The sequence below is a fragment of the Oncorhynchus nerka genome, linkage group LG7, assembly GCF_034236695.1.
Source record: "Oncorhynchus nerka isolate Pitt River linkage group LG7, Oner_Uvic_2.0, whole genome shotgun sequence".
NCBI classification, from domain to species: Eukaryota; Metazoa; Chordata; class Actinopteri; order Salmoniformes; family Salmonidae; genus Oncorhynchus; species Oncorhynchus nerka.
In genome coordinates, this window is record NC_088402.1 from 10926516 (window position 1) to 11070694 (window position 144179).

At 43.3% G+C, this 144179-nt stretch overlaps 5 protein-coding genes, 1 long non-coding RNA gene, 1 other non-coding gene and 1 pseudogene across 11 annotated transcripts; 4 read left to right on the top strand and 4 right to left on the bottom strand.

The window, feature by feature from the left end:
* Positions 1–10569: 10569 nt before the first annotated feature.
* LOC115117026 (alpha-1,3-mannosyl-glycoprotein 2-beta-N-acetylglucosaminyltransferase-like) lies at positions 10570–27601 on the bottom strand. 3 transcript variants are annotated; one of them, XM_029645474.2, is made up of 4 exons: positions 27250–27601; positions 18245–18516; positions 17200–18093; positions 10570–13546 (listed from the first exon to the last, which is right to left on the bottom strand). In XM_029645474.2, the coding sequence occupies exons 3-4, from the start codon at positions 18067–18069 to the stop codon at positions 12845–12847; spliced, it is 1572 nt and encodes a 523-aa protein (XP_029501334.1). In that variant the 5' UTR covers positions 18070–18093; positions 18245–18516; positions 27250–27601; the 3' UTR covers positions 10570–12844. The 3 variants fall into 3 exon arrangements, with proteins under 3 accessions (XP_029501334.1, XP_029501333.1, XP_064876243.1); XM_029645473.2 differs by lacking the exon at positions 27250–27601 and adding an exon at positions 26330–26430 and having other exon boundaries at positions 17200–18516; XM_065020171.1 differs by lacking the exon at positions 27250–27601 and adding an exon at positions 25015–25137 and having other exon boundaries at positions 17200–18516.
* A 23928-nt stretch (positions 27602–51529) lies between these two features.
* Positions 51530–53089, top strand: LOC115117018 (E3 ubiquitin-protein ligase PPP1R11-like; annotated as a pseudogene).
* A 3469-nt stretch (positions 53090–56558) lies between these two features.
* On the bottom strand, positions 56559–62434 carry LOC115117024 (uncharacterized protein C6orf47 homolog). 2 transcript variants are annotated; one of them, XM_029645472.2, is made up of 3 exons: positions 62116–62434; positions 60383–61928; positions 56559–58438 (listed from the first exon to the last, which is right to left on the bottom strand). In XM_029645472.2, exon 2 carries the CDS (start codon positions 61334–61336, stop codon positions 60425–60427), a length of 912 nt encoding a protein of 303 aa, XP_029501332.1. In that variant the 5' UTR covers positions 61337–61928; positions 62116–62434; the 3' UTR covers positions 56559–58438; positions 60383–60424. The 2 variants fall into 2 exon arrangements, with proteins under 2 accessions (XP_029501332.1, XP_029501331.1); XM_029645471.2 differs by having other exon boundaries at positions 56559–58455.
* Positions 62435–63113: 679 nt separating this feature from the next.
* LOC115117023 (uncharacterized) lies at positions 63114–66621 on the bottom strand. The gene is made up of 7 exons (XR_003861639.2): positions 66436–66621; positions 66137–66175; positions 64956–65045; positions 64339–64413; positions 64016–64059; positions 63606–63675; positions 63114–63428 (listed from the first exon to the last, which is right to left on the bottom strand). It is a non-coding gene; the product is annotated as an uncharacterized LOC115117023 (long non-coding RNA).
* LOC115117028 (small nucleolar RNA Z195/SNORD33/SNORD32 family) lies at positions 64490–64572 on the bottom strand. Its single transcript, XR_003861641.1, has one exon. It is a non-coding gene; the product is annotated as a small nucleolar RNA Z195/SNORD33/SNORD32 family (small nucleolar RNA).
* A 3521-nt stretch (positions 66622–70142) lies between the features above and the next one.
* Positions 70143–91657, top strand: LOC115117022 (phosphatidylinositol-3-phosphatase SAC1-A-like). The gene is made up of 20 exons (XM_029645470.2): positions 70143–70249; positions 71818–71915; positions 72702–72776; positions 73153–73280; positions 76571–76720; positions 78450–78509; positions 78777–78810; positions 79446–79547; positions 79758–79843; positions 81995–82081; positions 82245–82313; positions 83932–84011; positions 84158–84256; positions 84697–84835; positions 86055–86124; positions 87151–87223; positions 87593–87686; positions 87902–87994; positions 88177–88234; positions 88441–91657. Exons 1-20 carry the CDS (start codon positions 70221–70223, stop codon positions 88575–88577), a joined length of 1761 nt encoding a protein of 586 aa, XP_029501330.1. The 5' UTR covers positions 70143–70220; the 3' UTR covers positions 88578–91657.
* A 120-nt stretch (positions 91658–91777) lies between these two features.
* Positions 91778–102036, top strand: LOC115117019 (tRNA selenocysteine 1-associated protein 1-like). 2 transcript variants are annotated; one of them, XM_029645468.2, is made up of 9 exons: positions 91778–91918; positions 92233–92330; positions 94608–94707; positions 94990–95042; positions 95156–95287; positions 95541–95657; positions 95979–96165; positions 100815–100848; positions 101138–102036. In XM_029645468.2, the coding sequence occupies exons 1-9, from the start codon at positions 91895–91897 to the stop codon at positions 101296–101298; spliced, it is 906 nt and encodes a 301-aa protein (XP_029501328.1). In that variant the 5' UTR covers positions 91778–91894; the 3' UTR covers positions 101299–102036. The 2 variants fall into 2 exon arrangements, with proteins under 2 accessions (XP_029501328.1, XP_029501327.1); XM_029645467.2 differs by having other exon boundaries at positions 91779–91918; positions 94605–94707.
* Positions 102037–102543: 507 nt separating this feature from the next.
* Positions 102544–116270, top strand: stx12 (syntaxin 12). The gene is made up of 10 exons (XM_029645469.2): positions 102544–102650; positions 105839–106016; positions 106691–106760; positions 107758–107857; positions 108227–108364; positions 108474–108517; positions 108651–108756; positions 109612–109684; positions 112703–112785; positions 114423–116270. The coding sequence occupies exons 2-10, from the start codon at positions 105917–105919 to the stop codon at positions 114513–114515; spliced, it is 807 nt and encodes a 268-aa protein (XP_029501329.1). The 5' UTR covers positions 102544–102650; positions 105839–105916; the 3' UTR covers positions 114516–116270.
* The last annotated feature ends 27909 nt before the right edge of the window (positions 116271–144179 follow it).

Below are 144179 nucleotides of genomic sequence, written 5' to 3' on the forward strand. Positions count from 1 at the left end.
GGCCCAGTGTGGGATATTATTATATATTATAGATGGTGATCTCTGGCCCAGTGTGTGATATTATTATAGATGGTGATCTCTGGCCCAGTGTGTGATATTATTATATATTATAGATGGTGATCTCTGGCCCAGTGTGTGATATTATTATAGATGGTGATCTCTGGCCCAGTGTGTGATATTATTATAGATGGTGATCTCTGGCCCAGTGTGTGATATTATTATATATTATAGATGGTGATCTCTGGCCCAGTGTGGGATATTATTATATATTATAGATGGTGATCTCTGGCCCAGTGTGGGATATTATTATAGATGGTGATCTCTGGCCCAGTGTGTGATATTATTATATATTATAGATGGTGATCTCTGGCCCAGTGTGTGTGTGGTGATATTATTATAGATGGTGATCTCTGGCCCAGTGTGTGATATTATTATAGATGGTGATCTCTGGCCCAGTGTGTGATATTATTATATATTATAGATGGTGATCTCTGGCCCAGTGTGGGATATTATTATATATTATAGATGGTGATCTCTGGCCCAGTGTGGGATATTATTATATATTATAGATGGTGATCTCTGGCCCAGTGTGGGATATTATTATATATTATAGATGGTGATCTCTGGCCCAGTGTGGGATATTATTATAGATGGTGATCTCTGGTCCAGTGTGGGATATTATTATATATTATAGATGGTGATCTCTGGCCCAGTGTGGGATATTATTATAGATGGTGATCTCTGGCCCAGTGTGGGATATTATTATATATTATAGATGGTGATCTCTGGCCCAGTGTGGGATATTATTATAGATGGTGATCTCTGGTCCAGTGTGGGATATTATTATATATTATAGATGGTGATCTCTGGCCCAGTGTGGGATATTATTATAGATGGTGATCTCTGGCCCAGTGTGTGATATTATTATATATTATAGATGGTGATCTCTGGCCCAGTGTGTGATATTATTATATATTATAGATGGTGATCTCTGGCCCAGTGTGTGATATTATTATATATTATAGATGGTGATCTCTGGACCAGTGTGTGATATTATTATATATTATAGATGGTGATCTCTGGCCCAGTGTGTGATATTATTATAGATGGTGATCTCTGGCCTAGTGTGTGATATTATTATAGATGGTGATCTCTGGCCCAGTGTGTGATATTATTATAGATGGTGATCTCTGGCCCAGTGTGTGATATTATTATAGATGGTGATCTCTGGCCCAGTGTGTGATATTATTATAGATGGTGATCTCTGGCCCAGTGTGTGATGGTGATTATTATATATTATAGATGGTGATCTCTGGCCCAGTGTGTGATATTATTATATATTATAGATGGTGATCTCTGGCCCAGTGTGTGATATTATTATATATTATAGATAGTGATCTCTGGCCCAGTGTGTGATATTATTATATATTATAGATGGTGATCTCTGGCCCAGTGTGTGATATTATTATATATTATAGATGGTGATCTCTGGCCCAGTGTGTGATATTATTATAGATGGTGATCTCTGGCCAGTGTGTGATATTATTATAGATGGTGATCTCTGGCCCAGTGTGTGATATTATTATAGCTGGTGATCTCTGGCCCAGTGTGTGATATTATTATAGATGGTGATCTCTGGCCCAGTGTATGATATTATTATAGATGGTGATCTCTGGCCCAGTGTGTGATATTATTATATATTATAGATGGTGATCTCTGGCCCAGTGTGTGATATTATTATATATTATAGATGGTGATCTCTGGCCCAGTGTGTGATATTATTATAGATGGTGATCTCTGGCCCAGTGTGTGATATTATTATATATTATAGATGAATCTCTGGTCCAGTGTGTGATATTATTATATATTATAGATGGTGATCTCTGGCCCAGTGTGGGATATTATTACATATTATAGATGGTGATCTCTGGCCCAGTGTGTGATATTATTATATATTGTAGATGGTGATCTCTGGCCCAGTGTGTGATATTATTATAGATGGTGATCTCTGGCCCAGTGTGTGATATTATTATATATCATAGATGGTGATCTCTGGTCCAGTGTGTGATATTATTATATATTATAGATGGTGATCTCTGGCCCAGTGTGTGATATTATTATAGATGGTGATCTCTGGCCCAGTGTGTGATATTATTATATATTATAGATGGTGATCTCTGGCCCAGTGTGTGATATTATTATATATTATAGATGGTGATCTCTGGCCCAGTGTGTGATATTATTATATATTATAGATGGTGATCTCTGGCCCAGTGTGTGATATTATTATAGATGGTGATCTCTGGCCCAGTGTGTGATATTATTATATATTATAGATGGTGATCTCTGGCCCAGTGTGTGATATTATTATATATTATAGATGGTGATCTCTGGCCCAGTGTGTGATATTATTATATATTATAGATGGTGATCTCTGGCCCAGTGTGTGATATTATTATATATTATAGATGGTGATCTCTGGCCCAGTGTGTGATATTATTATAGCTGGTGATCTCTGGCCCAGTGTGTGATATTATTATAGATGGTGATCTCTGGCCCAGTGTGTGATATTATTATAGATGGTGATCTCTGGCCCAGTGTGTGATATTATTATATATTATAGATGGTGATCTCTGGCCCAGTGTATGATATTATTATCTATTATAGATGGTGATCTCTGGCCCAGTGTGTGATATTATTATAGATGGTGATCTCTGGCCCAGTGTGTGATGTTATTATATATTATAGATGGTGATCTCTGGCCCAGTGTGTGATATTATTATAGATGGTGATCTCTGGCCCAGTGTGGGATATTATTATATATTATAGATGGTGATCTCTGGCCCAGTGTGTGATATTATTATATTGTTGGCCCATATATATAGATGGTGATCTCTGGCCCAGTGTGTGATATTATTATAGATGGTGATCTCTGGCCCAGTGTAGATGATATTATTATATATTATAGATGGTGATCTCTGGCCCAGTGTGGGATATTATTATAGATGGTGATCTCTGGTCCAGTGTGTGATATTATTATATATTATAGATGGTGATCTCTGGCCCAGTGTGTGATGGTGATCCATTATATTATATATTATAGATGGTGATCTCTGGCCCAGTGTGGGATATTATTATATATTATAGATGGTGATTTCTGGCCCAGTGTGTGATATTATTATATATTATAGATGGTGATCTCTGGCCCAGTGTGTGATATTATTATATATTATAGATGGTGATCTCTGGCCCAGTGTGTGATATTATTATATATTATAGATGGTGATCTCTGGCCCAGTGTGTGATATTATTATATATTATAGATTGTGATCTCTGGCCCAGTGTGTGATATTATTATAGATGGTGATCTCTGGCCTAGTGTGTGATATTATTATAGATGGTGATCTCTGGCCCAGTGTGTGATATTATTATAGATGGTGATCTCTGGCCCAGTGTGTGATATTATTATAGATGGTGATCTCTGGCCCAGTGTGTGATATTATTATAGATGGTGATCTCTGGCCCAGTGTGTGATATTATTATAGATGGTGATCTCTGGCCCAGTGTGGGATATTATTATAGATGGTGATCTCTGGCCCAGTGTGTGATATTATTATAGATGGTGATCTCTGGCCCAGTGTGGGATATTATTATAGATGGTGATCTCTGGCCCAGTGTGTGATATTATTATAGATGGTGATCTCTGGCCCAGTGTGTGATATTATTATATATTATAGATGGTGATCTCTGGCCCAGTGTGGGATATTATTATATATTATAGATGGTGATCTCTGGCCCAGTGTGGGATATTATTATAGATGGTGATCTCTGGCCCAGTGTGTGATATTATTATATATTATAGATGGTGATCTCTGGCCCAGTGTGTGATATTATTATAGATGGTGATCTCTGGCCCAGTGTGTGATATTATTATAGATGGTGATCTCTGGCCCAGTGTGGGATATTATTATATATTATAGATGGTGATCTCTGGTCCAGTGTGGGATATTATTATATATTATAGATGGTGATCTCTGGCCCAGTGTGGGATATTATTATATATTATAGATGGTGATCTCTGGCCCAGTGTGGGATATTATTATATATTATAGATGGTGATCTCTGGCCCAGTGTGGGATATTATTATAGATGGTGATCTCTGGTCCAGTGTGGGATATTATTATATATTATAGATGGTGATCTCTGGCCCAGTGTGGGATATTATTATAGATGGTGATCTCTGGTCCAGTGTGGGATATTATTATATATTATAGATGGTGATCTCTGGCCCAGTGTGGGATATTATTATAGATGGTGATCTCTGGTCCAGTGTGGGATATTATTATATATTATAGATGGTGATCTCTGGCCCAGTGTGGGATATTATTATATATTATAGATGGTGATCTCTGGCCCAGTGTGTGATATTATTATATATTATAGATGGTGATCTCTGGCCCAGTGTGTGATATTATTATATATTATAGATGGTGATCTCTGGCCCAGTGTGGGATATTATTATATATTATAGATGGTGATCTCTGGACCAGTGTGTGATATTATTATATATTATAGATGGTGATCTCTGGCCCAGTGTGTGATATTATTATAGATGGTGATCTCTGGCCCAGTGTGTGATATTATTATAGCTGGTGATCTCTGGCCCAGTGTGTGATATTATTATAGATGGTGATCTCTGGCCCAGTGTGTGATATTATTATAGATGGTGATCTCTGGCCCAGTGTGTGATATTATTATATATTATAGATGGTGATCTCTGGCCCAGTGTGTGATATTATTATAGCTGGTGATCTCTGGCCCAGTGTGTGATATTATTATAGATGGTGATCTCTGGCCCAGTGTGTGATATTATTATAGATGGTGATCTCTGGCCCAGTGTGTGATATTATTATATATTATAGATGGTGATCTCTGGCCCAGTGTGTGATATTATTATATATTATAGATGGTGATCTCTGGCCCAGTGTGGGATATTATTATATATTATAGATGGTGATCTCTGGACCAGTGTGTGATATTATTATATATTATAGATGGTGATCTCTGGCCCAGTGTGTGATATTATTATAGATGGTGATCTCTGGCCTAGTGTGTGATATTATTATAGATGGTGATCTCTGGCCCAGTGTGTGATATTATTATAGATGGTGATCTCTGGCCCAGTGTGTGATATTATTATAGATGGTGATCTCTGGCCCAGTGTGTGATATTATTATAGATGGTGATCTCTGGCCCAGTGTGTGATATTATTATAGATGGTGATCTCTGGCCCAGTGTGTGATATTATTATAGATGGTGATCTCTGGCCCAGTGTGGGATATTATTATAGATGGTGATTTCTGGCCCAGTGTGGGATATTATTATATATTATAAATGGTGATCTCTGGCCCAGTGTGGGATATTATTATAGATGGTGATCTCTGGTCCAGTGTGGGATATTATTATATATTATAGATGGTGATCTCTGGCCCAGTGTGTGATATTATTATAGATGGTGATCTCTGGTCCAGTGTGTGATATTATTATATATTATAGATGGTGATCTCTGGCCCAGTGTGTGATATTATTATATTATTATAGATGGTGATCTCTGGCCCAGTGTGGGATATTATTATATATTATAGATGGTGATCTCTGGTCCAGTGTGTGATATTATTATATATTATAGATGGTGATCTCTGGCCCAGTGTGTGATATTATATATTATAGATGGTGATCTCTGGCCCAGTGTGTGATATTATATATTATAGATGAATCTCTGGTCCAGTGTGTGATATTATAGATGGTGATATCTGGTCCCCATCCCTTAACGACTGTTGAGGTGAACATCAGCGAGCTGCCGCCTGACGAGATCTACATCTTGTCTTAAAGGAAGTACTGCTTAGTTCCTATCATCAGTCTTGGATATCAGTGGGTCCTGGGCAGGGGTATTCAACTCTGACCCTGCTATGTCTGGAGCCTGCTGCTCTTCTGGTCTATCGGTTTAATTGCGCCTGCCTGGTGTCGCAGATCTAAAAATCAGTCCCTGATTAGAGGGGAACAATCTAAAAATGCAGAGGAACTGGCTTCGAGGTCCAGAGTTGAGTTTGAAGGTTCTAGCATGACACTAGGTTAAAAACCAAAACATGCACCCAGGTGGGGCCCCGGGACAGAGTTTGGGAAACACTGTTCTAGAGTAAAGGCTGTCGTCTTTGCTGGTCATCTGTTACTTATTAGAAAATGTATTATGTTAGGAACATCTATTTCATTACTCATCAGTGGAGGAGAGAATATTATCAAGTGAATTTATCTGCTTTATCATGTTCTGCTTTATCATGTTCACGGTTAACATGTTCTGCTCTAACATGTTCTGCTTTAACATGTTCTGCTTTAACATGTTCTGCTCTAACATGTTCTGCCTAAACATGTTCTGCTCTAACATGTTCTTCTTTAACATGGTTAAACATGTTCTGCTCTAACATGTTCTGCCTAAACATGTTCTGCCTTAACATGTTCTTCTTCAACATGGTTAAACATGTTCTGCTCTAACATGTTCTGCTTTAACATGTTCTGCTCTAAACATGTTCTGCCTTAACATGTTCTTCTTTAACATGGTTAAACATGTTCTGCTCTAACATGTTCTGCCTAAACATGTTCTGCTCTAACATGTTCTGCCTAAACATGTTCTGCTCTAACATGTTCTGCCTAAACATGTTCTGCTCTAACATGTTCTGCCTAAACATGTTCTGCCTTAACATGTTCTTCTTTAACATGGTTAAACATGTTCTGCTCTAACATGTTCTGCCTAAACATGTTCTGCTCTAACATGTTCCTCCTAAACATGTTCTGCTCTAACATGTTCTGCCTAAACATGTTCTGCCTTAACATGTTCTTCTTTAACATGGTTAAACATGTTCTGCTCTAACATGTTCTGCCTAAACATGTTCTGCTCTAACATGTTCCTCCTAAACATGTTCTGCTCTAACATGTTCTGCCTAAACATGTTCTGCCTTAACATGTTCTTCTTTAACATGGTTAAACATGTTCTGCTTTAACATGTTCTGCTCGAACATGTTCTGCTCTAACATGTTCTGCTTTAACATGTTCTGCTCAAACATGTTCTGCTCTAACATGTTCTGCTTTAACATGTTCTGCTCGAACATGTTCTGCTCTAACATGTTCTGCTTTAACATGGTTAAACATGTTCTGCTCTAACATGTTCTGCTCTAACATGTTCTGCTCTAACATGTTCTGCTTTAACCCTCAGTTGAACCAACACAGTAAAGACGACAAGTTCTATTGTCCTGCAGACATTGTATCAGAATTATGATTTATATTTTACCTTTTTAACACTGATAGCTACGGTCAAATCAACTATTATCAGATCGAACAATACAAAAACTTCTTATTCTGCTGGCGGTCATTCGCACCTATAATGAATCAATTTGGACAACTGTGAATTAGCACCCCCCGGTGGATAGAAAGGATATTTCTAAACATTGTCAGGCCTTTTCCAATGACCTTTGTTTAATGATGTTAATATTATTTTGTTGTATTTATCTAAAAACTAGGTAACGGTCACTGAATTAGTTATTTTTGTGTGTGTTTTATTCCAAGTGTCATTTGGATGGCAAATGCTGCATTTTATTGCCTGTAAAAATAGTTGACCAGTTACCAGGCGGTAGATCCTAGTGCGACGGAAATGTTACATTGAAAGACATTTAAAGATAGACACTAAACAAGCTCTGTCCTGCGCTCAATGTGGATTCATAAATGTTTGACTCGATATAGACTTGCTGCTTCTTCTTGCCTCAACATCTATAATCTTGTCATTGTCTCAGTCTGAGGTGTCGGCCCGAAAAGATCAACATGAACAGACTATCTTCCAAGGCACTGAGTCAATATCCAAACACCCGGGTTCAAAGTTCAAAGCTTGCATCTCAAATAGTACCTTATTCCCCTATGCTACCTGGACATACTGATGCGTTTATCACCTCAGGATCGTTGCCTTTAAATAGCTAGTGAGATCATGCCAGCAGCTACACGATAAAGTACAGTCGTGGCCAAAAGTTTTGAGAATGACACAAATATTAATTTCCACAAAGTTTGCTGCTTCAGTGTTTTTAGATATTTTTTGTCAGATGTTGCTATGGAAAACTGAAGTATAATTACAAGCATTTACTTCAGTGTTAAAGACTTTTATTGACAATTACATGAAGTTGATGCAAAGAGTCAAAATTTGCAGTGTTGACCCTTTTTCAAGACCTCTGCAATCCGCCCTGGCATGCTGTCAATTAACTTCTGGGCCACATCCTGACTGATGGCAGCCCATTCTTGCATAATCAATGCTTGGAGTTTGTCAGAATTTGTGGGGTTTTGTTTGTCCACCCGCCTCTTGAGGATTGATCACAATTTCTCAATGGGATTAAGGTCTGGGGAGTTTCCTGGCCATGGACCCAGAATATCGATGTTTTATTCCCCGAGCCACTTAGTTATCACTTTTGCCTTATGGCAAGGTGCTCCATCATGCTGTTCCTGTATGGTTGGGAGAAGTTTCTCTCGGGGGATGTGTTGGTACCCCAGTCCTCAGCAGTCCAATCCCTGTACCTTTTGCATATCAGTCTGTCCCTGATGTTTTTCCTGGAGAGATGTGGCTTCTTTGCTGCCCTTCTTGACACCAGGCCATCCTCCTTCAAAAGTCTTTTGCCTCAATGTGCGTGCAGATGCACTCACATCTGCCTGTTGTCGTTCTTGAGCAAGCTCTGTACTGGTGGTGCCCCGATTCCGCAGATGAATCAACTTTAGGAGACTGTCCTGGCGCTTGCTGGACTTTCTTGGGCGCCCTGAAGCCTTCTTAACAACAATTGAACCGCTCTCCTTGAAGTTCTTGATGATCCAATAAATGGTTGATAGGTGCAATCTTACTGGCAGCAATATCCTTGCCTGTGAAGCCCTTTTAGTGCAAAGCAATGATGACGGCACGTGTTTTATTGCAGGTACCCATGGTTGACAGAGGAAGAACAAGGATTCCAAGCACCGCCCTCCTTTTGAAGCTTCCAGTCTGTTATTCGAACTCAATCAGCATGACAGAGTGATCTCCAGCCTTGTCCTCGTCAACACTCACACCTGTGTTAACGAGAGAATCACTGACATGTCGTCAGTCCTTTTGTGGCAGGGCTGAAATGCAGTGTTTTTTTTGTTGTTGTTGGGATTCAGTTAAATTTGCAATTCATCTGATCACTCTTCATAACATTCTGGAGTATAATGCCAGCAGCATACCACTGCTGGTTTGCTTCTGAAGCTAAGCAGGGTTGTTCCTGGTCAGTTCCTGGATGGGAGACCAGATGCTGCTGGAAGTGGTGTTGGAGGGCCAGTAGGAGGCACTCTTTCCTCTGGTCTAAAAATATATATATATATATATATATATCTTAATTCCCCAGGCCAGTGATTGAGGACACTACCCTGTGTAGGGTGCGGTCTTTCGGATGGGACATTAAACGGGTGTCCTGACTCTCTGAGGTCATTAAAGATCCCATAGCACTTATTGTAAGAGTAGGGGTGTTAACCCTGGTGTCCTGGCTAAATTCCCAATCTGGCCCTTGAACCATCATGGTCACCTAATAATCCCCAGTTTACAATTGGCTCATTAATCCCCCTCCTCTCCCTTGTAACTATTCCCCAGGTTGTTGCTGTAAATGAGAACGTGTTCTCAGTCAACTTACCTGGTGAAATAAATATACACATTTCCATCATACAAACTGAGGCAGCAGACTTTATGAAAATTTATATTTGTGTAATTCTCAAAACTTTTGGCCACAACGGTACAGTAGCTCTTAGTCTAAAGCAGAAACCTACCCAGACCAATTATCTGTCAGAACAGTGTTTTATAGCGACCAACCGGTCATTTTCTCCCGTTTCTAAATGTACAAATCGGTTTGCAAATTATGACAGGTATTCTGTTCAGAGGTGCTAGTACTTCTTTTGGCAGAATCTTGACAATCCTACAGGGTTGTCCATGCCTCATCATAGCTAACCTATATAAGTAATGGGAAAAGCTAAATAATATAATATAAAATGTACTAAGCCTGAGGAATTGAACTAACTAGCTTCGGACACTCCGGCTTGATTTGGAGAGTCTACGTCTTTGAGTTAACAAATATTTTTAGGGAGTCACAGTTGATCAGCCAATAGTCTTAAATATTGTCATCAATGGTCTCCTAGTCTAAATCTACTCGCTGAGTCAGTTGATCTCTTCTATTCTGGATTGTAAAAATGTTCAAAAATAATAATAAATCAGACCAGTGTTTGTTAAACAGGAAGCAAGACCGGTCAGGAAGTCAGCAGGATAAGAGTGCACTCGAAAGGAAGTGGGGAGAGATTGAGTCCCGAATGGCTCCTTATATAGCCCACAGGGTTCTGTTCTAAAATAGTGCACTATACGGAATAGGGTACTATTTGTGACATGGACAAGAGGTTACGGGCACAAGTGGGAAACGATTGTTGGAAAATGACCAGGAACAATAACATTAGCGGACACTCAAAAGTTAAGACAATGGATATATGGACAAATAGCAAAATAGTCCGTTTTATTTGCAACGTATTCAAGTTATAAACACGTCAGGCAGTGGTTCTTACACATCACCATTTAGGACATATGAATCGATCTTCCTGACAATCAATCACCACAGAACTAAGGACATGAATTAAAAGCACCCGTCAGGTATCACCCAGTTACGCCCCATCACGTAAATCAAGAACACATGGAAAACAATCATGATCATTGTTGTTGTTTTCTTCAACAAACACAACTGTAGCAGACCACCGTTTGAATGTCATGGAATTATTCATTTTGAAAAAGGGGCTAAAGTATATGGACGTCCCAAATGGCACCCTTTTCCCTTTATAGTGCACTTCTTTTGACCAGAGCCCATAAGGTTCTGGACAGAGGTCGTGCACTATATAGGGAATAGGGTGCCATTTGATATGAGCACAACATAATGTCACATACAGGTGTTAAACTGGCTCGCTGCAAGGCAATGTATGAACCTCTGATCATCTCTTTAGAAAACCATTTACAAGAGATAAATAAATCATTCCCAAAATAGTATTTCCCCCTCCCCAAAAAAATCATGGTACTTTTTTTTCCCATTTTAAGAATAAATCAGATTATATATTTATGATAAAAGTTTAATACCAGTCTAACTAATATTTCGACCTCATTCATTCACTTTGAGTGAGTGGAATACTGCAAGTTCTTTTAAAGTAGACATCTGAGAATAGAATGTAGACAGAGGCTGTCCTAAATGGATCCTTCTAGTGCACTACTTTATACTACAGCCCTATGGTTCCTAGTCAAAAGGTAGTGCAGTAAACAGGGAGCCATTTGGATCTTTTAAGATCTGGTGACACAGAAAAAAAACACAAACACCAAGTCTCTGAATTCACGTAATCAAACTTTAGGTTTAAGACATCACGTTGAAGCAAACCGTAAACCACGTGTCAAATTCATTTCACGGAGGGCCGAGTGCCTGCGGGTTCTCACTCCTCCTTTGTACTTGATTGATTAATTAAGGTCACTGATTAGTAAGGAACTCCCCTCACCTAGTTATCTAGGTCTCAGTAAGGACCTCCTCTCACCTGGTTGTCTAAGTCTCAGTAAGGAACTCCCCTCACCTGGTTGTCTAGGTCTCAGTAAGGAACTCCCCTCACCTAGTTATCTAGGTCTCAGTAAGGAACTCCCCTCACCTGGTTGTCTAGGTCTCAGTAAGGAACTCCCCTCACCTGGTTGTCTATGTCTCAGTAAGGAACCCCCCTCACCTGGTTGTCTAGGTCTCAGTAAGGAACTCCCCTCACCTGGTTGTCTAGGTCTCAGTAAGGAACTCCCCTCACTTAGTTATCTAGGTCTCAGTAAGGAACTCCCCTCACCTGGTTGTCTAGGTCTCAGTAAGGAACTCCCCTCACCTGGTTGTCTAGGTCTCAGTAAGGAACCCCCCTCACCTGGTTGTCTATGTCTCAGTAAGGAACCCCCCTCACCTGGTTGTCTATGTCTCAGTAAGGAACCCCCCTCACCTAGTTGTCTAGGTCTCAGTAAGGAACTCCCCTCACCTGGTTGTCTAGGTCTCAGTAAGGAACTCCCCTCACCTAGTTATCTAGGTCTCAGTAAGGACCTCCTCTCACCTGGTTGTCTAGGTCTCAGTAAGGACCTCCTCTCACCTGGTTGTCTAGGTCTCAGTAAGGAACCCCCCTCACCTGGTTGTCTATGTCTCAGTAAGGAACCCCCCTCACCTGGTTGTCTAGGTCTCAGTAAGGAACTCCCCTCACCTGGTTGTCTATGTCTCAGTAAGGAACCCCCCTCACCTGGTTGTCTATGTCTCAGTAAGGAACCCCCCTCACCTGGTTGTCTAGGTCTCAGTAAGGAACTCCCCTCACCTGGTTGTCTAGGTCTCAGTAAGGAACTCCCCTCACCTGGTTGTCTAGGTCTCAGTAAGGACCTCCCCTCACCTGGTTGTCTAGGTCTTAATTAAAATAATAAAAAAACAGCAGACACTAAGCCCTCCATGGAATGAGTTCGACACCCCCACCCTAAAGCGTTCCAGCTCTAGCAGGAGAACAACCAAGCATTAAATGGTTTGTAATTTCTGTGAGACGTTCTGTGGTTTCACTGCCTGGGTGTTGCCCTGTGTCACACTGTGCCACACTATCACATATCCCTTCCCTCACCTGTCTGTTTAGCTTCAGCTCCTTCATGTTAGCTTGTTTTTGTTTTCTTTGGTTTGAGAAGAAGGTGTTCCTCTCTGTCGAGTCTGTCTTCGATAACATTCGCAATAAGTCCTGTTCAAACCTCTCAGCTCCAGCTGACGTCGTACTTTGTCCATCCCTCAGGTGGGGTCAAGAAGACCCGTCGTCCACGGGACAGGAAGCTGACCACGCCCCTGTAACCCGCACGGGGAACCCCCGATTTCAAGTCATCCATCACCCCTAAGTTACGGGCCAGAACCTTAAAATTGTCCCGGCTGGAATATTGCACCCGGTACGGACCAGTTCCCGTCAAACCACCCCCTTGTTGTAGCTCCTCCACCTTAATCAGAGGGGCGCTGTAAACCTGCTTCACAAAGTTCACGTCAAAGTTGTCCTTCATCAAGTAAGACAGATCCTGTTTGGTGAAAGGCACAAAGTCAGTGTTGAGTTTAATATAACGCAGATACTGGTCAAAGAACTGACCCAAGCTGACACCCTTGCGTCCGAAGGTCATAGTTCTGGAGATCTCTGGGCGGATGCAGGAGCGCTCTTTACGCTGCTCAGGGTGACGCATCCAGTCGTCCCAGAAGGCTGTGGGCCACTTGGGTTCTAGTTCTGCCCAGATGTCCTTCAGCAGCATCCAGCCCAGCCCAGGGAAGAAGTCTGTCCTGTAGAGGAGGTCCGCCTTCCCAGGGTCCACCAGTCCCTCCCGGCCATTGTCGTTCCAGGCAGACGCACACCACAGGGTGGGGTCAGAGGTCAAGATGGGGTGGAGGGCACGGAAGTACTCAAAGAAGTCTGGGGCAACCTTGGAGAGAGAGTCATCTGATTAGTAAACTGTTACAGTGACAAATTAGTAGGCTCTCCTGACAGTGATAAGAAACAATCATTCAAATCAGTATATACAGTAGACTTCATTACTAGTTATGATCACTGAAAACTGCTAGCCTGAACCCAGATCTGTTTGTGCTGCATGTCATGCCAAACATAACGAGTTGGCAAAAGAAAATAAACATACTGGCACCCAGGCTATATTACAAAAAAGACACCAGAAACAGACTGGCACCCAGGCTATATTACAAAAAAGAGACCAGAAACAGACTGACACCCAGGCTATATATTTTTTTTAAAGAGACCAGAAACAGACTGACACCCAGGCTAGAAAACGGCATCTGCTGTATGAATCTATGCAAAACAAGCAAAGGACCAAAATAAAAATGTGAGCAGGCCTGATAAAAGCACTCATATGGGCCTCAAGGAATGACCAGTCAAATGTTTGGCCTGATGAATACAATGCCAAATGGTATGTCAACACAAAATGACTTGCCAAAAACAAAAACATGTCAAACTTTGTCAGCATCTACAGGAACAGTTACATAAGTGGACACAGTTCCCAGTAACGGTTCGCTCTCGCTCCCTCTCTGGGGAGGGTGTGTGGGGGGAAAGTTTAGCCTAACAGCTTTAAACTGGTGACTCAGGACAGTTCTGTTGTTTTAGCCATTTCCTGTAACTCTCATTACACCTCTGGTGCAGAATTCTGTCTGACGTACGTACGTACACCCCCCCAGACCATTTGTTCACCCAGCTGGCTGTTTCACTTCGTCTGCTACTCAAATGGCACCCTATTCCCTATATAGTGCACTACTTTTGATCAGAGCCCTATGGACCCACAAGGTGCCATTTGGGACACACTTGGTCTGATTTGATGGGGGACAGAACGAACCGAGCAGGATTTAGGGATCCTTCCCATCACCCCTCTCTGCTAGGTGCCAACGTTGGTTAATCCACTAATCATTTAAATGTGCTAATCTGGGAAGGCCAACCAGGATTACAGCTGTCCACTGAATTAGGGACATTGATTAAGACCTGTTCTGCCCCCTGACTCCTCCCCTGCCCCTGGTTCTGCCCCTGACTCCTCCCCTCGGTTCTGCCCCTGACTCCTCCCCTCGGTTCTGCCCCCTGACTCCTCCCCTCGGTTCTGCCCCCTGACTCCTCCCCTCGGTTCTGCCCCCTGACTCCTCCCCTCGGTTCTGCCCCCTGACTCCTCCCCTCGGTTCTGCCCCCTGACTCCTCCCCTCTGGCACAGTTGGTAGAGCAAGATCATGGGTTCGATGCCCACTGGGGCGTCCATACGAAACATTAAGGCATGACTGTACGTCGTTTTGGACAGAAGCATCTGCTGAATGGCATAGCCTATATATTAATGTTTAGGGGAGTGATTTACAAATGATTGACTGAAAATTCCTTGGGTCTTCACAGAACACAGTGAAAGATCCCAAGTGGCAGTCTAACCACTGGTCACAATAGACTGGTAATTAGACTATATCGATAGGCTAGAGCCAAGCCAAAATGCTTGCTACAAAATGTTCAATGTTTCAGTGAGGAAAGCTCTGTTTTAGGTATCAAATTAAATGTTCTGTGTAAATGAACATTATAGGATCCACTTTCATCATCATGATGATTCCATATTTAAATGTGAGACAGATTTGAAATACACTGAAAAAAATACATATAAACACAACATGTAAAGTGTTGGTCCCATGTTTCATGAGATGAAATATCAGATCCCAGAAATGTTCCAAACACACAATTATTTCTCAAAAATGTTGGGCACAAATTTAATTAAATATGTTTGTGAGCATTTCTCCTTTGCCAAAATAATCCATCCACCTGACAGGTGTGGCATATCAATAAACTGATTAAACAGCATGATCATTACACAGGTGCACCTTGTGCTGGGGAGAATAAAAGGCCACTAATAATGTGCCGTTTTGTCACATGCTACAGATGTCTCAAGTTGAAGGAGGGTGCAATTGGCATGCTGACTGCAGGAATGTCCACCATAGTTATTTCCAGAGAATTGAATGTTAATTTCTCTACTACAAGCCACCACCAACGTTGTTTTAGAGAACACGGCAGTGCGTCCAACGGGCCTCACAGCCACAGACCACGTGTAACCACGCCAGCCCAGGACCTCCACATCCGGCTTCTTCACCTGCGGGATCGTCTGAGACCAGCCACCCAGACAGCTGATGAAACTGTGGATTTCCACAACCTAATCATTTCTGCACAAAATGTCAGAAACTGTCTCAGGGAAGCTCATCTGCGTGCTCGTCGTCCTCACCAGGGTCTTGACCCGACTGCAGTTCTGCATCGTAACGGACTTCAGTGGGTAAATGCCCACCTTCGAAAGTTACTGGCACACTGGAGACGTGTGCTCTTCATGGGTGAACACCCGTTTAAACTGCACAGGGCAGAGGGCGTGTACGGCGTCGTGGGGGGCTGCAGGCCACGGGGTCGTTGGTGACCTTCGAAGAAGTTATTGCGTTTGTCTGCTGATCGCTCAGATCTGTGTTTTAGGACGTCCGACTGACAACATTTTCCACGTGATTCTACATGTAAAAAAAATATCGGTGCGGACTTGGTTCGCAAATATGTTCAGAGGTGCTAAGTACTCTCGGCCAGCAAACGCTACTGGTGTCTAAGCGCTTAAGCCAACTGCAACCCATTATGCCCGGGATGGAGAGAGCAACTGCAACCCGTTATGCCCGGGATGGAGAGAGCAACTGCAACCCATTATGCCCGGGATGGAGAGAGCAACTGCAACCCATTATGCCCGGGATGGAGAGAGCAACTGCAACCCATTATGCCCGGGATGGAGAAAGCAACTGCAACCCATTATGCCCGGGATGGAGAGAGCAACTGCAACCCATTATGCCCGGGATGGAGAGAGCAACTGCAACCCGTTATGCCAGAGATGGAGAGAGCAACTACAACCCATTATGCCCGGGATGGAGAGAGCAACTGCAACCCATTATGCCCGGGATGGAGAGAGCAACTGGAACCCATTATGCCAGGGATGCAGAGAGCAACTGCAACCCATTATGCCCGGGATGGAGAGAGCAACTGCAACCCATTATGCCAGGGATGGAGAGAGCAACTGCAACCCATTATGCCCGGGATGGAGAGAGCAACTGCAACCCATTATGCCAGGGATGGAGAGAGCAACTGCAACCCATTATGCCAGGGATGGAGAGAGCAACTGCAACCCATTATGCCAGGGATGGAGAGAGCAACTGCAACCCATTATGCCAGAGATGGAGAGAGCAACTGCAACCCATTATGCCAGAGATGGAGAGAGCAACTGCAACCCATTATGCCCGGGATGGAGAGAGCAACTGAAAAGGCAGCAATGAATAAATCAGCTACTTATACAGGAGCCTCATGCAAGTCACTAAAAAGTCTTGATGCTTCACATCAATGCCTTGGTGCCAAGCAGGGATTTCAGTTCATTTCACTGACTGAGTTCATCTTCTATTGAACGTCATGCAAATCACCAGCAACTCAGTCACTTCTAATCAACGCTGTCAACACATTCAGACTGAGGTGCATTTTAAATCCATTTCTCAATTACAGTGCATGCAGACAGTGGTGTGTGGATTTCAGTTACTGTTCACTTACCTCCAAGTCATCTTCCACGATCACCACGGTGGAGTGAGAGAGTGTGTTGAACACCTGGTTGAGGGCCCAGCGGTAGTGTCTGGCAATCTTATAGTAGCCCTGGAACTTCCTGTGCTCCGGCCGTACCCGGATGTCCGAGAGGTCTGGTTGGCTAATGTGGGTCACCTGACTGCCATATGAGCCAATCACTTGGGCAGTCTCAGCATGGCCACAGTCCTGACTAACTATGATTGGGTAGAGTTCTGCAGAGGGGCGGTATTGGATCAACTTGTCAAGACTCCTTTTCACGGTCACCCTGTCACAGGCGATGACCAATATGGGAATGACAACTTGTGGGCTGATGACAGTAACATCCAATTTGGTGTCGGTCAGCTCTTTTATTTCATCGTCCAGTTGTGTGTCTACTTTAGGGTCTCGGACCGCTGTAATGATCAATTCCGGTGTATTTTCCTCTTGACTTTGGTCCTTGTTCTCTGAATCGTCCTTTGGAGGTACTGCAGACACCTGTGGCGGAGGTTTGTGTTCCTCCTCTTTATTTTCTACCTTCCCTCCATCCGTCTGTCTTTTTCCCATCCCTCTCCTCTTTTCCCACAGTGACCTGTGACTCTGAATCTGCTTCAGAAGTTCCTTCTGGGTCTCGAGTTCCGATTCTACCTCTTCGGCCAATCGGATCACCTCGCCTGCCAGATTAGTCCCACCCCCTTTTATTTTGGCCACACCCCACTCTTCCCGCCCTCCTGGTTCAGCCCCGCCCCCTTCCCCAAAGCGACCAATGGGAGTTCGTCCCCAAAGGAACAGGAGAAGCAAGCCATTGCAGGCGACGAATAGGAATGCTCCACACAAGATAAGGGAGCCTCTCTTGCGAACCATGGCCCAATGACATCAGAGGATGGACTACAGAGAGGAACAGAAAACCGTTGAGGTGGGACAGTGTTGAAGTGACAAACAGCCAATAGGGTCCAAACAAAAACACAAAGATGAGAAAGAAAAAAAACGTTGTCCAATAGGGGTGGAGAGAACTGAGGTCCAATCATAAGATCCTTACTTCTCATCCAATCATTGTGTGATCAATAACAAGACAGGAGAACGATCCAGAACCTCTATTGCTGGACGGAGATGGACATGTGCTTTGTTGTTATCGGCTTGGCTGTCCTCCATGAAATAGAGGAACAAGAGAGTGAGTTGGTTCAGGGGGAAATTGAGAAAAACAGGAAAGTATAAAAAAATGGGGAGAGGAAATAAGATAAAAAGGAAGACACAGGGTCACATTGGGGTGGAAGGGCTGAGAGTCCTTGCCGTTATCCCTCCGCCATCACCCTGAAAAAGAGAGGGAGAGAGAAAAGTACATTTCAATTGACATGTTTTTTCACATCAGTGAAACAGTCTGAAATGAAACAAACACCATATGATCACAAAACACACAGTAGTCCCCTTATAAAATACAACTAGTTTATATTATCTAGAAGTTGTCAAATGCATCCTCAGCAGATTCAGAAACACTCGCCAAACTGTTCAGTAGGGGCTGTTGCCTCATCATTGATGGCCACGGTTTTGTGTGGTACGCCTCTGAATCAAGCTGTCAAACTCTGTTCAAGGTCCATGCTTATGAATCAAGCTGTCAAGTTTCGTACTGGAACAGCTTAACTTTTCACTACCTTTATTAGGATCGGGGTACAGCTAAAATAATGACCATATTATGTACCTATCAGCCCGAGTATCGCAGAGGACCAGGACCTATCAGCCCGAGTATCCCAGAGGAACAGGACCTATCAGCCCGAGTATCGCAGAGGAACAGGACCTATCAGCCCGAGTATCGCAGAGGAACAGGACCCATCAGCCCGAGTATCGCAGAGGAACAGGACCCATCAGCCCGAGTATCGCAGAGGAACAGGACCCATCAGCCCGAGTATCGCAGAGGAACAGGACCCATCAGCCCGAGTATCGCAGAGGAACAGGACCCATCAGCCCGAGTATCGCAGAGGAACAGGACCAATCAGCCCGAGTATCGCAGAGGAACAGGACCTATCAGCCCGAGTATCCCAGAGGAACAGGACCTATCAGCCCGAGTATCGCAGAGGAACAGGACCTATCAGCCCGAGTATCGCAGAGGAACAGGACCTATCAGCCCGAGTATCGCAGAGGAACAGGACCTATCAGCCCGAGTATCCCAGAGGAACAGGACCTATCAGCCCGAGTATCCCAGAGGAACAGGACCTATCAGCCCGAGTATCCCAGAGGAACAGGACCTATCAGCCCGAGTATCCCAGAGGAACAGGACCTATCAGCCAGAGTATCCCAGAGGAACAGGACCTATCAGCCAGAGTATCCCAGAGGAACAGGACCTATCAGCCCGAGTATCCCAGAGGAACAGGACCTATCAGCCCGAGTATCCCAGAGGAACAGGACCTATCAGCCCGAGTATCACAGAGGAACAGGACCTATCAGCCCAGGTATCACAGAGGAACAGGACCTATCAGCCCGAGTATCCCAGAGGAACAGGACCTATCAGCCCGAGTATCGCAGAGGAACAGGACCTATCAGCCCGAGTATCGCAGAGGAACAGGACCTATCAGCCCGAGTATCCCAGAGGAACAGGACCTATCAGCCCGAGTATCCCAGAGGAACAGGACCTATCAGCCCGAGTATACCAGAGGAACAGGACCTATCAGTATCCCAGAGGAACAGGACCTATCGAGTATCCCAGAGGAACAGGACCTATCAGCCCAGGTATCACAGAGGAACAGGACCTATCAGCCCGAGTATCGCAGAGGAACAGGACCTATCAGCCCGAGTATCCCAGAGGAACAGGACCTATCAACCCGAGTATCCCAGAGGAACAGGACCTATCAGCCCGAGTATCCCAGAGGAACAGGACGTATCATGTGTGTGGTTTTAAACCCAACTGTAAAGTGCAGAAGCATAATGCCATGGCCATCCATATTCTATTCAATGGAGATTTTTTTTTAAAGCTTGTTAGCTGGACAGTAACCCAAGGAACCCTGTGTGCTATATCCAAATGATTTCATTCACCCAGCCAGCTCCACAGGGAGTCTCTGAGATAACACATTTAAACCAGCCAGCATCCACAGGCAGTCTTTCTGAGGAGCTCGATACCACACTCCAACCGAACACGGCCCTAAATGGAGATCACCTTGATACCTTTTTGTCTCTTTGTTGATGGAAACAAACACAGCACAACAGCACTAGCAGGTTCAGCCTTCAGGGAAACACACCGTCAGGGTTTTATCCCAAATGGCATCCTAGTCCCTATATAGTGCACTACTATTGATCAGAACCCGGTGGTCCCTTACGGAACCCGGTCCAAAGTAGTGCACTGTATAGGGAATAGGGTGCCATAGGGCTCTGGTCTAAAGTAGTGCACTATATAGGGAATAGGTTGCCATCGGGGACTCACTGTAGGACCTCTGGTGATGGTTCACCGCCAGCAAGTTTCTCCAGATAAGGAACATCAACTAGAGAGGCAACTTGGATGGGTGTGGGGGGGGCCACACAAAACTAATGAGGGGCCGCCATGGCTCACGGGTCTGTGTACCTGTAACAGTAGAACTTTAGACCGTCCCCTCGCCCATACCCGGGCGCGAACCAGGGACCCTCTGCACACATCAACAACAGTCACCCTCGAAGCATCGTTACCCATCGCTCCACAAAAGCCGCGGCCCTTGCAGAACAAGGGGAACCACTACTTCAAGGTCTCAGAGCAAGTGACGTCACCGATTGAAACGCTATTTAGCGCGAACACCGCGAACTAGCTAGCCGTTTCACATCCGTTACATAAGGGGGAAGTGTCAGCCCATTGACATAGTTACATACCCACATACGCAGTCAGAGCCGACTATAGCCTTTTAATTCTACACATTTTGCCATGGGGCTTAGAGAACATTTTACAGTTTTAAAGCAACTTTGCTACAATTCTAAAAAAATTAAATCCATGGGGCAGAAGAATATTTCCCCGTTTTAATTCTACTCATTTTGCCAAAGGGGAGAAACATTTGCAGTTTTTAATATCTGAGTGACGAACAAAATCAATGGGGGCCCCCGGGCTATAATTCAATCATGATTACTACAAGTTTAGATAGCTGGCTAGACTAATTTACCAGTCCCAAAAAACATTTAGCTGACAGGGGCAAATTGAGTGACTGTCTATAGCCAGGTTTCCATCCAACCTTTGTATGCAAGTAAAGTATGTTGAATAGTGGTGTGGGTGGGTGGGGTTATATCCTTCCTGTTTGGCCCTGTCCGGAGGTGTCCTCGGATGGGGCCACAGTGTCTCCTGACCCCTCCTGTCTCAGCCTCCAGTATTTATGCTGTAGTAGTTTATGTGTGGGGGGCTAGGGTCAGTTTGTTATATCTGGAGTACTTCTCCTGTCCTATTCGGTGTCCTGTGTGAATCTAAGTGTGCGTTCTCTAATTCTCTCCTTCTCTCTTTCTTTCTCTCTCGGAGGACCTGAGCCCTAGGACCATGCCCCAAGACTACCTGACATGACTCCTTGCTGTCCCCAGTCCACCTGGCCATGCTGCTGCTCCAGTTTCAACTGTTCTGCCTTATTATTATTATTTGACCATGCTGGTCATTTATGAACATTTGAACATCTTGGCCATGTTCTGTTATAATCTCCACCCGGCACAGCCAGAAGAGGACTGGCCACCCCACATAGCCTGGTTCCTCTCTAGGTTTCTTCCTAGGTTTTGGCCTTTCTAGGGAGTTTTTCCTAGCCACCGTACTTTTACACCTGCATTGCTTGCTGTTTTGGGGTTTTAGGCTGGGTTTCTGTACAGCACTTTGAGATATCAGCTGATGTACGAAAGGCTATATAAATACATTTGATTTGATTTGAATTTGATTTGAATAACAATGGTGTGACGGGCCTGACGGAAACAGCAACTCAGTTAACTTTCCAAATGTCGACAAAACAAAACAAGCTAGACATGGATCTTTGTGTCGGTAAAATGTATTATGCAAGAAATGGAGGTGAAAAGTTTGTAAACGCAAATATTGATAAAATAATAAATCAGATGGAAGTAAACTTGGAGTCACGTGATGACGCGTTGTTGTTGTTGTTGTTGTTCTCCCACTATGCTGTTACCTCGTCAATTAGGCCCCAGATGAAATAAGTTACGAACTTCACAGGGTGGAGAAACTACAAGGCGATGAGCTTGATGCTCCTTTCCAATAAATATTGATCGTCTTATTCTGGTGACATGATGATTGGCTGCGGGGTTGACAAATAAGAAGTCTCTCTTTTGTCCATAATAATTTCATCGTGTAGGCTATACCTGCACTGTATCTGTAGAGATGTTGGCTAGAGCGCACGTGCCAATACCACAGTGGACTAATTCACTATATACAGCAACATGGTGTTGTGACAATACCACAGTGGACTAATTCACTATATACAGCAACATGGTGTTGTGACAATACCACAGTGGACTAATTCACTATATACAGCAACATGGTGTTGTGACAATACCACAGTGGACTAATTCACTATATACAGCAACATGGTGTTGTGCAACATGGTGTTGTGACAATACCACAGTGGACTAATGGACTAATTCACTATATACAGCAACATGGTGTTGTGACAATACCACAATGGACTAATTCACTATATACAGCAACATAGTGCTGTGACAATACCACAGTGGACTAATTCACTATATACAGCAACATGGTGTTGTGACAATACCACAGTGAAGGTGAAAATAAGATGGAAACTTAACTTTAAAAAATAAATATATATGTTATTCGGTACATGGTGATTTTACCTCGTACTGCGTTGTTAAACACAGTCTTCTATTTGGCAACAAGCTAATTTGATGGTGAGAAAATGTACATATTGTTTTAATGAGAATTTTAGAACAGTCCCATGAAAATCTGTTGCCAGTTGGATGGAAACCTATCTGACATGAGAGAAGCTGCTGATGCACAACCACATGTGTATAAATGGCACCTGGAGAATTCTATTATTCTAACTAATCTACAAGAATAAGTTGAGACTGAGTTCCACGCAACAAAAAGCAGCCAGCCGGCCACCCGTTTCCCATCCCTGGTTCTATCATTGTGATTCATGGCACACATCCCATTTTCTAACACTACCCTGCTGCTACCACCAAAGCCTTGATGCATCCTAAATGCTACCCTATCTAGTGAATACATGGACCAGGTAGTGCACTGAATACGGTTCAATTTGGGACACACTTAGACACATTTCCCAAGGGGCATATTCGAGCAGGAAGCAGTTTCCTGCCCATGAATTCTCCTAACAAGGTTTTAAACCTGCATACGGACAGACAGAGTTAGGGGGGACCAGAGATAAGGGACCAGAGATAGGGGACCAGAGATAGGGGACCAGAGTGACAGAACGTATACTATATCAGTAGACGTACTTGTCTGGGTGCATCTCAAGTCTTACGTAGCTTCGTCAATCCCTTTTCCTTGTCTCTCCTGGCTGACTAGGTCCATCCATGCATACCACGCTGACTCGACTACCACGCTGACTCGACTACCACGCTGACTCGACTACCACGCTAAAAACGACTTTTGAAACTTCCAGTCAGGACGACTGAATGTTTTCCTGTCTGAACAGTGTTCATACCAGATGGTACGATTAGGCTTATACCTAGAACACGTGTCACACACCCGGTACATATTAGCTCTCACAGTTGATATGTCTAGCTTTAAAAAGTGAAGGAACTTAGTCATAACACACATCTGACTTATTACCCTAGTTCAGTCAAATCTTATGAGTTATTACTTATGCAACCCACTCTAATAAGTGGTTTGAGAGAAGAGCGTACCACACAAAGTCAATATGCTGACGAATTAAAGAGAGACTCAAGCTTTCCCCTCAGAGCTCACACAAACCTGGCACCTCTCCTTGGTTTTACAAACGTTGTAAATACTTGCGGAGTGAAGCATTTCAACATCAACCCAAAACACCATCCAGCCTTAAACAGGCAAGCAGACCAAATAATATCCCAGCTTCATAACCAGCTCAGGGATCTAGCCTTTCAATATCTGGACAGCTTTCAATGACTGAACATGTGTCGAAATGACAGTCAAATTCCATAATAATAGGCCTAGATATCACAGAAAACATGGGTGGAAATTCATGGTCAAATATCTACCAAATCTGTGCTAATAGTTGAACTATTTAGTGTGTCTAAGAGAACCCATTCAGCAGGTCCACATCCTCACCTAACTAGCCTACATCCTGAAATGCCCTTCCGAACAGACAATACGGTCTATAGAGGGAGGACAGAAAGAAATGGGGGTTACAGATACTGAGAACACAATGTAGCAGCGAGGCATGGGGCATAAGGGGTTCCAGACGCCATTTGGAAGGACGGCCTCATGAGGCTTAGATAAGGGGATTGATTGAGTCCGGGTTGGGAGAAAGAGGTCACTGTATATCCTGACGGGAGACTTTCAACAGACGAGGTGTCTAAACCAATTACAGGTGATAATAAGAACAATAATCTTGTAAGCATGTCAATCAGACTAAGTACAAACTAGCTTCTCAGAGTTAATGTCCCAGTCTGGATGAGTAATGTGCAGCTGGAGCCTACAACTTTAACATTTGTCCTCCATGCTTTGTTCACAGTAAATACTAGGCTAACTAACTGATGCTTATACACACTTCTTTTTACTTCTCAGGAAATGTAGGCTGGAGAGTAGGGCTGGATATGCCAGGGACTTTATGATACGACATTATCACAAAGAAATGTTTTGTGTCGATTCTATATGTATTACGATTCTATATGTATCAAGACAATGGAAAACATGTTGCTCACCATATGTCTGCTGCAGAGGGACAAGACAATGGAAAACATGTTGCTCACCATATGTCTGCTGCAGAGGGACAAGACAATGGAAAACATGTTGCTCACCATATGTCTGTCTGCAGCAGAGGGACAAGACAATGGACAACATGTTGCTCACCATATGTCTGTCTGCTGCAGAGGGACAAGACAATGGAAAACATGTTGCTCACCATATGTCTGTCTGCTGCAGAGGGACAAGACAATGGACAACATGTTGCTCACCATATGTCTGCTGCAGAGAGACAAGACAATGGAAAACATGTTGCTCGCCATATGTCTGTCTGCAGCAGAGGGACAAGACAATGGAAAACATGTTGCTCACCATATGTCTGCTGCAGAGGGACAAGACAATGGAAAACATGTTGCTCACCATATGTCTGCTGCAGAGGGACAAGACAATGGAAAACATGTTTATCAGTCATGGAAATAAAAGTGCTGAAAACAAATTGGCTCCCTATTTAAAAGGGGGGATACTAAAAAAGGGGGATACTTCGGGATTTTGGCAATGAGGCACTTTATCTACTTCCCCAGCGTAAAAGAGTTCCCCTGACTCTGGGGAAGGAGATAAAGGAGTTCCCCTGACTCTGGGGAAGGAGAGTTCATTGCCAAAATCCCGAAGTATCCCTTTAAAAAGAAGATTTAAAAAAACAAGCTATGAGGGACAAATACTGGAGTTTTGGTGCAGGTACAGCAAAGTAGCACCCCCCCAAAAAAAATATGGTGATACTGTCAAAACGATACATCGTCAAAAATAATATACCAATATGTAATTATTGATTGTTCCCCATCACTATTAGAGAGGAAATCGGTGAGCAACAAATTCAACAGAGCTGGAGATCTACCCAGCTCACCAGCTAATCTACCCAGCTCACCATCTGACAATGAGAACACCAAGAGCTACGACAATTCCAGCTGACACACACACACACACAGACACACAGACACACGATTAACCGTTACATCTGAAAACACAGGGCTCCAAACACCTAGACACGGTAGGATTGCAACACTAAACAGCTATAAGGTGAGAGAACGAGGTCATAAAGCAATGGAGGGAAAAACAAAAAGAAAGAGAGGAGGTACTGGGTGTTGGGGACAGAGGACAGAGGAGTAGACAGCATAGACTTATGGGTAGACAAACATCAAAGCTGGAAATAAAACAGGGAGATGACAATCATTTGACAATCTATGGTAGCAATGTAAGAGACACGTTACACAAAAGCCAAAGAAGAAAAGGTTTGAAAGGAGGTGCCAAAAGGTGAACACAAGTGTTGTTCTTCAGTACCTGAAACAGAGCAGTCTAGTTCTCCAGTGTCTCTTCAAACAAATGATCAGAAAGTTTAAAGGCAGGGGGAGGATAGGAATTAGGTGGGAGAAAAGGGGAGGGAATTGTTGCTCTCCCTCAAAAGGAACAGACCATTTGATACTCTAACCTTCTATTCAACATACTCGCCTTTCGTTCTCTCTCTCTGACACTTAAACCTGAGTGGTTAGAACACTGTAATTAGAAGTTCAACTGATTCAGTAGTCTTGCTGGAATTACTTTAATTGTTATTAAAGTAATTACGTGGAGGCGTCCTAGTCTAGAGAAGAGTATTCTACTAACCCAAACTTGGCTTCAGTATAATGATAAAGAAAAGTCAAGTCAGTCTCAATGCAATTTATGTCACTTCGCTACATTATAACTCGACTATCGCTTGCCAGTCAAAGATGTGGCCAATTACAAAGCAACAACTTGGCAATGGCCATTGCCAAACTAATGGAATATCAGAAAATACCTACAATAGTTCATGAATAATAACACAAACGTGACCAAATTACACAACTATTTCACAATAAAAATAAATGTAAAAAAACGAATGGCAAGCAGTCTGGTGCTCCCACTGAGTAACGTGTGGAACTCGTAACGTTAGCTAGTTTGCATGTGACTGATTGCATGACTGGGATAGCTAGCTATTCACTCTTATTGCAACCACAATGAATTAGAAATCTTTGGAAAATTGCAATACTTGAACATCTGCATATTGTTGATGCTAACTAGCTCACATTCTAGTAAGTCAGAAATCGAGTTTTTCAGAAAAGAAAATGCTGGTTAGTTAGTTCCATAACGAGCTGGGTACATCAAGTCAAATGTATTAAGTTAACTTCAGACAATTAACAGTTAACTACCTATCCAACTAAGCATGAGTACAATTTCCACGTCACCTTTTTGTCATTTCCCATGTGGGACGTGTTGTCTGCTTTCTGGAAAGCAGCTTTGATATGATGACTGGTCTCCACTCTCACTTTTCTTCCTCTCCCGTTTTTCACACCGGTGTCAGTACCTCACTGCATGTCCAGTTCCCATTTTCCGGTCTATCACCCCTCACTACCTCGAATCCGCCATTTAGCTAGATGTTTTTATATCAACAAAATAATTCACCGAGATGAATGTGCGATGATGATAATCATCATCCTCTTCACCACTGCTCTTCTACCGATTCCGTCCAAACCCGTGTCTGTTTCACTGGCTCTTGACGTTATTTTTCATTTAACACCAACACCGAATTGTACACTCTACTTCCGGATTGACTCATTAAGTAAGGCCAACCTCCGCAATCCTCCTCCTCCCCTTGACAATTTCCCCTAGCAACAAAGTGCCCTGCCATCTATCTGTTTTTTTTTTGCCATCTATCTGTTGTGTCTATGGTTAGTTAAATGCAATGTTCTGCTGAAACAAAACCCTGCGCGGTGTGCAAGCCTGGATCCACTGATAAGAGTTGACAAGTCATATCATTACACTTCAAACAGAGATACTTAAACTTGTCCACTAAATAATGTAGTGCTACTTACTGCCTGTTGATGGTGCTTACTCATATACAATTCATCCTGAAATGTGATATCTTTTTAATGAAAGCTTTTATATATATATATAGGATATAGCATGCCATCTTTTGATGACAGACACACAACAGTGGTATGTGAATAATGTAATATGTTACATTCATGCCTATGTGACTCGACTCCAAGCATGGGCCACCACTACATGTAAGGGAATGGTCACAACACCCGTATGGTTATTCCAGGGCCAACATTTACATTACATTTAAGTCATTTAGCAGACGCTCTTATCATGTAGAACATGCAATGGTCACATTAAACCAGTGTTATAGTTCATCTCTCAAATCTCTGTATGGTCAACTAATAAATCCGTGAGATCCATAAAGTAAAGTGTTTGTCAACTTATCCAATACCAGGCTAATGGACATAACATGTATCTATCCAGCTGAGTTCAGTTGGGCCATTGATGTGCAGTGACTAACTGTCAGACTTCTCCTCGGCCATGTCACGCTGGACTCTGAGGAACATGGTTACCCCTCACCGCTTCCTGGTCCAGAGGGAAGTCTGCTTCCCCCTGAGGGAAGTGCCAGTGTGCCTGTCAGGATGTTGAGCAGAAATAACAAAAGAGAGAACAGTTGTAAAGAGACAGAGAGGGACAAAGCAGATGAGAAAGACAAAAGATAACTATTTGACAGACTGGAATGAATCAAGCAAAAAAACTGAGCAAACTAGAATGTTATCTGTCTCTAAACAGAGAGTACACAGTGGCAGAATACCTGACCACTGTTACCGACCCAAACCTAAGAAAATCCTTGACCATGTAACGACTCATTGATCATAGCCTTGCTATTGAGAAAGGCCGCCGTAGGCAGACTTGTCTCTCTCTCTCTCTCAAGCTATGTGCTCACTGCCCACAAAATGAGGTGCAAACTGAGATGCACTTCCTAGCCTTCCTAAATGTATGGCCATACTAGAGACACATATTTCCCGCAGATCACACAGACCCACAAAAGAATTTGAAAACAAATCTAACACTGATAAACTCCCACGTCTGTTACGCAAAATATCCCAGTGCGTCAATCACAGCAGCAAGATTTGTGGCCCGTTACCATGAGAACGGGGCAACCAGTGGAGTACAACCAACATTGTAAATACCACCAACATGATCTGTTTATTTATTTTCCCTTTCACACTTCAACTATTTGTCTCATTGCTACAACACTGTACAAAGCCAATAATATAACATTTAAAACATTTGTTTATTTCCCTTATTCTCTATTTCATTTGCTTCTGCAATGTAAATGTTTTTCCCATGCCAATAAAGCCCTTGAGAAAGAGCGAGAGAGAAAGAGAGAGAAAGAGAGAGAAAGAGAGAGAGAGAGAGAGAGAGAGAGAGAACAGCAAAAACATATACATGATCAAATACAAATCTTAGAATCAACTATTAAAAACTACCAGAACCAACTTAATTCTCCAATTACATTGAATGAGTTACAGGACAAAATAAAAACCCTTCAACCCAAAAAGGCCTGTGGTGTCGATGGTATCCTCAATGAAATGATCAAATATACAGACCACAAATTCCAATTGGCTATACTAAAACTCTTTAACATCATCTTTAGCTCTGGCATCTTCCCCAATATATGGAACCAAGGACTGATCACCCCAATCCACAAAAGTGGAGACAAATTTGACCCCAATAACTACCGTGGGATATGAGTCAACAGCAACCTTGGGAAAATCCTCTGCATTATCATTAACAACAAACTCATACATTTCCCCAGTGAAAACAATATACTGAGCAAATTTCAAATTGTCTTTTTACCAAATGATCATACGACAGACCACATATTCACCATACACAGCCTAATTAACAAACAAAGGCAAAGTCTCTCCAGCTTTGTTGATTTCAAAAAATACTTTTGCCATGAGGGTCTGCTATACAAATTGATAGAAAGTGGTGTTGCGGGAAAACATGACATTATAAAATCCATGTACACAAGCAACAAGTGTGCTGTTAAACTTGGAAAAAAACACACATCTCTTTCCACAGGGGTGAGACAGTGATTCAGCTTAAGCCCCACCTTCCGTATCAACTAATTGGCGAGGGCACTAGAACAGTCTGCAGCACCTGGCCTCACCCTACTAGAATATGAAGTCAAATGTCTACTGTTTTCTGTTGACCTGGTGCTTCTGTCACCAACCAAGGAGGGTCTACAGCAGCACCTAGATCTTCTGCACAGATTCTGCCAGACATGGACCCTGACAGTAAATCTCAGTAAGACCATAATAATGGTGTTCCAAAAAAGGTCCAGTTGCCAGGACCTCAAATACAAATTCCATCTAGACACTGTTGCCCTAGAGCACACAAAAAACAAATAAATACCTCGGTCTAAACGTCAGCGCCACAGGTAACTTCCACAAAGCTGTGAACGACCTGAGAGACAAGGCAAGAAGGGCATTCTATGCCATCAAAAGGAACACAAAATTCAACATACCAATTAGGATCTGGCTGAAAATAGTTTAATCAGTCATAGAACCCATTGCCCTTTATGGTTGTGAGGTCTGGGGTCTGCTCACCAACCAATAATTCACAAAATGGGACATATACCAAATTGAGACTCTGCATGCAGAATTCGGCAAAAATATCATCTGTGTACAAAATAAAACACCAAATAATGCATGCGGAGCAGAATTAGGCCGATACCAGCTAGTTATCAAAATCCAGAAAAGAGCTGTTAAATTCTACAGCCACCTAAAAGGAAGCGATTCCTAAACCTTCCATAACAAAGCCATCACCTACAAAGAGATGCACCTGGAGAAGAGCCCCCTAAGCAAGCTGGTCCTGGGGCTCTGTTCACAAACACAAACAGACCCTACAGAGCCCCAGGACAGCAACACAATTAGACCCAAACAAATCATGAGAAAACAAAATAATTATTACTTGACATTAGAATTTACAAAAAAACAGAGCAAACTAGAATTCTATTTGTCCCTAAACAGAGAGTACACAGTGGCAGAATACCTGACCACTGTTACTGACCCAAACCTAAGGAAAGGTTTGACTATATACAGACTCAGTGAGCATAGCCTTGCTATTGAGAAAGGCCGCCGTAGGCAGACCTGACTCTCAGGAGAACAGAGCTATGTGCACACTGCCCACAAAATGAGGTGGAAACTGAGCTGCACTTCCTAACCTCCTGCCAAATGTATGGCCATATTAGAGACACATATTTCCCTCAGATTACAAAGATCCACAAATAATTTGAAAACAAACCCGATTTTGATAAACTCCCAAAGCTACTAGGTGAAACACCACAGTGTGCCATCATAGCAGCAAGATTTGGGACCTGTTGCTCATGTTATTGTCCAACTCTTTCAGAAAGAGTCATCAGATAAAAGCCTGAAGAGAGGCAGGGAGGAACTCACCCTGGGCCTGGGCCTTGTAACCTGGGCCTTGTAAGATCAGACAGGGAGGAAGTCACCCTGGGCCTTGTAAGACCAGACAAAGAGGAACTCACCCTGGGCCTTGTAAGATCAGACAGGGAGGAAGTCCCCCTGGGCCTTGTAAGATCAGACAGGGAGGAAGTCCCCCTGGGCCTTGTAAGATCAGACAGGGAGGAAGTCCCCCTGGGCCTTGTAAGATCAGACAGGGAGGAAGTCCCCCTGGGCCTTGTAAGATCAGACAGGGAGGAAGTCCCCCTGGGCCTTGTAAGATCAGACAGGGAGGAAGTCCCCCTGGGCCTTGTAAGATCAGACAGGGAGGAAGTCCCCCTGGGCCTTGTAAGATCAGACAGGGAGGAAGTCCCCCTGGGCCTTGTAAGATCAGACAGGGAGTAACTCACCCTGGGCCTTGTAAGATCAGACAGGGAGGAAGTCACCCTGGCCCTTGTAACCTGGGCCTTGTTAGATCAGAAAGGGAGTAACTCACCCTGGGCCTTGTAACCTGGGCCTTGTAACCTGGGCCTTGTAACCTGGGCCTTGTAACCTGGGCCTTGTAACCTGGGCCTTGTAACCTGGGCCTTGTAACCTGGGCCTTGTAACCTGGGCCTTGTAACCTGGGCCTTATTAGATCAAAGAGTGAAGCGGAGTGCGTCTGATCCCCTTAGGGAAGTCTTTCCTCTGGAGACCATAGGGGAGACAGGCGTTAAGGGGCTCTGTCCCAAATACGCCCTGGTCAAAAGTAGTGCACTACATAGGGAATAGCCAGGGATGTAGCCAGGGAGAGATCCCATTTGGGATGTAGCCAGGGAGAGATCACAGATGATGTAATGAACGTGCCCACTCAGACAGAACTACCACAAATGACTGATAGGACCGAGAGGAGGGAGTCGAGGGACGGCGGAGGTCGACTGGCTGACCTGTGCTTCCATGGCAACCACGCTCTCACAGGGGTCAAAGTTGGCCTCCTTCACTTTCTCTTGGAGCCACTGAGAAGACGAGAGAGAGAGAAAGAAGACAGAGGAAGAAAGAAAGAGAAAAGAGTGAGATTAAGTAATTTTGTGATTTGTGACATTTACTTTTGAAATCCTGCTAAGTAAATAATTACAATGACAGAGTAGCTCCACTACATGTTGTTTGTAAAGTTGAAATGTAGAGGTTTCACTGGAAAGTTCACAGCAGCATGACATCCTCCATCTTCTCGCTTCTCCCCCTGTTGTTTTTACAGCCCAGAACAAGATGATCAATACTATGACAGTAGTGTCCTTCCAGCATCCCCAGGATTTAGTACTCTGCTGATCTTCCCTGGAATAAATTGTTTGGCTACTCGTAAAAAAGTTGTACATCTCCAGGCTGGCTGGCTGGGTGGGTCTGACTAGGCTGGCTGGGCAGGTCTGATTAGGCTGGCTGGCTGGGCGGGTCTGATTAGGCTGGCTGGGCAGGTCTGACTAGGCTGGCTGGCTGGGCAGGTTTGACTAGGCTGGCTGGCTGGGCAGGTTTGACTAGGCTGGCTGGGCAGGTTTGACTAGGCTGGCTGGCTGGGCAGGTTTGACTAGGCTGGCTGGCTGGGCAGGTTTGACTAGGCTGGCTGGCTGGCTGTGTGCATCTGGAACCCCAGAGAAATGCCAAAGATGACATCTAAAGGGCCAATGACATTTACTCATCTTCCTGCCATGCTTATCCCTCACCAGTGAGTGGAGAAGCACCTGGGAGAGAGATGGTGAGCGAGAGGGAGAGAGAAAGAGATATAGAGATGGGAGAGGAAGAGAGAGAGAGAAGAGAGATATAGAGAGGGGAGAGGAAGAGAGAGAAGAGAGAGAGAGATATAGAGAGGGAGAGAGAGAGAGAGAGAAAGAGATATAGAGAGGGGAGAGGAAAGAGAGAGAGAAAGAGGGAGAGAGAGAGAGAGATAGAGAAGGTAAGAAGAGGGGGCAGTGATTCAGACCTTGTTGTCTTTAATATCAGAACCTATTATCGTTAATATCAGAACCTATTATCGTTAATATCAGAAACTGTTGTTGTTAATATCAAAACTTGTTGTCGCTGGTGCAGTTAGTCTAGACTGGGTGTTATGCGGTATTGTATACCTGCTGTCGCTGGTGCAGTTAGTCTAGACTGGGTGTTATGGGGTATTGTATACCTGCTGTCGCTGGTGCAGTTAGTCTAGACTGGGTGTTATGGGGTATATTGTGCATAGTCTAGACTGTTATGGGGTACCTGTTGCTGGTGCAGTTAGTCTAGACTGGGTGTTATGGGGTATAATATACCTGTTGTCGCTGGTGCAGTTAGTCTAGACTGGGTGTCATGGGGTATTGTATACCTGCTGTCGCTGGTGCAGTTAGTCTAGACTGGGTGTTATGGGGCATTATAATCACCCTGAGTCAGTGTAATAGTGTCAACAGACACCCTGAGTCAGTGTAATTTAAAAAAAATAAATAAAAAATAAATTTTACCTTTATTTAACCAGGCAAGTCAGTTAAGAACACATTCTTATTTTCAATGACGGCCTGGGAACAGTGGGTTAACTGCCTGTTCAGGGGCAGAACGACAGATTTGTACCTTGTCAGCTCGGGGGTTTGAACTCGCAACCTTCCGGTTACTAGTCCAACGCTCTAACCACTAGGCTACGCTGCCGCCCCAGTGGTGTCAGCAGTCACCCTGAGTCTGTAATGGTGTCAGCAGTCACCCTGAGTCTGTGTAATGGTGTAATCAGTCTCTCTGAGTCTGTGTAATGGTGTCAGTAGTCACCACGAGTCAGTGTCATGGTGTCAGTAGTCACCCCGAGTCAGTGTCATGGTGTCAGTAGTCACCCCGAGTCAGCGTAATGGTGTCAGCAGTCACCCGAGTCAGCGTAATGGTGTCAGTAGTAACCATTACACAGTCACTCAATAGGCTGGAATCTGATGACCCCACCAAAATGTGCCTGGAAACGCACCGATCACTGACGTGAAAAACACAAACAGACAGCTTATTGTTAAAACCACATAAGTCATAACAAGGAGTTGTTTATGACATCAGTGTCATAGAGCCAGGGGACAGCGGGCAACAGCAATAAAGATGTCAGGGCCTGGTGTAGCTTAGCACGGACAACGTCAGCCAGTCCAGCAGTAAAACAAACAGGCCTGTTGTTGCTTCTATCACACGTCACACTATTGTTCACAGTTCAGTTTGGAATGTACATTTAAAAAAATAGGCTGACTGACGTCCTGAAATCCTAATTGGAAGATTCCAGATGTTCTATTCCCAGGAATATTCCAACCAGGTTTTTTGGGGGGAAACAGGGAATTTTACAACCTGATACTATCCTGATAGAAAGAGGAGGAAGGGAAGCGCTACTAAGGTACACGATAGTACATTTTGGTAGACAGAAGGTGCTCTTCGGTAAAAAGGGTTGAATTGGTCATCAAAAAGAAAGGAGGACCAAGGCACTCTTCATATAAAATTCATTAAAATGCCTTTATTTGTACGGCCTGTTCAATAGAAACAAAGTTTTTAAAATCCGACGTGTTTCGGCTGCATGGCCTTCGTCAGGGAGTTCAAAGAAATAATACAATGTCCTCTTTTGAACAGCTTTTCCAATTGGCCCTAATTAGAAGAGGGAGTGGTTACAAAATTGATTGGACACACCTAGTAAACAATACTATACACATTAAAAAGTGAAATACTTGTAACTATGTTATAATAAAAATACAACTCCAAACTAATAGTATTAGAACAGTTAGAAAGGTAGTTCTAACCTTCAAATATGACTGGGAGAAGTGTCAAGAGTAAGAAAGCAATATATTCCATAGTACACTAGAACACAGCAAAACATGAACAACAGTCTAAACATAGCTGAGGGCAATGGAACAAAATGTCCACTAGATGACAACAAATGGACCTAAGACAACCCTACAGGAAAGGTGATAAATCCATATCTTTATTTAAACCAGGGTATTTAGTGGCCTGTAGTTCTGTAAATCCATATCTCCATTTAAACCAGGGTACTTAGTGGCCTGTAGTTTGTAAATCCATATCTCCATTTAAACCAGGGTACTTAGTGGCCTGTAGTTCTGTAAATCCATATCTCCATTTAAACCAGGGTACTTAGTGGCCTGTAGTTTGTAAATCCATATCTCCATTTAAACCAGGGTACTTAGTGGCCTGTAGTTTGTAAATCCATATCTCCATTTAAACCAGGGTACTTAGTGGCCTGTAGTTTGTAAATCCATATCTTCATTTAAACCAGGGTACTTAGTGGCCTGTAGTTTGTAAATCCATATCTTAATTTAAACCAGGGTACTTAGTGGCCTGTAGTTTGTAAATCCATATCTTAATTTAAACCAGGGTATTTAGTGGCCTGTAGTTTGTAAATCCATATCTTAATTTAAACCAGGGTACTTAGTGGCCTGTAGTCTGTAAATCCAAAATCGTTCCCTTTCAGTTTAACTGTTTAAGACGGTCCCCTTTTCTAATAGAGGCCGGAACATAATCAATACCCATAGCTTGTAGGGAGGCAGGGTTGCCATGGTGAAAGGACTTGTAGTGCCTTACCATGGGATAGTCTTCATTGCCTACCCGTATGGCGTACTTGTGTTCCGCTAAGCGGTCTTGAAGGCGTCTCTTTGTCAGTCCAATGTAGAACACTTTGCACTGTGGACATTCCAATCTATAGATGACATGAGTGGTTTTACAGTTAATGAAATGCTTGACGTGATACTCCATTTTATAAGCATGTATCAACAAAATGCTTTTTCTGTGCAATATTTCTGCAATGGTTGCACTGGTTACATTTAAAAGAGCCCTTGGGTTTGTGGTCAAGACAAGTTTTTTGAGAGTCACCCGGAAGATAACTGTGGACTAATTTGTCATTTAGGGTCGGACATCTCTTAAAGGGTAGGACATCTCTTAAAGGGTAGGACATCTCTTAAAGGGTAGGACATCTTAAAGGGTAGGACATCTCTTAAAGGGTTGGACATCTCTTAAAGGGTTGGACATCAATTAAAGCTTATGACTGGTGGCTCAGGAAAGACTTGGCGTAGTAGCGTATCACTTTGGATGATTCCCCAATTATTTTTAATTATTCTTTTAATGTTCTCTGCTTCAGTGCTGTATTTTGTAACAAAATTCACTCTCTCTGATGTATCACAAGGCATTTCCCTTCGCAACAAGTTTCTCTGACAAGTGTTCCAGGCCTTATACAGTACCTGCATCTTTCAGGACTTGAACGCTGTGGCCCCGATTCAAGAAGCGATTCTCCAATTCAGCAGATTTGACACTGTAGTCTGTTTCCTGATCGCAAATTCTGCGGACTCTTTGGAATTGGCCATATGGAATGTTCTCATTTAGCCTTTTGGGGTGGAAGCTGTCTGCCCTCAGAATGGTATTCCCATCTGTAGGCTTCCTAAAGATTGATGTGTGCAAACAACCTGTCATTTTTACTGATGTCGAGGTCCAAAAATGAATGTTATCCTTGCTGTTCTCCATAGTTAGTTTGATGTCAGGGTTAATGAATGTTATCCTTGCTGTTCTCCATAGTTAGTTTGATGTGAGGGTTAATGAATGCTATCCTTGCTGTTCTCCATAGTTAGTTTGATGTGAGGGTTAATGCTGTTAAGGTATTGGTGGAAGGAAATAAGTTAATCTTCTGAGCCGAACCAAAACAAGGAAAACATCATCAATATAGTGTCCCCACCATATAATCCGGTCAAAGAAATGGTTATTAGAAGGATCCAAAAATGAAGTAATTTACCCAAGTACAAACCAGTGTAGGAAGGGCTGTAGCTCCCATGGCTGTAACAGCTTTCCACCTGGGAAGGAGAGGCGGACCGAAATGCAGCGGGGTTATAGTTCATCTTTTTTTTAATAGGTAAACTCAACATGAACATAATACAAAACAATAAACGTGGCAAACCTGAAACAGCCCTATCTGGTGCAACAAACACAAAGACAGGAAACAACCACCCACAAAACCCAACACAAAACAGGCTACCTAAATATGGTTCCCAATCAGAGACAATGACTAACACCTGCCTCTGATTGAGAACCATATCAGGCCCAAACACAGAAACAGACAAACAAGACATCCAACATAGAATACCCACTCAGATCACACCCTGACCAAACAAAACATAGAAACAGACAAACTAGACACACAACATAGAATGCCCACTCAGATCACACCCTGACCAAACAAAACATAGAAACATACACAGCTAACTATGGTCAGGGTGTGACAATGGCAAATCCTTTAACCTGTTTAAAGTCCTGAAAGATAAAGATGTTCTGATTAAGAGTCCATTCAGTCAGTGAGACAATGAATTCTGTAGGAGGCATCTCAGTCTCAGTCCCGGGTACTCGAGAAATGGTGCATAGCTGTCAAACCTTGTTCATGTTCAATGGTGGTGTATAGAGACTCCACATCCATGGGGACTAAATAGGAAGCTGTACCTATATTGTTCAATTCCTTCATTTTGTTCGACACATCTGTGGTATCTTGAAGACAGGCTGGAAGTGACGTCACAAAAGGCTTAGTAAAGTAATCAATGTACTTAGAGATGGGTTCTGTCAGACTTTCATTACCACCAACGACTGGTCTGCCTAAGGGGGTTTTGGAAGAAGATTTTTTAAAAGCCATACGCGGGCTGCTATTGAAAATAAATTTGAACTCCTTGTCTGAAATGTAGCCCTTCTCCTTAGCTTCTGTGAGGATCCCTTTCAATGCAGTTTTTAGGTCCTCTGTAGGGTTGAAGGTAAGAGATTGATAGAATTCATCATTGTCTAATTGACGGTAGGCTTTTGTCACATATGTGTCTTTACTCCACACTACTGTAGCACCACCTTTGTCTGCTTTTTGAACCACAATCTGTTCATTTATGGACAATGATTCAACTGTATCCTGCTCTGTCTTAGAAAGATTACGTCGTGTTTGATTGGAGTCAATTTTACCCGTAAAAAGATTCTCCACATCAAAATGCACCTTCTTGGCAAATGTATTTAGTGTGGCATTCTGGACGATGGGACAAAAGGTGGACTTGGGCTTAAAACGTGTTTTTGAGGGCACAGAAACTGCCTGACCTGAGACACTGGTGTCTGTAGTTAGAGAGATGTTTTTGTTTGTACCAGGCCTTCAGATGTAGATTCCTGTAGAAACGAAATAGGTCAATCTTTGTATTGAATTCATTAGTTGAGTATGTGGGGGGGCAAAGGACAGTCCTTTAGACAAGACCCTTAAACTATATCATCAGGAAAGGGCTTCTCCAGAAATGTTGATTACAGCCTTGTTCTGGTCCTGCTCCGTGTGGTTGGATAGTCTTGATTTCTTCCTCCCCCTCCATATTAGCCTCTTCCGCGTCCTCTCCCTCTCTTGTTGAGGAACCTGCGTGACTCCTCTTCCTGATCTAAAACATGTTGGAGAGCTACTTACTTTCGCTTCTCAATTCAATTCCCTCCCTCCCTCTCCTCTCTCTCACCGCCTGAGAGAGAGAAGAGAGAGGAGAGGGAGGGACACAGAGAAGAGAGAGAGAGAGTCAGTGCCATGCTTTACATCCTTTTCATTGACATGCTCAAATGATCGAAAGACCCTCTGACCTACATAGGGCTCTGGTCTAAAGTAGTGCACTATGCTGGGAATAGGGCTCTGGTCTAAAGTAGTGCACTATATAGGGAATAGGGCTCTGGTCTAAAGTAGTGCACTATATAGGGAATAGGGCTCTGGTCTAAAGTAGTGCACTATATAGGGAATAGGGCTCTGGTCTAAAGTAGTGCACTATATAGGGAATAGGGCTCTGGTCTAAAGTAGTGCACTATATAGGGAATAGGGCTCTGGTCTAAAGTAGTGCACTATGCTGGGAATAGGGCTCTGGTCTAAAGTATTGCACTATATAGGGAATAGGGCTCTGGTCTAAAGTAGTGCACTATATAGGTAATAGGGGGGCATTTGAGACACAGTCATAGCCAGTGACCAACATGCAAATACTACAACACAAAGAGAAAATCAAATGCCCTGTGTGTCTCTCTGGGCCATCTCTTCACGATGCAAAAAAACCACTGCTTCTTCAACAAAGGTTCTGCAGAGCGGCTGAGAGACAGGAGGGGGGGAAAGAGGACAAGAGAAAGAGAGAAATATTTAGCATATAGAACAAGATAAGAGATTTACCATGGCAACTGGGTGTGGCCTTTACTGTATGGTGTCAAAAGAACATGATAAATAACTTAATGTAGTTCCATAATAATGTAGTTCCATAATAATGTAGTGCCCTAATAATGTAGTGCCCTAATAATGTAGTACTTTAATAATATAGTGCCCTAATAACGTAGTGCCCTAATAATGTAGAGCCCTAATCATGTAGTGTCTTAATCATGTAATATCTTAATAATGTAGTGCCCTAATAATGTAGTGCCCTAATAATGTAGTGTCTTAATCATGTAATATCTTAATAATGTAGTTCCATAATAATGTAGTGCCCTAATAACGTAGTGCCTTAATAATGTAGTGCCCTAATCATGTAGTTTCTTAATAATGTAGTGCCCTAATAATGTAGTGCCCTAATCATGTAGTGTCTTAATCATGTCATGCCTTAATAACGTAGTGCCTTAATAATGTAGTGCCCTAATAACGTATTGCCTTAATAATGTAGTGCCCTAATAATGTAGTGGCTTAATAACGTAGTGCCTTAATGATGTAGTGCCCTAATAACGTAGTGCCTTAATGTATTCTGGGATAAGTGCCTTAATGTAAAGATTCTGGGATAAGTCAAAAACATGATTATTTTTTTGTACTGAAAAAAATGTGTTTTCAAGTGAAATGCAGTAGTGATTTTTTTTCTTCCCCACAGTGGAAAGTGAAGGATTCTCCACTAAAGAAGATCCTGATATGATATTTTTTTGCCGATTCAGTTCATATTAGGTAACTGATCCAATTTCTATGTGACATTACAGGAGATGTGCCCTGTGGGCATTCTTGATGAATAGCAGGTAACCTACATCTCATGTGTATTATTGGCTTGACTAAATCAAACCAGGTTCTGGGATAACTGACAAATATGATTCCTTTTGGCCAGAAAATATGAACATGGAGATTCATTCACTTTCCACTGTGCAAATCAATAATCTCTACTGTATTTAACTTGAAAACACATCTTCTTTCAGTACAAAAATAATAACGTTTTTGACTTATCCCAGAATCTGGGTATGTTTGTTTAGGGCAATGCATTATTAGGGCACTACATTATTAGGGCACTATATTATTAAAGTACTACATTATCAGGGCACTACATTATTAAACTACTACATTATTAGGGCACTACATTATTAGGGCACTATATTATTAAAGTACTACATTATTAGGGCACTACATTATTAGGGCACTATATTATTAAAGTACTACATTATCAGGGCACTACATTATTAGGGCACTACATTATTTGGGCACTATATTATTAAACTACTACATTATTAGGGCACTATATTATTAAAGTACTACATTATTAGGGCCCTATATTATTAAAGTACTATATTATTAAAGTACTACATTATCAGGGCACTACATTATTAGGGCCCTATATTATTAGGGCACTATATTATTAAACTACTACATTATTAGGGCCCTATATTATTAAAGTACTATATTATTAAACTACTACATTATTAGGGCACTACATTATTAGGGCACTATATTATTAAACTACTACATTATTAGGGCCCTATATTATTAAAGTACTATATTATCAGGGTACTACATTATCAGGGCACTACATTATTAGGGCACTATATTATTAGGGCACTATATTATTAAACTACTATATTATTAGGGCCCTATATTATTAAAGTACTATATTATTAAACTACTACATTATTAGGGCACTACATTATTAAAGTACTATATTATTAAAGTACTATATTATTAAAGTACTACATTATTAGGGCCCTATATTATTAAAGTACTATATTATTAAAGTACTATATTATTAAAGTACTATATTATTAAAGTACTACATTATTAGGGCCCTATATTATTAAACTACTACATTATCAGGGCACTACATTATTAAAGTACTATATTATTAAAGTACTATATTATTAAAGTACTACATTATCAGGGCACTACATTATTAAAGTACTATATTATTAAAGTACTATATTATTAAAGTACTATATTATTAAAGTACTATATTATTAAAGTACTATATTATTAGAGCACTACATTATTAGGGCCCTATATTATTAAAGTACTATATTATTAGGGCCCTATATTATTAAAGTACTATATTATTAAACTACTACATTATTAGGGCCCTATATTATTAAAGTACTATATTATTAAACTACTACATTATTAGAGCACTACATTATTAGAGCACTACATTATTAGGGCACTATATTATTAAAGTACTATATTATTAAACTACTACATTATTAGGGCCCTATATTATTAAAGTACTATATTATTAGAGCACTACATTATTAGGGCCCTATATTATTAAACTACTACATTATTAGGGCCCTATATTATTAAAGTACTACATTATTAGAGCACTACATTATTAGGGCCCTATATTATTAAAGTACTACATTATTAGAGCACTACATTATTAGGGCCCTATATTATTAAAGTACTATATTATTAAAGTGCTACATTATTAAGGCAGTACACTATTAAGGTACTACATTATTAAGGTACTACATTATTAAGGTACTACATTATTAAGGTACTGCGTTATTAATTAAGGTAATACATTATTAAGGTACTACATTATTAGGACACTACATTATTAGAGCATTACCTTACATGATTCTTACACCCTTTCTATCTCAAGAGTGAGGGAACAGACACGTATAGTTGTAGAGATACAGTGACTGTGGCTCCCTCTATATACAGACACAGTGACTGTGGCTCCCTCTATATACAGACACAGTGACTGTGGCTCCCTCTATATACAGACACAGTGACTGTGGCTCCCTCTATATACAGACACAGTGACTGTGGCTCCCTCTACATACAGACACAGTGACTGTGGCTCCCTCTACATACAGACACAGTGACTGTGGCTCCCTCTACATACAGACACAGTGACTGTGGCTCCCTCTACATACAGACACAGTGACTGTGGCTCCCTCTATATACAGACACAGTGACTGTGGCTTCCTCTACATACAGACACAGTGACTGTGGCTCCCTCTATATACAGACACAGTGACTGTTGCTTCCTCTACATACAGACACAGTGACTGTGGCTCCCTCTATATACATACACAGTGACTGTGGCTCCCTCTACATACAGACACAGTGACTGTGGCTCCCTCTATATACAGACACAGTGACTGTGGCTCCCTCTACATACAGACACAGTGACTGTGGCTCCCTCTATATACAGACACAGTGACTGTGGCTCCCTCTATATACAGACACAGTGACTGTGGCTCCCTCTATATACAGACACAGTGACTGTGGCTCCCTCTATATACAGACACAGTGACTGTGGCTCCCTCTATATACAGACACAGTGACTGTGGCTCCCTCTACATACAGACACAGTGACTGTGGACAGACACAGTGACTGTGGCTCCCTCTATATACAGACACAGTGACTGTGGCTCCCTCTACATACAGACACAGTGACTGTGGCTCCCTCTATATACAGACACAGTGACTGTGGCTCCCTCTACATACATACACAGTGACTGTGGCTCCCTCTATATACAGACACAGTGACTGTGGCTCCCTCTATATACAGACACAGTGACTGTGGCTCCCTCTATATACAGACACAGTGACTGTGGCTCCTCTACATACAGACACAGTGACTGTGGCTCCTCTCAGACACAGTGACTGTGGCTCCCTCATACAGACACAGTGACTGTGGCTTCCTCTACATACAGACACAGTGACTGTGGCTCCTCTATATACAGACACAGTGACTGTGGCTCCTCTACATACAGACACAGTGACTGTGGCTCCCTCTACTACAGACACAGTGACTGTGGCTACAGACACAGTGACTGTGGCTCCTACATACAGACACAGTGACTGTGGCTCCCTCTACATACAGACACAGTGACTGTGGCTCCCTCTATATACAGACACAGTGACTGTGGCTCCCTCTACATACAGACACAGTGACTGTGGCTTCCTCTACATACAGACACAGTGACTGTGGCTCCCTCTATATACAGACACAGTGACTGTGGCTCCCTCTATATACAGACACAGTGACTGTGGCTCCCTCTACATACAGACACAGTGACTGTGGCTCCCTCTACATACAGACACAGTGACTGTGGCTCCCTCTATATACAGACACAGTGATACATACAGACACAGTGACTGTGCTCCTCTATATACAGACACAGTGACTCTATATACAGACACAGTGACTGTGGCTCCCTATATACAGACACAGTGAGTGACTACAGACACAGTGACTGGCTTCCTCTACATACAGACACAGTGACTGTGGCTTCCTCTACATACAGACACAGTGACTGTGGCTCCCTCCAGACACAGTGACTGTGGCTCCTATACATACAGACACAGTGACTGTGGCTCCTCTATATACAGACACAGTGACTGTGGCTCCCTCTATATACAGACACAGTGACTGTGGCTCCCTCTACATACAGACACAGTGACTGTGGCTCCTCTACATACAGACACAGTGACTGTGGCGCCCCTCTATATACATACACAGTGACTGTGGCTCCTCTATATACAGACACAGTGACTGTGGCTCCCTCTACATACAGACACAGTGACTACAGACACAGGACTGTGGCTCCCTCTATATACAGACACAGTGACACAGACACAGTGACTGTGGCTCCCTCTACATACAGACACAGTGACTGTGGCTCCCTCTACATACAGACACAGTGACTGTGGCTCCCTCTATATACAGACACAGTGACTGTGGCTCCCTCTACATACAGACACAGTGACTGTGGCTTCCTCTATATACAGACACAGTGACTGTGGCTCCCTCTATATACAGACACAGTGACTGTGGCTCCCTCTACATACAGACACAGTGACTGTGGCTTCCTCTACATACAGACACAGTGACTGTGGCTCCCTCTACATACAGATGGATCAATACATGACTTTATCCCTTTTTCCTCTGAACATTATCTCTATTAAGGCACTTGTTCTCTGGCATCAAAACGTTTCACTCCGTGAGAAGAGGAGTATGAGAGGAAGACATAGACAGAAGAGAAAGATTAGATATGTCTTAGACATCTAAGCTATTAGATAACTGCCAGACAGACAACAACCACGTCTACATGAGATTGTGTACCTCCAAACATTGGCCACAGAGAGGGGTCATTGTACCATCTCCTCCAATCACAGGGAGGTGAGGAAGACCGTTTTTTATTATTTTTTATTTTATTTCACCTTTATTTAACCAGGTAGGCTAGTTGAGAACAAGTTCTCATTTACAATTGCGACCTGGCCAAGATAAAGCAAAGCAGTTAGACACATACAACAACACAGAGTTACACGTGGAGTAAAACAAACATACAGTCAATAATACAGTAGAAAAATAAGTCTATATACAATGTGAGCAAATGGGGTGAGAAGGGAGGTAAAGGCAAAAAAGGCCATGGTGGCGAAGTAAATACAATATAGCAAGTAAAACACTGGAATGGTAGTGCCTCTGGGAAAGCAGGAAGTCAGGGTGGTCGTGAGCTGGTAAAAACAACTCATATTTACGTTAATTTATTTGACCGTTTGTAACTATTTGCACATCACTACAACACTGTATATAGCCAACATTTTAAAGGTCTGTATTCCTTTGGAACATCTGTGAATGTAATGTTTACTGTACATTTTTTTATTTTACTTTTGTTTATTATCTATTTCACTTGCTTTGACAATGTAAACATATGTTTCCCAAGAAAATATAGCCCTTTGAATTAAATTGAGAGAGAGAGAGCCACAGAGCGATGAACCTGGAGAAGAGTCCCATAAGCAAGCTGGTCCTGGGGCTCTGTTCACAAACACACTCCACAGTGCCCCAGGACAGCAACACAATTAGACCCAACCAAATCATGAGAAAACAAAAAGATAATTACTTGACACATTGGAAAGAATTTACAAAAAAACAGAGCAAACTAGAATTCTATTTGTCCCTAAACTGAGAGTACACAGTGGCAGAATACCTGACCACTGTGACTGACCCAAACTTATGGAAAGGTTTGACTATGTACTGACTCAGTGAGCATAGCCTTGCTATTGAGAAAGGCAGACCTGGCTCTCAAATAAAGAGAGGCTATGTGCACGCTGCCCACAAAATGAGGTGGAAACTGAGCTTCACTTCCTAACCTCCTGCCCAATGTATGACCATATCAAAGACACATATTTCCCTCAGATTACACAGATCCACAAAGAATTTGAAAACAAACCCGATTTTGATAAACTCCCATATCTACTGGGTGAAATACCACAGTGTGACATCACAGCAGCAAGATGTGTGACCTGTTGCCACAAGAAAAGGTCAACCAGTGAAGAACAAACACCATTGTAAATACAACCCATATTTATGCGTATTTATTTTCCATTTTGTACTTTAACTATTTGCACATCGTTACAACACTGTATATATACATTGGGGCAAAAAAGTATTTAGTCAGCCACCAATTGTGCAAGTTCTCCCACTTAAAAAGATGAGAGAGGCCTGTAATTTTCATCATAGGTACACTTCAACTATGACAGACAAAATGAGAAAAAAAATCCAGAAAATCACATTGTAGGATTTTTAATGAATTTATTTGCAAATTATGGTGGAAAATAAGTATTTGGTTACCTACAAACAAGCAAGATTTCTGGCTCTCACAGACCTGTAGCTTCTTCTTTAAGAGGCTCCTCTGTCCTACACTCGTTACCTGTATTAATGGCACCTGTTTGAACTTGTTATCAGTATAAAAGACACCTGTCCACAACCTCAAACAGTCATACTCCAAACTCCACTATGGCCAAGACCAAAGAGCTGTCAAAGGACACCAGAAACAAAATTGTACACCTGCACCAGGCTGGGAAGACTGAATCTGCAATAGGTAAGCAGCTTGGTTTGAATAAATCAACTGTGGGAGCAATTATTAGGAAATGGAAGACATACAAGACCACTGATAATCTCCCTCGGTCTGGGGCTCCACGCAAGATCTCACCCCGTGGGGTCAAAATGATCACAAGAACGGTGAGCAAAAATCCCAGAACCACACGGGGGGACCTAGTGAATGACCTGCAGAGAGCTGGGACCAAAGTAACAAAGCCTAACATCAGCAAGGGCATTGAAGATGAAACGTGGCTGGGTCTTTCAGCATGACAATGATCCCAAACACACCACCTGGGCAACGAAGGAGTGGCTTCGTAAGAAGCATTTCAAGGTCCTGGAGTGGCCTAGCCAGTCTCCAGATCTCAACCCCATAGAAAATCTTTGGAGGGAATTGAAAGTCTGTGTAGCCCAGCAACAGCCCCAAAACATCACTGCTCTAGAGGAGATCTGCATGGAGGAATGTGCCAACAAAGGGTATATAACAAGTATTGAGATAAACTTTTGTCATTGACCAAATACTTATTTTCCACCATAATTTGCAAATAAATTCATTAAAAATCCTACAATGTGATTTTCTGGATTTTTTTTCCTCATTTTGTCTGTCATTTAGTTGAAGTGTACCTATGATGAAAATTACAGGCGTCTCTCATCTTTTTAAGTGGGAGAACTTACACAATTGGTGGCTGACTAAATACTTTTTTGCCCCACTGTATATGCATAATATGACATTTGTAAATGTCTTTATTGCTTTGGAACTTCTGTCAGTGTAAATGTTTACTGTTCATTTTTATTGTTTATTTCACCAATGTATATTGTTAACATATGTTTCCCATGTCAATAAAGAGAGAGAGAGAGAGAGAGAGAGAGAGAGAGAGAGAGAGAGAGACTTTCAGAAGAGGATTTGTTTGTAATGACACTAACTCAGCCTTTAGAATTACTGCATTGTTCAAATTCCATAAAATCATTATCTGTGTACATCCTGTCAGAGCAACAAGACAGTTTGTGTACCTGTGCCCAGCTCCATATCCACCATAGTGTCAGTGAAGAGGTGTCTGTTGAGAGAACTAGTCATCATACATATCACAGTGGTACTAAAGGGGTACAATAAATATTGATTTTCTATGTTTGAGTTTGACTACAACATCTAAAGCCAAACTTGTATGGATAACTCATTTTAATGGTATACTAGTTTGACTACAACTTCTAAAGCCAAACGTGTATGGATGAGTCATTTTAATGGTATACCAGTCGACACCTCCCCATCTAATAGAGAGAAAGAAAAACATGATCAAATCAAAAGAGTGAATGAAACAACAGGAACTATGGATCCAACACTCTAACCACTAGGCTACCCTGCCGTCCCTACACTCTAACCACTAGGCTACCCTGCCGTCCCTACACTCTAACCACTAGGCTACCTGCCGTCCCTACACTCTAACCACTAGGCTACCTGCCGTCCCTACACTCTAACCACTAGGCTACCTGCCGTCCCTACACTCTAACCACTAGGCTACCTGCCGTCCCTACACTCTAACCACTAGGGTACCTGCCGTCCCTACACTCTAACCACTAGGCTACCTGCCGTCCCTACACTCTAACCACTAGGCTACCTGCCGTCCCTACACTCTAACCACTAGGCTACCTGCCGTCCCTACACTCTAACCACTAGGCTACTTGCCGTCCCTACACTCTAACCACTAGGCTACCTGCCGTCCCTACACTCTAACCACTAGGCTACCTGCCGTCCCTACACTCTAACCACTAGGTACCTGCCCCCTACACTCTAACCACTAGGCTGCCGTCCTTACACTCTAACCACTGCTACCTGCCCCTACACTCTAACCACTAGGCTACCTGCCGCCCTTACACTCTAACCACTAGGCTACCTGCCGCCCTACACTCTAACCACTAGGGTACCTGCCTCCCTACACTCTAACCACTAGGCTACCTGCCGTCCCTACACTCTAACCACTAGGCTACCTGCCGCCCCTACACTCTAACCACTAGGCTACCTGGCTACCACTAGGCTACCTGCCTCCCTACACTCTAACCACTAGGCTACCTGCCGTCCCTACACTCTAACCACTAGGCTACCTGCCGTCCCTACACTCTAACCACTAGGCTACCTGCCCCCTACACTCTAACCACTAGGCTACCTGCCGCCCCTACACTCTAACCACTAGGCTACCTGCCTCCCTACACTCTAACCACTAGGCTACCTGCCGTCCCTACACTCTAACCACTAGGTACCTGCCGCCCCCCACACTCTAACCACTAGGCTACCTGCCGCCCTACACTCTAACCACTAGGCACCTCTAACCACTAGGCTACCTGCCCCTACACTCTAACCACTAGGCTACCTGCCCCCCTACACTCTAACCACTAGGCTACCTGCCTCCCACACTCTAACCACTAGGCTACACTCCGTCCCTACACTCTAACCACTAGGCTACCTGCCGTCCCTACACTCTAACCACTAGGCTACCTGCCGCCCCTACACTCTAACCACTAGGCTACCTGCCGCCCCTACACTCTAACCACTAGGCTACCTGCCTCCCTACACTCTAACCACTAGGCTACCTGCCGTCCCTACACTCTAACCACTAGGGTACCTGCCACCCCCACACTCTAACCACTAGGCTACCTGACGCCCCTACACTCTAACCACTAGGCTACCTGCCTCCCTACACTCTAACCACTAGGCTACCTGCCGTCCCTACACTCTAACCACTAGGCTACCTGCCGCCCCTACACTCTAACCACTAGGCTACCTGCCGCCCCTACACTCTAACCACTAGGCTACCTGCCGCCCCTACACTCTAACCACTAGGCTACCTGCCGTCCCTACGCTCTAACCACTAGGCTACCTGCCGTCCCTACACTCTAACAACTAGGCTACCTGCCGCCCTACACTCTAACCACTAGGCTAGGGTACCCTGCCCCTACACTCTAACCACTAGGCTACCTGCCGCCCCTACACTCTAACAACTAGGCTACCTGCCACCCCAGTTTCTTGATATGCCACACCTGTCAAGTGGATGGATTATCTTGGCAAGGGAGAAAAGATCACTAACAGGGATGTAAACAAATTTGTGCACAACATTTGAGAGAAATAAGCTTTATGTGCGTATGGAACATTTCGGGGATCTTTTAATTCAGCTCATGAAGCATGGGACCAACACTTTACATCTTGCATTTATATTTTTGTTCAGTGTAGTTGTAAAACAAAGTAAGCAACTGCTTCCTTGTGCATGAGTCACTGTTTACCTTCAATCAATGAATCATTGTAACAATAAAATAAAAAATCCAATCCATTTAATGTTACCCCCTTTAAAACAAAACATAGTTCTAGGCATTTGCTGTTTTTATTCTGCCTTGATGGCGAAGAACATGAAAGCTGTGGGAGTAAATACAGACAATATCTGCACCTTTTCAAAGACTGTCGCTCTGTCACATAATTATGCAGAATAGTCATACATACAAAAAACCTATGGTGATTGAGTGCTACAAATTCCAGTGTAGACACCCTTTCTGTGTTTACAAACATTACCGCACGAGGGCGATGCGCGCAAGTGGTGGTGGTTAACTTTTATACTTAAAAAAAAACGCTGTAATTTCAACCAGAAAAATGGCTCTTTGGCTAACGCTAGCTGTTGCTACAGCCTATTATTTCAATGAGCGTTAGCATTCTAGCTAACAAATGCTGCATCCAAAATAGCTATTCTGCAAAGATCACAACCAAATATAATCTTAGCGACTGTTCAATCAAGAATCAAAACATCATTGTACGTGTTTGAGAACTCCCAAAAAGTGATTTTGTTTCTAAGTAATAAAAACGTAAAACTAAGCTATGTTGAATGGGCGCAGATGACTTTCGCCAAGAGTCGCGCGCATCTGTACTTAGTACGTGTGACCCTTCAACTACACCAATATCACATTGGGGGTACAAAATCACGTTACACAAGGACCTTAACAAGGGACATAGAGACACTTACAATTCTAACAGTTTTTTTGTTAGTCGGGTATTTAATTGTCTTAAAATACATTTACATTTATTTTTGTAAGGTAAGAAAACGTGGTGTTTTTTGTTTGTAAATTTACATTTGTGAATATGAAATTTGGCTAAAATAATAACGAAATGAATTACATAAAATTGTTTCAGCTTATTTCTATCGTAGGATAAGAATCCAAGCAGTACATCTCTCCACAATAGTGTCAAATCTTCATAAATGTGTTCAATTATAAATCTACTGATGTCTTGTCACAGTTTTCTTACATGAAAATAATGCCAAAAAAGAGGCAACACTGTTTCTGGGTGGTCATTACAAAAGGAGCAATTTGAGTTTATGTTTTCCTTAAACTTCTTCATATAGTGGTTGGCAGGATAATATTTATGAATAATGTTTTACTTCATGTTGGTTTGCAATTATAATGTTGACAAAGTGCCAGTGAAACTTTCTGCTTTTCATCGGCAGGTTTTCTTGTCATGGTCCTAAATTTATAAGCATATTTTTTTTCCACACAGATATTATATATGGAATAATCGGGACATATTGTATAAAAATACTTCTTTGTTTTTAGAATATTGGTTCCGAAATAATATCCTATTGGTGAGCCAACTGGTAAATGCAGAGGCTCTTTCACTTAATTATAAGGAATTCTTATCACGTTACAAGGTCCCTGTAACACCTAAAGATTTTGCAGTTATTTTAGATGCCATTCCCTCAGGTGTTGCTTTATTATTCAGGAATGTGTCAAGACCTGACCCTCAGAACCTACCTTCCATTAACCCTGTTGACTCATCAGTAGGAAAGATTTGTTCCTCTTTTGGTCCATTCAACAACAGAGAGATGCGAACCTTGTTTCAGCAGGACATTGTATACCTTTTGTCATGCCTTATTGGGCCGGATTTATTGATAATATATGTTGGAAAAAAGTTTGGATGTTGCCACACACATACCTACTTGTTAACAAAATTAAGGAAGTTTAATTAAAAATTATTCATAGACATGGGATCAAAGTGTTCATTTTGTTGGTATATTCTAATTATCTTCAGTTCATATTTGTTTGCTTTGTAAATACATTTGGATTAATAAGAGAATAAAAATAACCCGTTTTTAAACAGGTTTCCCTTGATAATTATGTTCGTGTCATTTAACTAGCTAGCTGCAGCATCATTGTTTCCGGCGAACGCGTTTGCGTACGGAACCACCGGAAGTGGTCCGTCTTGGAATTACTTCCTCCATATAGCCATTTCTTTTTTTTGTTTTTGTAATTCTGATACAGCTTCTTGCGGAACATCCAACGACAACGAGTGTGTTTATTGTTGCAGAAACAGGGTGGTTGTTGTTCCCAAAACAACGTTGACGTTTGTTGACGGCTGGCGCGACCTCAATACCGCCAAACTAACATCATCGGGATGGCGGAGGCGCCAGGTACTTCTAACGAGACGATAACGGAGACCATTGAAGTAGAAACACCGCCACCGCCCCAGCAGGTAAACTAGCTATAGAAACCCAAATCATTAGCCAAGTAGTAGATACAGGAAGATAACGAATAAACTATTTGGAATCGAGTCCAATATGCATGCAGAGGCCGCAGTAGATCAGTTATCTAGTTACAATAGCTAAAGTAATCCATTATTACCTAAAGCCAGCAATTCCATGGTAACGCGGCATTTATGCAGAGGCACAGATTTTTCACTTTAAAACCTATGCCAAACAAAAGTAATTGATTTCGAAGTTTAACAAGCCATACACATTTTTGCACAATGACTACTTTGAACAATTTACTACACAGTAAATAAATAAAACATTTACTAGTAAAAACTGTGCAAATGCAACGTTTGGTAACTTACAGAATAAATACGTTTAAAACTTCGCTCTGTTTTTATTGTGTTGTCAAACTTCTGCACAGTTCTTCCTATAAATATTTTTGTAAAAAATTCTTTGCAAATTGTTCACAATAGTAATTGTGCATAGAGATCTATGGTTTGTTAAACTTTGAAATAAAACAAATCTGAGTCTTGGCGTAAATCCGTTACATGGAATTGCCCCTTACAAACTAGATCATACAATCATGGTGAAACGATTTGATCCTAGCTGTCAAGTGTAGCACATTGCCAGTTGTACCAGCCCATCAACTAACTAGCAAATGTGATGTTGACTGACTACATGACCTTGTTGACAAGAGAAACACCATATGCCTGTATGAAGGTGAAGCTTAAACAGTCTCCTGTTTGTGTCTCTCAGGAGGGACGTAGCCTGACCATCAAGCTGAGGAAGAGAAAGACTGACAAGAAGGTGGAGTGGTCCAGCGACACAGTGGACAACGAGCATATGGGAAGGAGATCCTCCAAGTGTGAGTATTTATTTCACACCTTCCTCTGTTTCTAGCTTTTAGATGCACTTCTCTGTTATCTGGTACTCTAAAGTATATGCATGCAATTGTAGGCATTATTGATGACTGAGTATTTCTGACACCTTCACAGGTTGCTGCGTCTACGAGAAACCCAAACAGTTCGGAGAGTCCTCCTCTGAAAGCGAGGGAGATGACGAAGGCTGTGGAAGTGCACACTGCATTCTAGGACATGGGAAAGACATGCATGGACACAGTGGAGGGGTGGGGGAACTCTGGAGGATCACATGCCCATTAATGATTAAGAGTGGAGACTGGGGGTTACAACACATACTGCTACACACACAGTCTCATTTAGTTCAGTCACTGCAGTACTGGGAGGAAAAGGGATAAAGATTAGAAGAGACAGAACAAAGGAAAGAACACAACCTGTTTGATAAGAAAACGGGGTGCTGTTGAGAGTTCATTGTATATATTACAATCATTTTTCTTTTTTTTTATAAAGAGTACTTTTCCTTATTTGTCTAAATACTTGATTTTACTTATGTTGCAGTATCTTAGCCTGTGTGCCAGACAGTCTGTTCCTGCTTGTCAAACAGGGATTTGGAAAGATGATGATGTAACATTGTAGAGAGCTGAAATAGTCTGGTACCCAGACTACTACTAGGGAGCGAGTTCCAAACAACAGCCTATCCAGTGCTCTCCAACCCTGTTCCTGGAGAGCTACCCTCCTGTAGGTTAACTCCAACCCTGTTCCTGGAGAGCTACCCTCCTGTAGGTTAACTCCAACCCGGTTCCTGGAGAGCTACCCTGTTCCCTCCTGGAGAGTAGGTTAACTCCAACCCTGTTCCTGGAGAGCTACCCTCCTGTAGGTTAACTCCAACCCTGTTCCTGGAGAGCTACCCTCCTGTAGGTTAACTCCAACCCTGTTCCTGGAGAGCTACCCTCCTGTAGGTTAACTCCAACCCTGTTCCTGGAGAGCTACCCTCCTGTAGGTTAACTCCAACCCTGTTCCTGGAGAGCTACCCTCCTGCAGGTTAACTCCCACCCTGTTCCTGGAGAGCTACCCTCCTGTAGGTTAACTCCAACCCTGTTCCTGGAGAGCTACCCTCCTGTAGGTTTTAACTCCAACCCTGTTCCTGGAGAGCTACCCTCCTGTAGGTTTTAACTCCAACCCTGTTCCTGGAGAGCTACCCTCCTGTAGGTTAACTCCAACCCTGTTCCTGGAGAGCTACCCTCCTGTAGGTTTTTGTAGCTGGTCGATGAGCTGAATCAGGTTAGTTACAACTGTGGTTGGAGTTAACCTACAGGAGGGTAGCTCTCCAGGAACAGGGTGGGAGAGCCCTGCCCTATTCCCTATATAGTGCACTACTTTAGACCCTATTCCCTATATAGGGCCCTGGTGGAAAGTATTGCACTTTAAAGGGAAGAGGCTGCCATTTGGGTCGTAACATCTTTTATCTACTTCAAAGTAATGAGTACTCCATGAATACTTAAATAGCAAACAGTCTTATTTTATGGACACAATGTTGTACAGACAAACAGTTGTCTATCGGTAACATTAAAGAAGTTTAGGGGAGTATTTAGGACACTATTTTAAGGAAAAGCTAGTCTTGTTTTTCTTATTTTCATGTAACATTGCTGACATTACCTTTTAGTTGAGTGCAGTGAAAATGTGTTGATGCACAATCCTCTCCCTGCCCTTTACAATCCTCAGAAGTGTTGAGTACATTAGTCTCAGCACTTCAAATAAGAATAGAATTGATGGCAGATTGCATTAAATTCTGAGAAGATGTTGTAAAGATATGTCCTTTTGTATTGATGAGGTGAGAGAATGTCAACATACCAATAATTAGAAAAATCTTACAAACCATGCATATGCAACAAATTATATACACTGATCTGCAAAAGTATTGGGACAGTGACATTTTTGTTGTTTTGGCTCTACTCCATGGCTCTACTCAAATGACACTGACTATGAGGTGAAATTGCAGACTTCCAGCTTTAATTAGAAAGTGTTTTCATTCATATCGTAAACCGTTTAGAAATTACAACACTTTTTGTACATAGTCCTGCCATTTTAGGGGACCAACCGTATTGGGATAGATTCACTTAAGTGTATTAAAGTAGTACAAAGTTAAGTATTTGGTTCCATATTCATAGCACGCAATGACTACATCAAGCTTGTGACTACAAATTTGTTGGATTCATTTTCTGTTTGGTTGTTTCAGATTATTTTGTGCCCAATAGAAATGAATGGTAAATAATGTATTGTCATTTTGGAGTCAAATAATATATGTTTCTGAACACTTCTACATTAATGTGGATGCTACCATAATTCTGGATAATCCTGAATGAATTGTGAATAATAATACGTGAGAAAGTTAGACGAACATATCACATCCCCCGCTCCCCCTAAAAATGCTAACCTCCTGTTATTGTGATAGAGAGGTTAGCATGTCTTGGGGGGTATGACATAAAATGCTAACCTCCTGTTATTGTGATAGTGAGAGGTTAACATGTCTTGTGGGGTATGACATAAAATGCTAACCTCCCATTATTGTGATAGTGAGAGGTTTGCATGTCTTGGGGGGTATGACATAAAATCTAACCTCCCGTTATTGTGATAGTGAGAGGTTAGCATGTCTTGGGGGATATGACATAAAATCTAACCTCCCGTTATTGTGATAGTGAGAGGTTAGCATGTCTTTGGGGGTATGACATAAAATACTAACCTCCCGTTATTGTGATAGTGAGAGGTTAGCATGTCTTGGGGGGTATGACATAAAATGCTAACCTCCTGTTATTGTGATAGTGAGAGGTTTAGCATGTCTTGGGGGTATGACATTTGTGTGTCTGTAACCCTCAAGTTAAAGCTGACAGTCTGCACTTTAACCTCACAGTCTATGCATCATTTTACATCCTCGAGTGCTGGAGTACAGAGCCAAAACAACAGTTGTGTCACTGTCCCAATACTTTTGTAGTTCACTGTATATTCTTTCATTCATTATCCCCTCTGAGAATGAATGCACCAGGGCAACATTGGCAGTAACCTCCGCTGCATGCTGGTTGGTTATGAAGAAAAAAAAAGTTGCCATTTTAAATCAGTCTTATATTTGCATCATACTTATTGCACTGTGATCTGCTGTGATCGGGCAGAGAAGATAACGTTTGTTTCAGTGAGAGGAGATAAATGCCATTTATTTAGTGCTGCGGTGTACTTTCCGTACTAGACTGAACATAAAGTGGGAGAAAATGTAGTATTACCGCAGTCCAGATCATGCAGTTCAACTGAAGACATGGGAGAAAGAGAGTTTTTGAATGGATAGGGAGAAGGTGCATGATGAATTGCTGGCCCAAGCTGTGTTCACCAGTGTCTCAACTGACCAAATGTCACTGGCCATTTCCCCATTGTATACTCCTCGCATCCTCTCTCCTCGTCTCCTTCTCAAAACCCAATCGAAGGAGACGGTTAGAGGGGTGGGACCTCTGGCTTTCTCATACAATGGATTTTGAGGAGAGAGGACGTGAGGAGTATGCAATTGAGAAAAGGTCAGTGTCTCGGGCTTCATCCTCTGTGGTTCCAAACACCGTATTACTACTTAAAACTGTACTTGATCTGTGACAACATACACTATGTATAATGGACTACATCCAATTTCACCACACGTCACCATTTTCTATTACAGATACACACATACAATGTTCCTGTACTGGTAAAGCACCTTTCTGTACATAAAATACATCATATGAGATCAGATTTAATGTGAATAAAAGATTAAATCACTTTGTCCAAGTGTGTTACATGAGTTGAACTTGAGATGTATGTGTATATCATAGCACAAATAAAGATTCTTCAAGGCTACGTGGAAATTAGAATATTGGTTTATTATTATATTAGTTCTGGATCTCCCAACAATCTCTCCTACAACATTGATAGTTCTGGCCAGGGGTGTATTCACTAGGAACCAAACGTAAGCAAACAGGCCAAAAGGGGGAAGACTACCAGAACTAATTTCCATGCACAATGTTTTTCTACGGTGTGCACTAATGAATAAACCCCTGGGTCTCCCATCGACCCCACCTACAAGACCGTTCAGGTTTCCAGGACTGTACCGTAGTTACCTCATCTAGGTCAACACAGAGGGATACTGAATTAGTGGTTTGTGGCCATGGAGACGAGTAGAAATAAGTCAACTGACCAGGTCACATCCAGGGACCTCATCAGTGAGGTTATTCTGGTCTTTGTCCTGGCTGCCAAAAGTATGAATCCTATTGATGGAGAGCTCCCAATACCTGACACATGGCCTTGGATGCATCCCAAAAGGCACCCTATTCCCCACATAGTGCACTACTTTTGACCAGGACCCATAGGGCTATATAGGAAATAGGGTTCCTTCTCGGGATAAACACACCATATGAGATATGTCACTCGTTTCATGGCATTTTTACATCTGCAACATTGATCAATGTTTGGCTACTGAACATGGCCATGGTGGATTTTCATGGGATTGTTTTGCTACTTTTTGAGAATCAGATTCTCGAGTCATTTTGACAGTGATCCAGCACTTGTCTGGGGCCATTGCACATTCTCGTTACAAAACAACATCTTTCTTTATAATCGACACATGGAGTAACAAGTCAAAAATGCGACAAAAACACACACGAGATAAAAGGCAGAGAGGAATTGCAGATATGGTATCACTGTTCAAAGTTCTCAGTATCAGTACGCAGCGAGGGTAGTATCGTATAACGTTCTGCATCACTGTGAAGTTTTCATAGCTGTATCTGTTTTGCTACGATACAAAAAAAACGATCTGAAAAAGGCCATTGTAGAAACTAGAACATTCTTTCATGATACAGGGGCACTGTGGGTAAAACACCCTCTTCCACATGCAATACTGTAGATTGTGGCTCATGCTGAGGAGGAAGAAAAACCTTTGCAGGTAGAATTTAGTGTTCCTGAGCTTGACTGTTGGTTTCTATGGGATTGTGCAAGACTTGCTACTGGATAACTGCACAACCAAGTTTCATATAAACACATTTTCTTAAAAAGAAAAAAAAAAGGGTTACCATTGAATGTTTCTGTAAGTTACCTTTCAAATCAGGAACCATGTGTGTGATAAGACAGATACATATATAAGTGTGTCTGTACTATTAAGAATATGATTATCACGGAGAAAGACAGGGATACGGTAATATACTAAGGCATACTTGTAAAGTTAAACTACCTACACATGCAGTATTATGGCACAGAAAATAAACAGAAAAGGCTAATAAAACCTTGCGTCCAAAAACCCCATCAAGCTTTGAAAGAAAACTATGAAAAAAAAGGTGCTGGTATCTGTCGAGTAGATATTCAAAAGTGAATCTGAACAAAACAAAAGAATCCCTCTTGCCATGTCTAATTAAACATAATTGTATGAATTTGAGTATCAAAGAAAAGTACTTTAGGGGGAGGGAAACTCAACACAACAGTGTTATCACTGGGGCCTATTTGACCAAGATTGTAGTGGATGTGCTTTGCCTCAGCTCCAATGAATATCACAGTAGTGAGGTGAAATGTAGCTTCAAAGTCCTTCAGTCTCTCCCTCTCCTCATTGAACACAGTGTCAGCTGGGCTCAGCTCTTTTCATGTGACTGTCTTTGCATTGATAGGCTGTCGAAACGTAACTTCTCAGTCCCTCCACGTCAGGGTCTCGAAACAACCCCCCCCAACCCCCCCCTCCTCCATGTCAAAGGATTTCCTGTGGGGAGAAATGATCTAATGATCAGTAAACAGTTAGTGATTCAGATGCTTTAAAATAGCTTCAAGCTAACCATAACAAAATCACATGGGAAGGTCAATTAGGATGACAACAGCAAGAGAAAAACAGGAGATGAAAACAACTTCAAAACTGTCAGCTCTAAAAGTCTGGGTTGTATCCACTGGGCAAACAGAAGAAAACATACTGAGGCAGGGACAACCTGACCTTGCCCAAAAATAAACACTTTTTGTCATTTTCTGTAGCAAACGTGCACTTTGACCCTATTACATGGACAAAACCCTCACTTTATTCCCATGGGGCTGCTGTTTGTGGCTATTATAGCAGCACCCCTTCAGGCAAATAAAATCCCATCCTTTCTTCATACATAACTGCTCTCTATGTAAACTGTAATGACATGTCTTTCCCCAAAGCCATTGATATATCATTAGTTCAGGCTGGTTTCACACAACTTGGAGAATGTCACAGTTCCTTTTCTCTGGTTGCAAGATCAAAATAGCTGAAAGGGCAGTTTGTGGCAGGCTGTAGATTAAAATAGCTGGCAGGCTGTAGATTAAAAAGCTGAAAGGGCAGCTGTAGATTAAAATAGAAAGAGCAGTTTGTGGCAGGCTGTAGATTAAAATAGCTGAAAGCAGTTTGTGGCAGGCTGTAGCAGTTTGTGGCAGGCTGTAGATTAAAATAGCTGAAAGGGCAGTTTGTGGCAGGCTGTAGATTAAAATAGCTGAAAGGGCAGTTTGTGGCAGGCTGTAGATTAAAATAGCTGAAAGGGCAGTTTGTGGCAGGCTGTAGATTAAAATAGCTGAAAGAGCAGTTTGTGGCAGGCTGTAGATTAAAATAGCTGAAAGGAGCAGTTTGTGGCAGGCTGTAGATTAAAATAGCTAGCAGTTTGTGGCAGGCTGTAGATTAAAATAGCTGAAAGCAGAGCAAGCAGAGCAGTTTGTGGCAGGCTGTAGATTAAAATAGCTGAAAAGAGCAGTTTGTGGCAGGCTGTAGATTAAAATAGCTGAAAGCAGAGCAGTTTGTGGCAGGCTGTAGATTAAAATAGCTGAAAGGGCAGTTTGTGGCGGGCTGTAGATTAAAATAGCTCCAAGCAGAGCAGTTTGTGGCAGGCTGTAGATTAAAATAGCTGAAAGGGATTAAAATAGCTGAAGCAGAGCAGTTTGTGGCAGGCTGTAGATTAAAATAGCTGAAAGGGTTAGAGCAGTTTAGTGGCAGTTTGTGGCAGGCTGTAGATTAAAATAGCTGAGAGCAGTTTGTGGCAGGCTGTAGATTAAAATAGCTGAAAGCAGGCTGTAGATTAAAATAGCTGAAAGAGCAGTTTGTGGCAGGCTGTAGATTAAAATAGCTGAAAGGGCAGTTTGTGGCAGGCTGTAGATTAAAATAGCTGAAAGGGCAGTTTGTGGCAGGCTGTAGATTAAAATAGCTGAAAGAGCAGTTTGTGGCAGGCTGTAGATTAAAATAGCTGAAAGCAGAGCAGTTTGTGGCAGGCTGTAGATTTAGCTGAAAGGGCATCAGGCTGTAGATTAAAATAGCTGAAAGCAGACTAGGTGAGTATGTGGCCTGTAGATTAAAATAGCTGAGCAAGGCTGTAGATTAAAATAGCTAAGCCAGGCTGTAGATTAAAATTGCTCTGGATAAGCAGTTTGTCTGTAGATTAAAATAGCTCCAAGCAGAATGAGGCTGTAGATTAAAATAGCCCAGGCTGTAGAAAAAACAAACAAACAAAAAAAATGTGTAGAATGTGCAAAGATTGCCAAACTAGACAAGAATAGTCTCCATAGTTTGAGTTTACACTAAGTTTGCCCAATATTTTTACATTTTTCTGCATTTCGTTAACATGAAAACTCACACTTTACATCCCAAGGCTGTAGTACAGTTTGAAAACACAGAAAATGAAACAGAGTGAAAGAGACTGAAAGAACTTACCAAAACAAACTTTCTTTCAGGGATCATCTGTCCTTTGATGTATTATTTTGTAGTCAGGTACATTTCTGTAACTTCCCCATCGTCTCCCACTTCCTCCTCATCTTCCACCTCCTTTTCTCCTTTCTCTTCCTCCACCTCATCGCCCTCTCCTAAGATCACACACTGCCGGACGCTGACAGAGATGACTAGTGCTTGCACGATGCCGTACACCAGAGCAAAATGTGGAAGATACTCCTGGACCACCCAGAGCAGTCCTGCCATTCCAACAGTGGAGACGAAAAACATTGCCATTCCATGGAGCCACAACTTCAGTCCTCCTTGGATCCCTAGAACCTCCAGGACCAACTTGGTAGGGGGGGACACAGTCCACAGGAAGCCCACCACGAGCAGGTCAAACAGGTGGCGAAGGAGGTTGAAGCAGATCTCATAGTGTTCCGGAACTATCTCCCCATTCCAGGCACGTGCAAAGAACCGGAAGGCTGATGAGGAGCTAGGTATGGGAGAAGGTGGAGGAGTTCCATAGTCAGAATACTCCCCATCGTTGTCAGAGTCCCATCCTCCACCGATACATTTCCTCTGCTTGAGCCCACCAGGTTCAGCTGCTCTTGGCCAGAGGAAGTCACGGGACGGCAGAACCTTAGTCCACCATCTGGAGCCACCATGTTCTGCTTTCCCCTCAGCCACCTGCTTGCCCTCGCCCAGATCTTCAATTTCCAGGGACTGGATTTTCTCCTCACTTGCTTCCCAGTACTCGTCAATCAATGTTGTTTGGTCACTTGCTTGTCTTTTCTGTCCGGTTCCCCAAAACCATGTTGTTAACCCTCCCAAGCCCCAGCGGCCTCTTGTCTGCCTCTCGTCTTTCATGGTTTTGTCAGGTGCTACTTTGCTGCCCCAGGGCCGGTAGGAGACAGCTGGACGCACCCACCCCCAGACTCTTCCTACTACAGCTGTCATGTCAGCTCCCTTAGTTTAGTTCCCTTAATTCTGTCTGGATTTTAGACTAAAGGACTTATGAAGAATGTACTAACGGGTTAAACTGTATGTCTATCAGCTCAAAGGTTTTGTTAGAGTATAGTACATTAGATGAACGAGTCAAATTAACAATTAGAGGGTGTGCACCTCAGGACATGAAAGACCTGTAGGTGTTCAATGTTATATCGAAACCAACAATACGGTCCCTACACAGCACAACACCTACACCCAAGGGAAAATTCCAATGTGAGGTACTAGCTACATGTCTTCCCCAAATAGACTCACCTTGCTTTAGCCAATTTTGCTCTTATAACAGTGAGTGCCATACAAACAAACCATACCAAAATACAACTTTGAGTAAATCAAAATAGCCAGTTTTACGTCTGTGTAAAGATTAGGGATTCAATTGTAAGATATCTTAGTCTATACATATATGTACTTGGCTACAATATTTTCAGGTACTTTCTGAATAACATGTCCAACTTTACAGGGTAAAGACGTTTAGTGGAGGAATGTAGCAGGCCAATATTAAATCTCTGACAGGGTTTCTCTTGAGTCTCTTCCACTTCTTGATCTGTGGGGGGGTTAAAATAGGAGTCAACTCCTTGTTACATCATAACAAAAATAGTAACTAGTAAGATGGTTAACATTAGCCAGCTAAGCGCTAGATAATCTTACAAAAACAGTTACATATTGATAGCTCGATAAATTTAACGGTAGTCTAGTTAAAGTTAGTTGTCACTCGCTAAAGCAAAACTCACCTTGTCCCCTATAACAGTTCGCTAATCAAGATCCGAAAACGTCCACGTAGCTAGCCATCAACTTATTGGCAAAGTAGGTTAATTTGAGTGCCAAACGTACTGAACTGTTCTCTAAACGTCGTGGATGTATCCACTTAAACGACTGGCATCTTTTACAATTACGTCCATACGATATCAGCTAGACGTTCATTCCGAAAACTGCGAAACTCGCCGATTATCTGCAGTAATTGAAGCTGCTAACTAGTTAGCATACAATAGAACGCACCTGGAACCGGAAATAGCTGGCATACTTCCGAGCCGAGTGAAACGAGTTCTGTACCAAAGATTATATAACCCTAGATAAGCTACGGTCAGTCTTTCCACTGTAGAAATTAACCATAGCAGGCAGAGTCAAGCATAAGCTAGTGAGCTCCGATTGGTGCGTTCTAGCATTTATTTGCATATTACATGTTAGGAAACGCCTGATCTGTGATGCGTAATAACTCAATTAGGCCATGCATGCCTTAAACGCATTTGATTTTTTTGAAACTTTTAAGTTACCGTCTACAATTCCTCCAGTCCTGTTAGATTTGTTTCGTAAAGAAACCCGTACGAGGAGCAAATGTGTCACCGATGAGAAAAGTGGCAATAGGTTCGCCAAAAATCCACCTTCTCCCATCACCAAATTTGGTGGTGAGTGGAAACGCTAACCGGATGCTTCACATTAACACACCCGGTTATGCGCCATTGTTCTGCGTGTACCCGTGGATGACATGGCCATTGTTGATTAATATTTGTAGTGGCTTAGTCCGACTGCTGGTTAGAATTGATACACTAGCCAAACCTGACTAAGTTAAACAGTAGAAAGTATTTACTATTCATGTGAAACTTCTGCATTGAATGTTTGTTGGTTAGTGACCTTTCTTACAGGGGCAACTTATAAGAGGTATGGGGTAGTGTTAGTTATCACAAACAATTTGCAAGCCCATACCCCTAGTTAAAAACAGTACACGGATGACTCCACATTGAATTTTTTTATTCAAACACTGCAAGCACAAATTGCATGATAAGTGGCAATTGACTTTCAATTAAATATCCCTTTTACATCAGCAGTTGTCAAGAGTGTTAACCTTTGGTAGGAGGGTGTCACATATCGCTAACGAAATTCCTTGATTGTCGTCTTGCCAACTTCAGGGAATCAAAGCCAAGATAAATTGTTCATACCCACAGTATACAGCTAAGTCCCCCAATCAACTAAATGCTTACGTTAAGCATTTCATTTCACAACTGAAGCTCTTGAAGAATCTCCCATCTATTTCAAGATCCTCCAAGTCCTAAAAAGACAAATGTGTCAGTTACAAACACATACCATGATTAGGAACTTAAGACAAACAAATTGCAGTGTCAGTGCATTGAAAGAGCTTAATGGTAATCAGACACCGTCAACTAGTATATTCAAAGAGAAAACATGGCACCAACACAGCAAGGAAACAACCACCTTCTGTACTGACCTGTCAACTTATACAAGTAATCCTGGAGTCCGCGGTCTGGTCTGGGCAGGGCAAAGGAGCAACACTCAACCTCAAGAAACGAGAAAGCAGCAATTATTACCTCCGTTACAATGTACATACGAAAACATCTAACCCAATCAGATTTATCAGCTACTCGGTTGAAACAATAAGGTCACATCACTTGCAAAACAAGTGACTGGGGAAACCAACTGATCATGTAGTGAATGACGGATTCAAGACTAATTCACACGCTCTTGATATTTGGCATTTGTGTCTCAGTGCGCTGCGAGAAAGCATCAGTTTAATTCAGGAACCGAAATCGCAATCATCATAGACGCTACAGGCATTATCCCATAACAAGTAAACCAAAAACACGAATGTCACAAAAATACAAAGTGTCAAATACTTACATTTGTTCCAAAGAGGTTGACACCCTCAACAACAACCTTGTGGCCTGAATGCAGAGAAATCCATGATTACATATGGAAACATGGACAAGTACACAGGACCACTGTATAATATCCACTGTCTCAGATGGTAATGTGAGTTATCATAGTAGTTACTCAAGCAATGTATGTTAAGCAGAATCACTGACAGCTGTAGCAAGTTATATATTAACATAGCTAGATCATCATGGTGTAAGTACACATGTCAAGTGACATGAAATCCTTGGACTGGATAATTAGTCATTAGATGGTACTAATGGATCAAAATAATTGATTTCACAACTCACCCAGCAGAACTTATGTTGCCACAATGGCAGCAAGCAGACAAATTAATAATGGCCCCTGCCATCGAGCAGCAGAACCTGGGAAAGTAACACAGCAAGACCGTAAGCTTTTTTGCTACAACCTGAGGTTCAAATGATTCATCAAGGTTGCTTTTATGTCTCAGATGGTAGTGCATGTAAAGTATTCTCATGGTCGTTAAACTCAAATACGTTACTGTGGTAAACATCACTGACAAGCAAAAATATGTACTCTGGATAAATGTATTCAACTAAGGTTTAGGGAATTGATTCACAGCCACTGGTACTCTGAATAAATGTATATAACTACAGTTTAGAGAATTGATTCACTGGTAGTCTGAGCCACGAAGAGACCTCAAATGAAAACAACTTTAATGCATAACAAACATTACACACAAAGGGTAAGAGCCTTGCATGAAAATATCCTCAGTCTACAAAGTCATGAAATGCATTAGAATCCAAAGGTACTTGATGGCATGATACCCGGTATGCATTTCCAGAGCACAGTGGCGTGAACTTCATGATGTAGTCAGAGGCTAGTCTAGGAAATCATTAATGCATACACTGATGGAGCCAACAGGGCTTCCGTGCATTAATCTCACCGATTGGCTGAACACTTGCAGGAGTTGGCATTCATTGCGATCCAGCCATTTCCCCCCCACAGAGCAGAATACTGGAGACAGTCATGGAATCTGAGAATGCAGCGTTAGAGGAAGGAGAAATAGTTAATAACACATGACATTATGTAACTAGTGTGAATATTGGTTAATCAGAACTAAAAGCATTATGTCAAATTTCAGCATAGTTTGCAAAACAAATCAATGATTCATTATATTTAACAAATAACTCAGTTGATAGTAAGCCATTCTGATGGCCACCTAGGATATAAGTTATATTTAACTAGGCAAGTAAGTTAAAACAATTTCTTATTTACAATGATAGCCTACCCCTGCCAAAACCTAACGATACTGGACCAATTGTGCACCGCCCTATGGGACTCCCAATCACAACCGGTTAAACAGCCAGGGATCGAACCAGGATCTGTAGTGACTCCTCTAGGACTGAGATGCAGGGGTGGGTACAATTTGTTACTTCCAAAAAACAAAGCCAACAAACGCATACAAAAGTAGCATTTGCAAATAACCTAGCTGCCGAATAGGTATCAACTCACAACGTAACTTATTCTTAATAGGACAGACATTTTTGGGAATAAACATGGCGTGTGAAAAACGTTACAGAATTGCCACTCCCTGCCCGGTATCTAATTCTGCCATGATACGTCGTATGCGTTCGTTGCCAACCTTGTTATTTACGACGTTTTTGGAACGTTGAACAAATTATACCGACCCAGATGCAGTGCCGTAAAAAGCTGCACAACTCAGGAGTCAGTAATCAGTACTGTCCCGACAAAATGACATGGTTAACTAAATGTTTGTTGGGCAAGCTCGGAACATCGTGCTGCACATTTAAACTTCAGTCCCCAAGACGAGAACAGAATAGGGGAGGCGCACAGTACTACAACGAACTCTATTCGCAACTTATGGAACACAGGCACAGATATGTTATGCATACACATGGATTTTGAGGGCACACTTGTGAAATCTGAATCTAGTGTACTGTTTAATTAAATTGTAATAACTGGCGTAATTTTGCTGGACGACAGGAAGGGGATCCATAATAGAAAAACACGTGTTTTAGCACGCAAAATGTAGTTTTAAATTAATTGCAGAGTAAAATATACAACATTTACGGGCGGAAAGCAAACAATGGATCAGAAACTCACCATCAAATGATACACTGCTTGAGACGCCCGTCCACTTCCCTGAGACAACCAAACATGTTGCATTAATTAAATTATTTCAGCTATAAGATAACGTTAGTGAATGATACATACGGATGAAGTGTTTCAGTGCACTGTGAAAGAACATCACTGTAAATCAGAGACTCTAGTCTAGTAAATCATCATAAACACTCCAAAACGCAAGACATTTCATTATTAGGTCAGCGGTGCTCGTCTTTCGTGCATGCGCACATGGTGTTGCTGGCTAGCTAAAGTAGGTATATAAACTAGTTAAGATTTACCTTACAAACTCCTGGTGACTTGGGCAATCTCTCAGCCACACTCGCCGTCTTTATAACAAGCATTACCAACCCATTTGGGATGTATTTTTCCCGACATAACTGTAACGCGTGTCTTCATCTTTTTCTCACTTGCCTACACCACTCATTCAAGCGTCTTGACTGGAGAGAGGCCTAATGAACGGGGGTCGTTTTATTTATACGGCTGGGTCCTTACAGCTATGCGGCTAGCACATATACTGCCTGTTTTTATATTGTCATTCATACATATCCCATAATGATGTTTAGATACAATATTGTAACGTCTATATTTCCACGTTTGTTTTCAGGTAAATATTTACAAGGTGATAAACTGGAAAATATCGACAATTTTTGAGATTTCGAAACCTTCGACAAATACTTATTATGCGCACTAGGTGGCGTATTTCCCACTAAATATCCATGACAGGCCTACAAACCACACCCTCTTTATTTTATTTTTTATTTTACATTTATTTAACCAGGCAAGTTAGTTAAGAACAAATTCTTATTGTCAATGACGGCCTAGGAACAGTGGGTTAACTGCCTGTTCAGGGGCAGAACAACAGATTTGTACCTTGTCAGCTCAGGAATTTGAACTTGCAACCTTGCGGTTACAAGTCCAATGCTCTAATCACTAGGCTACCCTGCCACCCCAAACTACCCTGCCGCCCCTCTGACACGCCCACTTTTATAGATATCCTGACAAAATACACTTCTCTCCGCCATGACAATTTTTTATTTTTTAAATTTTATTTCACCTTTAAGTTCCCATTTGCAACTGCGACCTGGCCGAGATAAAGCAAAGCAGGTAGACACATACAACAACACATAATTACACATGGAATAAACAAACATGCAATCAACAATACAGTAGAAAATCTATATACAGCATGTGCAAATGAGGTAGGATAAGAGAGGTAAGGCAATAAATAGGCCATGGTGGCAAAGTAATTACAATATAGCAATTAAACACTGGAATGGTAGATGTGCAGAAGATGAATGTGCAAGTAGAGATACTGGCGTGCAAAGGAGCAAGATAAATAAATACATTATGGTATCTACCTACCTCATCCCCATGCAGTATTTATTTATTTATCTTTATTTAAAGGTGAAAATATATATATATCTTTTAAGGTAAATTGGATGGGATATTTACAGATGAGCTATGTACAGGTGCAGTGATCTGTGAGCTGCTCTGACAGCTGGTGCTTAAAGCTAAGGGAGGTAAGAGTCTGCAGCTTTAGTGATTTTTGCAGTTCGTTCCAGTCATTGGCAGCAGAGAACTGGAAGGAAAGGCAGCCAAATGAAGAATTTGCTTTGGGTGTGACCAGTGAGATATACCTGCTGGAGCACGTGCTACGTGTGGTTCCTGCTATGGTGACCAGTGAGCTGAAATAAGGCGGAGCTTTACCTAGCAGAGACTTGTCGATGACCTGGAGCCAGTGGGTTTGGTGACGAGTATGAAGCGAGGGCCAACCAACGAGAGCGTACAGGTCGCAGTGGTGGGTAGTATATGGGGCTTTGATGACAAAACGGATGGCACTGTGATAGACTGCATCCAATGGAAGTCAATGGAAGTCTTTGTCCACAAAGCGGCACTAGCTTCCATCTATTCTTTGGATTGGTGGATACGTTATTGCAGTGGTGATATCATTCATTGCACTATAACGGTGACAAATGGTGCCCACAAACGGTTAGGGCCTACATAAAGCTGTCACAACAGCAGAGTCCCAACCACAGTACCAGCGGTCTAAGGCACTGCATTTCAGTGCTAGAGGTGTCACTACAGACCCTGGTTCGATTCCAGGCTGTATCACAACTGGCCATGATTGGGAGTCCCATAGGGCGGCGTACAATTGGCCCAGCGTCGTCTGGGTTAGGGTTTGGCCGGGGATAGGCCGTCATTGTAAAATAAGGATTTGTTCTTAACTGACTTGCCTAGTTAAATAACGGTTAAACAAAAAAATGTATAAATATGGCTGACTTGCTTAAACAAATGTGGTTGGTTTCTACTGACAATTGAGATGTAAAAACTATGGCATAAGGGGACGACAAGCGGATAAGAGGTCATCCGTAATTTTGACATGAATGAGCGAGGATAGGACGGACGTAGTCAATATAACTATTTGTTCAGCATTTTTTAAATGTACAGCATTTTCAGAACATGGGTCGATCTTACAGTATTCTCCCTGTACATCAAGTCAGAACCGTAGGATAAATAAAGAGGGGGTATAAGCAGACAATGAAAGCTCTTACAATTTTCGATGATTACATTTCTCAAAAACAGCTTGTCAGGAGAATAGGCAAAATTAAGAGGTGAAAATAGACCAAATTATTAGGTGAGGCACATGGGCTACTAACAGCTTACTACACAACATACACTTAGTATTACTTTCTTAGCTACAGTATACATATCTCCGTGACATCATTTATTTAGCAGCATACAAGACATTTTTAGTTCACCGTGTCATCAAAGTCTGTAATTCTCTGGATTGATGGTGCTTTCAAGACAACTGGGAACAAAAAAAAACAAAAAATGGAATCATGATGTCATCAGTGATCTTCAGATAGTAGCTCTAGAAAGAGGCGGCAGGTAGCCTAATGTTTAGAGTGTTGGGCCAGTAACCGAAAGGCTCGAATCCCCAAGGTATAAATCTGTCGTTCTGCCCCTGAACAAGGCAGTTAACCCACTGTTCCTAGGCCGTCAATTGTGAATAAGAATTGTCTTAAAACTCTCTGGGATAGGCGTCCAACTAGAGGGACAACTTCCGGTGGAGGTCATGCAATTCAAATAAATAATCATAAAAATGATGGATATTAAACATTTAGGTACATACAAGTGTCTTATATCGGTTGAAAACTTAAATTCTTGTTAATCTAACTGCACTGTCCGATATACAGTAGCTATTACAGCGAAAGCATGCCATGCGATTGTTTGAGGACGGCGCCCCACATCAAAATATTTTTCCACCGGCACAGGTTTCATTGAGCTAGGCTGAAACACCTGCATTTTGGAGCTGCCTTACTCAAGAAAACAAAAAAAGAGACCATGTTTGTATGTGGCTTTATTAACTCAATGATATATATATATATATTTTTTACATTGTTTTCAAACTGATATGTGACACCTATTAATGCCAAAATGACATGCAAAACAGGAAAGCCTCCATTTTATTTTTTGAACAAAAATGTGGGTCTCAAAACAGGCCCTGCCCCGAATGACGGGTCGCCACTGCATTATTGTAATCCTTTTCTGAATATTCGATGAGGGTTATTGACGTCAATCGCCTGTATTCAACTAGCCTCATGTCATGAATATGCATAAATATCTCGAGACAACTTTGATATGAACTGTTTTTTTTCCTCAAATTTTCCGGGATGTCACGTGTCCTACTTACATCGTACCAACTTAAGCCTTACGAAACTTATATTCGATCAAATTAACCTCAAGTAGCAAATAAGCCATTTTTTTTGTTTACCAAATTCGGCACTCATTGACCGGCATACAAAAACTCTTATGCTTGGAGGGCTTAACAACGAAAAACCGCCACCCGCTGGAGGGAGACTGATTTACCTCGGAGTTGGGTTTCTCTCTTCCTCTTCCTCTCTAATACCTCAGTGCACTGAGTTTTTTAAAAAATAATTACGTTTTTTAATCATTTCCCGCAACCAGTAGTGGGCGGCAATATACCATTTCCGGTGTTGTCCGCCGTAAAACACCACCATCGAAGAAGATTATTAAGGTCAGATTGATACAAGAAGTTAAGATGCCGACTGCCTACGAGAGGTTCAATTTGTAAGTATTGTGCTTCACTTTTAAATGTAGTTAAACGACACCGATCAAGTATACTCAATATCAGGTTCACGGTTTCACCCGAAGAGACGTACAGTGGACATGTGTCAATATCTTGTCATGAATTTCAAAATTCGGGTTGACATCAGCTAGTTAGCTTGATTGCCTGCTGTATGCTAGCTAAGCTAACAATCAATTGCAATCCAGTCTAGAACTCGCTTAAATACCTAGTTAACAAGCTAACTATCTATTTGTCTAGATTAATGGAAAAATCCCATTAATGTTGTATAAGCAGTTGCCTGTCATTTCAGGTCAGCTTATTAGCTTGTGTAGTTGCAAAAAAATATAAATAATAGTAACATAATTGTCTCATTGTTTGCTAGTAGACAAGTCATATGGATAAGCAGCAGGGGATAACACTGACCAGAGATCTGGCCTTTCAGCTATATGATATACAATACATGGAGTAGCCTACAGGGTGGGCAATCAGACCAATCGTATATCAATCCAAGTTTTGCATAACAATTTTTTTTTATTTTTATGTGACGTCTTTGTAGTGGGTGTGACAGTTTGCAGGACATATTGGGCAACATTGGGGTGGGGTGCTGAATAGCTGACGGAGTGGCTCAAAACGACAAGTAAATGGGCCAAGTCAGTAGTACATGTATTACCACAACAATGGTGCTCATGAAGTATTGATGCTGTATCAGAGTTGGTACCGTTAGCTCGTTGAGAAAGGTATCTGCCCATACAATGGCCATGAACAGGTTCTAGCCTACTTTTTCATGTTAAGTCATGAGAGCAGCTAATTGAAATATGGAGTGGTTGTTATGCCAGCAGTATATCTGGTTGTCCCAGGCTTTCCTGTGGCATGAGAATGTGTTGAAAAACCCCTAACAATAAGGCTTTTGTCTGGCAGCCACTTCTCCTCAGTCCTCACTTATAGCTCAGGGTAGTGCATGATGGCACTCCATTCTACAGACTTTATTGTTGCCCAGAAATGAGGTCACATTTTTCTGGTGCTTGATTTTCAAGCTCTTAGAAAACCTGCAAGCAGGCTAAGTTCAGCCTGTTTATGCTGCTATAGGAAATCAATCATAGCCAGAGAGAGAGAGAAACACCTTTGTTACACGGTATGTTCTTTGTTTGCACAGGCGTGGATGAGCTGTTGTAGGCTTGGCTTACGTGGCTTTGTGTCGTACAAGGCCTCGGCTAAAACAAGTGTTGCAATCTTTCTTTCAGTCTCTTGCTGAATGCACCATTTTAAGCCTAATCATTGAGGAGATTCATGCACTACAATCCTCACGGACAGGCAGCGGTGTAGAAGAGAGTTGCCTTAATGCAGACAGACAGTTGCAATGCTCAGTCCTCTTGAGCGAACCTGTTTAAATGATCTGACGGTGCAGATCTGTTGTGATGTTAAGCTCACATCATTACATGCCATGCTCTCTTGACCCAACGTGTCACTGGATGTTCTCTGTAAACCTTCTCCGGGGTGTAGTATTCCCTCGGTACTTCAGCCCAGTCCGCAACATACTTGAACCTCATTATTAACCCCTCCCTTCCCACAGGCACACCAGCCCAGAGAAGTTCTACATTGAGGCCTGTGATGACGGGGTGGATGCAGTTCTGGCCATCGACAGGGTGTCCAATGAGATGACCCTGACTGGTAAGACGCAGTGCCCACTGTAGTAGCAAAATGCTTTGCAACAGAAAACAAAAATAAGCTTTTCTTATTGGATGAAATCAGTTTGGTTCCTCCCAGTTTCGGCTTCCGTTTGGATTCTAGTGAATACGACGCTGATGGCTTCAAGGGGAAGATTGTCAACACAAAACAGAACTATGTTGCCATTGACTGGCGTGAGTCAACAGAGTTCAGGGTCAATACCATTAGAATTCCTGTCAGTTGATATGGACATGAAGATGCTCTGAGTTGCTATGTAAATAGTGGACCCCTGCTCATGGTTCTAACCATGCCTTGACCCTTTAATGGCTCTGTACGAGTGCCTTGCCTCATTGCCGAGAGGGTTTTTCTAGGTATCCAGTGGAGTTCCTGAAATGAGGCAGTTATGAATAGTGGCCAATGGTGCTGTTTCTGACCAACGTTTTATAGACCGTCCTCTGGGCCACAGAGACATTTAGCTGTTTTTAAAGCTAGTTTTCTGCAGTTCTACGCATGTGTCCGTGGCTTACGCTGTGTTCTTATGCTATCTGAGTGACTCAAACATTTATTTCAAAATCAATTCCATTACCTTTTTGGGAAATGTTGATTCTCCCAGTCTGTCTTTTTTTTTATTTTGGTGATTTGTTCTCAAAGATTATATTTCAAGATGTATTATCTTTTCTACGTATGTTACGGTATATCTGGTTTAAGTTGTTTTATACTGAAAGGTTTTACCATCTCGAAAACTAAATGATTAAAGGTGAAAAACTGATTTTAGTCTTGTTTCTTTAGGGAAAAAGGATGTTCCGCCATCAGCCAACACCAGGCCCATCTGTGGCATCATGGGAACTGTCCGCCTGGTGGCAGGTAGGTCCACAGCCTGACAACACTGGGCTGGTCCTGTATATGTTGTCACACAATATGTAGGACTACCACTTGGTGCGCCCCAACAATATCTCCTTCATTCTGAAGTGTGTACTCGTTCACTACTTGCCACTAATCTAAAAACATTGGATTGGTGGAGGCGTGGCCTAGCCACTAGCAGGTGTTTCCACCATATTCCTTAGAGCAGTAATTTACTTTCAAATGAGTTGGAAGTGAACCAAGTGCACACTTTGGAAGAACGGCGAGATCATTTGTACATCCATCTTGTCCCACAAGATGTACCCCTGTAACACTGCTACTGTTTAGATATGGGGCTGAGCAGGCTGCCATGTTAACCCCTGGGTTTTCCCTCTCACAGGGATGTACCTGATTGTCATCACCAAGAAGAGGAATGTGGGCAGCCTCTTGGGTCACGCTGTGTGGAAGGCAGTGGATTTTGATGTCATTTCCTACAAAAAGACTGTGCTTCACCTCACTGAGAACCAGGTGACAAACACGCTCTGGCACATTTTTGGGGATATTATTTTTTTGTTATTTAAATTAGTTTAATTTTAGACAGTAGCTTTTGAACTAGAGGGGACCTAGCGACAGTAGCGTTAGGACGGCTAACAGACAGTAGCTTTTGAACTAGAGGGGACCTGGCGACAGTAGCTTTTGAACTAGAGGGGACCTAGCGACAGTAGCTTTTGAACTAGAGGGGACCTAGCTACAGTAGCTTTTGAACTAGAGGGGACCTGGCTACAGTAGCTTTTGAACTAGAGGGGACCTAGCTACAGTAGCGTTAGGACGGCTAACAGACAGTAGCTTTTGAACTAGAGGAGACCTAGCTACAGTAGCGTTAGGACGGCTAACAGACAGTAGCTTTTGAACTAGAGGGGACCTGGCTACAGTAGCTTTTGAACTAGAGGGGACCTAGCTACAGTAGCGTTAGGATGGCTAACAGACAGTAGCTTTTGAACTAGAGGGGACCTAGCTACAATAGCGTTAGGACGGCTAACAGACAGTAGCTTTTGAACTAGAGGGGACCTAGCTACAGAAGTGTTAGGACGGCTAACAGACAGTAGCTTTTGAACTAGAGGGGACCTAGCTACAGTAGCGTTAGGATGGCTAACAGACAGTAGCTTTTGAACTAGAGGGGACCTAGCGACAGTAGCTTTTGAACCAGAGGGGACCTCCTGTTTCAACAACAAGCTCCTTTGCCTTTATTCCCTACTGTTGGAATCACACAATGACAAAGTTAGTATGTCATTTCAGTGACTCAGGCCATGTACATTATTCATCAAGGCTGGCTATTCCTGTAGTGCTAATTGAAAGAGCAGCCTTGGCTTGAGACTGTAAGGTTACATCCCAAATGGTATCCTTTTCCCTATACTACTTTTGTAGTGCACTAGAGTGCCATCAAAGGGACTAGGGTGCCGTTTGGGACAGAACTTAAGTCACTGCAACTGACACCGGGGAGTTTATAGACCCAGCACAGTCAGAACAACGCTGGCTAACGGCTGACTAAGTTTACACTCTATTGCCTTTATTATGGAAAATGGAAGTTGTCACTGTTTAAAAAAATATATATATATATATCTATTTACACATTTTGTTTTTGGCCCATACACCACAACTCTTCAGAGGACATAAATATACTTTTTTTATTTTTTTATTTACACTTTTCTTTTGTTGTTACACGTAAACTACACAGATTTGACATGCACTACATGTATGTGGACACCTCCTCGTCGAACAGCTCATTCCAAAATCATGGACATTAATATTGTGTTGGTCCCCCCCACTTTGCTGCTACAACAGCCTCCACTCTTCTGGGAAGGCGTTCCACTAGATGTTGGAACATTGATGCAGGGACTTGCTTCCATTCAGCCACAAGAGCATTAGTGAGGTCGGGCACTGATGTTGTGCGATTAGGCCTGGCTAGCAGTCGGCGTTCCAATTCATACCAAAGGTGTTCGATGGGGTTGAGGTCAGGGCTCTGTGCATGCCAGTCAAGTTCTTCCATACCGCTCTGTAGCCATTTCTGTATGGACCTCGCTTTGTGCACGGGGGCATTGTCATACTGAAACAGGAATGGGCCTTCACCAAACTGTTGCCACAAAGTTGAAAGTCCAGAATCATCTAGAATGTCCTTGTATGCTGTAGATTTCCCTTCACTGGAACTAAGGGGCCCGAACCATTATTCCTCATCCACCAAACTTTACAGTTGGTGATTTTAGGCTTGTATCCGGCTGCTCGTCCTTGGAAACCAATTTTAATGAAGCTTCAGAAGAACAGTTATTGTGCTGATGTTGCTTCCAGAGGCGGTTTGGAACTCGGTCGTGAGTGTTGCGACAGAGGATATACGTTTCTTACGCGCTTCAGCACTCGGCGGTCCTGTTCTGTGAGCTTGTGTGGCCTACCACTTTGTGGCTGAGCCGTTGTTGCTCCTATACGTATCCACTTCACAATAACAGCACTTACAGTTGACCGGGGGCAGCTCTAGCAGGGCAGACATTTGACGAACTGACTTGTTGGAAAGGTGGCATCCTATGATGGTGCCACGTTGAAATTCACTGAGCTCTTCAATACGGGCCCAGTCTACTGCCAATGTTTGTTTTATTTTTATACACCTTTCAGCAACGGTTGTGTCCACATACTACTAGTACATGGTTGTCACACTGTTTACTTGACATGTAAAGAAATACCTATATCTTATTAGAAAGGTCAGTGAAAGTTAAGTTTGGACCTAAAATGCTTCAAGCGTTTTAATACTTTTCATATTTCCATGAGTGCCGTAGTAGAAACTGGGGCTGGAGATTAGTTTGGAGGTGTTAAGAAACATGTATGATTCCAAATGCCACCCTATTCCCTATGCAGTGCCCTACATTTGACCAGAGCAGCCGGGGCGCGGGGAGAGGAGACAGACTGCACTCACTGGCGAAAACAGGATATAAAGTGCTGACATATAATGCAGGGTAGCAGCCTTGTAGTGGGTGAGGAGGTATAGGACGATTCTCATTTGTATTTCCTTGCATCCTCTCTCCTTGCCGCCTCTTCAGAACACATTGGAGAAGACCTGAGGAGGAACCTTGGACCTCTTCTCCAATACTGTTGAGAAGGACGCAAGCAGATGGGATGTGAGGGATCGAGTAAAGACACCTGGGGAGAAATCCTTGTAGTCGTAGAGTCATTCATGTCCGTCTTCTCTCTCTGGGCTAACTGGCTTAGCATTCAGAATACAGATCCTATTAGACATGTGGAGGGAGGGGCCTTAATGCCTGGGGTTGCTCGGTAGCTGAAGTAAGACACCTGCACCATATAGGGAATAGGCTGCTGTCATTTGGGATGCAGAGATCATTAGCGGTTATGCATCCTAACCTCCACGTGCAGTAAAGCCCTGTGAGGGAGGTGAAGTGGACAAGGTTTAGATGGAAATCTATAAACGGAGGGCTATTGTAATATGTCAATGATGTCGTCATCATCCATGCAATAAGGCCACCTTAAAAAATATATATATATATTATTATTATTTTTTAACCCACTGGAGTCAATTGAGGCTGTGATACTGCTAATATTGTCAATCTGATTCAAATGTTTTTAATTTGTTTATTGGTCACCAAGTAAGATTTTATTTCCATGTTTCTAAAGCATGCTGTTTAATTTCATATATGAAAACATCCCTGGCTTAACAGCCTCTCTTCTCACACTTCACACATACAACTCCTACAAACTGCACTGTCATGAGTTGTGCCCAGCCAGCTAATCTATTTTCTCCCCCCTCTCTCTCTCTCCAGACGCAAGACAACAAGACATTCCTGTCCATGATTAACAACGTGCTGACTACAGATGGATTCTACTTCTGCACTGACTATGACCTGACCCACACCCTCCAGAGACTGGCTGACGTCAGCCACGACTTCCAGGAGATGAGCCTGCTGGAGAGGGTAGGAGAGGAGGGGAGACCTTACATAACCTTCTAGGCTCTTTTGTAGACCTGGAAAGATTGGATATTAGCAATATGGCAAACGATCTACCTCTATCAGAGGGCAGACACAAAACATTTTTTTTGTGTGTGTGACATTGAGTCCAGCTGTTTTTACTCGACACAAGGTAGTTAAATGGAAATGCATCCTAGCAGGAAATTGTCTCATCTATTTTATATGCAAAAAAAAAGTTTTATAAATCACAGGACAAACTAATAGAACACAGCTAGAGGCTGCAGTCTTCACTATATTTAGTGCCTTACTTTGAAACATTGTCCATAGGGTGACAGTATGGGTACGGAAGGGGGTACGGTATGGGGGTACGGACGGGGGTACGGTACGGGGTACGGACTGGGGTACGGTACGGGGGGTACGGACGGGGTACGGTATGGGGGTACGGACGGGGTACGGTATGGGGGTACGGACGGGGTACGGTATGGGGGTACGGACGGGGTACGGTATGGGGGCGGACGGGGTACGGTATGGGGGCGGACGGGGTACGGTATGGGGACGGAGGGGGATAGATAGTGACTCCTGTTCCATGTCTAAACTAGGGGCACACGTTCTACTCACCAACAAACCAGTTGAACACCGTTTCATTGGAGAAGAAAGGGAAAATCATGTACACTCTGCACATGAGAGTAATGCCTCAGCTGAGACTGAGGGGGGGGGTTGAAAAAGTCAATCTGTGTACACATGAGGGCAAGGTGACTAGTGTGGTGTACATGCATGGCAGGAGCCCAAACACCACAGTTAATCTGGCAGTGACACTCCTCCAATATGGATGAGCCATGGATATCCTCTAATGGGACAATACCACAGATAGATGACAGACCACATCCTGTGAAATATCTATTTTAGACAAACATCTTTTGAAAATACACTCTGACCTCAGCCTTTGTGGTTGACTAGCTTTGTACGCAGTAGGAGAACTCTGGCCGTGGCCCCCCCCAAAAAAACAACTCGTATGCTCCTAAAATAAGCACTTCATCTAGATTTGAAAGAATAGGTTAGTTATAAGCAATAGGCTGGTAGCTTCACCTTGCCCTTGTCTAATCAAAGTAGTGGTTGAAGCTCTTAGGAGAATTGTGCACTAATACATTGGAGAAAGCCATCCCACATGTTTCATGTCTCAGGGTAATAGTCTGCGAAAGCCACTATGTATAGAATGCAATAATTAACTCATTTTTGCCATATTCTAACAATTCTCTTGTGCCAACGTATCGCCATGGCGAACTTGAATATCTGTAATAATTGGATGGTGAAACTTGTCAGCCAATCAGAAAAGCGAAGCAACTCGGGCATAATTGAAAGTCAATAAAAACAATTTTAAAAAATTAAAACGTTTTATATAGTTGAAGAAATAGATTTTAGTGAGCAGTAGGCATTTAGAATTAGATGTGGAGTTTTGTAGTTACGGAGAAATCACGTGCCCTGCGTACCTTAAAAATTAAATGGAAATCATAATTATATATTTTTTTTGGGGGCGACAGTTTCCATCATTTGTCGTCATAAGGAAAGCTCGACAAAATGTTTAAATCCACCCGCCAAACAGATGTTGTACGCTCTTTAGAAAAGGTTTCCTACATCTGCCTTTTCCATTACACGTCGCAGAAATAATTTACTGCAGATTGGACAGATGTAAGGAATTGATTGACTCTGACTGACTGATTGGTTCTCCTGTTTCTAGGCAGATCAGAGGTTTGTGTGGAATGGAAGCCTCCTGAGAGAGTTCCTTGCCCAGCCGGAGGTGAGTGATATGAAGAGGACATCACAACACCTCCACCTGTTTGCATTATAATACATTACACATGTCCAGTCTTCATTCGGTTGTTTTCTTATTCTGATGTACCATAGGTAATAGTATTAGAATATGACCAAGATAACATCAACCTTACCCCTCTGAAATGGTCTGTTTTAACAATAACGCACTATAGATGACCAGTGTTTTATTCTTCGTTCTAATGCATCTAGTGACAAAGTTTAAAAACAATATTATCTTTGTTCCCCTTTTCAGCTCCACAAGTTTGCGATCCCTGTTGTCCATGGCTGTATCTTTTCCACGGTCTTGCTTTGCTCACACTGATCTTTCTTGTAGTAATAATCAGTGGAACCACATCCGAACATAACTTTGAATGGGTCTCTGAGTGTTTTCAAGAACCAATTTCAACTTAAATCATTCCCATCAGGGCACTTTAGAAATCCATTGCAAGGTCACAAATAATGGCGTCTTCCACTTAGCGTACCAAGTACAATAGCATCCTCCACTTAGCGTACCAAGTACAATAGCATCCTCCACTTAGCGTACCCAGTACAATAGCATCCTCCACTTAGCGTACCCAGTAGAATAGCATCCTCCACTTAGCGTACCCAGTACAATAGCATCCTCCACTTAGCGTACCCAGTACAATAGCATCCTCCACTTAGCGTACCAAGTACAATAGCATCCTCCACTTGGCGTACCCAGTACAGTGGCGTCCTCCACTTGGCGTACCAAGTACAGTGGCGTCCTCCACTTGGGATAAGTTCCAAATGGCACCCTATTCCCTATATAGGGCACTTCTTTTGCCCTGATCAGTAGTGGTGCACTATATAGGGAATAGGGTGCCATTTTGGATGTGATCTTGGTACAATTTGGCCTGATGATGTAGCAGTGTATTCTGTGAGGTCCTTGACCCTGATCCAGTCATCGTGATGAAACCGTGCCGTGTCAACGGGAAGATCTTTGAATGGATCCTCATCTCCAGGAGGAGCTGCTTCAGGGCTGGGGTCAGGTACTACGTCAGAGGTAAGACACAGGTCACGTCCCGATTGGCACCTTGTTCCCTATGTAGCGCACTACTTTTGACCAGGGTCCATTGGGCTCTGGTCAAAAGTAGTGCACTTACATAGGGAATAGGGTGCCAATTGGGATGGAACCATGGTACTGAGCAGCACTACTGGCATGTTGAATAGGTAATAATCATTCTCTCATTATTTGTTTTTTTTCCGCCCTCAGGTATCGATTCTGAGGGCCACGCTGCTAACTTTGTGGAGACTGAGCAAATAGTCCTGTACAATGGAGGAAGGGCTTCATTCGTACAGGTGAGTAGTTGTGGTGCTTGCAGCGATTGTAGTGTTAGTGGCAGCGCCGGCAGTAGCAGGGGAAGAGGTGGTGGATGGCGGTTTACGAATAGTCTGGGAGAGAACGTATAGCCCTAGGCGACACTGTTGGTTCATTGATTGTGCAGGGCGGCTTACAGTAAGCCTACAATTATAGTGAATTTGTCTTTTATTTTGAAAAGCCTACTTATAGGGATTTTTTAAAAACATTTTAATAATTAATTGGGTGACCCATTACCTTTTAGCTATATAGAATATCTCACCATGTGTTCCCATCTCCTCCTCTCTCCTTTATTCATTTCTGCAGTATGCAGTGGGGCTATCAACAGTTTAATGAAATATATGTTTTGTTGTGAAAACAGCATGTTAGTATCAATGTTCCCGAAAACAGATTTCACTTGGTTTCCCAAAATGTAAGCACTGGGTAGCTGCAGGAACATGGTTGGAGAGATCATGGCACACTGAATATCACCTGTCACGCAGCGAGAGCATGCACCTCAAACAGTGGTTTACACAGAGTGAACTAAGTGTTCTTAGATGTATTTCTCAGCTGCTCATATTCCGTACAGCTCCGCTATAAAACCGAAGTAGCCTACCCGGTGTCATGGTAAACAGATACGCGGGAAAACGTGCTGCCTCCATTCGGCTATTGGAGTGTATTCAGATAACATGTATTTCATCTCCTGTTCCTGTTGCTGCCCACTTAATAACGGGCCATTCTAAAGCAACTGGTTGTATGTATTAGTAAAGACTAGATTAAAGTGAGAATAGTCTGATGGGAGGGCCTCCCGGGTGGCGCAGTGGTTAAGGGCGCTGTACTGCAGCGCCAGCTGTGCCATCAGAGACTGGGTTCGCGCCCAGGCTCTATCATAACCGGCCGCGACCGGGAGGTCCGTGGGGCGACGCACAATTGGCCTAGCGTCGCCCGGGTTAGGGAGGGTTTGGCAGGTAGGGATGTCCTTGTCTCATCGCGCACCAGTGACTCCCGTGGCGGGCCGGGCGCAGTGCGCGCTAACCAAGGTTGCCAGGTGCACAGTGTTTCCTCCGACACATTGGTGCGGCTGGCTTCCGGGTTGGATGCGCGCTGTGTAAAGAAGCAGTGCGGCTTGGTTGGGTTGTGTATCGGAGGACGCATGACTTTCAACCTTCGTCTCTCCCGAGCCCGTACGGGAGTTGTAGCGACGAGACAAGATAGTAGCTACTAAAACAATTGGATACCACGAAAAAGGGGTAAAATTAAAAAATAGAGAATAGGCTGGTGGGTAAAAATATGATAATCCGTGCAGCCTGAGGCAAAGAACAGATCACAAGCTTTAAAATCTTCAACAGCATCATGCAGCCCATATATGTTTTGCTTTGTAAGACGTGAAGGTTTATTATTTACAGGACCTGTTTCAAATTATCACTTTTACGCTCATCGTAGCCACTTTGTGTACTGGTCCCGGAATGGGGGAAAAATAGCCATGATATTTTATTCAGATAAGTTCAGCCATATAACATACAGTATCATTTAATGATAAATGAACAAGCCTATAGCCATATAACATACAGTATCTAGTCTGCTAAATGAACAAGCCTACAGCCATATAACATACAGTATCTAGTCTGCTAAATGAACAAGCCTACAGCCATATAACATACAGTATCTAGTCTGCTAAATGAACAAGCCTACAGCCATATAACATACAGCAGACCAATTCATGTTCTGTTTTAAGTAAATACATGTTTTTTTTTTCATATAATGCTTCTTTAGACCAGACTAAAGTAAATAATGGATTTATTTTGATGGTGTATATTAAATTGATCTATTAGACTTTAAAAAAAAATGTATGTATATTTTCCAAAGGTGTGCATCAGCTGCTTGTATTCATTCAGCTTATATGCACGGAGGCCTTATATGCACGGAGGCCTTATATGCACGGAGGCCTTATATGCACGGAGGCCTTATATGCACGGAGGCCTTATATGCACGGAGGCCTGGAGATGCTCAACATGTTTATGTTAATTACCGTGAGACCGGCAGTCTTTTGCATGACAGTAACTGGCTGGCAAAATTGAAAGAGCTCCACAACCCTATTCTGAACCAATACAGAGAAATAGGAGTTTATTTTTTAATATGTTTTCCGTCCACAGACACGAGGCTCCATGCCCTTCTTCTGGTCTCAGAGACCCAACCTGAAATACAAGCCCAAACCACTGATCAGCAAGAACACCAATCACGTAAGGGCTTTCATATGTTCTGGCAGCTTTCCCCTCTTATCTATTGCACTATTTGTCTTGTCAGTATAACAGGTCAAAGGTCAAAGGTTAGGTAAACCCACTCTGTGGATCTCTTGTCGACCAAATCCTCAATTAACTAATTCTCCCCCAACTGTCTTCCTAGATGGATGGTTTCCAGAGGCATTTTGACTCCCAGGTCCTCATCTATGGAAAGCAAACCATTCTGAACCTGGTAGGACCCTCTTTTTAAAAAATGTATATATATATTTTATTTTTTAAGCCTCACGATGGCTAAAACAAATCCCTGTCAAAACATTGTGAGAGAAGCATTAGAAAGATTGATATACACTAAACAAAAATATAAACCCAACATGCAACAATTGCAAAGATTTTACTGAGTTACAGTTCATATGAGGAATTCGGTCAATTGAAATAAATTCATTAGGCCCTAATCTATGGATTTCACATGACTAGGAATACAGATATGCACAGAAACCACACATTTAAAGTACGAACGTGGTTCTGAAACCAGTCAGTATCTGGTGTGAGCACCATTTGCCTCATGCAGCACAGCACATCTCCTTCATATAGAGTTGATCAGGCTGTTGAGTATTGCCTGTGGAATGTTGTCCCACTCTTCAATGGCGGTGTGAAGTTGCTGGATATCGGAGGGAACTGGAACACGCTGTCAATCCAGAGCATCCCAAACATGCTCAATGGGTGAGATGTCTGAGTACGCAGGCCATGGAAGAACTGGGACATTTTCAGCTTCCAGGAATTGTGTACAGATCCTTGCGACATGGGGCCATGCACCATCATGCTGAAACATGAGGTGATGACGGCAGATGAATATCACGACAATGGGCCTCAGGCTCTCGTCATGGTATCTCTGTGCATTTAAATAGCCATCGATAAAATGCAATTGTGTTCGTTTAACTTATGCCTGCTCATACAATAACCCCACTGCCACCATGGGGCACTCTGTTCACAACGTTGACATCAGCAAACCGTTCGTCCACACGACGCCATACAAGCTGTCTGCCATCTGTCCGGTACAGTTGAAACCAGAATTCATCCTTGAAGAGCACCCTTCTCCAGCGTGCCAGTGGACATCAAAGATGAGCATTTGCCTGCTGAAGTCGGTTACAACACCGAACTCCAGTCAGATTAAGACCCCGGTGAGGTTGATGAGCAGACCGATGAGCTTCCCTGAGACGGTTTCTGACAGTTTGAGCAGAAATACTTTAGTTGTGCAAATCCAGTTTCATCAGCTGTCCGTCCGGGGTGGCTCGTCTCAGACGATCCCTCAGGTGAAGAATCTGGATGTGGAGGTCCTGAGCTGGCAGGCGGTTGTCAGGCTGGTTGGACATAATGCCAAATTCTCTACAACAACATTGAGACGGCTTATGGTAGAGAAATTCAATTATTTGGCAACAGCTCTGGTGGACATTCCTGCAGTCAGCATGCCGATTGCACACTCCCTCAAAACTTGAGATATCTGTGGTGTTGTGACACAACTGTACATTTTAGTAGCCTTTTATTGTCCCCAGCACAAGGTGCACCTGTGTAATGATCATGCTGTTTAATCCGCTTCTTGATATGCCACACCTGTCAGGTGGATGGATTATCTTGGCAAAGAAGAAATGCTCACTGACAGGGATGTATAAAGCATTTTGGTAACATTTGAGAGAAATAAGCTTTTTGTGCGTATGGAACATTTCTGGGATCTAATATTTCAGCTCATGAAACATAGGACAAACAATTAACATGTTGCTTTTTTTAATGTTTTTTTTTTTTTTTACCATTTTTGTTCAGAGAAAGATGGTGTTTTTTTTCCCTCCTTCCTCCAGATCAACCAGAAGGGTTCAGAGAAACCACTGGAGCAAGCCTTTGCCAAGATGGTGTCTGGCATGGAGAACAGCATGATCAAGTGAGACCCAAACACCGCACTCCTGAACACCCTGTCACCCATCGTCTTATCATTTCTATGATTTTTTTATACATCATTTTTTAGGTGAATGGGTTCATTGGATGGATGGATCTAACACATCCACTCGTTGTTTCTTATGACTGCAGGTACGTAGCATTTGACTTCCACAAGGAGTGCAGTGGTATGAGATGGGATCGTCTGAATATCCTGGTGGACAATGTGGCTGAGACGCAAGATGAATACAGGTATTACTCTCCTATATTGACAATAAGCTGCTAGTCTACACCCACAACTATACTCTGACTCGGGTTAATGTTCTTTAGCAAGACGATAGGCATATGAACACAGACGAGGCTAATTGTCTTCTCCTCTGCCCTTTATCTCTGGTCTGTCTTCAGGGAACAATGCCAGTGATTACATTAGTCAGTTACTTCTGAAATTCATCTGGGCATATTAGTTTTCCCAGGCTGCATCCCAAGTGGCAGCCTATTCCCTTCCATTGGGGCTCAAGTAGATGGTGCAATATATAGGGCATAGGGTGCCATTTGGGACTCCTGTAGCCCCTCTGTTGTCTCCCTGCAGAGGGAGCGGTAGGTGTTGTTCCAACTTTACAGTGCTGTGACTGGCTCCGTGGATTTGTGTTCTCCTAGCCTTGTCTCCTGACTCATCTGTTGTCTGTCTGCAGCTACTTCATGGTCGACACGGCGGGGAAGGTGTTGTCCCAGCAGAAGGGGACGTTCCGCAGTAACTGCATGGACTGTCTGGACCGTACCAATGTCATCCAGAGCATGCTGGCTCGCCGTTCCATACAGTCCCAGCTTCAGGTAGGAAGTCCCCCCGAGCTGGCCCGCCATTCCATACAGTCCTAGCTACAGGTAGGAAGTCCCCCCGAGCCGGCCCGCCATTCCATACAGTCCCAGCTACAGATAGGAAGTCCCCCCGAGCCGGCCCGCCATTCCATACAGTCCCAGCTACAGGTAGGAAGTCCCCCCGAGCCGGCCCGCCATTCCATACAGTCCTAGCTACAGGTAGGAAGTCCCCCCGAGCCGGCCCGCCATTCCATACAGTCCCAGCTACAGGTAGGAAGTCCCCCCCGAGCCGGCCCGCCATTCCATACAGTCCCAGCTACAGGTAGGAAGTCCTCCCGAGCCCGCCATTCCATACAGTCCCAGCTACAGGTAGGAAGTCCCCCCGAGCCGGCCTGCCATTCCATACAGTCCCAGCTACAGGTAGGAAGTCCCCCCGAGCCGGCCTGCTGTTCCATACAGTCCCAGCTACAGGTAGGAAGTCCCCCCGAGCCGGCCCGCCATTCCATACAGTCCCAGCTACAGGTAGGAAGTCCTCCCGAGCCCGCCATTCCATACAGTCCCAGCTACAGGTAGGAAGTCCCCCCGAGCCGGCCTGCCATTCCATACAGTCCCAGCTACAGGTAGGAAGTCCCCCCGAGCCGGCCTGCTGTTCCATACAGTCCCAGCTACAGGTAGGAAGTCCCCCCGAGCCGGCCCGCTGTTCCATACAGTCCCAGCTACAGGTAGGAAGTCCCCCCGAGCCGGCCCGCCATTCCATACAGTCCCAGCTACAGGTAGGAAGTCCTCCCGAGCCCGCCATTCCATACAGTCCCAGCTACAGGTAGGAAGTCCCCCCGAGCCGGCCTGCCATTCCATACAGTCCCAGCTACAGGTAGGAAGTCCTCCCGAGCCCGCTGTTCCATACAGTCCCAGCTACAGGTAGGAAGTCCTCCCGAGCCGGCCCGCTGTTCCATACAGTCCCAGCTACAGGTAGGAGCTAGGAGGGTTGCACTCGTTATTACTTGAAACCCCCTTTGTTTCACACACTGGGGCGTGATCCTGCTGACCGTTAGATGAGCGAGTTAAAGATGAGAGGCAAAGGGTTGAACAAAGACAACCAGTGGCTACTGTTTCCCACAGTATCATTGCCAGTTTATTTTAGAGAACAAGCTGAATGACTGAGGCCTGTCCCCAGTTCCCAAACCTATCACCTTCTAAATGGACTTATGTATGCTTGTTTGGTGGTTGTCCACAGAGGATGGGTGTCCTGCATGTGGCCCAGCGGATTGAGGAACAGGCCGATTTTGAGAAGATCTACAAGAATGGTAAGTGGGCCTCTACAACCTATGAATGGCAGCTGCTTTAGGCCTTTTCACACTGCATTCTCTTAGCCCAGGACTTCTCCTAACCCTTAGTTAAAATCAGCCCTGGGCTAAGTATAGTCTAGTGTGTGTGTATATGCAGCTTTTGAGTGTCATGAGGCGGCAGGTAGCCTAGTGGTTAGAGCGTTGGTTAGTAAACGAAAGGTTGCAAGATCAAATACCTGAGCTGACAATGTAAAAATCTGTCGTTCGTTAACCAACTGTTCCTAGGCCGTCATTGTAAATAAGAATTTGTTCTTAACTGACTTGCCGAGTTAAACAAATAAAATATGAAGTTGATCCGTGTGGTCCCTCGCACTATTCTCAGGTGACCACATGTCCCGAATTGTGTGGGACAGTCCTGCATTTTGTCCATTTGTCCTGCAACCAAACAATAATGTCCCTAATAACTACAAAAAGTGTGCTTCTGAGGAAGAGCTTCATATATCCGGTAATTTCCTCAAACTTATGTTCTCCATGTTCATTAGTTTCTCATTTAACAGATTTTCTGCTACTTCACTGTTGTTTTTTAAAAGCCTCCCTAACTGTTTTCTATTACCGGAGAAACCTTGGCCAAATATTCCCAGCTCCACGTGGTCTCGTTTCTGCATCGCCACATTTTGCGCTAGGCAATAAGAGTAGGCTACACGCGCATCAATTAGCTCGTTACGAGTTATACCCAACTTGGTGTTTAAGGTTGTTAAATGTCCACTTTTCTTGATACAGTGTGTGTGTGGGCATAGGCAGACGTTGCAAATGGAGGATGCATTTTTATGTGTATTCTGTAATGATATTTAATGGACTACTCTGTCGGTGCAAACTTTGAGAAATGATGACGTCATTTACAGGGGGATGGGGGTGCTGTCAACACTTTGTATTCGTGCAGGCTACACTGTCCCGAAAAATCATTCTCTTGTCCTGCATTTTGGGTATTTCTCTGCTCACTAATAATGTATGTCCGTGTTATTTATTTTTGTTTCTCTGCGCTAGCTTGGGCTGACAATGCCAACGCATGCGCCAAGCAGTACGCCGGTACGGGAGCCCTGAAGACTGACTTCACAAGGTATTGAACCTCCGTGTGCTGCTGACCTACATGTCTTCAGACACTATGCTTGCGACTGTTGAAGGTCAACTGTTTCCTTGCGCGGCTTCAATTTGAGGTCCCTTGTGCTTTAATTTATATGTGGACTTTCTAGGTACTAACTGGTTGGTGTGTACAAGTAGATAATGTGCCTTTTGGCCATCAGATGTAGTGTGTTGATGGTTTGTTATTTCTCAGACACCAGATTGATGCCATTCAATTAGTATTGCTATGTGGACAAAATGGCAGACTCTCTGTCTTTCAGGTTATTTGTGATGTGTGTCACTCGTCCTTGTTGTGGAGAGTTTGTGTTGACGGTGTCTGTTATTGTTGTTTCCTGTCCTTCATCAGGACAGGGAAGAGGACCCAGATGGGTCTGGTGATGGACGGCGTGAACTCTGCCATCCGTTACTACAAGAATAACTTCTCTGACGGTTTCAGACAAGTACGTCTGGTTTTTAAGGTCTAGAAAAAGGACATGAAATAATTTAGTGAACTACTACAACGTTAAGGTAGTCAGTAATAAATGATTATATCAGATATCTACTGTATAGTTGAGAAGTCTTTCCATAGACCAATATTGCTTTCTTCGTTTCTGTGTTTAATTTTTGTTGTCAGCTCGTTTGTTGCTCAACGGGTACATGTGTTTCTTGTCTCCAGGATTCCATTGATTTGTTTCTTGGAAACTACGCTGTTGATGAAACGGACGGCCCCACTCCACTCCGTATCCAGAAGGACTGGAAGTTCCTCACGGTCAGTTGCATCCCCATTACTGCTGAGAGATGGAGACCGGTATCATCATAGGAGTCAGGAGATGCCTTTTTTGGGATGTCCAGACTGATCAGTCATGTTTTGTCATTCACTTTACACGACTACATCTCTGGTCCTCTCCTCCCATTCTAATATGGAGTTCTGTATGTTATCTTTGCTTGCAGCTGCCCATCATCATGGTGGTCGCGTTCTCCATGTGTATCATCTGTCTCCTCATGGCTGGTAAGAAAACCACTGTTCATCTGACAAGTCAATTTTAGCCTTTCAACTTTAGCTCTACTAACCTCAGGACACTAGGGCATGCTAGCTTGTTCTGGTTATGTCTATATCCATCAAATGTGTTCATCTCTGGTCACAAACATCGCTGTTTCTTTCTGTATATCTTTTGTGTACTTTATTGGTTGTTCTCACGTCCCCCTCTTTCCCAGGTGACACATGGACTGAGACCCTGGCCTATGTGTTGTTCTGGGGCGCTGCTGCCTCCGTCACCGCTGCTGTCATCGTCTTCAACGGCCGTGACTTTGTGGACGCCCCCAAACTGGTGCAGAAAGAGAAGATGGACTGAACCTGTGTGTATGTGGAAAGCAGCTCGGCTCAGCAGACTCCTATACCTCTTCATTCAACTCTTCTTCCTCTTCTTCCTCCCGGCTGCTCGAGGCTCGGACTCTGCACATAACTGCTCTCTACGCTGTCGTCCTAGGGGCGGGCATCCCAAATGGCACCCTATTCCCTATATAGTGCACTTTAATGGGGTGCCATTTGGGAGGTAGCCTTATAGTTTCTATTGGGGCTTCTATTCTAACCCTGAACTCCTGTTTATCAGGCAGCAAACCTGTTGAGCTGAACTGTAGTCTCCTATCAGACTCTCTCACCTCCTTCACTTTCCAGGCCATCATCCTATTCCACATTCCTTAGATCATGGTGTTTCCTTTATTTTGTTGTCTGGTGTTGGAGAGGGTTGGTGGTTGGCGTAGTCGGCCAACCGTGGTGACTGTTTAACCAACTTAAGGCACACAGGGTTATTAGAGTTCTCTGAAAACACGTCATAACTTCAGTGAATTGCAGGAGAATTCTTCATTTTCCACGAAGGCAACTTAAAAACAAGCGAATATTCATGTTATACATTAATGAATAGTTTCTTTGGTTTAATGTTTCTGTTTACTGTAATTTTAAAATGCAATTATGCATTTTAAACTATAGGAATCCACAGAGAAACGGTTGGTATTTTCACAGGCACTAGAATGACTGGGGTACATTGTTCAGAAAGATAACATGTTTTGGTTGTCCTATTGAACATGATAAGCCTTACTAAACTCATTTTAAAAAGCGCTATACAACTAAACTAGCTAGTTATCCTAGAGAAGAATGACGTGGGGGGGGGAGAATGTCTTCCTACTATGAACATAATCATGTATAGTATTTATGATTCTATTTATAATTAAGGGTTTTGTGCTTGTCTTACCATCTTATTTTTGCACTTTGGGTGAACATCTAAGAAGTTGCACATAGTATTTGATCTGAGAGGTGTGAAATCTTTCAATGTTCATTCATTGTTTGGTTGTAGTGGTCATTATACCAGTGTTCTCCAACCCTGTTCCCGGAGAGCTACAGTCCTGTAAGTTCATTCCAACCCTTACCTAGCTCACCTGATTCTAATAATTAGCTGGTTGATCAGCTGAATCCGGTTCGTTACAACTGGGGTTGGAGCAAAAACCTGCAGGAGGGTAGCTCTCCAGGAACAGGGTTGGAGAGCCCTGCGCTAATACCGTAGTTGTCATGTGGTGGCCATTTTCCAGCTGTTTATAATAACCTTGTCTTGTCAGTGTGTTCTAGTTGACGTCTCACACGTTTGGAAGTGTTATGGTCTTGCTGAGGGTTTCCCCTAGCACTACTAAAACCCTCAGTGGATTGAGTTTGACACTCCTGCTCTAGATCAGTGTTTTCCAAACCTGGTCCTCCAGTACCCCCAACAGTAAACACTATTGAAACCCTTTACAAGCACACTTGATTCAACTAATCGTCAAGCCCATCAATGAGTTGAACGAGGTGTGTTTGTAGCCCTTGACAATTAAACTGTACTGTTGGTGGACCAGGGCTAGAAAACACTGATTTTAGATACTGCCTTAACAAGCTCGCCCCTCAATGGATGACTGGGTGGACTTAAGAGACTCATTCCTTGTTCTCATGAATATGATTGCGTATGATTAATGGTTTTCAGGGTGTTTCCAGATGTACTGTATTCATTAGAGATTGTATTGTAGACTGTTTATGTTGCTATGCCTTTCTGTGCCTGCTTTCCAGCTTGGATTTCGATCTTTCATTCATAATACAGAAGTAGTTGTCATGGTGTAAATATTCTAGAACATAATTGCAATTCCATTGCTCATTTAGAATGTGTTTATTGTAATCTGCCAGTGACTTACTACAAGCAGTTTTAGATCTTTAGCTAAGTTAGAATCATGTTGATATGCTAGAACTGTTTTATTCAAGCTGGGCAGTGGTAACACCAGAGGGGAGGACCAACTCAAGCTTGTCTACTGTGCTACCGTTATGTGTTTCCATGAACATATCCTTGTAATTATATATACTGTATATTTTTACATTAAGATTGTATGCTGAGCACTTAGTTGCAGATACTAAATGTAATGATCAAGCAGTGATTCTTTGTTTTTCTTCTTTCTGGATGAGACTTTAGAAGAAGTGTTTCCTGGTCTTTCGTGTGAGTCAACAAGAGCATTTTTTGAAGGTGTATGATTTTGCCTGGTGAATATTTCTGTTTTTATATGGGGATTGGAAACTATCTTGGACTTATGTTTTGAATGTCTTTATTTTGGAATATGGTTGTTGTATTCATGATGTGGTAGTGGATAATATATATATTTTTTTCTCTTTCCTCATTGGTTGTTATTCAAAACCCTGAACATTCATTTCCTATGACCATAATACATTTTAACTGGACTGTGATGTAGCCTGGTCCCAGATCTGTTTTTGCTATAATGCCGTCCTTGTCATGACAAATTTTGGTATGACAATGGGTGACCATGGAATTTGCATGATAGCACAAACAGACTGGAACCCAGGCTAGCTTTGAAGATTCTGGCTAGTAAATCAACTAAGGTCAGTTGTACACATACCTAAATATGGTCAATTCTCATGACTTTTCTTTTCATTTTGCAAATGTAAGTGGCAGGCTGTTACTATGAAACTAGTTATTTATCGTCACGTGCTGTGACATTGGTTTGCTAGAAAGACCATATTCCCAGTTGGTGCCGTGTAACTTCAGAAAATGACATCCTTCAAAAATTGTTACTGAGTGGTTCAGCGATATGACAGGATCCGTAGCTTACTACAGTTTAAAAACTTAACATCACATGTTTATACTTTTGCAATCTGATTGGCTATAACCTAAACAAAGTTAGATATTTAACTCTCAATGTAATTTAGAGGGTAGTTGCAGATGTCCTATTTTCATAATGAATGGTCAAATACCTGAAGATAGGCTATCCTATTGTCTGAGAACTAGGCGATGACCTTGCTGTGAATGCAATTATGTAAACTGTCAATTGACACATTATAACCCACTTTGTAATTCCATGTGAGGTTTATGGATGATTTATCAATAAACGACTATTTAAAAAAAATTAAGATGTTTCGTGTTCAATTTTATATATATTTTTAAAATTTTGGGCGTGAGTGGTATGATGGCACAAACAGATCTGGGACCAGGCTAGAGAGCAGTCAGTTGGACTTGTTTTCAAGGCGCCTGCGCAGAAACGTCCCTGTTGCCTCTTCCGACACGACACTTACAAGGGGCTGCATGTGTTATTTCGGGGATTAACAACTGTAAATGTAAAAACAATTAACAACTACAGGTCTTAAAACATGAGCACGCTATGGATGGGAAACGTGAGTATCTCAAACCAGTTCAGTCGATATTTTTAACGTTTCAGGTTGTAGGTAAATTAGCTAGTTGAAGCTAAGTAGCTAGCTTCAACTTAAGTTGTTTGCTAGCATGCTAGCTAGTAGTAACATAACTAGCCACCTGAGGTTAACTTAGTTTAGTGCTAAATCGGTTAACTTGCTGCAGATGGAACATTTTGACACATTACTAGCTAAAAGCAGCATTCTATAATATTTGCAAGGGACATGTAGTAGCTAACTCTTAGCTAAATTAACGTTAGCTAACCTTACATGTTATGATAATGAAGTCTGTTTGTTAGTTGGAGCCCTACATGGACGAGAACTTCATAACCCGAGCCTTCGGCACTATGGGGGAGTTGGTGGTGAGTGTACGGATTATACGCAACAAGATGACCGGGTGAGTATTTTATCCATGACGTTTGACCCGAGTTAAAAACTACACTAGCTCTCTAACCCCTTTCTCCGTATGTAACGTTAGGGGTTTTCAGCGATTATATTCGCCCACATTTGGCTCCATATGAACTACAAGTCCAACGTTGTTATAAACATATGGGAAAGTTAATCATAGCTTTCAAACCGGTTTGCGAAACATATTCTGATATAACCTGTATCTTTCACATCAGAAATAACTAATCTTTCAAATAAAGATACTTACTGTAGCAGTTTTACACAACCACACTGACAACCACACTTACTCCCCACACTGACAACCACACTTACTCCCCACTTACACACAGGTGATCGGAGCATGCTAATTAGCACAGGTAGCCACCGATGTCTTCTGTCTGGCATCTGTAAATAAGCAATGAGATATTGCCTTGGGGGAACCATAATCCTATAAAAGTGTGTACTGTGTAGTAATTTAGCCTTATTTTGGGAAATGTATTTGGGAGCATGGTCTCTAGGCTTTTTATAATAGGCATTTTGACTGTTAAATTAGTGAATTCCACTCTGTATGTAGGCTTGTTATAACCATTTGCGTTGCACAACTTCATCACACAGAGGTTATATCCATATTGATAAATGAGACAAAACAAAACATGTCTTGGGTGAAATCGTTAAGGGGTCCCAAATGTTCAAGACTATCTAAAGCACATTTTATAATAGGCATTTTGACTGTTTCATTCGTGAATTCCACTTTTTATGTAGGCTTGTTATAGCCATTTGCGTTGCACAACTTAATCACACAGAGATTATATCCATATTGATAAATGAGACAAAACAAAATATGAAGTCTTGGGTGAAATCGCTAAGGGGTCCCAAATGTTCAAGACTATCTAAAGCTAATTTTTATTGCCAGATATGTTTTCCCTATCAACCACTGCATGTGCTGCTGCAACAATTGTTTCAAAATGTATTTAGAGGAGTGTGATCAAGGGTCTCTTTTTTGGTGGGGGTCTGCGGGTAGCCTTCTGGTTAGAGCAGGGACGGGGAACTCTAGGGCCTGATTGGTGTCACACTCTTTCTCCAATCCCTAGCAAACACACCTGATTAATCAAATTTAGGTGATTATTGGAGTATGGTGTGTTAGCTGGGGCTGGGGAAAAACTGTGACACCAATCAGGCCCTAAAGGACTGGAATTGCCCAGGCCTGGGTTAGAGCATTGGGCCAGTAACCGAAAGGTTCCTAGATTGAATCCCTGAGCTGACAAGGTAAAAATCTGTCATTCTGCCCTTGAACAAGGCAGTTAACCCACTGTTCCAAGGCCGTCACAATGAGGTAATGAGGGTGGAAGAGAGGAGGGTGGAATGAGGGTGGAGGAGAGGAGAGGAGCAGGATGGTGGAGAGAAGGAGGATGGTGAGGGTGGAAGAGAGGAGAGGAGCAGGATGGTGGAGAGGAGGATGGTGAGGGTAGAGGAGGAGGATGCTGGTGAGGGTAGAGGAGGAGGATGCTGGTGAGGGTAGAGGAGGAGGATGCTGATGAGGGTGGAGGAGGATGGTGAGGGTTGAAGAGAGGGTGGAGGAGAGGAGGATGGTGATGAGGGTAGAGGAGGAGGATGGTGAGGGTAGAGGAGGAGGGTGGAGGAGAGGAGGAAGAGAGGAGGGTGGTGAGGGTAGAGGAAATGAGACTGACTTGCCTAGTTCAATAAAGGTTAAGTAAAACAATTAAGGGAAGCCTTATAATTAAAACAGTTATAAAATTATTCTGCAAGACACCAGTACCCAAAGTGATTGCCTACAAGTTGAAGTCCTAGGGTGCTCGGCCCTCAGTTTCCTTTAGTCCACGATCAGCACCTTTTCTCTTGCTGACCTGGAGGGAGAGGTTGTTGTCCTGGCAACACCACCATTTCCTCCCTATAGGCTGTCACATCGTCGGTGTTCAGGCCTACCACTGCTGTGTTGTCAGCAAACTTAATAATGAATAATGATGTTTGAGTAAACGCCCCCGGGGGACTTAGCTCACACCCCTGTGGGGCCCCATGTTGAAGGTCTGTGTGGCGTACGTGTTGTTGCCTACCCTCACCACCTGGGGGTGACCCGGTTGCAGAGAGAGTCCTGAGCTTAGTGAGCTTTTGTGCCTTTGACATGACAAGGAGTGGCACGAGGGCACAAACAGGCTGGTACCCAGGCTAGCAACATTGTATTATAGCTACACACCATACACAGTTAAACAATCCATCCTTTGAATGCAACATTGGACTGATATCCCTTCTCTGTGTTGCTCTTCAGTAGGGGTGCAGCAGGCTACTGCTTCGTGGAGCTGACGGATGAAGCCACAGCTGAGAGGTGTCTTCGTAAAGTCAATGGAAAAGCACTGCCAGGAGCCACACCGGTAAATATACCGTTTTAACAAGGCTGCTTGAATGTTATGGATTCCGTTTTTGCATCTCAAATGGCACCCTATTCATCCCCATAATATAGTACACTACTTTTGACCCGGGCCCCAGTGGAAATGCAGACCTAGATTGTATCAGTTTATACATAATGCTTTTTGGTAGCCTGAGACAAACAAGATATTTATGCAATTTGCCTCATTAGCACTTGTATAAATGAATGCATATTGTCATGATATTGTAAATTAGCATTTCTAAGGAAGCCTTTTTGTACTTCACAGCCCAGAAGATTTAAATTAAACCGGGCCACTTTTGGGAAGCAAGGAGAAAGCAGGTATATCAACCAGCTTGATTGTAAAGTCAAACTAAATGTCATGAGATGCCATATAGAAACCTTGGAAATGAACACACAACTCTTCCCCCCCCCTCCCCTCCTCTCTGCTACAGTCCACTCCATTCTCTGTTTGTTGGGGATCTCACACCTGAAGTGGATGACGGGATGCTGTACGAGTTCTTCTATAACCGCTACCCTTCCTGTCGTGGGGGGAAGGTGGTGCTGGATGGCACGGGGAACTCCAAGTGAGTCCAGTAGGATGTTATAATCCCTTTAGAATGGTTTCAATATATCAAGGTTGATGTGATCTAATAGGATGTGAATACAATTGATACGGCCATTTCCAAAACATCTGTTACTCTTCCACGACTATTTATAACAGTCACTACTTCTACACTAACAATTTTAAATGTCTTCTTCCACTACCCCTAAAACATATTCACAGACTAAGCTAGTTATTTACTTGTATACTTGTCTGAACGTTTCTCTTGTTTCCAGGGGTTGTGGGTTTGTCCAGTTCCCAGACCAGAGGCTTCAAAAGCTGGCCCTGGAGGAGTGTCAGGGAGCGGTGGGACTTGGGAGCAAGCCCCTACGACTGAGCCTAGCTGCTAACAAGTCAGTTTTACTTCAGTTCTTACTGTTACTGTGTTATACACACCATGTCTGGAGATGGCTTATATGTCATTCGAAAAACCAGGGTTGTAGCATAACCCATTCAGTTTCCAAACCACCTTTTTTATTGCCTTTAAAACTAGCTATATTTCCAACATAATATTTGACTATTCCCTTTGTTAGTCAGATTTTGCAACGCGCTCATGAAGACCTGAGCAGAGAGTATCTTTCCCCAAAATAATAGTTTTTCAACTCATGAAGATACGGGTTTTTAATAATCACTGTCAGATGCCTTGGTTACCAATAATTCTCTCTCACTCACAGAACTAGGCATAATCAATCAGACAACAGGGGGTGGGGGTCACATGGAGGAGGCTACAGACACAACCAGCAACAATACAATCAACAGTCATATGGTGGTGGATGGGGCTCTTGGGGCTACGACCAGAATGGAGGCAACTATGGCGGCTACAACTACAACCAGTATGATTACACACAAAATCCTGCACAGGTAAGATTGCTGCCCTGCTTCCCCTTTACTGGTGATATGTTTACGTAGCTCGACGTCACCTTTACTGGTGATGTGTTTACGTAGCTCGACGTCACCTTTACTGGTGATGTGTTTACGTAGCTCGACGTCACCTTTACTGGTGATGTGTTTACGTAGCTCGACGTCACCTTTACTGGTGATGTGTTTACGTAGCTCGACGTCACCTTTACTGGTGATGTGTTTACGTAGCTCGACGTCACCTTTACTGGTGATGGCAAGATTACTCTGACAGACATGGCAGCTCTGCTTCTAGCTCCTTAGCAAATTTGCAGTATTTAGTTTTTTGGTGTGTCATTTCTTACATTATTAGCCCAGAAAGTTTTTTGTGTTATTACATACAGCTGGAAAAAACTTTTTGATATCAGAGCGGGGGTAACTCACCAGCATTACGACCTGGAATACGACATTACCGAATTGAATCCTTTGTTCGTAACCCCCAGGGCTATTGAACTTATTACAGAGGCTGCTCCAAAACATACCCGGCGAAGAAGAGGTATTCGGAGTGGACTTCTGCACACCATCCACCGCTAATGTTCACTCTCTGGACAATAAAGTTGACGAGCTCAGGGCGAGGATATCCTTTCAGAGAGACATCAGGGTCTGTAACAAATTTTACGGAATCATGGCTCTCTGGATATACTGTCCCTGTCCACACACCATAACTACTCATGGTGTGATTGCGGTCTAGTACAGAAACTCAAGTCCCTTTTTTAACCCGACCTAAATCACAATCAAATGCCGACTGTATTACCTCCCAATATAATTATCTTTGGTTATAGTCACAGTCGTGTATATCCCCCTCAAGCCGATACCATGGCGGCCCTCATGGAACTACACTGGTCTGTACGCAAACTGGAAACCACATATCATGAGGCCGCATTTATTGTAGCTGGGGATTTTAGCAAAGCACATTTGAAGAAAACACAACCAAAGATTTATCAACACATTGACTGTAGTACTCGCGCTGCTAAAACACTTGACCACTGCTACTCCAACTTCCGGGATGCCTACAAGGCCCTCCCCTGCTCTCCCTTCGGCAAATCAGATCATGACTCGATTTTTCTCATCCCTTCCTATAGGCAGAAACTCAAACAGGAAGTACCTGTGCTAAGGTCTGTTCAACGCTGGTCTGGCCAATCGGAATCCATGCTTCGCGATTGTATTGATCACGCGGACTGGGATATGTTCCTGGGAGCCTCTAAGAAGAACATTGACATATACACTGACTGGGTTCACCCAAATCAGAAACCGTGGATAGATGGAGGCATTCGCGTGAACCACTGCATTTAACCATGGCAAGGTGACTGGGAATATGTTTGAATACAAGCAGTATAGTTATTCCCTCCGCAAGGCAATCAAACAAGCAAAACGGCATTATAGAAACAAAGTGGAGTCGCAATTCAACGGCTCAGACACGAGACGTATGTGGGTCTACAGACGATCACGGATTACAAAGGGAAACCCGGCCACGTCGCGGACACTGGCGTCTTGCTTCCGGACTAGCTAAACACCTTCTCTCGCTTTGAGGATAACACAGTGCCACCGACGTGGCCCGCTCCAAAGGACTGTGGGCTCTCGTTCTCTGTGGCCGAAGTGAGTAAGACATTTAAACATGTTAACCCTTGCAAGGCTCCCGGCCCAGACAACATCCCTAGCCACGTCCTAAGAGCATGCACAGACCAGCTGGCTGGAGTGTTTACGGACATTCAATCCCTCCCTATCACAGTCTGGTGTCCCCACTTGCTTCAAGATGTCCACCATTGTTCCTGTTCCCGAGAATGCAAAGGTAACTGAACTAAATTACTATTGCCTCGTAGCACTCACGTCTGTCATCATGAAGTGCTTTGAGAGACTAGTGAAGGATCATGTCACCTCCACCTTACCTGTCACCTGTTGAGTATTATTACCTGTCAACCTGGATTCACTTCAATTTGCATACCGCCCCAATAGATCCACAGACGATGCCATCGCACTGCACACTGCTTTGTCCCATCTGGACAAGAGGAATACTTACGTAAGAATGCTGTTCATTGATTATAATTCAGACTTCAACACCATAGTATCCTCCAAGCTCATCATTAAGCTTGGGGCCCTGGGTCTGAACCCCGCCCTGTGCAACTGGGTCCTGGACATCCTGACCGGGCCATGCAACTGGGTCCTGGACATTTCTTCAGCCTCCTAAGACCCTCAAACTTTTACAGATGCACAATTGAGAGCATCCTGTCCGGTTGTATCACTGTCTGTTCGACAACTGCACCCCCCACAATCGCATGGCTCTCCAGAGGGTGGTGCGGTCTACACAATGCATCGGCCAGGGGCAAACTACCTGCCCTCCAGGACACCTACAGCACCCGATGTCACAGGAAGGCAAAAAGACAACAACCACCCGAGCCACTGCCTGTTCACCCCGCTTCCATCCAGAAGGCTAGGTCAGTACAGGTGCATCAAAGCTGGGACCCGAGAGACTGAAAAACAGCTTCTATCTCAAGGCCATTAGACTGTTAAACAGCCACAGTTGTTTAACAAACAGTTAAATAGACATCACTAACTGGCTACCATCCAGTTACTCAATCCTGCACCTTAGAGGCTGCTGCTCTATATACCGAGTCTGAAGCTTACATACACTTCGGTTGGAGTCATTAAATCTCTATTTTTCAACCACTCCCCAAATGTCTTGTTAACAACTATAGTTTTTGGCAAGTCAGTTAGGACATCTACTTTGTGCATGACACAAGTAGTATTTCCAACAATTGTTTACAGACAAGATTATTTCACTTATAATTCACCGTATCCCAATTCCAGTGGGTCAGACGTTTACATACACTATGTTGACTGTGTCTGTAAACAGCTTGGAAAATTACAGAAAATGATGTCATGGCTTTAGACTAAAATGACGTCAATTAGCCTATTGGAGGTTTACCTGTGGATGTTTTTCAAGGCCTACCTTCAAACTCCGTGCCTCTTTGCTTGACATCATGGGAAAATCATAACAAATTAGCCAAGACCTCAGAAAAAAGATTGTAGACCTCCACAAGTCTGATTCATCCTTGGGAGCAATTTCCAAACACCTGAAGGTACTACATTCATCTGTACAAACAATAGTACGTAAGTATAAGACGTGTTCTGTCTCCTAGAGATGGACGTACTTTGGTGCGAAAAGTGCAACTCAATCCCAGAACAACAGCAGGACCTTGTGAAGATGCTGGAGGAAACAGGTACAAAAGTATCTATATCCACAGTAAAACGAGTCCTTTATCGACATAACCTGAAAGACCGCTCAGCAAAGAAGAAGCCACTGCTCCAAAACCGCCATTTTTAAAATGCCAAACTACGGTTTGCAACTACACATGGGAACAAAGATTGTACTTTTTGGAGAAATGTCCTCTGGTCTGATGAAACAAAAATATAATTGTTTGGCCATAATGACCATTGTTATGTTTGGAGGAAAAAAGGGAGGCTTGCAATCTGAAGAACACCATCCCAACTGTGAAGCACGGGGGTGGCAGCATCATGTTGTGGGGATGCTTTGCTGCAGGTAGGACTGGTGCACTTCACAAAATAGATGGCATCATGAAGACGGGAAAATTATGTGGACATATTGAAGAAACATCTCTAGACATCAGTCAGGAAGATAACGCTTGGACGCAAATGGATCTTCCAAATGGACAATGACCCCAAGCATACTTCCAAAGTTGTGGCAAAATGGCTTAAGGACAATAAAGTCAAGGTATTGGAGTGGCCATCACAAATCCCTGACCTCAATCCCATACAAAATGTGTGGGCAGAACTGAAAAGGCGTGTGTGCAAGGAGGCCGACAAACCTGACTCGGTTACACCAGCTCTGTCAGGAGGAATGGCCCAAAATTGCCCCAACTTATTGTGGGAAGCTTGTGGAAGGCTACCCTAAACGTTTGACCCAAGTTAAACAATTTAAAGGCAATGCTACCAAATACTAATTGAGTGTATGTAAACTTCTGACCCACTGGGAATGTGATGAAAGAAATAAAAGCTGAAATAAATCATTCTCTCTCCTATTATTCTGACATTTCACATTTTAAGTTAAGTGGTGATCCTAACTGACCTAAGATGAGGAATTTCTACTCGGATTGATTGTCAGAAATTGTGAAACTGAGTTTAAATGTATTTGGCTACGGTGTATGTAATCTTCCCACTTCAACTGTACAGGAATCACTGTTAACTTTAATAATGAAACACTAGTCACTTTAATGTTTACATACTGCTATACTCATTTCATATGTATATACTGTATTCTACTGTATTTTAGTCAATGTCACTCCGACATTGCTCGTTCTAATATATATATATTTCTTATCCATTATTTTACTTTAGATTTGTGTATTGTTGTGAATTTTTAGATATTACTGCACTGTTGGAGCTAGGAACATAAGCGTTTCGCTACAACCGCTATAACATCTGCTAAATATGCGTATGTGACCAATACAATACAATCTGATTTGGTTTGTTACGTAGCTCAACGTCACTACAGCTTCTTAGACGATATTAACACCTGAATGCATTGTCATTTCCTTCGTGTAGTTAAGACTTTTCAATATACTCTATAATTTTATTAACTCTTTTAACATTTTCAGGAAAATGAAGCTGTTGAAGAGGATGGTCTGGAAGGTAGGTGTTGTCTTTTGTTGTTCCTACTTGTTTTTCTCCAGACTTTTGTGGCCTATTATCTTTAAAGGCTCTTGATGACATTGACTTGATGACATTGAGGTGTTTCATAATGAACTTAGATTGATATCCTGCATGTTCTGAGGATTTACCAGCGCATATGGAATTTAGCGGAGTCAGACTTGTGCTCCTCTTGGTCTAATGGTTAAGGCGTTAGTTTCACGAGCAGGAGGCTGGGGTTGTTTTACATCAGTCAACAAATAATCACTGCTAGCCTTTTCCTCCATTGTAGATCCTAACCCAGAGCTGGATGTGTTGGAAGCCAACAGGAAGTTTATGGAACACAGTGAGGAACTGTATGATGCCCTTATCCAGTGCCACTGGCAACCCTTGGAATCCTCAGAACAAGCATTTGGAACCACGAGTAGCCTTCCAGAACCTGTTTACTGTTGAGGCATACAATGGAATGGCAATATCCTCTTTTGCCATGTTCTTTGGTCTTTCATATTATATTCTGTAAATGTTTGATCATGGAAAGGTTAAAGACATATCCCCAGTCCTTGGCCATAACTGCCATTTGCTTTACAATACTTTTTTTTTTTTGTTAATTGACAAATGTTTTATTGTATGTATCTTTATAAAAGTCATGCTGTGCCTAAGAATAAGCTTCCTGTTTCCATTTGTTATGCTTCGCTAAACTGCACAGAAGAATGTATTCCAAATGGGACCCTATTCTCTATTTAGTGCAGCACTATTTTTTAGCTAGGGCCTAAAAGAGCTTAGGTCAAAAGTATTGCACTATATAAGGAATAGTGAAGGAATGGTATAAGGAGTGCCATTTGGGACATAATTTTTCTCAATTGAGTGATTGTGTAATCTGCTATGTTAAACTGCCTTCTGTCTGTTTCCATATGTGCTTGTAAAGATGGAGTAAACGTGTATGTATCATGTTGCCAGGTAGAGATGTCTTATAAAATGACCCAACCAAAATTGCAGGAGGAGTAGCCACTAGGCTACCCTGGGGCAGCAGTAACCGAAAGGTTTCATGTTCAAATCCCAAAGCTGACATGGTACAAATCTGTCGTTCTGCCCCTGAACTGGCAGTTAACCCACTGTTCCTAGGCCGTCATTGAAAATAAGAATTTGTTCTGAACTGACTTGCCTAGTTAAATAAAGGTCAAATAAATTAAACATTTAACGTCTCAGACTGGGGAGAGTTTGGCCAGGTACAACGTTATGGAACGCTGCGGATAGAAATGTCATGGCTAGAGTGGACATGATTCCTTATTCTACATGTCAGAGGCATGATGGTTTTATTTTTCTATCTGCGTGTTCTCTAACGATGTGTACTGCTAAATGTGCCCCAGTCTCTGTTGAGCAAAGTGAGAGCGCTGGTTTCATCAGCAGAAAACCACGAGTCACAAGGTTTCCCAGTGACTGAAAGGGAGGGACCCAATGGGCATCCCGCCCATTGAATGAATCCCACGCTGGACAGGATTTGAGATATTATTTTGCATGACTAAGCCTACTCTGAGTTTGTTTAGTTTCTGAATACCATTTTGCAGGTAATCGTCTTCTGCCCCCGATTGAAAGTTGTAAAACGCGTCAACATTTTTTTTTTAACAATATGTACGTAATTTTTTTTTTTATTACTCATATTTATTTATTACTGTTGGCGCCACCCAAAGGTTGTTTTTTTAATGTACGCAATGACGTCATTTGACAGTTTTGGGAGGCTAGCTTCTTGACGGAGGAACAAAGTGAAAGCACAGCGGATGTTTGATGTGCAACAGCCTACTAAACAAGTAAGATTGGGTAATTTTTTTTCAGTTTAAACCTGCGTTAATGTTTAACTCGCTGTTTGAAATTTTAAAAAGTCACATTTTGTTGACAAGCGTCTACAATTTGCTGGGAGCTGAGTAACGCATCTGATGTCTTTGTGCTAACGATTAGCATTGAAGCTAGCTAGCGCGGCTATTTTCAGCGTCATCAGAGCAGGCCTGTGTAAGCAATACAACTCCCAATTAAATTATACAATTTGGAAACATTCATTAACTTTATTAAACAACAGCTGTTTTGTGGAAAGCCAGTTAGCTTGCAAGCAAGCTACATAACTTTAGCTGTAAATCATCTAGCAAGCCAACTAGCTAGCAGCCATAACATAACTAGTTCAATTCGGAAGAAAAACCCGACGGCAACAAGGGCTAAATCTCGCTTGTGGTCTATTTAATAGTTTACCTACTCAATATCTGACTAGGTAGTTATGTGGCAGTCTGATGTTTTGGGAGTGAGAAACTGCTATTTCAAAATAGTGTGTCACTCAATACACTGTCTGATTTGCTACTGTGTGACCTGGCACTTTGTTCCCTGGAACTCTCCTGTCTAAAAGCTTGTGGAAGAGAAAATCCATTAAACCAATGATTGTCCTAAATGGCTAGATAGTGTTTGCTACTATGTGTATTTGAGCTGCTCCGGATGGATCGTGAAATAAGTGTGTGGAGTCATTACCTTTTAAATCATACTTCACACTAAAATAAAATATATTTATAAAGCCCCTTTTACATACATTTGTGACAGCACTTCTCTCCAGTTATGACTAGGCATTTAGCTGTTAATATGTAACTTGTGACACTTTGTAATAGGCCTATCTTAGGACAAACCTGACTGATACGTTTGATAATAGTTCTTACACTACTTGGACAAAAGTGGGTGGACACCTGCTTGTCGAACATCTGATTTAAAAAACCATGTTCATTAATATGGAGTTGGTCTCCTCTTTCCTGCTATAACAGACTCCACTTTTCAGGGAAGGCTTTCCACTGGATGTTGGAACATTGCTGCAGGGACTTGCTTCCATTCAGCCACGAGCGCTAGAGAGGTCGGGCACTGATGGGCGTTTAGACCTGGCTCGCAGTTGGCGTTCCAATTTGTTTGTCTTGAGGTCAGGGCTCTGCGCAGTCCAGTAAAATTCTTCCATACCGATCTGTAACGATTTCTATATTGACCTAGCTTTTTGCAAGGGGGCACTGTCATGCTAAAACATGAAAGGGCCTTCCCCAAACTGTTGCCACAAAGTTGGAAGCCCAGAATCATCTAGAATGTCATTGTTTGCTGTAGATTTAATTTCACATGAACTAAGGAGCCTAGCCCGAACCATGAAAAACAGCTCCAGACCATTATCCCTCCACCAAACTTTACAGTTGGTACTATGCATTGGTGCAGGTAGCGTTCTCCTGGCATCCGCCAAACCCAGATTTGTCCTTCGGACTGCCAGATGGTGAAGCGTGATTCATCACTCCAGAGAACGCCTTTCCACTGCTTCAGAGTCCAATGGCGGCGAGCTTTACACCACTCCAGCCGATGCTTGACAATGCGCATGGTGAACTTTGGCCTGTGTGCAGATGCTCGACTATTGAAACTAATTTCATGAAGCTCCCTATGTGGGCTGACTGCTTCCAGAGTCAGTTTGGAACTCGGTAGTAAGTGTTGCAACCGAAGACAGACGATTTGTACATGCTTCAGCGGTCCTGTTGTGTGAGCTTGTGTGGCCTACCACTTCACAGCTAAGCTGTTGTTGCTCCAACTTACAGGTGACCGGGGCAGCTATAGCAGGGTAGAAATTTGACGAAACTGACTTGTTGGACGGTGCCACGTTGAAAGTCACTGAGCTCTTCAGTAAGGCCATTCTACATCCAATGTTTGTTTATGGAGATTGCATGGCGGTGTGCTCGATTTTTATACATCTGTCAGCAAAGGGTGTTGCTGAAATAGCCGAATCCACTCATTTGAAGGGGTGTCCACCTGTTGGAAGGTGAACCTTCGCCCCAGTCTGAGGCCCTGGGGGCTAAGCAGCAGGTTTTCATCAAGGATCTCTTTGTACATTGCTCCGTTCATCTTTCCGTTGATTCCTGACACCACAATACTTCACCGTAGGGATGGTACCAGGTTTCTTCCAGACGTGACGCTTGGCATTCAGGCCAAAGAGTTCAATCTTGGTTTCATCAGATCAGAGAATGTTGTTTCTCATTGTCAGAGTCCTTTAGGTGCCTTTTGGAACACTCCAAGCGGGCTGTCACGTGCCTTTTACTGAGGAGTGGCTTCTGTCTGGACACTCTACCATAAAGGCCTGATTGGTGGAGTGCTGCAGAGATGGTTGTCCTTGTCTGATTGTCTGGTTCTCCCATCTCCACAGAGTAACTCTGGAGCTCTGTCAGAGTGACCATCGGGTTATTGGTCAACTCCCTGACCAAGACCCTTCTCCCCCGACTGCTCAGTTTAGCCGGGCGGCCAGCTCTAGGAAGAGTCTTGGTGGTTCCAAACTTCTTCCATTTAAGTATGATGGAGACCACTGTGTTCTTGGAGAATTTCAATGCTGCCGAAATGTTTTGGCACCCTTCCACAGATCTGTGCCTCGACACCATCCTGTTACGGAGCTCAACCGACAATTCCTTCGACCTCATGTCTTGGTTTTTGTTCTGACATGCACTGTCAACTGTGGGACCTTTATATAGACAGGTGTGTGCCTTTCCAAATCATGTCCAATCAATTGAATTTACCACAGGTGGACTCCGATCAAGTTATAGAAACATCTCAAGGATTATCAATGGAAACAGGATGCACCTGAGCTCAATTTCGAGTCTCATAGCAAAGGGTCTGAATACTTATGTAAATGTATTTATTTTATTTTTTATATATATGTAAATGTAAAAATAAAAATAAATAAAAATATTTTAGTTTTTTTTGCTTTGTCATTATGGGGTATTGTGTGTAAATTGATGAGGAAAATAAGTAATTTAATCCTTTTTAGAATAAGGCTGTAAAGTAACAAAGTTGGGGAAGGGGTCTGAATACTTTCCGAATGCACTATATAGTGGACATCATGCTCTATTCTCCATTATTAACAGCTGGATAGGATTTTTAGGCTGTGTCCCAGATTGCACCCTCTGTATATCTCTGTCTTGATAACAACATTTTTAAACAACTTTCTCCTCAGAGTTTTCCCAATACACCTGCCACGCAACCACCCAACAGTCTTCACCGTGACACCTAAGAGCACGCCACACTGGCAGCAATGTCTTATAGTAAAGCAGACAGCTATCGCACCCAGCCTCGGGACTCCAATACCCTCATCCAGACATGCAGCTCAAACATCCAGAAGATCACACAGAACAGTAAGTATTGCTGCAGAAAGAGAAGAGTTGATGTGATGGAGATAATTCAGTCAGTACTTTAATGATCTATACATGATGTATCCAATAGCCTACATCAGGGCTGCCCAACCCTCTTCCTGGAGATCTACTGTCCTGTAGGTTTTCAGTCTTAACCTTCTTCCTGGAGATCTACTGTCCTGTAGGTTTTCAGTCTTAACCCTCTTCCTGGAGATCTACTGTCCTGTAGGTTTTCAGTCCAACCCTCTTCCTGGAGATCTACTGTCCTGTAGGTTTTCAGTCCAACCCTTCCTGGAGCACTATCTGTAGGTTTTCAGCTAACCTTCTTCCTGGAGATCTTGTCCTGTAGGTTTTCAGTCTTAACCCTCTTAGTAGAATCCAGGTTTTCAGTCTTAACCCTCTTCCTGGAGGGTTGGGTTTTCAGTCCAACCCTAATTTAGCATATCTGATTCAAGAGGTCTTGTTAGATCACCAGTAGAAAGTTAAAGGGTTGGACTGAATAGATCACCACAACCCACTATAGATCACCAGGAAGAGGGTTGGACTGAAAACCCACAATACTATAGATCACCAGGAAGAAGGTTGGACTGAAAACCTACAGGACAGTAGACCACCAGGAAGAGGGTTATGCAGCCCTGGCCTACAGTTTAGAGAATGTACGTCTTCTCTCTTCCCAGCTGCTCAGATAAAGAGCATGGTGAATCAGCTGGGGACGAGACAAGACACAAGCCAACTGCAGGACCGTCTGTAAGTATTCTCAAAATGTTTTGCTTGTACATACGCTGATAAACGTATTCATGTACATACAGTACTAGTCAAGTTTGGACACACCTACTCATTCCAGGGTTTTTTCTTTATTTGTACTATTTTCTACATTGTAGAATAATAGTGAAGACATCAAAATTATGAACTAGCACATATGGAATCATGTAGTAACCAAAAAAGTGTTAAACAAATCAAAATATGTTATGTTTGAGATTATTAAAAGTAGCCACCCTTTGCCTTGATGACAGCTTTGCAGTCGCAAAAATCATCAAGGGCTATGATGAAACTGGCTCTCATGAGGACCGCCACAGGAAAGGAAGACCTAGAGTTACCTCTGCTGCAGAGGATAAGCTCATTTGAGTTACCAGCCTCAGAACTTGCAACCCAAATAAATGCAAATACAATCTGCAGGATAATAACCCAAAACACACCTCCAGGCTGTGTAAGGGATATTTGACCAAGAAGGAGAATGATGGAGTGCTGCATCAGTTGACCTGGCGTCCACAATCACCCGACCTCAACCCAATTGAGATGGTTTGGGACGAGTTGGACCGCAGAGTGAAGGAAAAGCAGCAACAAGTGCTCAGCATATGTGGGAGCTCCTTCACGACTGTTGGAAAAGCATTCCAGGTGATGCTGTTTGAGAGAATGCCAAGTGTGTGCAAAGCTGTCATCAAGGCAAAGGGTGGCTACTTTGAAGAATCTAAAATATATTTTGATTACTGATTATTGATTTTTTTTGGTTACTACATAATTCCATATGTGTTATTTCATATTTGTTGTCTTCACTATTATTCTACAATATAGTAAAATAAAGAAAAACCCTTGACTGAGTAGGTGAGTGCAAACTTTTGACTGGTAATGTACTTACAGTACATACACTGACAAACTTGTTAATGTGCTGTATACAGAACAGTGTGTGTGTTCTATGTTTCTCCCTGAGAGTTTAGTATCTCCCTTACTGTTCATGTTCTTTCAGGCAGCACATACAGCACTTTACAAACCAGCTGGCCAAGGAGACCAACAAGCACCTGAAAGACCTGGGCTCCGTCTCACTATCTTCAGCACCTTCAGAGCAGGTTTGTGTGTGGGACGGACATCCCAACAATGACAATGGGAGTTCCTTGAGTAACCTTTTGTGTGTTTGAATGGCTCCAGGTTGAAGTTTCCCATAGGTACAGATCTAGTATCCCCTCTTCCCCGATCCTAACCTTAACCGTTAGTGGGGGAAATGCAAAACTGGCCCAAGATCTAGGGGGGAACTCGGTGCCTGGGGGGGAACTCTGTGCCTGGGGGGAACTCTGTGCCTGGGGGGGACTCGGTGCCTAGGGGGGCTCGGTGCCTAGGGGGAACTCGGTGCCTAGGGGGGGGGACTCGGTGACAGTGACAACTCCTTGACAGGGACAATGTGTTTGAATGACCCATTTCTTCTTCGTCTCAACCCACAGAGGCAACAGAAGATCCAGAAGGACCGGCTGATGAATGAATTCTCCGCTGCCCTCAACAACTTCCAGGCCGTACAGCGCCAGGCAGCACAGAAGGAGAAGGAGTCTGTGGCCAGAGCCAGAGCTGGTTCCCGTCTCTCTGTAAGGCTTTGAAAATACAGATAGAACAATGGCTGGAATGCTGAGTATCATACCATTGGCAGGTTTTCTATGATCATACTTCAAGTGATGTCTGGTTCCTCTCTGTCAGGCTGAAGATGGTGCCTCTGAGGAACAGCTCGTGTCTTTTGATAAGTAGGTTCAAGCTTCTCTGAGGGAGGATGTTTTGATACTTCTCTACTCCAGGATATGGTGCCTGGTTTCTTAAATATTGTTTGTATCTCCTTCTCTCCATACAAGTGTTTCTTCGCTCTTTCTTTTTTTGTAGCCAAGAAGATTGGGGTCAGACAACCACACAGACGACAGAGGAGGCCATAACAGAAGAGGACTTGGAGCTTATCAAGGAGAGAGAGACCAACATCAGACAGCTGGAGGTCAGTCTGTTTCTCTCTGCCTGTCCCCACCCCACCTCCTTCAATCTGAAATAGTGGTCATGTCCCTTATTATACCCGGTTCCCTACATTGTGAATAGGGTGCTGGTCCAAACTAATGCCCAGGGGAATAGGGTGCTGGTCCAAACTAATGCCCAGGGGAATAGGGTGCTGGTCCAAACTAATGCCCAGGGGAATAGGGTGCTGGTCCAAACTAATGCCCAAACTAATGCCCAGGGGAATGCCCAGAGGGGGCTGGTCCAAACTAATGCCCAGGGGAATAGGGTGCTGGTACAAACGAATGCCCAGGGGAATAGGGTGCTGGTCCAAACGAATGCCCAGGGGAATAGGGTGCTGGTCCAAACGAATGCCCAGGGGAATAGGGTGCTGGTCCAGGGGAATAGGGTGCTGGTCCAAACGAATGCCCAGGGGAATAGGGTGCTGGTCCAAACGAATGCCCAGGGGAATAGGGTGCTGGTCCAAACGAATGCCCAGGGGAATAGGGTGCCCTTCAGGATGCAACCAGAGCCTGTGGACCAATGCTCATCACATTTTTTACATTTATTTTTTATTTAACTAAGCAAGTCTGTTAAGAACAAATTCTTATTTTACAATGACTGCCAAACCCTAACACGGGCGACGTTGGGCCAATTGTGCCCCCAAACACATCCGGTTGTAATACAGCCTGGATTCTAACCAGGGTGTCTGTAGTGACGCCTCTAGCACTGAGATGCAGTGCCTTAGACCTCTGCGCCACTCGGGAGCACATGGAATAAACAGGAATGCTTTACCTTTCTCATTGAGTTATGTGTTATTTCAGCGTTGCCTTTTTTATTGAGTTATATTGTGTCATTTCAGTCGGACATCTTGGATGTGAACCAGATCTTCAAGGATCTAGCAGTGATGATCCATGATCAGGGAGAGATGATTGGTGAGTCCCATCACTGTTGTAGTACTGGTGCCCAATCAGTACAGTGCCCAATCAGTACAGTGCCCAATCAGTACAGTGCCCAATCAGTACAATGCCCAATCAGTACAGTGCCCAATCAGTACAGTGCCCAATCAGTACAATGCCCAATCAGTACAGTGCCCAATCAGTACAGTGCCCAATCAGTACAGTGCCCAATCAGTACAGTGCCCAATCAGTTACTTCCTTCATAAAAACCACGTCTGAAACATGATTTGAACTCTCTAAAAAAAAATAACTGACCCCAAAACATCTGTATTATAGTATTCATACCCCTTGACTTATTCCACATTTTGTTGTTGCAGCCTGAATTCAAAATATATTAAATATACACTGCTCAAAAAAATAAAGGGAACACTTAAACAACACAATGTAACTCCAAGTCAATCACACTTCTGTAAAATCAAACTGTCCACTTAGGAAGCAACACTGATTGACAATACATTTCACATGCTGTTGTGCAAATGGAATAGACAACAGGTGGAAATTATAGGCAATTAGCAAGACACCCCCAATAAAGGAGTGGTTCTGCAGGTGGTGACCACAGACCACTTCTCAGTTCCTATGCTTCCTGGCTGATGTTTTGGTCACTTTTGAATGCTGGCGGTGCTTTCACTCTAGTGGTAGCATGAGACGAGTCTACAACCCACACAAGTGGCTCAGGTAGTGCAGCTCATCCAGGATGGAACATCGATGCGAGCTGTGGCAAGAAGGTTTGCTGTGTCTGTCAGCGTAGTGTCCAGAGCATGGAGGCGCTATCAGGGGACAGGCCAGTACATCAGGAGACGTGGAGGAGGGCGCAGGAGGGCAACAACCCAGCAGCAGGACCGCTACCTCTGCCTTTGTGCAAGGAGGAGCACTGCCAGAGCCCTGCAAAATGACCTCCAGCAGGCCACAAATGTGCATGTGTCTGCTCAAACGGTCAGAAACAGACTCCATGAGGATGGTATGAGGGCCCGACGTCCACAGGTGGGGGTTGTGCTTACAGCCCAACACCGTGCAGGACGTTTGGCATTTGCCAGAGAACACCAATATTGGCAAATTCGCCACTGGCGCCCTGTGCTCTTCACAGATGAAAGCAGGTTCACACTGAGCACGTGACAGACGTGACAGAGTCTGGAGACGCCGTGGAGAACGTTCTGCTGCCTGCAACATCCTCCAGCATGACCAGTTTGGCGGTGTGTCAGTCATGGTGGCATTTCTTTGGGGGCCGCACAGCCCTCCATGTGCTCGCCAGAGATAGCCTGACTGCCATTAGGTACCGAGATGAGATCCTCAGACCCCTTGTGAGACCATATGCTGGTGCGGTTGGCCCTGGGTTCCTCCTAATGCAAGACAATGCTAGACCTCATGTGGCTGGAGTGTGTCAGCAGTTCCTGCAAGAGGAAGGCATTGATGCTATGGACTGGCCCGCGCGTTCCCCAGACCTGAATCCAATTGAGCACATCTGGGACATCATGTCTCGCTCCATCCACCAACGCCACGTTGCACCACAGACTGTCCAGGAATTGGCGGATGCTTTAGTCCAGGTCTGGGAGGAGATCCCTCAGGAGACCATCCGCCACCTCATCAGGAGCATGCCCAGGCGTTGTAGGGAGGTCATACAGGCACGTGGAGGCCACACACACTACTAAGCCTCATTTTGACTTGTTTTAAGGACATTACATCAAAGTTGGATCAGCCTGTAGTGTGGTTTTCCACTTTAATTTTGAGTGTGACTCCAAGTCCAGACCTCCATGGGTTGATAAATTTGATTTCCATTGATACTTTTTGTGTGATTTTGTTGTCAGCACATTCAACTATGTAAAGAAAAAAAGTATTTAATAAGAATATTTCATTCATTCAGATCTAGGATGTGTTATTTTAGTGTTCCCTTTGTTTTTTTGAGCAGTGTATATATTTTCTTACCCATCTACACACAATACCCCATAATGGCAAAATGAAAATATGTTTTTAGAAATTGTAGAAAATGTATTAAAAATTAAATACAGAAATATCTAATTTACATAAGTATTCACACCTCTGAGTCAATAATTTATCTTTCTGGGTAAAACATTTGCCCATTATTCTTTAAAAAAATTATTCAACCTGCTGCTGAAATGTGAATTCATCTCTCAGTGTCTGGTGGAAAGTAGACTGAACAAGGCTTTCCTCTAGGATTTTGTCTGTGCTTAGATCCATTATGTTAATTTATTTATCCTGAAAAACTCCCCAGTCCTTAACGATTACAAGCATTCCCATAACATGATGCAGCCACCACTGTGCTTGAAAATATGAAGAGTGATACTCAGTAATGTGTTGTGTTGGATTTGTCCCAAACATAACACTTTGTATTTTGGACAAAACGTGAATTGGTTTGCCACATTCTTTGCAATATTACTTTAGTGCCTTGTTGCAAACAGAATGCGTGTTTTGGAATATTTGTGTTCTATACAGGCTTCCTTCTTTTCACTCTTGTTAATTAGGTTAGTATTGTGGAGTAACTACAATATTGTTGATCCATCCAGAGTTTTCTCCTTTCACAGCCATTAAACTGTTTTAAAGTCACCATTGGCCTCATGGTGAATTCGCTGACTGGTTTCCTTCCTCTCCGGCAACTGAGTTAGGAAGGACGCCTATATATCTGTAGAGTGAGTCCATGCAACTTATGTGACTTGTTAAGCAATTTTTTACTCCTGAACTTATTTAGGCTTGCCATAACAAAGGAGTTGAATACTTGTTGACTGAAGACATTTGGAAAAATGTTAAAAAAAACACAATACCACTTTCACATTATGGGGTATTGTGTGTAGGTCCATGACACAAAATCTCAATTTAATCAATTTTAAATTCAGGCTCTAACACAACAAAATGTGGAAAAAGTCAAGGGGTGTGACTACGTTCTGAAGGCACGATACATGTGTGTAAAAAAAATAATCTGCCGTACCTTAAGGCAGTAATAAGCTGAGCCAGTATGTCTGACCTTCTGTGTTTACACCACAGACAGCATAGAGGCCAACGTGGAGAGTGCTGAGGTCCACGTAGACCGAGGGACAGAACAGCTCCAGAGAGCCTCCTACTACCAGGTAAGACTGAATGTCACTGCGGCAGAGTAAGTGTGTGTCTGCTGCTAGCTAGCGATGACTGCCGACAAAATGAGGGAACCCATTACATTTCAATAGAAGGAAAGTGCATCACGGTGAACTGAGTTTGAACAAAGTGTGAACAGAACATTAAGTTGACAAAAGCTGAACATTATGCGAATTCCAGGCGATATCATAGCATGATATATAATGGTGTAACTGACCAATCGAGGATCGTTATAGCTTCCAGCCCGTGCTTGATTGGCTGTTGATGCCTTGGAGAAGTGGGTATACTCTAATTTTCTAAATGGCCTTCCCGGTGTAGGAAAGGGGTGTGAACAATTCGGAGAAACGGTGGCGTGTACTCTGAATGACCTAAATCATGGCAATGACCATGATATGGTCATGGACCATGATATCTAGAATGAAACAATAGGCTCAACCCTTATGGCTGATACGTTAGGCTAAGGGACCCGATAAGCACAGAGTTCAGAAAAAGCAGCTTACCGACCAGAGCCTGGGCTCGACCCCAGAGTCTCTGGTGGCACAGCGTTACATGAGAACGGGATAGTTCCTGCACTTCACCTCAGCTAAAGGCTTGGATGCTACTTGCTGCTGAGATCAGCAACAAAGCGCTTTGCTGGAGGAGAGTTATGGGTAACAAAACAAGGCCTAGACTACATTTCTACGCTAATATTACTATTCTTGTATAACCTTTATTCTTTATTTTTTCAACAAAAGAAAATACCCCCTTTTTCTCCTCAATTTCGTGGTATCCAATTGTTAGTAGTTACTGTCTTGTCTCATCGCTACAACTCCCGTACGGGCTCGGGAGAGACGAAGGTCGAGAGCCATGCATCCTCCGAAACACAACCCAACCAAGCCGCACTGCTTCTTAACACAGCGCACATCCAACCCGGAAGCCAGCTGCACCAATGTGTCGGAGGAAACACTGTGCACCTGGCAACCTTGGTTAGCGCGCACTGCGCCCGGCCCGCCACAGGAGTCGCTAGTGCGCGATGAGACAAATCAAATTTAATTTATATAGCCCTTCGTACATCAGCTGATATCTCAAAGTGCTGTACAGAAACCCAGCCTATTTAATCTAGTGGGAATGGTGGCTACCTGTTCAAGTCAGGGCCTAAACCTCATAACCTGTCCCTTAAACTCTTCCGGTCCGGTGCTGAAACCTTTGAGCCGACTTTCGCCTGGTGCAACAAGCGCCGGGCCACATTATCTACCCTGGGTGCGGAATAATATAGGTTTCTTCTATGTTTTCACACTCGCACTTTTCACACCCATATATATTTGCCAAGTATTTTACTGACTTGCATTTGTGTAGGCTACGTTGTTCATGATTGATTCGCCGTGTACCCTCCACCTACACTACTTTGATACACGTCAGTGGGGATTGAGGAGTGAGTATAGACAAAGCCCACCGAAAAGAAAATGTGCGTATACGATGTAATACCCTCCGCTACACCACTGAGCACGACCTAGCATGCTGTGGGTTTGCTGCTTGATAAAAAGATCGCCCACATAGCGTTGAGCCGTCGTCATTCAATTAATCGGTGCCATGATGTTTTCTGCACATCGACTGTCACCAACCTACCATCCCTCTACTCTTTTTCTCCCCTCAGCAAAAGTCCCGTAAGAAGATGTGCATTCTGGCTATGGTCTTGTCCATAGTACTGACCATACTAGGCATCATCATCTGGCAAGCCACCAAATGAGAAGAGAGACAGACAACCCTCCTCTCTTTCACATCTTTATTTATTTCATTCCCCCACCCAACCTGAAACACCAGCCCGGGATGGATACTCACCCAACCTGAAACACCAGCCCGGGATGGATCCCCTCCAACCTGAAACACCAGCCCGGGATGGATCCCCTCCAACCTGAAACACCAGCCCGGGATGGATCCTCACCCAACCTGAAACACCAGCCCGGGATGGATCCCCTCCAACCTGAAACACCAGCCCGGGATGGATCCTCACCCAACCTGAAACACCAGCCCGGGATGGATCCTCACCCAACCTGAAACACCAGCCCGGGATGGATCCTCACCCAACCTGAAACACCAGCCCGGGATGGATCCTCACCCAACCTGAAACACCAGCCCGGGATGGATCCTCACCCAACCTGAAACACCAGCCCGGGATGGATCCTCACCCAACCTGAAACACCAGCCCGGGATGGATCCTCACCCAACCTGAAACACCAGCCCGGGATGGATCCTCACCCAACCTGAAACACCAGCCCGGGATGGATCCTCACCCAACCTGAAACACCAGCCCGGGCTGGATCCCCTCCAACCTGACACACCAGCCCGGGCTGGATGCCCGGAGCGATGCCCAGCTAGCTCACTGTTGCCAGGGTCAGGGGAGTGGCATCAGGGCAAAGCGATGGGTCTGGGATATGTAACCTGACACTCCCTACCGTAGCTCAAGGTCTCCAGCTAACCTCCTGTCTCATTTACCCTGAGACAAGGCAGTAGTATTTCTATTCAAATGAAGGAGAGTATTGGAGTGAAATGGGGCGGGAGAGTGTGGATTAATATAAAGATATTCTGTTTAATTCTACTTGTGATATTTACTACACTAACATTCATTGTATTTCCAGACACATAATACATCATTGTTGTTATATCATTGTTGATGAACTATTATATATATATATCAATTGGGGACGGACACCGATATGGAGAAAAAAAAATAAAACTGTTGTTTTTGTAAATTCATCTCTGGGTTTTGTAGGGAGATAAATGATTTTGGTAACCTGTACATTTCCTGCACCTTTCTGGTATGTAAAACAGTTTAGAGTGCCACACTCCATTGAAGTTATAGGAGAGGTTTCCTGAACACAGATTGAGCCTCGATGGCGATTCTGCATTGAGCTTGCATTTTAGTCCAGGACTAGTCTTAATATGTGTCCGGGAAAACCACCCCATGGTCCTTATATTGCTCAGGTGAGATCAGGTTCTGATAGTGAACCTTTTTTTTTTTTTTTTTAATTTTAAATCCAACTGTCTACATGATAATAACAAACTCTCTGGTCGTAATAAACACATTTATTAACACTGTTGAAGAGCAAACCTTTTAGCAGTTTCCAAAACACTGATTTAAGCTTCAAATTATTTGTAATTACGTTTCCGGCACCTTACCAACCATCCGCTCAATTCTTTTTTTCTTTTTATCATCCCGCGGTTCAAATCTAGTTTATAATCCCTGTCGTAGATGGTGTTGACTGGATACGATGACCATAGTTGTTGATGTGCTGTAAAACTTCATTTATGACTGATGTTCTCGTTATGATGCAATTCTTTTGTAATATATTACAATCTTGGACTATAAACCCATTATAATGACAATATTATATCTGTTAATTGCAACCATAGTTTTAAAAACAAAACAAAAGTAATTGTCAGCCTGTTTTATTGATATCTATGGCTTCTATCAATATGCTTAAATAAAAAATCTTAAATACAAGTTCCTTTTTGTGAGACTTTTTTGTCATGACTTTTCCTTCCAAATAGACAATAGTGTAAATATAATCACTGTTGTACCTTGTAAAGCTGTTTTTATATGTCTTTTTATTATCCAGCTTATAATTGTTATAATTTTTTTCATATTTTAGGGGGTGGATCAGCTTGAATATTGTAGATTCCATCCAATGTAATTATCTGCATAATTTCTAATCCCCCATATATTTTTTTTCGTAAATATATTTATTGAATTTGACCTTTTTTTATTTAACTAGGCAAGTCAATTAAGAACAAATTCTTATGTTCAATGACTGCCTAGGAACAGTGGGTTAACTGCCTTGTTCAGGGGCATAACGACATATTTTTACCTTGTCGGCTCGGGGATTCGATCTTGCAACTTTTGGTTACGAGTGCAACGCTCTAACCACTAGGCTACCTGCTGTAAATATATAAAATATATAGTTTCCTTTTATTATTTTCCTCTACCCCTACACTTAGGTTTCTACTTCCAGCTTATACATACTATATATATTTTACGGGCACATTATATTTTACTTTAGTTAACTTGTTATTTTTTTGTCCCATTCAATCCCTCCCATCTTTCTCTGAACACTCCAGGTTTGACTTCTATTTGACATATATTTTTCAACTGTGAGGTTTCAAAAAGTTCTGAACCTTTCTATTCTCATAGGTTCTACCAATTGTAAATGAAAGATAAACATTTAAAATCACCCAGCAGTGCTATTTGCAGAGTTGTCCTTCTTCAAACATTCCTGAACCTGCCACCAAAAAGAAGTTACATGTGGGGACAGTACCAAAACAAATGATCTAATGATTCTGTCTCTTCGCAGAAAAAGCTGCAGAGCTGGGATGGTTCTATCCCCCATATACAGTACTAGTCACAAGTTTAGACACATCTAATCATTCAAGGGTTTTCATTTATTTTACTGTTTTTTTTTTTTTACATTGTAGAATAATAGTGAAGACGTCAAAACTATGAAATAACACACATGGAATCATGTAGTAACCAAAAAAAGTGTTAAACACATCAAAATATATTTTAGATTCTTCAAAGTAGCCACCTTTTGCCTTAATGGCAGCTTTGCACACTCTTGGTATTCTCTCAACCAGCTTCATGAGGTAGTCACCTGGATTGCATTTCAATTAACAAGTTTGCAAAGCTGCCATCAACGACCTTGTACCTAGCCGGTGGGGATTCCGGTGGGGTGCCCCCACCCAGGCAGTGGCAGTGCTGGCAACACTAGCTGCAGTAACCCATGGGGAGGGGGTCACACTCAGACATTCAGAGAGGGGGTATATTATTGTGACGCTGGTGGCACAAAATCAAAAGTCTGACTGCGTGGAGATGCTTGGGAATATGGTCAATACGGGGGACCTGTTTCAGGGAAAGGTGTACATTTGACCTCCATCATCAAGGACGTGACAATGTGAAATAAAATATCTTAATTTCTGCCCATTTTTTTGCGCAGTCTTGCAGCTGCAACAGTAAGTGCATTTGTAAATCAGGACCTTTCTTGAGTTGGGCTCTGGGATGGTACAACTGTAGAGAATGGGAGTTTATGGTTGTGTGAGGGGAAAGGGTTGAGTGTGTGTGGGTATCCCACAACTGTTGCGAAGGAGTAAAAGATGTTAGGGTCAATAGAGGATGATCCACAGCTATATATAATACAAATCGAGGTGAGGGCGATGGAAAGGCATTTGATCTACTTCAATTTGGTAAATGGCACTGTGTGCTCGTTTCGAAGGATGGATCTTAAGTTAAGAACAAATTCTTATTTTCAATGACAGCCTAGGAACAGTGGGTTAACTGCCTGTTCAAGGGCAGAACGACAGATTTGTACCTTGTCAGCTCAGGGATATGAACTTGCATCCTTTCGGTTACTAGTCCAATGCTCTAACCACTAGGCTACCCTGCCGCCCCAATGATTTGGAAAGGTACACACCTCTGTCTATATAAAGGTCCCACAGTTGACAGTGTGTGTCAGAACAAAAACCAAGCCAGGAGGTCGAAGGTATTGTCGGTAGAGCTCCGAGACAAGATTGTGTTGAGGCACAGATCTGGGGAAGGGTACCAAAAAATGTCTGCAGCATTGAAGGTCCCCAAGAACACAGTGGCCTCCATCATTCTTAAATTGAAGAAGTGTGGAACTACCAAGACTCTTCCTAGAGCTGGCTGCCTGGCTAAACTGAGCAAGCTGGGGAGAAGTGCCTTGGTCAGGGAGGTGACCAAGCATGTTATGGTCACTCTAACAGAGCTCCAGAGTTCCTCTGTGGAGATGGGAGAACCTTCCAGAAGGACAACCTTCTCTGCAGCACTCCAAAAATAAGGCCTTTATGGTAGAGTGGCCAGACGGAAGCCACTACTCAGTAAATGGCACATGACAGCACCTAAAGGACTCTCAGAACATGAGAAACAAGATTCTCTGGTCTGATGAAACCAAGATTGAACTCTTTGGCCTGAATGCCAAGCGCCACGTCTGGAGGAAACAGTGAAGCATGGTGGTGGCAGCATCATGATGTGGGGATGTTTTTCAGCAGCAGGGACTGGGAGACTAATCAGGATCGAGGGAAAGATGAACGGAGCAAAGTACAGAGAGATCCTTGATGAAAACCTGCTCCAGAGCGCTTCACCTTCCAACAGGACAACGACCCTAATCACACAGCCAAGACAACACAGGAGTGACTTCAGGCCAAGTCTCTGAATGTTGAGTGACCCAGTCAGAGCCCGGACTTGTGTGTATTTTTCAGTGATCCGATACGTAATATAGTACACATCATAATTTGGTTGTAATCCATAGAGGTTGGAACAAGTATCTATTTCCTCTGAGGTTGTGGAGGGGTCAACATTGTGGATTTTATATTGTTGTTGGATCTGATTTTAATAGTTAACATTTTGATGGCCATAATAAATAGTTATGCTGATAGTGGACAACCATGTTTTACTCCTCTTGACAGTTTAAAACTTTCTGAGATGTAGACATTGTTTACTATTTTACACCTAGGGTTACTGTACATAATATTGTATAAGAGATCCTCCTAAAATTGAAAATATTCCAGGCATTTATATATAAACTCCAGTCATACTTTATCAAAAGCCTTTTCAAAGTCAGCTATGAATACCAGGCCTGGTTTCCCAGATTTTTCATAGTGTTCTATTGTTTCCAGTACTTGTCTTATATTATCTCCAATGTATTGTCCATGTAAAATAAAAAATAAAAAACCTGTCTGATTAGGATGAATAATATCCGACAATACCTTTTTAATTCTATGTGAATCGCATTTTGCTCGATTTGTTTTTGCTTCACCATGTTGACGTGTAAGGGGCCTCCAATTTTTCAATGTACTGGATCGTTATAATGGTGTTATAATGGAGTTATAATGGTGTTATAATGGCGTTATAATGGCGTTATAATGGTGTTATAATGGCGTTATAATGGCGTTATAATGGCGTTATAATGGCGTTATAATGGTGTTATAATGGTGTTATAATGGAGTTATAATGGTGTTATAATGGAGTGGTTAAAACATGCTAATAACGGTCCGCTGAGTACATAATGAAAGGTTTGGTATACCATTCTTATCTATCTTCTCACAACTGAAATGAAAGTTAAAGCCGTTCTCTGTTATATAAGGTGAAATGCAAAACATACAATCTTATATGTGAAGTAGAAGTTGTGACCTCAGTCAGCAGGGGTCAGTGGAGCTCTGACTACAGGCTGAGGAAAACAGTTATGACCTTAGCCAGCAGGTGTCAGTGCAGTTCTGACTACAGGCTGAGGAAAACAGTTATGACCTCAGCCAGCAGGGGTCAGTGGAGCTCTGACTACAGGCTAAGGAAAACAGTTATGACCTCAACCAGCAGGGGTCAGTGGAGCTCTGACTACAGGCTGAGGAAAACAGTTATGACCTCAACCAGCAGGGGTCAGTGGAGCTCTGACTACAGGCTGGGGAAAACAGTTGTGACCTCAGCCAGCAGGGGTCGGTGGAGCTCTGACTACAGGCTGAGGAAAACAGGTATGACCTCAGCCAGCAGGGGTCAGTGGAGCTCTGACTACAGGCTGAGGAAAACAGTTATGACCTCAGCCAGCAGGGGTCAGTGGAGCTCTGACTACAGGCTGAGGAAAACAGTTATGACCTCAGCCAGCAGGGGTTAGTGGAGCTCTGACTACAGGCTGAGGAAAACAGTTATGACCTCAGCCAGCAGGGGTTAGTGGAGCTCTGACTACAGGCTGAGGAAAACAGTTATGACCTCAGCCAGCAGGGGTCAGTGGAGCTCTGACTACAGGCTGAGGAAAACAGTTATGACCTCAGCCAGCAGGGGTCAGTGGAGCTCTGACTACAGGCTGGGGAGAACATGTAATTGTCTACACAACTTTAGTTCTAAAAGAGGAGCTGCAAACTACAAACCATCTGTTGAGACATACTCTAGTACTCTGAGTGCCTTCAGAAAGTATTCATACCCCTTGACCTATTCCACATTTTGTTGTCACAAAATTGAATTGAATTGAAAAGGGATGAAATATATTTTCTCACCCATCTACACACAATACCCTATAACGACAAAGTGAAATCATGTTTACATTTTTTTTGCAATTGTATTGGAAATACAGAGATTAACAATATATGCAAAAGTATGTGGACACTCCTTCAAATGAGTGGATTCAGCAATTTCAGCCACAGGTGTGTAAAATCGAGCCCACCTCCATGCAATCTCCATAGACAAACATTGGATGTAGAAAGGCCTTTCTGAAGTGATCAGTGACTTTCAATGTGGCACCGTCATAGGATGCCACCTTTCCAACAAGTTAGCTCATCAAATTTCTGCCCTGCTAGAGCTGCCCCGGTCAACTGTAAGTGCTGTTATTGTGAAGCGGAAATGTCTTGGAGCAACAACAGCTCAGCCGTGAAGTGGTAGGCCACGCAAGCTCACAGAACGGGACCGTTCGTTTGTCCTCTGTTGCAACACTCACTACCGAGTTCCAAACTGCTTCTGGAAGCAGCGTCAGCACAATAACTGTTCTTCAAGAGCTTTGTGAAATGGATTTATCTGGCCGAGCAGCTGCACGCACACAAGCCTAATGCGTATAGCGCCAGCTGGAGGGGTGTAAAGCATTGGACTCTGGAGCAGTGGAAATGTGCTCTCTGGAGTAATGAATCACGCTTCACCATCTGGCAGTCCGACTGACAAATCTGGGTTTGGCAGATGCCAGGAGAACACTACCTGCCCCGATGCATAGTGCTAACTATAAAGTTTAGTGTAGGAGGAATAATGGTCTGGGGCCTGTTTTTCATAGTTCGGGCCAGGCCCCAGATCCAGTGAAGGTAAATCTTAACACTACAGCATAAAATGACATTCTAGACCATTCTGAGGTTCCAACTTTGTGGCCCTTTCCTGTTTCCCCGTGCACAAAGCAAGGTCCATACAGAAGGTTTGTCGAGATCGGTGTGGAAGAACTTGACTGGCCTGCATAGAGCTCTGACCTCAACCCCATTGTTCAACTTTGGGATGAATTGGAATGCCGACTGTGAGCCAGGCCTAATCGGTTAATATCAGTGCCTGACCTCACTAATGCTCTTGTGGCGGAATGGAAGCAAGTCCCCGCAGCAACGTTCCAGCATCTAGTGGAAAGCCTTCCCAGAAGAGTGGAGGCTGTTATAGCAGCAACGTTCCAGCATCTAGTGGAAAGCCTTCCCAGAAGAGTGGAGGCTGTTATAGCAGCAAAGAGGGGACCAAATCCATATCAATGCCCATGTTTTTGGAATGAGATGTTCGACCTGCAGGTGTCCACATACTTTTGTTCATGTAGTGTTCACAATACATGTTAGAATTACATTTGGCAGCGATGACTCTTCCTAGACACCTCTCTAAGAGCTTTGCACACCTGGATTGTACAATATTTGCACATTATTCAAGCGCTGTCAAGTTTTTTGTTCGTCATCACTTGACCGCCATTTTCAGGTCCTGCCATAGATTTTCAAGCCGATTTAAGTCAAACCTGTAACTAGGCCTCTCAGGAACATTCAAGGTCATCTTGGTAAGCAACTCCAGTGTATATTTTGGCTTTGTGTTTTCAGTTATTGTCCTTCTAAAAGGTGAATTTATTTCCCAGTGTCTGTTGGAAAGCTGACTGAACTAGGTTTTCCTCTGGGATTTTGTCTGTGTTTAGCTCTATTTTGTTTATTTTTATATTTAAAAGAAAACTCCCAGTCCTTGCCGATGACAAGCATACCCATAACAGGATGTAGCCATTACCATGCTTGAAAATATGAGGAGTGGTTCTCAGTGATGTGTTGTGTTGGTTTTGCCCCAAACATAACGCTTTGTATTCAGGACATAAAGTACATTTCTATGCCACAATTTGTTTTTACTTTGGTGCCTTATTGCAAACAGGATGCATTTAAAAATATATTTTTGTTCTGTACAGGCTTAGTTATTTTCCCACTGTCATTTAGATTAGGGATAGATACAAATGTACAGAATGGTTACTTGAAAGACAATGGGGAGGGTCATGCTTTTTCAATTTCAGTCAAGGGGAGGGTTTAGTGTTTTTGAAATCTAGTCCAGGGGAGCATCATGTAATTTGTAGTTGATGAAATTTCAATATTTCTCCTTTTTTTTCTCTTGAATGAGTTGCTTATTAGGCTTTATATATTGATGTGTGCCCAATGCTGCCCCTCATCCCTTATTAGACTTTATATATTGATGTGTGCCCAATGCTGCCCCTCATCCCTTATTAGGCTTTATATATTGATGTGTGCCCAATGCTGCCCCTCATCCCTTATTAGGCTTTATATATTGATGTGTGCCCAATGCTGCCCCTCATCCCTTATTAGGCTTTATATATTGATGTGTGCCCAATGCTGCCCCTCATCCCTTATTAGGCTTTATATATTGATGTGTGCCCAATGCTGCCCCTCATCCCTTATTAGGCTTTATATATTGATGTGTGCCCAATGCTGCCCCTCATCCCTTATTAGGCTTTATATATTGATGTGTGCCCAATGCTGCCCTCATCCCTGATTAGGCTTTATATATTGATGTGTGCCCAATGCTGCCCCTCATCCCTTATTAGGCTTTATATATTGATGTGTGCCCAATGCTGCCCCTCATCCCTTATTAGGCTTTATATATTGATGTGTGCCCAATGCTGCCCCTCATCCCTTATTAGACTTTATATATTGATGTGTGCCCAATGCTGCCCCTCATCCCTTATTAGGCTTTATATATTGATGTGTGCCCAATGCTGCCCCTCATCCCTTATTAGGCTTTATATATTGATGTGTGCCCAATGCTGCCCCTCATCCCTTATTAGACTTTATATATTGATGTGTGCCCAATGCTGCCCCTCATCCCTTATTAGACTTTATATATTGATGTGTGCCCAATGCTGCCCCTCATCCCTTATTAGGCTTTATATATTGATGTGTGCCCAATGCTGCCCCTCATCCCTTATTAGGCTTTATATATTGATGTGTGCCCAATGCTGCCCCTCATCCCTTATTAGGCTTTATATATTGATGTGTGCCCAATGCTGCCCCTCATCCCTTATTAGGCTTTATATATTGATGTGTGCCCAATGCTGCCCCTCATCCCTTATTAGGCTTTATATATTGATGTGCCCAATGCTGCCCCTCATCCCTGATTAGGCTTTTATATATTGATGTGTGCCCAATGCTGCCCCTCATCCCTTATTAGGCTTTATATATTGATGTGTGCCCAATGCTGCCCCTCATCCCTTATTAGGCTTTATATATTGATGTGTGCCCAATGCTGCCCCTCATCCCTTATTAGGCTTTATATATTGATGTCTGCCCAATGCTGCCCCTCATCCCTTATTAGACTTTATATATTGATGTGTGCCCAATGCTGCCCCTCATCCCTTATTAGACTTTATATATTGATGTGTGCCCAATGCTGCCCCTCATCCCTTATTAGGCTTTATATATTGATGTGTGCCCAATGCTGGCCCTCATCCCTTATTAGGCTTTATATATTGATGTGTGCCCAATGCTGCCCCTCATCCCTTATTAGACTTTATATATTGATGTGTGCCCAATGCTGCCCCTCATCCCTTATTAGGCTTTATATATTGATGTGTGCCCAATGCTGCCCCTCATCCCTTATTAGGCTTTATATATTGATGTGTGCCCAATGCTGCCCCTCATCCCTTATTAGACTTTATATATTGATGTGTGCCCAATGCTGCCCCTCATCCCTTATTAGACTTTATATATTGATGTGTGCCCAATGCTGCCCCTCATCCCTTATTAGACTTTATATATTGATGTGTGCCCAATGCTGCCCCTCATCCCTTATTAGGCTTTATATATTGATGTGTGCCCAATGCTGCCCCTCATCCCTGATTAGACTTTATATATTGATGTGTGCCCAATGCTGCCCCTCATCCCTTATTAGGCTTTATATATTGATGTGTGCCCAATGCTGCCCCTCATCCCTTATTAGGCTTTATATATTGATGTGTGCCCAATGCTGCCCCTCATCCCTTATTAGGCTTTATATATTGATGTGTGCCCAATGCTGCCCCTCATCCCTTATTAGGCTTTATATATTGATGTGTGCCCAATGCTGCCCCTCATCCCTGATTAGGCTTTATATATTGATGTGTGCCCAATGCTGCCCCTCATCCCTTATTAGGCTTTATATATTGATGTGTGCCCAATGCTGCCCCTCATCCCTTATTAGGCTTTATATATTGATGTGTGCCCAATGCTGCCCCTCATCCCTTATTAGGCTTTATATATTGATGTGTGCCCAATGCTGCCCCTCATCCCTTATTAGACTTTATATATTGATGTGTGCCCAATGCTGCCCCTCATCCCTTATTAGGCTTTATATATTGATGTGTGCCCAATGCTGCCCTCATCCCTTATTAGACTTTATATATTGATGTGTGCCCAATGCTGCCCCTCATCCCTTATTAGGCTTTATATATTGATGTGTGCCCAATGCTGCCCCTCATCCCTTATTAGGCTTTATATATTGATGTGTGCCCAATGCTGCCCCTCATCCCTTATTAGGCTTTATATATTGATGTGTGCCCAATGCTGCCCCTCATCCCTTATTAGGCTTTTATATATTGATGTGTGCCCAATGCTGCCCCTCATCCCTTATTAGGCTTTATATATTGATGTGTGCCCAATGCTGCCCCTCATCCCTTATTAGGCTTTATATATTGATGTGTGCCCAATGCTGCCCCTCATCCCTTATTAGGCTTTATATATTGATGTGTGCCCAATGCTGCCCCTCATCCCTTATTAGGCTTTATATATTGATGTGTGCCCAATGCTGCCCCTCATCCCTTATTAGGCCCCTCATCCCTTATTATATATTGATGTGTGCCCAATGCTGCCCCTCATCCCTTATTAGGCTTTATATATTGATGTGTGCCCAATGCTGCCCCTCATCCCTTATTAGGCTTTATATATTGATGTGTGCCCAATGCTGCCCCTCATCCCTTATTAGACTTTATATATTGATGTGTGCCCAATGCTGCCCTCATCCCTTATTAGGCTTTATATATTGATGTGTGCCCAATGCTGCCCCTCATCCCTTATTAGGCTTTATATATTGATGTGTGCCCAATGCTGCCCTCATCCCTTATTAGGCTTTATATATTGATGTGTGCCCAATGCTGCCCCTCATCCCTTATTAGGCTTTATATATTGATGTGTGCCCAATGTGCCCTCATCCCTTATTAGGCTTTATATATTGATGTCTGCCCAATGCTGCCCCTCATCCCTTATTAGACTTTATATATTGATGTGTGCCCAATGCTGCCCCTCATCCCTTATTAGACTTTATATATTGATGTGTGCCCAATGCTGCCCCTCATCCCTTATTAGGACTTTATATATTGATTTGCCCAATATATTGGCTTTATATATTGATGTGTGCCCAATGCTGCCCCTCATCCCTTATTAGGCTTTATATATTGATGTGTGCCCAATGCTGCCCCTCATCCCTTATTAGGCTTTATATATTGATGTGTGCCCAATGCTGCCCCTCATCCCTTATTAGGCTTTATATATTGATGTGTGCCCAATGCTGCCCTCATCCCTTATTAGGCTTTATATATTGATGTGTGCCCAATGCTGCCCCTCATCCCTTATTAGGCTTTATATATTGATGTGTGCCCAATGCTGCCCCTCATCCCTTATTAGGCTTTATATATTGATGTGTGCCCAATGCTGCCCCCCTCATCCCTTATTAGGCTTTATATATTGATGTGTGCCCAATGCTGCCCCTCATCCCTTATTAGGCTTTATATATTGATGTGTGCCCAATGCTGCCCCTCATCCCTTATTAGGCTTTATATATTGATGTGTGCCCAATGCTGCCCCTCATCCCTTATTAGGCTTTATATATTGATGTGTGCCCAATGCTGCCCCTCATCCCTTATTAGGCTTTATATATTGATGTGTGCCCAATGCTGCCCTCATCCCTTATTAGGCTTTATATATTGATGTGTGCCCAATGCTGCCCTCATCCCTTATTAGGCTTTATATATTGATGTGTGCCCAATGCTGCCCCTCATCCCTTATTAGGCTTTATATATTGATGTGTGCCCAATGCTGCCCTCATCCCTTATTAGGCTTTATTTATATATTGATGTGTGCCCAATGCTGCCCCTCATCCCTTATTAGGCTTTATATATTGATGTGTGCCCAATGCTGCCCCTCATCCCTTATTAGGCTTTATATATTGATGTGTGCCCAATGCTGCCCCTCATCCCTTATTAGGCTTTATATATTGATGTGTGCCCAATGCTGCCCCTCATCCCTTATTAGGCTTTATATATTGATGTGTGCCCAATGCTGCCCCTCATCCCTTATTAGGCTTTATATATTGATGTGTGCCCAATGCTGCCCCTCATCCCTTATTAGGCTTTATATATTGATGTGTGCCCAATGCTGCCCCTCATCCCTTATTAGGCTTTATATATTGATGTGTGCCCAATGCTGCCCCTCATCCCTTATTAGGCTTTATATATTGATGTGTGCCCAATGCTGCCCCTCATCCCTTATTAGGCTTTATATATTGATGTGTGCCCAATGCTGCCCCTCATCCCTGATTCTCCGCTAGGCGAGCAATATCAATTGCACCTATAGGCTATAGTCTCCATCCTATAGGCTATTTAGTGTGGTCTCCATCCTATAGGCTATTTAGTGTGGTCTCCATCCTATAGGCTATTTAGTGTGGTCTCCATCCTATAGGCTATTTAGTGTGGTCTCCATCCTATGGGCTATTTAGTGTGGTCTCAATCCTATGGGCTATTTAGTATGGTCTCCATCCTATAGGCTATTTAGTGTGGTCTCAATCCTATGGGCTATTTAGTGTGGTCTCAATCCTATGGGCTATTTAGTGTGGTCTCCATCCTATAGGCTATTTAGTGTGGTCTCCATCCTATAGGCTATTTAGTATGGTCTCAATCCTATAGGCTATTTAGTGTGGTCTCCATCCTATAGGCTATTTAGTGTGGTCTCAATCCTATGGGCTATTTAGTGTGGTCTCCATCCTATGGGCTATTTAGTGTGGTCTCAATCCTATGGGCTATTTAGTGTGGTCTCAATCCTATGGGCTATTTAGTGTGGTCTCCATCCTATAGGCTATTTAGTGTGGTCTCCATCCTATGGGCTATTTAGTGTGGTCTCCATCCTATAGGCTATTTAGTGTGGTCTCCATCCTATAGGCTATTTAGTGTGGTCTCCATCCTATAGGCTATTTAGTGTGGTCTCAATCCTATAGGCTATTTAGTATGGTCTCAATCCTATAGGCTATTTAGTGTGGTCTCCATCCTATAGGCTATTTAGTGTGGTCTCCATCCTATAGGCTATTTAGTGTGGTCTCCATCCTATAGGCTATTTAGTGTGGTCTCCATCCTATAGGCTATTTAGTATGGTCTCAATCCTATCGGCTACTAAATGTCTGCTTGGAGAAAAAAGTTGTATTCCTAAAATAGCTGCTGGGGATGGTGTAATTAAAACTAGGCTGCATTACACACTGCAGTGGATATTCCAACCCTGAGCCCCGGCCTGCTCTGCTCTTGCTGATCAAAAACGTTCTTGTGTCCTGCATAACCAGTGTCTGTGCTTTGTAGGGCTTCGGTGGCAGTTTGGGTAGAGAGTCAAAGCTTTCTTTTTTTGTTTTGTTTAGGCCTAGTCCAGAAATATTCACCGTCTTGCTCACGGACTAGCCTAGAGCCTATGTTCTGTTCAGTTTGAGGAGAGTCGGAGTTCATCTTGCTACTACTATAATCAATTTTTTATTAAAAACTATGTTTCTTTGCCCATGATGTACTTATCAGATTTATTGACCTCAATATAAGCCAGATTTGAATAACTTACATTGTGGTGCTGAAACTTGAAGCAGCAGCCTCGGCACAATCAATCAGAAATGGACAGCTTAAGGTGCTGAAAGGAGACAAATTTGAGTAAAAATAATTCCTTTCAACCGTCTTCATTTTAAATAGACTTTACTAACAACAATGCGTCCTCCGAAACACAACCCAAGTCGCACTGCTTCTTAACACAGCGTGCCTCCAACCCGGAAGCCAATGCGTCCTCCGAAACACAACCCAAGTCGCACTGCTTCTTAACACAGCGTGCCTCCAACCCGGAAGCCAATGCGTCCTCCGAAACACAACCCAAGTCGCACTGCTTCTTAACACAGCGTGCCTCCAACCCGGAAGCCAATGCGTCCTCCGAAACACAACCCAAGCCGCACTGCTTCTTAACACAGCGTGCCTCCAACCCGGAAGCCAATGCGTCCTCCGAAACACAACCCAAGCCGCACTGCTTCTTAACACAGCGTGCCTCCAACCCGGAAGCCAATGCGTCCTCCGAAACACAACCCAAGCCGCACTGCTTCTTAACACAGCGTGCCTCCAACCCGGAAGCCAATGCGTCCTCCGAAACACAACCCAAGCCGCACTGCTTCTTAACACAGCGTGCCTCCAACCCGGAAGCCAATGCGTCCTCCGAAACACAACCCAAGCCGCACTGCTTCTTAACACAGCGTGCCTCCAACCCGGAAGCCAATGCGTCCTCTGAAACACAACCCAAGCCGCACTGCTTCTTAACACAGCGTGCCTCCAACCCGGAAGCCAATGCGTCCTCCGAAACACAACCCAAGCCGCACTGCTTCTTAACACAGCGTGCCTCCAACCCGGAAGCCAATGTGTCGGAGGAAACACTGTGCACCTGGCTACCTTGGTTAGCGCGCACTGCGCCCGGCCCACGCACCAGGAGTCGCTGGTGCGCAATGAGACAAGGATATCCCTACCGGCCAAACCCTCCCTAACCCGGATGACGCTAGGCCAATTGTGCGTCGCCCCACGGACCTCCCGGTCGCGGCCAGCTGCGACAGAGCCTGGGCGCGAACCCAGAGTCTCTGGTGGCACAGCTAGCGATGCAGTGCCCTAGACCACTGCGCCAACCGGGAGGCCCTTGGAGCCCTTCTTTTGACCAAAGTAGTGAACTACATAGGGAATAGGGCTCTGGTCTAAAGTAGTGCACTATATAGGGAATAGGTCTCTGGTCTAAAGTAGTGCACTATATAGGGAATAGGGCTCTGGTCTAAAGTAGTGAACTACATAGGGAATAGGGTGGCATTTGAGACACGTTTGGCCAAGGGGAAACAGCCGGGGCGTTGCCACGGCGCTCAATGGTACTAAGGCATTATGTCACATCCTGGTCTGTGTCCCAAATGGCATAATATTTCCTATGTAGTGTGTTACTGTTGAACAGGCCAATGTCAAAAGTAGTGCACTATAAAGGGAATACGGGGCTATTTGGGACGCTGCCATGGTCTGGTAACCATTCAGCCTGTGTGTGGAGGTGTCTCACGTCATGTTTTTTACACCCAGCCCACCCCGTTTCCTTCAGAGGTGTCACTCTGACACGTCATGTTTCTTTACACCCAGCCAACCCCGTTTCCTTCAGAGGTGTCACTCTGACACGTCATGTTTCTTTACACCCAGTCTACCCCGTTTCCTTCAGAGGTGTCACTCTGACACGTCATGTTTCTTTTCACCCAGCCAACCCCGTTTCCTCCAAAGGTGTCACTCTGACACGTCATGTTTCTTTACACCCAGCCCACCCCGTTTCCTTCGGAGGTGTCACTCTGACACGTCATGTTTCTTTTCACCCAGCCAACCCCGTTTCCTCCAAAGGTGTCACTCTGACACGTCATTGCTGATTCGTGTGACAGGTTGCGTTACGACACAGCAAGTTCTGTGCTTACATTGAGTGATGATAATAAAGAACCATATATCTTTAACTTTACTTTTTTTATTTTTTATTCCCAGTCTCAACAACAGAACAAGCTGGATTCATTCCCAGTCTCAACAACAGAACAAGCTGGATTCATTCCCAGTCTCAACAACAGAACAAGCTGGTTTCATTCCCAGTCTCAACAACAGAACAAGCTGGATTCCTTCCCAGTCTCAACAACAGAACCAGCTGGCTTCATTCCCAGTCTCAACAACAGAACCAGCTGGCTTCATTCCCAGTCTCAACAACAGAACCAGCTGGCTTCATTCCCAGTCTCAACAACAGAACCAGCTGGCTTCATTCCCAGTCTCAACAACAGAACCAGCTGGCTTCATTTCCAGTCTCAACAACAGAACCAGCTGGCTTCATTCCCAGTCTCAACAACAGAACCAGCTGGCTTCATTTCCAGTCTCAACAACAGAACCAGCTGGCTTCATTCCCAGTCTCAACAACAGAACAAGCTGGATTCATTCCCAGTCTCAACAACAGAACGAGCTGGATTCATTCCCAGTCTCAACAACAGAACCAGCTGGCTTCATTCTCCGTCTCAACAACAGAACCAGCTGGCTTCATTCTCCGTCTCAACAACAGAACCATCTGGCTTCATTCCCAGTCTCAACAACAGAACCAGCTGGATTCATTCCCAGTCTCAACAACATTACAACAATGTCAACAGTAGACCGTACATACGTACTCTGTTTTCACAGTCAACAGTAGACTGTTACACACGTGCTCTGTTTTCACAGTCAACAGTAGACTGTTACACACGTGCTCTGTTTTCACAGTCAACAGTAGACTGTTACACACGTGCTCTGTTTTCACAGTCAACAGTAGACCGTTACACACGTGCTCTGTTTTCACAGTCAACAGTAGACCATACACACGTGCTCTGTTTTCCTACACGCTCACCACCAGTTATATAAGAGCTGAGCCCAATGGATTTATCTGATGTTTAATTTCTTATTTTCAAGTCTGACTTCCCTCTTCTTGGCTAACTCACAGGACAGCCAATGGCAGCCTCTTATTGCTGCCAGCTTTAATCATCCATTTCTTTTTCCTGCACCAACAGGATGCATGAGAAAGAAGATGAAAGAGGCAGAGTGGAAATAAAGAAACCCTCCAGTCCTTCATTACTTGGAGGGAGCTCACATGTCTTGGCTGTGACTCAGTGTCCTGCACATGTTATATTTCGGTGCCTACGTTGTCAGTAGATGTCTTGTTAATTTACCAGGCTAGCGAGTGGATTCAGAACAGAGTGGAAACTGGATAAAGACAGCTAGGACCAAGCAGGTTTCCCCCAATGTGGAGGAACACAATAGGCCATGTCCCAATTAGCTCCCTATTGGCTCTGGTTTAAAGTAAGTGCACTAAAAAGGGAATATGGTACCATTTGGGATGCTGTCTAAAGCCCCCCTCTCTCTCTCTTCAAACATCCAGGCTTGAATTAGATCCAGCTGCAGCACCACTCCCTCCTCACCCGTCAAAACTCTGGAACTAAAAGATTATATACACAGAAATGTAAAACATAAGGCACAAGCTGTCATTCCTGCTGTCAGGAGCCAGGGGTTCTTTCTGTGTTTTCATTTTGCCCCGCTGTCAGGAGCCAGGGATTCTTTCTGTGTTTTCATTTTGCCTTACTGTCAGGAGCCAGGGATTCTTTCTGTGTTTTCATTGTGCCTTACTGTCAGGAGCCAGGGATTCTTTCTGTGTTTTCATTGTGCCTTACTGTCAGGAGCCAGGGATTCTTTCTGTGTTTTCATTTTGCCCTGCAGTCAGGAGCCAGGGATTCTTTCTGTGTTTTCATTTTGCCCCGCTGTCAGGAGCCAGGGATTCTTTCTCTGTTTTCATTTTGCCCTGCTGTCAGGAGCCAGGGGTTCTTTCTGTGTTTTCATTTTGCCCTGCTGTCAGGAGCCAGGGATTCTTTCTGTGTTTTCATTTTGCCCTGTTGTCAGGAGCCAGGGATTCCTTCTGTGTTTTAGTTTTGCTCTGTTGTCAGGAGCCAGGGATTCCATTAACTTAGTTTGAGTAATTAAAACTGGTCCAAAATGGTAATGTAAATGATCCTTATTCAGTTTAATGCAAACCAAGATGAGTGGAAACCCAAGCCTCAATTCAATTAAAACCGGTTCTCAGAGGCATCAAGACAAAGCAACATTTGTCTTGCACTACCAAGCAAGCCTTTTTGTAAATAAATGTACAAGTTGCTACCTGGTTGGGCTTCTGCTCTTACACAGGCCTCTACCTGGTTGGGCTTCTGCTCTAACACAGGCCCCTACCTGGTTGGGTTTCTGCTCTAACACAGGCCTATACCTGGTTGGGTTTCTGCTCTTACACAGGCCTCTACCTGGTTGGGTTTCTGCTCTTACACAGGCCTCTACCTGGTTGGGCTTCTGCTCTAACACAGGCCTCTACCTGGTTGGGTTTCTGCTCTTACACAGGCCCCTACCTGGTTGGGCTTCTGCTCTTACACAGGCCTATACCTGGTTGGGTTTCTGCTCTTACACAGGCCTCTACCTGGTTGGGTTTCTGCTCTTACACAGGCCTCTACCTGGTTGGGTTTCTGCTCTAACACAGGCCTATACCTGGTTGGGTTTCTGCTCTTACACAGGCCTCTACCTGGTTGGGTTTCTGCTCTTACACAGGCCTATACCTGGTTGGGTTTCTGCTCTTACACAGGCCTCTACCTGGTCGGGCTTCTGCTCTAACACAGGCCTCTACCTGGTTGGGTTTCTGCTCTTACACAGGCCTCTACCTGGTTGGGCTTCTGCTCTTACACAGGCCTCTACCTGGTTGGGTTTCTGCTCTTACACAGGCCTATACCTGGTTGGGTTTCTGCTCTTACACAGGCCTCTACCTGGTTGGGTTTCTGCTCTTACACAGGCCCCTACCTGGTTGGGCTACTGCTCTTACACAGGCCTCTACCTGGTTGGGTTTCTGCTCTAACACAGGCCTCTACCTGGTTGGGTTTCTGCTCTTACACAGGCCTCTACCTGGTTGGGCTTCTGCTCTTACACAGGCCTCTACCTGGTTGGGTTTCTGCTCTTACACAGGCCCCTACCTGGTTGGGCTACTGCTCTTACACAGGCCCCTACCTGGTTGGGTTTCTGCTCTAACACACATCAGACCTACACCATGATCATGGGAAGCCCTTACTAAGACTCCAGTCTTTAACCAGTCTCTGGGCACATGTTGTGTTTGGTGTGCCTGGCATGTGTAACAGAGGCCCACCACTGTACTGTACACTCTCCTCCCTGTCTGTCTGAACGCATGAGCAGGTTTTATCACAGGCCTGGGTATACAGGCAGGCTCTGATGACGGCTTCAACATCTCTGTTGACTCACCATAATTGTTTCAGCATTTAGAATTGTTGTGCCGTGCACATTCCTCTAGAATTGCTTGTTTTGGATGCTGGGAAGATTTTGGCAGTGATTTGGAAATCAGTAGCTTTTTTTGCGATGGGAAGGCATGTAGCCAACATAACCAGGCATGCTTCCAAATGGCACCCCATTCCTCTTAATAGTGCACAACTTCAGACAAGGCCATAGGGAATAGGGTGCTATTTGACAAGGGAATAGGGTGCCATTTGGGACACAAACCATTACTGCAGCCTTGATCTAATGTTCTATTGTGACCATGTGTTGTGTTTGCCTTATTCTTTCATAGTCAGTGTACCATGAACAATCAGCCACAAGTCAGAGTGGAAAATGCTTCTTATATGTCTTTTGCATTGGCAAGCCATTGCCAGCCGGTACAAGCATCACAAGGGCAACCGTGGCGGAAGGTAGCCTAGTGGTTAGAGCGTTGGGCCAGTAACCGAAAGGTTGCTGGATCGAATCCCCGAGCTGACAAGGTAAAAATCTGTCGTTCTGCCCCTGAGCAAGGCAGTTAACCCACTGTTCCCCAAGCGCTGAAGATGTCGATGTCGATTATGGCAGCCCCCCTCACCTCTCTGATTCAGAGGTGTTGGGTTAAATGCAGAAGACACAAAATTCCCCTTTCCGCAACCACACACACACACACACACACACACACACACCAAAACATGAGACTCGAAAAATCACAACAACAAAAAGTCATGTTTAATAACAAAGAGACATGCAAACTGAAAAGAAACTGCCCTATTCGTCCAATCCCTATTGGTCCAATCACGAACCAGACTAGCTTCAATGCACCTTGGTATAGATTCTACACAGTGGTGGAAAAAGTACCCAATTGTCATACTTGAGTAAAAGTAAAGATACCTTAAAAAATGACTCAAGTAAAAGTCATCCGGTAAAATAGTGCTAAAACTATTTGGTTTTAAATGCAATACAAAAGAGAACAGTTCTCAATGGGTTGAGTTTACATTCCAATGGCTTGTGTCGCATTTTCCATGGGGTTCACCGGAGGATAATTAAAGGGGTGCAATGATTTGCAGATGTCGGTCACGGTGGGTGATGGTGGAGCAGAGAAGGGCAATGGCCCATACAGACCGGCTAGGGCCTCTGGGTAACCCATGTCAGGGCTAAGAGTCTGGCTCAGTCTCTGAGTAACCCATGTCAGGGCTAAGAGTCTGGCTCAGTCTCTGAGTAACCCATGTCAGGGCTAAGAGTCTGGCTCAGTCTCTGAGTAACCCATGTCAGGGCTAAGAGTCTGGCTCAGTCTCTGGGTGTCCCATGTCAGGGCTAAGAGTCTGGCTCAGTCTCTGAGTAACCCATGTCAGGGCTAAGAGTCTGGCTCAGTCTCTGAGTAACCCATGTCAGGGCTAAGAGTCTGGCTCAGTCTCTGAGTAACCCATGTCAGGGCTAAGAGTCTGGCTCAGTCTCTGGGTGTCCCATGTCAGGGCTAAGAGTCTGGCTCAGTCTCTGGGTGCCCCATGTCAGCGCTAAGAGCCTGGCTCAGTCTGAGTGCCCCATGTCAGGGCTAAGAGCATGGCTCAGTCTTTGGGTAACCCATGTCAGGGCTAAGAGTCTGGCTCAGTCTCTGGGTAACCCATGTCAGGGCTAAGAGTCTGGTTCAGTCTCTGGGTGCCCCATGTCAGGGCTAAGAGTCTGGCTCAGTCTCTGAGTGCCCCATGTCAGGGCTAAGAGTCTGGCTCAGTCTCTGGGTGCCCCATGTCAGGGCTAAGAGTCTGGCTCAGTCTCTGAGTGCCCCATGTCAGGGCTAAGAGTCTGGCTCAGTCTCTGAGTGCCCCATGTCAGGGCTAAGAGTCTGGCTCAGTCTCTGAGTAACCCATGTCAGGGTTAAGAGTCTGGCTCAGTCTCTGAGTGCCCCATGTCAGGGCTAAGAGTCTGGCTCAGTCTCTGAGGGCCCCATGTCAGGGCTAAGAGTCTGGCTCAGTCTCTGAGTGCCCCATGTCAGGGCTAAGAGTCTGGCTCAGTCTCTGGGTGCCCCATGTCAGGGCTAAGAGTCTGGCTCAGTCTCTGGGTGCCCCATGTCAGGGCTAAGAGTCTGGCTCAGTCTCTGGGTAACCCATGTCAGGGCTAAGAGTCTGGCTCAGTCTCTGAGTGCACCATGTCAGGGCTAAGAGTCTGGCTCAGTCTCTGAGTGCCCCATGTCAGGGCTAAGAGGCCAGCTTAGTCTCTGTGTAACCCATGTCAGCGCTAAGAGGCCAGCTTAGTCTCTTTACAGGCATGGCTTCAAACCACATAACAAGCTTAGCCCTGGTCAAAAGTGGTACACTACGTAGGGAATTGAGTGCCATTTGGGAAAATATGTGGATTTTCCTCAACTGCAGACGTTTGAATGGTTGGCTGATTTTGCCTTCACCGTGGACATCATGGCCCTCATGAATGAACTGAATTCCAAACTACAAGGGAAACTACAATCAGATGAACAGCCTTGTCAAAGCCTTCAAGGGAATATTACTCCCCCTGACTCGCCAAGTAGAAGCCAACAATCTCACCCACCTTCTGACACTACTAGTCTGTTCCCTATCAGATGACAACAATCTCACCCACCTTCCGACACTACTAGTCTGTTCCCTATCAGATTACCTTCCGACACTACTAGTCTGTTCCCTATCAGATTACCTTCCGACACTACTAGTCTGTTCCCTATCAGATTACCTTCCGACACTACTAGTCTGTTCCCTATCAGATGACCTTCTGACACTACTAGTCTATTCCCTATCAGATTACCTTCCGACACTACTAGTCTGTTCCCTATCAGATGACCTTCTGACACTACTAGTCTGTTCCCTATCAGATGACCTTCTGACACTACTAGTCTATTCCCTATCAGATTACCTTCCGACACTACTAGTCTGTTCCCTATCAGATGACCTTCCGACACTACTAGTCTGTACCCTATCAGATTACCTTCCGACACTACTAGTCTGTTCCCTATCAGATGACCTTCTGACACTACTAGTCTGTTCCCTATCAGATGACAACAATCTCACCCACCTTCTGACACTACTAGTCTGTACCCTATCAGATTACCTTCCGACACTACTAGTCTGTACCCTATCAGATGACCTTCTGACACTACTAGTCTGTTCCCTATCAGATGACCTTCTGACACTACTAGTCTGTACCCTATCAGATGACCTTCTGACACTACTAGTCTGTTCCCTATCAGATGACCTTCTGACACTACTAGTCTGTACCCTATCAGATGACCTTCTGACACTACTAGTCTGTTCCCTATCAGATGACCTTCTGACACTACTAGTCTGTACCCTATCAGATGACCTTCTGACACTACTAGTCTGTTCCCTATCAGATTACCTTCTGACACTACTAGTCTGTACCCTATCAGATTACCTTCCGACACTACTAGTCTATTCCCTATCAGATTACCTTCTGACACTACTAGTCTGTACCCTATCAGATGACCTTCCGACACTACTAGTCTGTTCCCTATCAGATGACCTTCCGACACTACTAGTCTGTTCCCTATCAGATTACCTTCCGACACTACTAGTCTGTACCCTATCAGATTACCTTCTGACACTACTAGTCTGTTCCCTATCAGATGACCTTCTGACACTACTAGTCTGTACCCTATCAGATGACCTTCTGACACTACTAGTCTGTTCCCTATCAGATGACCTTCTGACACTACTAGTCTGTACCCTATCAGATGACCTTCTGACACTACTAGTCTGTTCCCTATCAGATGACCTTCTGACACTAGTAGTCTGTTCCCTATCAGATGACCTTCTGACACTACTAGTCTGTACCCTATCAGATGACCGTCTGACACTACTAGTCTGTTCCCTATCAGATGACCTTCTGACACTACTAGTCTGTACCCTATCAGATGACCTTCTGACACTACTAGTCTGTTCCCTATCAGATTACCTTCTGACACTACTAGTCTGTACCCTATCAGATTACCTTCTGACACTACTAGTCTGTTCCCTATCAGATGACCTTCCGACACTACTAGTCTGTTCCCTATCAGATTACCTTCCGACACTACTAGTCTGTACCCTATCAGATTACCTTCTGACACTACTAGTCTGTTCCCTATCAGATGACCTTCTGACACTACTAGTCTGTACCCTATCAGATGACCTTCTGACACTACTAGTCTGTACCCTATCAGATGACCTTCTGACACTACTAGTCTGTTCCGTATCAGATGACCTTCTGACACTACTAGTCTGTACCCTATCAGATGACCTTCTGACACTACTAGTCTGTACCCTATCAGATTACCTTCCGACACTACTAGTCTATTCCCTATCAGATGACCTTCTGACACTACTAGTCTGTACCCTATCAGATGACCTTCTAACACTACTAGTCTGTTCCCTATCAGATGACCTTCTGACACTACTAGTCTGTTCCCTATCAGATGACCTTCTGACACTACTAGTCTGTACCCTATCAGATGACCTTCTGACACTACTAGTCTGTACCCTATCAGATGACCTTCTGACACTACTAGTCTGTACCCTATCAGATGACCTTCTGACACTACTAGTCTGTACCCTATCAGGTGACCTTCTGACACTATTAGTATGTTCCCTATCAGATGACCTTCTGACACTACTAGTCTGTTCCCTATCAGATGGCCTTCTGACACTACTAGTCTGTTCCCTATCAGATTACCTTCTGACACTACTAGTCTGTACCCTATCAGATGACCTTCCGACACTACTAGTCTGTACCCTATCAGATTACCTTCCGACACTACTAGTCTGTACCCTATCAGGTGACCTTCTGACACTACTAGTCTGTTCCCTATCAGATGATCTTCTGACACTACTAGTCTGTACCCTATCAGATGACCTTCCGACACTACTAGTCTGTACCCTATCAGATTACCTTCTGACACTACTAGTCTGTTCCCTATCAGATGACCTTCTGACACTACTAGTCTGTTCCCTATCAGAGGACCTTCCGACACTACTAGTCTGTTCCCTATCAGATGACCTTCTGACACTACTAGTCTGTACCCTATCAGATGACCTTCTGACACTACTAGTCTGTACCCTATCAGATGACCTTCTGACACTACTAGTCTGTACCCTATCAGATTACCTTCTGACACTACTAGTCTGTTCCCTATCAGATGACCTTCTGACACTACTAGTCTGTTCCCTATCAGAGGACCTTCCGACACTACTAGTCTGTACCCTATCAGATTACCTTCTGACACTACTAGTCTGTACCCTATCAGGTGACCTTCTGACACTACTAGTCTGTTCCCTATCAGATGACCTTCTGACACTACTAGTCTGTTCCCTATCAGATTACCTTCTGACACTACTAGTCTGTTCCCTATCAGATGACCTTCTGACACTACTAGTCTGTTCCCTATCAGAGGACCTTCCGACACTACTAGTCTGTACCCTATCAGATGACCAGAGGGAGAAGTCTACATCGCTGCTGCGTGCTTTGAACTGTGCTTTTTCTCTTCGTTTTGAGGATTTCAAAGTGTTGGAAAATGACATGCTTTTGGTTTCCTCTCCTTTCACCTTCAATGTGGATAACGTTCCCACTGACCTGAAACTTGAGTTTATCGATCTTCAGTCTGATGCAGTGATTGGAGAACTATTCAAATGTCACTGACGAGGTTCTATGCATCTCCCGATGAACAAAACTTTCCGAAGATTAGGAGTCATGCTCAGAAGATGTTTGTACTGTTTGGGTCAACGGACATTTTCAGAGATTAAATATATGAAATATAACAAGTCAAGGCACAGATCATCTCTTACTGACTCACCTCTCAATAATCCTGCAGATAGCGACGTCAGAAACTATACCTGACTTCACTGCTCTGGTCAATGCCCATCAGAGACTTCAATCCTCACTCTGATTGAGTAGTTGAAATGTAATGTTGAGCTCTCTCTATTTCCTGTGTTTTTGTGCATACCCGTTTTAACAAGAGTTCTGTCCGCGGTGCTGAATGCACAGTGTAGTTTTCCCTCCGTGTAGTTCATTGCATGTTTAACCCTTGTGTAGTCTTAACATTCTGTATACTCCCCTTGTGTAGTCTTAACATTCTGTATACTCCCCTTGTGTAGTCTTAACATTCTGTATACTCCCCGTGTGTAGTCTTAACATTCTGTATACTCCCCTTGTGTAGTCTTAACATTCTGTATACTCCCCTTGTGTAGTCTTAACATTCTGTATACTCCCCTTGTGTAGTCTTAACATTCTGTATACTCCCCGTGTGTAGTCTTAACATTCTGTATACTCCCCTTGTGTACTCTTAACATTCTGTATACTCCCCTTGTCCTAAGGGTAAAAAATGATCCACCTTCACTAAACCCCCTAAAATAAAGCAGCTTAATTGAATTTTAAACCCCAAATCTATTTTGCATGAAGAAACAACCTGTCATTCATCACAAAGTTTGTGAATATCTAAAGACTGTATTTAATCAGTGGACACCACTATGTATTACAACACACCTGTTAAAGTAGAGGTTTATTATTATTATTATTATTATTATTACTAAGGTACTGTATAGGTGTAAACATGTTTTTTTTAGCAAGAGATGGCACTTGTATAGCCTAAGAAAGCAGAAATGTGCCGAAAGTAGTTTTGAATGCATTTTATTGAAGGGAAACAATAACAGTTTGGAACTTTTTTGGGGCGACATATTCTTATATACAGTACAATGACGAATTCAACTACAAAATAATAGTCTTCTCCCATTTGTTTAACCACTGCCCCCACCCACAAAGTGTATAAACAACAACAATAAATACAAATAAAATAAGATAATAGATGAATAAAAATGTGAAGAACATAAATCAATCAACTCTAATTAGCACATGTAGGACAGTATGAAAGTGTGTGTGCATGGACTTTGCAGATGTATTTCTCACATGTACAGCACATAGTATTTGTTTTACAGTCCTTCTTTGGGGGGCAGAATTGGGATCTCCTCCTCTTGCCTGCCCCAGCTGCAGCCTCAGGTGGACCAGGACAAGATTCAGGCCGCTGAACAGCTTTCACAAGCGCTGCAGAGGCTGCTGTGTGGGGGAGGCGCTTTCTTCTTTGAATGTGTGGGGTTACAAGTGCCTTTCCCATCTGCTCCAGGAACACCCTCCTCTTGTTCTGCTTACCAGGCATCCAGGTAGGGTTGATCTTGTTCCATATCACAAAGGCATTGTATGAGGACACATCAATGATGTTATGGAAGATGACCGGGAGTCAGCGGGCATTCATCCTCCTGCAGCTGTAAGTTCCAATCACCTTGTCCACGCCTCCTTTGCTGTGGTTGTAGTCCAGGATGATGGCTGGCTTCCTGTCCTCACCATCACTGACCTCAGCCGTTTTGTGCAGTGTGCGCAGGAGGACCACATTCTTGTTCCTCTTTGGGAGGTAAGAAACTAGGGTGGTGGTGGGGGTGAAGGCAAACTTTGATGAGAAGGCCTCTCTCCCCCTTGTGAGGAGTGCAGTGGGGAGCTCAGGCTTGTTCTTTCTAACTGTGCCAACCATGGTGATCTTCCTCTTCAGGAGCTATTTATTTAACTCGGCAAGTCAGTTAAGAACAAATTCTTATTTTCAATGACGGCCTAGGAACAGTGGGTTAACTGCCTGTTCAGGGGCAGAATGACAGATCTTTACCTTGTCAGCTCAGGGATTCAATCCTGCAACTTTTCGGTTACTAGTCCAACGCTCTAACCACTAGGCTACCTGCCGACCCTACACTCTAACCACTAGGCTACCTGCCGCCCCTACACTCTAAGCACTAGGCTACCTGCCGTCCCTACACTCTAACAACTAGGCTACCTGCCGACCCTACACTCTAACCACTAGGCTACCTGCCGCCCCTACACTCTAAGCACTAGGCTACATGCCGTCCCTACACTCTAATCACTAGGCTACCTGTTAATAATGAATATACCAAAAGCAGAACATGGATGTGGTTTATTTCTGTGCATGTTAAAAAAGTCAAATAATTAGCATATCTGGATGTGATTTACAGTAGATATATCTGTCAACACAGTCATACACATGATGTGTAATCCTGTAATATGATTCTGGCCCGCGATGGCTAGAATATATTCTAATGTGGCCCTCCATGGAAAAGAATTGCCCAGGGCTGACATACAGAGAGCTCCGAAAGTAGTGGCACAGTGACACATGTTTTGTTGTTTAGGCTCTGTACTAACAGAAGTTCAGATTTGAAATGAATTAAGGGCATTTTTCAGATTATTTTGTGCCCAATAGAAATTAACGGTAAATCATTTATTGTGTCATTTTGGAGTCACTTTCATTGTAAATAAGAATGTAATTTGTTTAGTATGATCTTTTACCAGTTCCAATGCGTTATATTCTCCTACATTAATTTCACAATTCCACAAACGTCAAAGTGTTCCCTTTCAAATGGTATCAATAATATGCATATCCTTGCTTCAGGTCCTGAGCAAAGGCAGTTAGATTTGGGTATGTCATTTTAGGTCTTGAGCTACAGGCAGTTAGATTTGGGTATGTCATTTTAGGGCCTGAGCTACAGGCAGTTAGATTTGGGTATGTCATTTTAGGTCCTGAGCTACAGGCAGTTAGATTTGGGTATGTCATTTTAGGTCCTGAGCTACAGGCAGTTAGATTTGGGTATGTCATTTTAGGGCCTGAGCTACAGGCAGTTAGATTTGGGTATGTCATTTTAGGCAAAAAATGTAAAAGGGTCCAATCCATGAATGTAGAAGTGTTTAGAAACATATTCTATTCTTATTTACAATAAAAGTGACTCCAAAATGACACACTACATTATTTACCATTCATTTCTATTGGGCACAAAATCATTTAAAACACAACCAAAACAAACAGCAAATGAATCCAAGCTTGCACGAGTTTGTACACTTAATATAGTCATTGCGAGTTAGGAATATGGGACCAAAACCTAAACGTTTGACTACTTTAATACACGGCAAGCGGTCCCAGAGCGCCAAGTCTAGGTCCAAAATGCTCAACAGCTTCTACCCCCCAAGCCATAAGACTGCTGAACAGCTTCTACCCCCCAAGCCATAAGACTGCTGAACAGCTTCTAACCCCCAAGCCATAAGACTGCTGAACAGCTTCTACCCCCCCAAGCCATAAGACTGCTGAACAGCTTCTACCCCCCAAGCCATAAGACTGCTGAACAGCTTCTACCCCCCAAGCCATAAGACTGCTGAACAGCTTCTACCCCCCCAAGCCATAAGACTGCTGAACAGCTTCTACCCCCCCAAGCCATAAGACTGCTGAACAGCTTCTACCCCCAAGCCATAAGACTGCTGAACAGGTTCTACCCCCAAGCCATAAGACTGCTGAACAGCTTCTACCCCCCAAGCCATAAGACTGCTGAACAGCTTCTACCCCCAAGCCATAAGACTGCTGAACAGCTTCTACCCCCCCAAGCCATAAGACTGCTGAACAATGAATAAAATAGTCACCCGGACTATTTGCATTGACACCCCTCCTTTATTTTTACACTGCTGCTACAATCTGTTTATTATCTATGCACTTTACCTCTACCTACATGTACAACTGACCTCGACTAACTTGTACCCCTGCACATTGGTACCGGTAGCCCTGTATATAGCCTTGTTATTATGACTAACTTGTACCCCTGCACATTGGTACCGGTAGCCCTGTATATAGCCTTGTTATTATGACTAACTTGTACCCCTGCACATTGGTACCGGTAGCCCTGTATATAGCCTTGTTATTGTTACTAACTTGTACCCCTGCACATTGGTACCGGTAGCCCTGTATATAGCCTTGTTATTATGACTAACTTGTACCCCTGCACATTGGTACCGGTAGCCCTGTATATAGCCTTGTTATTATGACTAACTTGTACCCCTGCACATTGGTACCGGTAGCCCTGTATATAGCCTTGTTATTATGACTAACTTGTACCCCTGCACATTGGTACCGGTAGCCCTGTATATAGCCTTGTTATTGTTACTAACTTGTACCCCTGCACATTGGTACCGGTAGCCCTGTATATAGCCTTGTTATTATGACTAACTTGTACCCCTGCACATTGGTACCGGTAGCCCTGTATATAGCCTTGTTATTATGACTAACTTGTACCCCTGCACATTGGTACCGGTAGCCCTGTATATAGCCTTGTTATTATGACTAACTTGTACCCCTGCACATTGGTACCGGTAGCCCTGTATATAGCCTTGTTATTATGACTAACTTGTACCCCTGCACATTG

What these genes read in the sequence shown, in the direction of transcription:
- LOC115117026 (XM_029645474.2), bottom strand. Translation starts at nt 18,069, where the DNA reads ATGGTTCGCAAGAGAGGCTCCCTTATCTTGTGTGGAGCATTCCTATTC. An exon ending in TCGTGGAAGATGACTTGGAG is followed by an intron (nt 13,547 to 17,199) that starts GTAAGTGAACAG and finishes TCTCTCTCCAAG; the next exon opens with GTTGCCCCAGACTTCTTTGA.
- LOC115117024 (XM_029645472.2), bottom strand. Translation starts at nt 61,336, where the DNA reads ATGACAGCTGTAGTAGGAAGAGTCTGGGGGTGGGTGCGTCCAGCTGTC.
- LOC115117022 (XM_029645470.2), top strand. Translation starts at nt 70,221, where the DNA reads ATGCCGACTGCCTACGAGAGGTTCAATTT. An exon ending in TGAGAAGATCTACAAGAATG is followed by an intron (nt 86,125 to 87,150) that starts GTAAGTGGGCCT and finishes TCTCTGCGCTAG; the next exon opens with CTTGGGCTGACAATGCCAAC. An exon ending in TCTCTGACGGTTTCAGACAA is followed by an intron (nt 87,687 to 87,901) that starts GTACGTCTGGTT and finishes TCTTGTCTCCAG; the next exon opens with GATTCCATTGATTTGTTTCT.
- LOC115117019 (XM_029645467.2), top strand. Translation starts at nt 91,895, where the DNA reads ATGAGCACGCTATGGATGGGAAAC. An exon ending in GCACGCTATGGATGGGAAAC is followed by an intron (nt 91,919 to 92,232) that starts GTGAGTATCTCA and finishes TCTGTTTGTTAG; the next exon opens with TTGGAGCCCTACATGGACGA. An exon ending in ACACACAAAATCCTGCACAG is followed by an intron (nt 96,166 to 100,814) that starts GTAAGATTGCTG and finishes TAACATTTTCAG; the next exon opens with GAAAATGAAGCTGTTGAAGA.
- stx12 (XM_029645469.2), top strand. Translation starts at nt 105,917, where the DNA reads ATGTCTTATAGTAAAGCAGACAGCTATCGCACCCAGCCTCGGGACTCC. An exon ending in CTTCAGCACCTTCAGAGCAG is followed by an intron (nt 107,858 to 108,226) that starts GTTTGTGTGTGG and finishes CTCAACCCACAG; the next exon opens with AGGCAACAGAAGATCCAGAA. An exon ending in TGATCAGGGAGAGATGATTG is followed by an intron (nt 109,685 to 112,702) that starts GTGAGTCCCATC and finishes TTTACACCACAG; the next exon opens with ACAGCATAGAGGCCAACGTG.